Here is a 143,323-nt window from a genome sequence, read left to right as displayed (position 1 = left end):
TTGGGGTTACACCCGTAAAGCAAAGGGTTGTTAAAATTCTCTGCGCGCGAACTCTCCAGATGCCATTTGTAGGGTTCTGAAGGAGTTAACAAACAGAATTGAAAGAGAGGGAGCTTGTTCCCCTGGAGGTGGTCCAAGGGAATATTTGTGGAAGATACTTCACAAGCAATGGGTAGCTTATGAATCCCCTGCCTCAAATTTATGAGACATGAATTGGACAGCAGATGAAATGCTTTCTGACATGATTTGGTTTCAGTCATTCAAGCTGATCATGAGCTACCCACTGTTCAGACTGGCTGCTCGCGAGAGCAGAATAGCACCCTTGAAGAGTACTTATTCGGTGCACTGGCCTGGCAGAAAACAGCTTATCATCAACCTGTGCTTTCCCGTTGGAGAGCATCCTCTGGACCCAGCACCATGCGGTCTCTTCCACGTGGTGCATGTGTTTCTGCTCTTGCTGAATCCCCCGAGCCTGTGAAACATCTGAGTTCTTTCTACTTTCCTTCTGGCCCAGAAATGTCCTTTCCTGCACCACAGCTGGGACATAACTCACCGTAACAGCACCAACCCATGTTCCACAATTAGAAACAGTCTCCTGAGGACAGAGGCCAATGGCTGCTCCTGCTTCCAGATCCTCCTCGGTGTATTGGTGAGCTGGAGCCAGAACCCTTTGAGGGAGAAGAACAAAAATTTCATTTCTCTTGCAGAGTAGACAATGAAAGAAAGTACAACTAATTTCTAATAGCGCAGTACAGTTAGAGGAGGAGATTTTGTGCAATTCGGATTCTGGCTGGAAAAGGCAGTTATTTTCTGGGACTCGTCTAAGGATCCCCCTTCCTGGGAAGCCCATGAGAGCCACCAGCCTGTGTGGACTGCTGTGGTGAAAGGGAAGCAAAAATTTAATGAACAGACAGGTGAAAAGCTGTGCGAGGTGAGGGAATCCCACATAAAGGAGATGGGAAGGGACATAGAAAATGTTTCAGATTATTTTATATCGAGGCAGAAACCATCTACTCATGGTATATGTTGGGGTAATAGATTCTTAATGCCTCGTAACTGGCCTCTGGATGCTGTCACAGTTCACACACGTCCATTATCCGTTCCTTTCACTGGGACAGCTCTCTTCCCTGCAACCTTCTTGAAAGAGGGTATGGTAGCGATGACTCTTGGCCTTGCTGATCACAGCTCCGTATCACATATGTACGATCCCATGAAACCAAAACATACTCTCAAAGAGCTCTTGTACTCCAGGGCTTCCACTTCAGGAAGGATATTAGATTTCAAAGCATATTTACATATTTACTGTAATACTTCCAAGAGCAGGTTTTTTTAAAAGGTTATAGCAACATCTGTTTGCCTTTGATGGGGACAATTCCTCTTGCTTATGTTCCCTAGACTGTTGAACTCCTGAATCTTACAGAAATCTTAAGCATTTTGAATTGTCTAAAGGTTTTGGGGGTTTTTTTTGGTGTCAGAGGTTAGAAACCAACTGGCTGCAGAGTATTCATAGATGAAACTAATAGTAGAGCAGCGCGCTCTAAAGACCTCAGTTACACTTCTAAGTTTGTTGCGTTTGCTAAACTTAAAAGAAAGAAGTCTGACTGTATCTGTGGTTCATACTGTGTTGTGTGTGGGATACAGCAGCGCAAAAGGGAGAGAGAGCGTTTTTCTGGTTACTCCATAGCAATGAAGTGGCAGAAAGATGTGGAAGAAATTCCATAGTCAAGTAGCTTTATGAGTCCTTTGTGGGATCTTAAGTGTTCAGCAATCATGAGTCTAATAATAATATGATTGGATTAAAAATTTGAAATGCAAAGTATGAAACTGGGAGGGTTGAACCTTGGAAATAAACACTGGTTATACTTTCTAGCTATTTTTTTGCAGCCATTGAGTTCAGTAACACATTTTTCTTTAAAACTTAAAAGCCGATATTCCTAGTGGCTGTAAAATTTATCAACATCAAATACTGTGAGATACATCGATGCAACTCAATAGAAACAGATTAATGCCAAGAAACGTTGCTTGTTTGACTGTCAGCTGTGCAGTCCATGTTCACCTGTATATAGGAAAGCACTTTATAATAATTTATTGGAGTATGCTAATGTGACAGTATTTCTAGGTGGTTTAAAGAGCTACAGTAACATTACCCTCTAAAAAAAATGAACTATTTTGAAGTCTGTTAATGAAAAGTGAATGCATTAGTCTTATCTTCACCTCAGCTGCTGTCTGTTCTGTTGATAGCTTAGCATGAACTTTGGGAAAGCTAGTGTTAACGTTGCTTCCACACTTTTCAATTTGTGTGTGCCTGGGAAACTCTGGCTTTCAACTGGAAGTAGATATGGCAGAAGACCAGGATATTCTTCCGGGAATTACAGAGGGACAGAGTAAATAAAGCTGGACAAGCTGGGTCCAGCAGTGAAAGGCAAAAAAAGGCTTGGGGCAGCTTTTCTGAGGTTTTGTCATCCCTTTCTGTATTCAGATCTGAAGCTTCCTGAGACAACTCATTCTCAGCCAGCCTACTTAACCCCGGAGGCATAGGTATGGCTCACAGCTACCAAGGGACATGGGAGATTTGTGATCCTCCAACATAAATTCAGTTTCACTGGCACTGAAGGTGGATTGGTGCTTAATTTATAGGAAAGGACACTATCCAGACTCTTGATCTCTCCTTTATCCCTTAGGAGTCCAGTCTTCTTAAAGGCATGAAATGGAAAAACCTAAGCTTTTCTTTTACCCCATCACCCCTGCCAGCCAACCCTGCTGCTCAGCCAGCAGATACCATGAGGGCACCATATGGACCCACGTTCCCAGTGAATCTCAGCTGTCCGGCCTCGTAAGAGGATTGTTTCGAGTTAGCGCAGTACAGACAGCGAGAGACACGCTGGTACCTGTACGCTGACCACAGCTGGTGGTAAGATTGTATTAGATGGTGCTGAGTGCATCACAGTCTCGAATTTGCATTTCTTTTATCTTTCTCCATGTTTTCCTCAAAGAAGTATGCAGAAGAACTCAGTTGATTCAGATCACTTGTCATCTGTCAAACTGCACGCGAGTTTTCCAAGTTGGGCTTGAGGAGTCTTTCAGGTGGGGAAGAGAGGCAGGGTTGGAGGGTCCATGACCTTTGGGAAAGTATCTGATCTGACAGCAAATTGCACAACTCTGACGGTCATGCTTTGATGTAGAGGAGCAGCAAGAGCAAGAATTGGAGAAATGTGAATCCTAGTCCCAGTTCTGACTCTAACATCCCAGGTGCTCAGAGGATGGGTTAGGTCTCTGCTCTTCACTTTGAACAAGAAAATGATAAAAGCATCATTTAGATTCATGATTCCTAGAGCTGTCCCAGCTTTAAAAAACATATGGCTACCAGACCTCATGACTTCTCCTAGTTTGTTCTTCAGGGAAGTGGAAAAAGACTTGAATATTTTGTTTATTTGTTTGACAAATTCTTCCAGTGAACATGGAGGAACGTAGACATTTGAACAATGCAGAGAGTTAAGCTAAATCTTCCCAAATATTAACCTGTAAGTGAAATTGCAAATATGATGTTTTTACGTTGATATGTGCTGGAGTGAAAGCAGAGATAGAAGTGGGGAGAAGAACCATGGTTCTTAGGTTTTAGGTCTATTTCTAAAATACATGTGTTTTCAAGTGGCAGTTTAGAGCAAATATTTATGTTTAATTAAAGATGTCTTATATGTTGGAGGATCATACCTACCACACATATAGCATCTTCCCAGTTCTAATGTCATAGCTGGATAGTTGTGGAGTTAAAACATTAGATATCAGCACAAGACAAGCATGGCCTCAGAAGACATCGTGCAGAGGGCTATTAATATACTTTTTTGGGGGGAGGAGGAGGAGGAGGAGGAGGAGGAGGAGGAGGAGGAGGAGGAGGAGGAGGAGGAGGATGTTCTCTTACTCATGCAAGGAATCTCTTTTTTTTCCCTTGCTGTACCCTTGAAGGGAGTACAGGTGATCCTGTGTCTTCCAAAGATTTGAAATAGTCAACAACTGCGATTTTCTGGACTTCTTTTTCTTTGTAATCACCTTTCTATTCGAAAAAGAATGAAGAGGAGAAGCAATATTTGTATTATCTGAATGAATATTGTTTGTTTGGTACAGCTAAAGTTCTTTATCCCACAGCTGCAATTATTTTAAATAAACAAAACCTTGTGGTTTTGTCCCATAGAAAGAATTTCTATTATTTTCTGTATGCTCAACCATCTCATTTGAATTGTGTTGAGGATTAGCCTGGGAAATGTTACGCAAATGGCTGATTTTTTTTAATTTTATTTTAGCAGATCAAAACCCCTTTTCAGTTTATGAAAGCCTTTTTCCCATAATTGATATTATTCCGTCTTTTTCTTTTAAGTCCTTAGAGGATTACGAATGTCAGTATTAGAATAAAAGGAAGATTGCTTTAGATAAATTTATGTGCAGGGCTCCGTTCCAAAGGAACCAAACTCAGATGGGGATCTCTGAGAACACTGGTAAAGCGACATGATAAAAATAAGGTGGCGGTGAAGAAGACCAAAGTGGGGGAGGGGAAGGAAGAAAAATCTACAAATCAAACTCAGCAGAGGTTTCCAATATAGCTGACATTCCACACTTTTGGTCATTACAATCCATCTGGAACGTTTTGATGCTGTAGCATAACATTGGTTCAAGATTGTTTTCACTTAACACTGATGATTTTTTTTCCCTGTCTTCTGTGAAGCTTTCCAGTAATTGGAGTAACATGATGTTATCCTAGTTTAACACAGGACGTGACTGTAGGGAACCGAAGGCATAGAAACTACATCCCTAAGACTGTAATGTCTAATGCCACAGTTGTTTTCTGACTCAGGAGCGGAAGAAGAAGCTTTGAAGGACAATTCTTAGCGTATAAACTCATATTACTTCAGTTCCCACAGGAGATGTTATCCCATATCACAGAGGTGTCATGCTAGCAAACCCCTCACCTACAGCTAGAACAGGAAAGAGCAACGGCTCTTTTAAAAGTGGCTTTTCTTAACCTGATTTTAAGTCTATCTTGATGGCCGCCCTTTAGTACTTCTCAGACACCACGCCTGAAGAATGGTTCTTCTATTCTCCACTACCTGTGCCTGGCAAAGCAACGTTTGGAAAGACTGACTATACCACAGCACTGCTGTGTGACCAAGCAGGGTTTAAGGGTGATGAAGAGCATCACGTGGCACAGAAATATGTGTTGTATGACCACTCCAACTGCGGAGGAGACACAAGATACATTCACCCTCCTCCCCCCAGTAAATCTGCTTGCTTCTTCTGAAACGCTGTTACTTCATTGTAAGAGGTAGAAATGGTCATTCCCATGCAACTTACCTCTCTGTGGTGTTGCCAGTGCAAAAAAGGCTTATTTAGTAAGTGGAAATGAGTATTATAGTGCCTTATTCATCAGATACCTAAAATAAAACATAAGAATAAATATGCTTTCCTCTTTTCTATGATGTAAATGTTTAGTAATGATTTTTAGATGAAATGCAATGTGGTTTGAAATCACACCTCCCATTAAAAAACTACAGTGAATAAGCTTGTAGGACATCTTTTGCCATTAATTTGAGCAGACATATGGCAAATGTCCTAAACTTGTACCAGTCAACCTACAGGTTATTGTTGGCAGGCAGTGATTAAGATTAAGTTTTCCTCCAGCTTTTTAGTGCGTTGGCTGTAGCAACCTTAGAGCGACAAGGAGAAAGGTAGGGATGTGAAGGAAATCTACTCAGCCTAATGCAGCTTCCTAAAAACCTAAGTCATAGATGATGACAAGGGTACTCCCACTTTTCCTGGGGAACCTCTGTCAGGTTGTTATGTCTAGCCCTTCCAACCCAGTCCAAGTCTGAGTGACAACAGTAACATAAAAAGAGTCCAGTTAGCAACTGAGAGTGTTGAGAGTGCAACTCGGTTGTCATTCTTGTAAAGTTTCTGCCTGAAAGCTTAGTTGTCCTGAAGCTCAACTTTTGATGATAGGAAGCGGAGCTGTGCAGTGATTGTATTGAGGAAGGATAGATCAGAAGTTAGGACACTGGTTAAGAGGTGAAAGAGGGCCATATTTTATTTTCCCTTGGGCTGAGGTGCTTTTTCCTACATACCTGTAGAACAAATTGTGGCTAAATAATGCCCCAGATGATTTAGCCGCTTCAGGTGTTGAGACAGTCAAATCTGCAGAATGCCATAGAAGCTGGAGAACTGTCAGCCTCAAATCCAGAAAAGCAATGAGGTTTACTCTACAGTAAGCATAATAATCTAGGCTAACTGTAAAAGTTAGTGTCTCACAGAGTTAAGGTTAAATATATGAAATATTTTAAAATAGGTCATTATGGTGGTGGAATATACATATATTAGATGAACGTTTGGAATCCCTTTCTAGAGTAATATGCTACAGTCCAGAAATGCTAAGAAAGTTGATGAAGTTATGAAACCGTGATGTGGCACACACCTACTCCTGGTACCTTTTAGAGGTCTCGTAAGTATTTCCGTTAGACCCAGCTTTGTGCCATGTGGACATCTCTTAACGTTTTGATCCTGCGCCATCTGGTTTTACCCAGCTACTTGCTTCCCAGTGAACAAATTGTGTGACTGGTGGAGATTTAAACTGTTCATGACAATTTAGCAATTGCTGCCAAATTATGTGGAATTATAATCCAGTGGATAGGCATTCTTGTCAAGATCTTTAAGCCCACAAATGAAAACCTGTCTTTCTAATTTGCTATTTAGGAACATGAAAACAAGACCTATGTTTTTGATAAAGCTGGGCCTGCACCTGGTATCTCCTGTCAGAAGGTGCCTTATACTCCAAATCTTAGAAAACCAAAGCCCATTTCCAAAGTGCTCAAATAAGAGTTTAGGAATGGAATAGTAGGCACCACTTTGGGGAATTTCATCTCTTAACAGAAGGACCTTGGCATAAAACCACCCTGACAATGAAACAGTACAATCTTCCCCAAAAGAAGTGAAAGATGGCGTGGAAGCTGGCCAACGTGAGATCAGAGCAGCCATAGCAAGGCTGGAGAGAAGTCAGCTACAGATGAAAAGCAGAGATAAAAAAACCTTGCATGTTTTTCTCTGAAGCCCTGTGAGCTTGCATTTATGTGGGTGAGTATCACTGATTTTCTAATGAGTCACTAGAGCAGCTGAAGCAAATGATTAAATGTAGAGTAATTATGTGTTGCAACAAAATGTTAAAGGAAGCAGCATGTCCTCTGTCTCCTGATGTCTTCAGACAAAGCCTCTTCTGGAAGATAAGCACTGAAAAGACGTAAGTTACCAACTCCAGTCCTGGTGTGGTTGAGGGGTATTGCCTTGTTTTACAGGGGAGATCCTTCTGACCTTAGGACCTGATGGGCTCTTCAGTGAAGAGGTGACTTGAATACATGGTTATGGTCCAATATTAAACCCTTTTTGATTCCTCTGCTGCCTAGTAGGAGTACGGAACAGAAGCCCAGTCAGTAAAAGCAACAGCAAGGAGAATCATTTGGATGTGCATCTCTGATGACTGGCTTTGGGACTGAGGTGCTGCCAAATACCCATTGTATCGCTTATGTGACTGTAAGGGGGGACCTTTGTCTCACTGGCCTTGTCCAAATAGCTCTTTCACAAGTTTTCTGGTCATGCAATAAGCTTGGGTAGATGGTTACAACCACAAACTGAATGTTTTCCAAAGCTGTAATTGGGTTAAAATTCTCCAGGAATCACCCAGGCTGTGGATACCCTCTAAGGCTCCCACCTTTACCCTAGGTAATGATGACTCGGATGAGGTCTGTTGCATCGGAGGGTTGTTTTCATGCTCACTCGCTTTGCTGGATCAGAGCGTAAGTCACTTCCCCTGCAAATCTATAAGAAGACAGTGCACAAAATTCAGAGTATCGCTTCCCACATCCCACTGGCAAAATAGTTTCCCATTTTATTGAATCACTTTATTTCATTTACTTCAAAGTAGTTTTGCAGCAATTAGACTGGTCTGCACTTCAGTGTGTGCCTTTCTTCGGTAAGAAGGAATGCAGTTCTAAGTAGCATCAGTCACAATAACTGTAGTTTTATCCTTAATAAGTTATAGTTGCTTCATGATTGCACCTTAACATGCAAGAAAGACTGGATAAATATACAGGGTTCTTGGTGGGAAGTTGTTTTGCTTTTTGTGCAGCTTTCAACAAATTAGAAATACAACTCACTTGGGGGATTTTTCTTCTCTTTTCGTTGAACGGTGAGATTCATTTCAGCAACTGGAAAAACTTAGATTCAATGCCACCATGTAGATTTTCAGTTGGACAAAATGATGCCATTGCCTTGTATATTATTATAAAAAGACCACATCAAACTATGCAAGTGTCCTGTAATGTCATGATTACAGTGTTAGACCCGTACCAGCTGAAAAATATGACTAATTGAATATTAGAATATTCCTTCAATTATATGTTTGGCTGTCCACATAGATATAGGCAGTCTGTTAAAATACTATGTCAATTTGTACTATGGCAAGCTTGGAAGGTTTCCTGAGAAGGAAAGGGGAGGCTGGAACCTCAGCCCTTAGGATGCGTTGCGGTATCACCTAATCCTGCCGTCTCATCAGAGCCTGCTCACGGGGAAAGCAACGGGAAAGAAAACCTCGCAGGAACACCCACGCGGCGCAGGAAGGTGCTGCTGCTCATCGGGGTGAGGGCTCCTTTTCCAGCCCGAACCCGTGCCCCGCTGTGGCGTGAAGCGGCATCCTGCAGCAAGAGGAGACCTGTTTGGGATGATGGGAGAAACCAAGGTGCCGGTCACGGCACGGCTTCTGTAAGTGTCTTTTTGCAAGAACTTGAAGCCCTTTTTGAAAGAACCTGATTTCTATTGCCAAATTACAGCCTGTGTAATTATATTCTGGTTGCCTCAAGTACTCCTGCAGTTTCAATTGAATGCACAGATAAATAATAAATAAATAATGTATTTTAAAAATGCTAACTGGGCAGAAAGGCAGAAGGCATAGGGGTGTGGTCATAGGGGTTGAAAAAGCATACTTTATTTTATTTTTTGATACTTTTGCCTGAAATAGCCTCATATTTTCAGGTCAGCTTATGGCCAAGAAAAACACAAGTCAAACCAAAGCCCACAGGAAACCGTAACAGCCCTAAGAAAGGCCAGTGAATGAAGGGTGTAGAAAAATCACTGTGAATGATATCATTGACCACTGGCAGTGGGAAACTCTGAGGACTTGTAGCTGCTCATGAAGAGGGGTTGGGGAAATGAAATGTTAAAATATTCTGCATTTTTATTTATTTGTCTTCTGTTTTCTAAGAATCCTGGGAAAAACAGCTTCGTTATGATTGCCACCCATTGCTTTCTGACTTTTAAGGTCCCATGGATGCAATTTATGCCTCTGAGTTGCTATAGATACAGGGGATGAAATCCGTTCCTGGCCTTGCTGAAGTTGCTGGGAGTTTTGCCATTCAGCAGGGGACAGATTTCACCATAGATTTTCAGTGGCACAATCTTAACTTCTAACAAAGACAGACTAAGCCAAAACGCTGCCACTTCAAAGAGCACCAATTTGCAAAGGAAATGAACCCGTGTTTAACCGTTTGTGGCTTAGAACGACTTCTGTTACTTTATCAGCGTTGCGTGTGTTAGCACGGTGTGAATTAAATACACAGAATAAGCATTTGCATGTTTCGTTAGAAGCAGCTTTCTCTCAGATGTTGACATGGATCTAACGCTAGAAAGCAAAAGTGAGTGAGCATAGAAACAAATTGAGAGCGCTTCAAGTGGATATTGAGCTGGACTTATTAGATCACAATCATCTTCTGATGATACAAAAGGGCTTTGTGTTCAAGTATTTTTTTAAGACTGGCCATGATCTTTTGTTAATGCATCTGAATGCACTGGCTTGTGGGCTGGGGTTGTATTGCTCTCCTCTGCTGCCTTTTAGAGACTCGATTTCATTCGCGTGGTAGACTCCATTTTAACACAAAGCTTGTATCGCAGATCACCTTTCCTGCTGCTTCTGAGCACAGATTGTGCTTCTGTAGTATCTGTTGCAATGATTTTAATTGAAACATGATACTGGGAAAGCAGAAAAGATATTGTATATCATCAGTTCATGGTTTCCACTGCTCAAAAGTCAAGGAGCAAATGCCACGTGATGAGGCAATTCTCAGCGGACCACAGCCTGGGGAATGTGGAGTGTAGCTGCACTACCCCGCTGCTTTCCTGGTGGGAGAGGGGGAGCGGCTGGCTCCTGAACTCCTTCTGTGCTTCGGTGTGTAGGCAACCTCCCGTTTCAGTTCACGGCACAGCCTCTTTGTGCTTTGCTGCTGCTGTTTGGGTTTGGTACTGTAGCACAGGAGAAAACCCCAGCTTGCTCGCAGTTGCAGATGTTTCTACAATAGCGTGCTGCAAGATTATAAAAGCTAAAACTGAAGCAGAGGCAAAGTGAACCAAGGTCACAAGTCAGCAGTAAACTCAGGACAAATCCATAGCTCTGTGTCCCAGTCTAATGCCCTGTCCACCAAACTCAGTGGATTGGCGTACGGTGCTCCTTTCCCAGCTTCAGCATCTGGCTGACACTGGAAAGAGTTGGCTGAAGTTCAGTCCAAACAAACTGAAGGTGACGTAGGTAGGTGTTGGTGTGGTTCATCTTATAGAGATGGCGAAGGAACTGCGTTAAATACCGCAGTTTTCTCACTATCATCGTTCCCCAAAGAGTCACAAAATACTTTACAATGTTAAATTATCTGTATTAAAACAGTCTCTCCAGTGCAACTGGAGACCACCCAGAACTGATCCTAGATACAGCAGCATCCTCTCCAAGGAGATAGGCTGAAATTATTTGGAGTTCACTGCCCATAAGGCATATTCTGGGCTGGATATACGCACACAGGCAGTGCTCTGGGGACTTGTCTCAGAGCTCTCTGTTTCTGGTGTGCTATGTTTGCATTTGTGTAATGGAACCATTTAAAAAATAAATAACAGTTTAAAAATAAATGAGTGATCTTCATATTTAATGTTTATCTAGGATAACTGGCATCCGTGTCCATGCTAAAAAACCTTTCCTGACTTTATGAATCTGTTTATTCAAGTATCTGTGTTTCAAAAGAGGCTTATAATATTTGCATGTTAAGTAGCACACAGTTTCTTTTATTGAGAAAGCTTCTTCCCTATATAATTCTATGCTGAAAAGACAATATCATGCTTTATAGCAAAGCTTTCAACTAGATTTTCCAGAGTCTCAGTAGCATGAGTAGCTCCAGTGTAGTTTTGCTTTGCCTTAGAATCTCTCATCGTAGACTCCAGACTTAGTGTAAGAGCAAATCAAGAACCTCACCATTTGAAATAATTTATTATTTTGTTCAGCTGGAAAAAAATGTATACTGGCATCACCAGAGGACTTTAGAGAGAGTCTTCTGTGTGATTTTTAAATGAAAGACAAATGACTGATCAGGCATTAATTCTGTATGCGCAGTCTTCATGTACGGTTGGAGGCAATGTGGATTATTAAAGAGGAAGGTTAATAACAAATTGAGAAGATCAGAAAATCTATGATATCTTTATCACCTGCTCATTTTGGATGTCTCTGTGTGGATTGTCCCTTGATTTTACATTAGGCATTTGACAAATTGACCGTGTTGTCCCAAATGTTCACTTTTTCAATGCAACTGGCTCCATCCAAGTCCCTTTTTGGGCTGTGAGTGTTAAATGTCCTTCTGCTGAAATAATCCTGATACTCATTTCAGCTGTGTAGGAAAGTTAGCTGGTGTCCATGGTGCTAATATGAAATACAACAACACAAGTGATGTAATTTAATTATCTAAAGCCATTTTGAAAAAGCTTGAATCTTTCTTAACAGGTCCTAGTGTAAGTTACATTGGAGTGAGCTTACTGTGGGGATTTGAAAGATAGTCGCGGGGATCAGACACCGAGAGTTCATACCCGTACGAAAGGAACAGAAGAATTACAATGCTCTGCGGAGCTTTGATTAACTGTCTCCAGAGTAAATACAACCTCTGGAAACAAAAGCTTTCTCTCACACCAGGCCCCAGAATTGGCAACTTTAGCACATTCTCTTTGTTCACCTCCAGGATGGCTGGCAGGTTCAGCCAAAGGAGAGAGACTGTAAATTACAACAAAAAGGGAATTAGAAGATGTTATTTTAATCAAACTACTGAATGACTTCATTGCCGAGCTAGTGCACGGTGTGCACAGTAATCAGACTTCTGTAGACCCGGCGCAGTAGCTTTCACGGTGGGGTTGTGCCGGAGGAGGCTCAGAAAGAAATCTTTCAGCACGCCCTTACGGTTGAACGATCAGGCAAGTCCTGTAGTCCCTTCCCTTGTACTTCTATTGTATCTACTTCAGATCGCTCTTTGCATAAACTGTAAGGCTGAATTCTTTTAGCCGGGACATCAGGCACCGATTTTGCAAAACATGATTGACTCGTGTAGACCCAAGTGCTCACAGAGAGTCCAGCATCCTTTCAAAAGTGGGTCAGGGGATCCTCGCTAGGAGCTGCTGTTGAATGATTAACTTTCACCCAAGTCCCCTGCATTATTTTAAACTCTGCCCTTGTTCTTATAGAGAAATGCAAAATATTAGAATGTTCCTTGTGCTGTGTTTTATGTTGTCAGAGCTAAAATCTCACTGTTAATCACTGGATTTAGTTTCCTGCTCTGCCATAGCTCTCCCATGCAGGCAAGCTGAATTTCATTGCAGTATTTCAAGTGAGACGTTTAGTGCCAGTGTTAGCCAAAGAAAGGATTTTTAAATGCTCCCTTATTTTGAATTATTTTCCCTGTTAATTGTAGGCTTCTTCACACTCACTTTCCCTAGGCTTTAAACATCTCTTAGAAAAAGCAACCTGTCTTTCCCACAGCAAGGTTCAAGAGTTGTCCCCCAGAGTCTGTTCCTGAGAGTTGGTATGTGTGAAGCAAAACCAAATTGCAGGATTGGATTTTTCAAGGGAGCATACCTGCCATTATTTAAAAGAAAAGAATGCTTTCCATTGAACATTGCCATCACGTAGGTGACTGAACAAGAGGCAGCAGGACTAACAGACTGTAACGTAGTTGGAAACTTAATGAATAAAATTACTGGTTGTGAGTCTATTGAACGGGATAATTTATAGAAGAACGTTAGTCTTCTGAGTGTTTCTCTGGAGCTTAGTGGAGCGGATGCCATGACTATTTGAACCTTTTATATGGGGAGGAGAAACTGGTGGTGCAAGTCAGGAATATTCTTTAGTGCAAGGCTGTGTATGTGGAGAGATTGTGTGTGCAGCCGTTTTCCAGGTGAAGATGCACACCACCATCACCAGAGGAGGTCCACATTGCCTCACTCCGTTTTCCAAAAGCTCTGGCTCAGGTCTGCTCAGGGCATCTCCGTGTTCGTATCTTCTGTTGTCCACCGCCTTTTCCTAATACCACCGACACATGTACGTGCCCGCTAAATTCACCATGCCCAGGAGCTCTTTGTGTCACCAGGCAAGGAGAGCTTTGCTCCACAAAATTCGACATCTGAGTCAATCTTCTCATGCAGCACACTGCTTTGCAAATTTATTTGTACTTATTCCATTAGGAAAGTAGCTAAATTGTGCTTTTTTTATTATTATTATTTTAAGTTGCTAGTTGGCCTTTAACTTTTAATGTGGACTATGATTATTCTGGACTGTGTTACCTCCAAGTGGGGTGAATCATCTTTTACAACAACATAGCAGGTTTTCCCCCTTTTTTTATCTTTCCCATGAAATTCCCAGGACAGCAGCCTGTGTTCTGCAAAGTCCAAGTGCCATCTGAGAGGCAAAAAAAAGGAGCACCAGGCAAGGAGCTCGTGAAGCAGCAGTGAGTTGGTGTCTTCTGAAAAGAGGAAGGGGCAGATGCACACTGAGGGACTTCAAGATGTGCTGAGACTGTTGCGAGTCAGGTAGGTCCCACCTCCCTGTAAGCAGAATTACGGATGGTGAAAAGCAAGCAAGCCCCAAAAGATGCACCCTGCACCAACGCAGGCATCAGGTGGGGAACTAATTACTTTCCATCTGTTTATCCTGTTCTGCCTCACTTTGAGGGCTTTTTGGGGTGCAGGGGAGTGAAGAAATGAACCTAGCATTTGAATTTAAAAGCCTTATAAGTATTTTTAGGGTGCTTAGGATAAGAGCCTGGGCAGACCCATCTCAGTGTCATGCTTCTCTGGTTAATGCCTCGATATCTGACATCACTTTTGTAGTCTCTTTCATCGCTAGAATTTTTAAACTTCTGACATTGTGGGTGGCTGATATTACCGAAGTCACGTGAATGTAAGGTGTGACAACCAGCATAAGCCTCAGTTTGCAGAGAGAAGTCATCTAGGGAGTAGGTGCTAAACCCCCCCCCCCCCCCCCCCAACTCAGCCTCCCTGCCGACCCCCCCAGACCCCAAGGAGAGAGCTCTTTAATGTGAGAAGCAGCGATGCCTACTGCTGCATGGGGCACATGGTCCAGCTACGGACTTCTCTTTGTGAAATGCTCATCTATATAGAGATTTTCCACAAAGCCTGTTTATCCTAAGCCTCCCACAGGCCTGATTTTGAGAGCCTGAGGTTATTTGTTTCCCTCAGAGTGCTTTCCAGGAAGGTAAATAAGCCCGGACTGTTGCCAGGAGAGAAGCAGACCTAACCTGGACATCTCCTGTGGAGCGAAAAAGGACTACTGCGGAGACACACGCAAAGAGCCTTTGTGATAAACTGTGCCTGGAACGTGAATATAGCTACATGGCTTCGTTGAGGAGATAAAGGTTAACGATAAAGCAAGTTTCTGTGGAGGTTTGGATGTCCTCTCCTCGTAGGATGCTGCCCTGTAGAGGTGCCTACAGAGCTCTTCGTGACTGTCTTGGGAGCAGCCGTGAGTGCAACACACCACTTTCTGGTGCGCTTCCGTGCCGAGAGCTTTTCCAGTCATACCTGGCAGCGTGTCAGGCCACTTTGTCTCCTCAAGTATGTGGGGTCCCCTTTGTCATGGGGGGACAGCGTGGGGCTGCACACTTCCAGATGTGTGTGGTGCCCCTGGGCAGCAAACTGGAACTTGGCAGCAGCCCCAGGTTGCTCCTCCAAACACAGCATGAACGTTTCCCCTGCGTGGTCTTTCAGGGGTGTCTAGAGAAAGTCTTGGAAATCCTAATAGTTTCAGCGGGCTGTGCTTAACTCACTGACTGATGAAAGCTAGGGCTGATTGGCCCCCACCTTGGCTTGTCCTTCAGTACCTTGGAGCCAGGCCACCCCTTTGGCAGGGCAGGGGTCTGAGGCATTAGGAACTCTTGTTTTACCACTTCATTACTTACCTGGACAGCCATCTCTTGCAGCATATGGTTTGCTATTGCTGGCATCGTATTAGAATAAAAAATACAAAAAAAAAAAAAAAAATGCCCACATAAAAAGAAAAGCCAAACCCAAACCAGAATTCAAGGTTGCTCCTTAAATTTGGGACTTTCTGTTGCTTGCATGAGAGAAATGAGGGACTTGAGTCTGTTCCCTCCCCCTTAGCCCTTCTTCCATTTTCTCATTTCTTCTGGTTACATTAGTTTTCTTTCCCGGTTGCAGTTCTCTTATCTTAAGCCTGCATTAACTCATGAGCCAAGGGTGCATGTTGTTCATCACACCATGAGGACCTTGCTAGCCATACATCTTGATGCAGTTTTGTATGGATGACTGCAGAGTTTGCAGATCCTTTTCCCCCTCCCTCATAGCTGTTTGTGAGGTTTTGAGCCCTTTTCTTCCGCGAGCCTTGCTCCCATGGTTTTCTTTTCAGTGGTTTGGATGCTGAGGCTAGCATTAGCGCCAGTGCCATATTGCTTGTTTTCAGCAGCACTGCTGGACTATTTAACTTTTTTCCTGACTCGGATCTAATCTCGCAGTTTGGTTATCTATACTGTTCGAAGTCTGCCTCCAGCCACCCTGGAGGAGCTTTGGGGTGCTGTGGGTACGGGACTGCTACTCTCATATCTGCTTCACCGCTGACTTCCTACGTGATCTTGGAGAAGTCCCTTTGGATGCAGTTTTCAAAAGCACTGTTGAAAGTAAGTAAGGCTTCTGCTCCTAAGCTGCTTCAGCCTTTCGGAACACTGTTCTGTGTCTTTGTCGTCTGTTTGTCTTCCCACCTCTCCTCCTAAGGGCTTGTCCGGGCCGCCAGCTCTTTGGAGCGCTGCTGCTTCTTGCTGCCGTTTCTGCGTACGTGCCTTTGGCCTAACGCGGTGGGATCCCGGTCTCGGTTAATCGCGACGGCGTCGCGGGGCAGACAAACGTGGGATCGAACCGCTGCTCACTGCGAACGAGTCGGAAATCTAGGCTGGCATGACCTGACCGGGGGATGTTGATATTAAATGTTCTTTTCTGTTAATCAGTTACATATGGTGGCCTGAATAAATAGGTGTCTGCAGGGCTGGGTGCAGCCCTGTTTAACGTTCAGGAGTGTGTATCTGCCGGCCTGGGTCGCAACGGGTGAGCGTGGAGGAGCCAGGGTCCTTCAGCGAGCCCACGAGCTGCGGACGCGTCCGACCCACGTGGGCCGGGCAGCAGCTGCGCGTCGGGGCTCGCCGGCGCCGCGCACCCGACTGCACCCGCGGCCCTGACCCGGCCGGGCAGCCGTCCGAGAGCCAGCGCGATGCACTGCCGCGGCTGCTGCAAGTGGGGAAAGGAGAGGTTAAAGACCCTTTAGCCTCCCTTAAGAAATCTGTACCCAGCTGTGATACAAAGAAGGGGGCAGAAGGTACGGGCGGGACTGTGGGCTAGTGCAGATATTTATTTTTTTTAATCCCATTTTGGTTGAGGAAATAGAAAACGGTGCTGTGTAAAATATGACAATTTTTTTTTTTTTTTTAAAAAGATAAATATTACCGGGGAGTTTATTCCTCCAGCATTTCCACATACATGTTAAGATATTTGAATCCATGTTTTAAGAAGAGGAATTTAAAGCAGAAAACCCAATACATGAGTTTACCTACCTGAATGATGAGTACATATCAGTTCTGTCAGAGGTTGATCTGAGGAGATACTACTGGTTGGTGGGAGTTGTTGCTCTTTGTGCTGTTTCTTTGCAAGTGGGAATTTGGGGTCTTAACTTTATGGCTCTGTTTTGTAAATCCGGTATAGCATTGCTCACTGGAAAATGTTACAATCTATGCAAAACTGTAAGTATTCTGTGCCACAAGCCTCAAATTTCCATCACTTGACTATTACACCACCTGTGTATAATTAGCAGCTTGACATCGGATGATAACTAGAAAGTTATGTTAAAATGGAAAACCTAGGGAACCTGACTTTCAATTTTCATTTTAAACAGACAAGAATAGACACCACAAATGCATACCGGTCCCTCCTGTGGACATATTCTCTCAAATATTTCTTAGAGGCTTTACTGTTTTAATCAAGGACGTAACTGGCTGAATGCATATCAAACGCATTGTTATTCACGCTAATATTTTCAGATTAGAAGCTATCTGTGGTATACATAACAGGAGCTGTTTCAGTGCTAGCCAAAACCTGAAAGCTGCAGTTACTGAAGTTCTGGCAAGACAGAAATCTATCGTCGGTTTAAAGGAGCGATGTGTTGCGAGTACTGGACTTGCCTTCAGGAGCAGTTCTGACGGACGGAGGGTTCTAAGCTTGTTGTTAACGTTGTAAGCGAGTCGGGCAGATGGTTTAGTGCCTGCGTTGTCCCTGCTGAATGAACGTAAAACTGCCCCAGAAAGGCCGGGCTGAGGCAGAAGGTCTGCTCAGGGCAGGAAACAGCAAGGACATCTCCGTGTCGTGGCTCCTGGCTACCACCCGTGTTTCCAGAGGTGCCCAGGGCAGCGTGGCACCTCAATCCCATCGCCTTGCCTGCTTAAACGGCAACCAGAAGAAGTGAGTGCCAGCCCCGAAGCGCACACGCACACCAGTTTTATGATCCTCCCACCACGTCCCTTCCCCGGGACTAGCTTCCTCGCTGCCAAACTGCACACAGCACAGCACAACCACATGAAACCCGTCTGGCCGACTGCGAGGTTTCTGGTTACAGAGCCAGCTCCAGAGTGAACTTGGCCCCTGCTGCAGAGTTAATTGGAAATATTTGTCCAGAGAACTTGCCTGGCCGATTTTGTGTGCTGTTTGATTTCCTCATTCTTGGTGTTTAACCTGTCATATCAGAGCGTGTGGCTTAGTACAGGCGGTTGGTGCCGTCGAGAGGAGTCGGACGGGCGGCGGGTGAAGCCAGCCGACAGTGCAGCCCCCGGCGAGGCGAGACCCCCGGCTCCCCACCCGCTGGCAAGCCTGACGGGGGCGAGGGGGGCGAGGTTTCGGCCAGAGATTTTGGAGGAGGAGGGTTGATGGACGGCTGCCTGCTGATAGCAGACGCTGGTTGGATCATTGGCATTCAGTACAATGCCCTCCTTTGGGTAAAAGTGATAGAAGTAGGATATCTCTGTGCAGGATCGTTGGCTGATTACCCCAGTGTGATTGCCAAGCAATCCTAATTGCGTTTGTTCTTTAATCCAAAATGTTCTTAACCGAGTCATCTGAACTCTTTAAAGTAAAAGTATTTGTTTTGTTGCTAAAACAAAATAGTCTAAAAATAGGTAAATCTCTTCTTCCTTGCTCTTTTTAAACTAGTTGAGCAATACCTTGACTTTGTTTTAAAGCCCTTTTGCCAAGTTTTTGTCTTAAGCACCAATGACAAGAATATGAAAGGAATTAGAAAATTATTATGGGATTAAGACAGAATCATGCTCACACACAAAAGACATGTTGATTCCTTGTGCTCCAAAGAGAGGAGTATAGGTTCTGCAATTAAATCCGGTGTAGCCAAATACAAAAGGAGCTCATGTGCAGTAATGCATGTGGTAGGTAGGAAAGTAATGCATGGAACAAACTTTGATTAAAAAAACGCCAACATCCCCCCCAAACAGTCTTTAAAGGAATAGCCAAAAATCTCTTTCGGTTTTTAGTGAACTGAAGAAAAAGTATTCCTCACCTATGTTTGCAAAGAAATAGTTATTTCTGTCTATGGTAAATAGCAAAAGTGGGTACACTTCTGACTTACTGATTTTATAATGTGTTGTTTCTGTCTCTCTTTCTCATCAGCAAAGAGATGCTTTGCTGCATGGGCAGACAGTTTTCTAATTCCATAGTAATTTACCACGTAGAGTAAAATCAGATGGGATACAAAAATAATTTATTTGATACTTCTTTGAGAGTTGTCCTCCACATCTAATTTTCAGCAAATAGAAATGCCCCCCTCCATATACTCTTCCTTGTAACCACAGATATGTCCACGGTTTTCATAACAATGCCATCTATATGAGAAGGAAACTTTTTTTTTGTGGAAAATGACATACAGCTCTCTGGATTCCTGTTTGTTACAGAATCTGACCAAAAAATAATGACTTTAAAACTCTAGCGAGTGGACTTTCAGCTATTTGAAACTCCCAGCTAACTGACGGTCAGTCTTAAACCATGAACTCTAAGCTTAGTGCTTGCAAACCAGAAAGTTAATGTCAATGGGAATCTTGCATCAGTGAGGACTTCAGGATGTGGCCATGTGCATTACTCTGTTGCTTATTCCAGTTCCTGTTTTCTTCTCCCTTTGAAAGCCTCGTTTGAAGTTGCTTCTTAATCTCCTAAGATGTTGACTTGAAAGTGCATATCGGCCCTCTTAAGTATGAGTCACACCAGCCCTCAGGCATCAGTATTGTCCAGAAATGTAATGTTTCCCTTCTCATCTCTTCTTACCCCCTTAACCAAGGGCAGCTATGATTCATACTGTAAAAGGCCTTGATTTGCATTTGATTTGAGTCAACAGCTAATTCAAGATCAAGAAACAGCATCAAACAGGCTTTACAAAAAGGGAAGGAAGCTTTCTTGTTTACTGTGGCTGAATCAAAAGTAGAGGCATAGACATCATACTTGAAAAAAATCAAAAGGTAGATTACACTGTCTCAAAAACCCCTTCGCACAGATACTACAAATGTTTGAAGAAATTAATATATGATAAAATATACTGTGTTCCAAGCAAATCAAAATGTTGCTTCTTTCTTAAACATCCCTGACAAGGAAACATTTCTGCTTTTATTTCTTTACAGAAATCTCTGTGATAGGTGAGCAAAACAAGATGAAAAAAAATCTCCCATAAGAAATCCTTTTAGGAATGCACTTAAAGTGTACAAATCTCATCTTTATTTTAGACATAAGTAATTATGTGCTTACCTGCTATTGATGTCTGTAGGCTTTAATCGCCTCTTTAAAGTTAAGTACATTTATCAATTATTTTCCTCCATTGAGGTCTAAATGCACAAAATGGGGCAGAGATCTAGGGAGGGGTCAAGACAGGCCAAACAGCTATAATAAATCCATAGGTCCCTGCTTACAAATCTAGAAAGTTACTTCAGGGATCTTGAACTACTACCATTGATCAATTGTGGATGAGTAATACAGCTGAGCAGGAGCAGACATTGTGGGATGTCTGCACCCCATAGTCTCAGGGCAATTTTCCTTAGAGCAAATTAACATACGTACTATAAATCTTGTCTGTCTTTTACCCTCTCTTTTTCAAAACTCACTTTGCCTGGAAGATGACCTGTTTCTTTAAACTGTCTTGAAAGAAGATGCTGGAGGAGATGGAAAGGGAAATTTTTAATAACATAGTAAAGGAATTAGTATGTCTGTTTTCCCTCTGCTTGTCTCTTAATATTCAGCTTCTGTTGCTTCCCCTTTCCCGTCTGCCATCATCACGGTTGTCTGCCTGAACTGTAAGTTTTGTGCAGCTTGTCTTGTGTCTTTAGGTGATGACCAACAAATCACTTGGCATTTTCGATGTAAGCTAATGACTGCTCAAAAGAAGAGTTTGGGAGAAAGGGAGATGGATCCCTGATCAGAGTCAGGCTGCTTACATTAATAGCTGTAAACTAACAGGACAAAATGAGGTGTCAGACCTCACGGAGGACTTTCATTTCTCCGTGAAGAAGGGGAAAAAATTTAAGTGACAATGCAGCAAATTCTGCATAGCTCTCCCTCAGGCTCTGAGCTGGTGCTCCTTGTAGCTCTCCACAATGTTTTGTTCAGTCCCTTAAACTGATGTTGGCTGATCCCCTCTCTCTTTTCTAATCTGCTCTGGTGTGGATCTTGGAGCCTCAGGATGTTTGTCTTTCCTCTTTCTTTTGTGCAGACTGAAGGTGGGCACTATTTGTGTGGACTTTCTTAGTAATCTCCTCAGAGAAATGAATAAACTTGTTTTACAGGAAATGAGTGATTTTTATAACTGCATTTGCTGTCAAATACCTTGTGTGTGCTATTTTGTGACTACAAAGACTTTAAGTCCTGTGATATACTGTCACAGTATGTCTTCTGCTTCAATTTGTTTCAGTATATTTATAAAAATTTATAAAAATGCATTAATAGCATCATTGGTTCTCCAAGGCAGGTAACTTCTATGCAAGCAGAGATTTCATACATGAGATCACATATCTCATGATTGCATCCTCTAATGGTGGTACTTCTGGAAATTAGGAATAATAATCCACAACCAAAACATGAATAGTTCTTCATCTGGGTACGTAAACCTATATACACCAAATGTGGCCTATAGGTCTGACATTGTTTAAAATTACAATCAGTTTTTCTTCTTTTTCTCCCACAGTTTCTGAATATTCTTATTTGTGACATTTGTTTGGGGCTGGGGGGGTCCCCCTATATCTGCATCAGTTTTGAGGCAGATACCATGTGTTTTTAACCTGTCTTCTCCACTCCTGGTGTCCACACACCTTTCACATACTCACTTTTGTATGATTTCCTATGTTAAAATTTTACACGCTATGCATCTAGAACCTTTGAGTAAAGTACCATCTGCAACATAAATTTCTCCTCCAAAGCTGTTAAAAGGAGTAGGTTTACGTTCAGAAGGCCAGCCAGCCTTAATCGCTGGTATTACCTTTTGCAAAGTCTCATTTTTGCATTACGGTCTCTTGCAGTGACAGACGGCATCCTGTCTGAGACTGAGAAAATTTTCTCGAACCTATTTACATGAACAACATCAGACTCTGGTGTTTGTACTACCTCTCTTTTATTGAAAGCTCAGACAGAGTGTCTGCTGACACAAGGTCTTTTCCAGGTTTATATTCTAGCTATAAATCACCCATCTGCAATTGAAAGAATAACCTTTTCAACGAAAGCTGTGTTTGTGAAACCCTTTTCTCTGCCATTGTCATAAGCGGTTTGCAATCTGCTTCTGCAAATGAGGAACTGGGTTTTTTGTGCATGCATAAGCACCGGAGACTTTTCATTTTCCTGTCCATATTCACTGGCATTCAGCTTAAGTTAGGTTTCCTGCAGCATTAACTGCAGTCTGTGGCGATTCCCATCGTTGCAAAAATGTTGTTGCGGGGCCTCACACAGTGGGCTCAGTTGACAATTTTGTACAGCAATTACCGTCAGAAAATCAAAGGAAGGGCGTCTTCTTTATAAACTGTTCTTAAGCTAATTGTTATCATTAGTGACTTTCATACACTACCCATTTTTTGCAGATTGAAGTTTTTAGATCAACATTTATGGCAGCCAGATTGGATAGATTTTTTTCAGCCAAATTTATCATTCCTGTGTACTTTCCTTCTCTGTAAGTAGAGAAATATTGATAACCATCTATAACCCCCCAAGGCCTAGCAGGGCCCCTAGATCAGTCCTGGTTTTCCTACATAAGTTAATTATTCACCCCTACATTTACATTGCCGTCTGTTAAGTTCCAAGCTTACACCGCCGGCTCCGTGTCTGTGATACTGTTCCATTCTTTATACTTACAGCAAAATACCATCGGTAAACTTCGGTATCTTCCCATACTTGGATATCTTTTTGTGAAATGATACGGGTGCAGAGCGTAGCCTAAAACTTACGGTAAAGCACCGTGTTCAGAGGGCATAAGTTAAAATTTCACAGACATGAGGTCTCTTTCTAAAGAAATTTTCCACAACCTGGTTGAAGTACTTAGGGTGAGATGAGAGGGAGAGGGGCAAAATACATTTATTAAGAAACGTCTTTCCTGGTAGATATGTGCAGTTCTATACACAGGCGTTGGCTTGGCCCCTTAGGAGGTAGGTGTAGGTAAAGAGTTTCCCCTTGCTCTTCTGGAGCTGGTAGAGAAAAGACCCCTTCTAAAGGTGCATCAGTACTCTCTGCTAGATTCAGAGCAATAAGTCTAATTTCTTCCTTAAGTTTTTGTCTAAGTACACTTCTAAGTATGTGTTGGCACACGTATAACAGGGAAATTGAGCTCTGTTAACTATATTTTGTATTCCGTTGATAGCTTTTCTATGCCATTAAAAACATCTGAGAATATATTTTCTGTCTTTTAATGGCTTCTGTCCTCCTACTGTATTCACTTTCTTAACAACCTAATATCTGGCATTTTCACCCCTTGAGTAAGTACTCCCTTTCCTGAAAATGTTTTATAAGAAAACAATTATAAATGTTATTTCTTCAAGATTTTGTTATACTTTCACACGGAGTTCATATCCACACATAACGGTTTGATTTCATTCTAATGTCATCAAAGAAAGCTTTTATCAATTGTTTTTCCTATAAATAGGTTTTCTTTTCAAAACTGTTTCTGTAACTTCAGCTAACTAGTAGCCTGTACACACTCTCTGGGTGTGAGAATAACTTATGCACTGAAGTCTAACCTATAAAAACTTGATAGTTCAGTTACTGGTTGTAGCTGTATACGAAAAGAGTCCCACAACATTTTCCCGTCTTTTCCTTTTCACAGTATGGGCACGCACACTCCGTTTCTTTTTGTCCTGGGGTTTGACTATGTCAAAGCCTCGCTGAAGCCAAGATATACAACATGCATTGCCTTCCCCACTGCCTTTGTCCACAGGGCCGGTCGCCTTGTCAGAGAAAGCAATGGGGTTGGTCACCGTCCTTTGCCCTTGGTAAATCTACGCTGGCTGCTCCCAGTCACCTGCTTGTCCTTCTTACGCGTGGGAATGGCTTCTGTGAGGATTTGCTCCACAACCTTCGCAGGGACCGAGGTGAGGCTGTTTGACCTGGACCATCCTCCTTGCTACCTTCTGCAGAGGGGTGTGGTGTTTGCCTTTTACCACTGATCAGGAATCTCCCCCAACTGCCAAGACCTTTCAAAGAGGACGGAAAGCAGCCTCGCAATGATGTTGGGCTGCTCCTTCAGCACCCTCGGACCCATCCGCTCCGGTCCATGGAGTCCTGCATGTCCAAGTGGGTTAAGTGATCCCTAACTACTTCTTCTGCTCTGGATACAGCTTCATGCCCATGGACTTTGCTAGGAGGCTCAGGGAGCTGGGAGGTGCGGGGGCAAAGCCCATCAGTGAAAACTAAGGCAAAAAGGCATCACGTAACTTAGCCTTTTAGATGTCCTTTGTCACTAGATCCCAATGAGCAATGGGACCATGCTGTTCTTAGCCTTCCTTTTGCTGTCAATGTACTTATAAAAAACCCTTCTTGTATTTCACATGCCTTGCTAGTGCCAGCTCCAGCTGAGTTTTGGCTTTCCCAGCTCCATCCCTGCCAGCTCAAGCAGTGTCTCTATTCCTCCTGGGTAGCTCGTCCCTGCTTCCACCTTCTGTGGGCTTCTTTTTGGTATATAAATCAGATCAGACTTCCTCTTCAGTTTTGGTTCTGTGATCCACATAATCAAATCAAAATCTGATAACAAATTTAAGCAGTCACAGTCAAAAAATAGTTATAAATACCTCAAGTCTTTCCATCTTTTTATCTCTCCTAGGAAATTTCTATCCCCATAGCTTAATTTTTCCAAAAGCTGTATCATTGTGATTTCTGTAATTTAGGGTGGCAACTTGTTTGCTCTTGTCCTCAATAAATCTAGTGCTTCTGACCCTGTACTTTGAAAATAACAGCTACTTTTGCCTTCCCCCCACTCGTCTTCATGAAGAGGAGAATGTTGCTTGAACCTCTTCCAGCTGTGTGCCAGGTGTATTGGAGCAGTGCTGTGACGGACATGAGCCCTGCACTTACCCCTTTATCTTCTCCTCATGTTCTAGAGGCTGCCTCCAAATTTACGGTACCAGATAATGCTCAGGAGTGTTCATCGCTCCAGTGAGAATTTTGCATTGCAAGATATAAACTATAGCGAGTCTTTTATAGAATAAGCAAACTGTGAAAAGAGGGAATTAGTGAGAAACCGAGGCAGAGCGGGCTCTCCATGAAGTCAGCTAAATCTAAAACAAGCTAAAATGGAAACGCTCCATGCCTTTTAGAGGGGTAGTTCTCTTGCAGTGTGTGTCTTCTTTTGCTCTAACCCACAAAAATATTGCCGTCGTTCTCACAGGAGCAATAATATGGGCTTCTTTTTAATCATGTTCCAGTTACTCTTGTGCTTGATCTGAAAAGGAAAATACATGAGACCAATACTTGGCAAACTGTTTTTGTATAGCAGTTAAGAATAAGTAGGTGTACCACTGAGGTAATAATCAGAGAAAATTTATATCCAAAGCCGATTGTGAAAATATGTACTCGTTTTTTGAAAATGTTTCCAAACTTACTTGCCTTCCACAATATTTCAAAGAAACTGTGTTAATTCAGATTTCCCCAGTTTTCTCTGCAAACCATCTTCCTCTCTGAACAGTCCACAGACATTCACTGAAGGTACTGATACTTAAGATGACATTCTGCTCTTTGTCAGAGACTGCTGCTTTAACAGGATTTTTTACATTGCACAGATTATATTTTTAATGTTTTTTGGGCATACATTTTGGAAATTATTTTATTCCAGTGTTCAAGCTTTTGGGAATTCACCTTTTCCCAATACTCTTTGAACTGCTCAAATATTAGTTGAAGGACAAGAATGAATCATAAACAGAATTGAATAAAACTTAATTTTGCATTTCTAATGAGTTACTTACTGATCATCTCACCCACTTTTGCTGTGGAGAAAGGGGGAGGCACTTGCACATAAAAGCTGAGTGCCTGTAAACTCATCTTTTATTTGTATAGGATAATGCAAGTGTCATACAGTTTCAGAGGAATGACACAGAACGGTTGTTATTTATTTGTCTGTAATACATAGCATAGGTTGTAGAGCCAGACTGATTTTAATTAAAATAAATACAAAGGAGAACAGGCTGAAGAAAGAGATCAGCAAAACCTGAAAAGTTTTCTACATCACAGCATGATTCAGGTTTTACAATATATCTCTGCTCTAATGGATACAGAGTTACGCTTATGCATTGCCCATGATCTGTTTGGGTCTTGCATTTTCACTTTAAAGAAGTTTATGGGAAAGTTTTGACTTATTAAAGTACCCAGAAGTTAAATAGATAGCTTGAAAAATGCCAGGTGAAATGGCACCTTTCAGTGTTTGCAGCTGATTTTCCTATGTTTTGGAGCAATGTAACTCTAAGCCAGTGTGTCACAGTACATGAAGTTCCTGTGAAAGTTGGTCGGGATATATCCTGTAGGATTGTTATGGAGCGTGCAACCACGAAATATGGATCAGAAACATAAAAATGGACCCAGAAATCTGCAACTAGTTAGGGCTGTGCAAGATGTCCACAATGAAAACAGAGACTGCTGAGATTTGTTTAGTTTGAGGATTTGTTTAGAAATTCAGAATAAAAACTGCGTTTGTCCGAAGGTTTGTTCAAGTTCACTAACTTGCCTACTGACTCTAAATTCATTTTTAGATAAACCTCGGTTGATTTATAAACTGGTATCAGAATCGCGCTCAACTTGCGGTTTCATATGGTTTAAACTGGCCGTGCTACCAAACCAGGTAGCACTCTGTGGTTTTGGCTGGGTTTTGACCGGCTATTTCGAGTTCATTAGAGCCCCAGGCTCAAGGTGGAAAGCCTGGGGGTGCCAACCCTGCCCCGCTCCCCCAGGGAGGTTTTGGCAGGGCTGCAGGAGTTGCGCAGGGGAGCCGGGTCGGCTGCTGCAAGGGCAGGGCTATAAGTGAAGGAATCCGTCTTTCCCTCGGGAGAAGAGGTGCTTCCGCGCGCCATCGCAGAAGAAAGTGTGTGTGTGTGTGTGTGTTTCTGTAAAGAGCTGAAAAGCTGATTTGGGGAGTATGCGTTCAGGCAGAGGAGGAACTGCTGCAAGTTCAAGACTTATTTATCCAGTTGAGAGTGTTTCTACTTGCGTTATTATGTCTGCTAGTATTAACCTCTTTCTTCAACTCATGCCAGATTTTATCAGCAATATATGTTTTGAGAGACGAGTAGCTATTTTTGGAATGGGGCTTGTGTTTCCGTGACCGCTTCTTCTGCATCTGTCTTTGGCGATTCGGGAGCAAATTCATCTACTTGGCTTCTCTGAAGTATAACCCGCCGTGCTTCTGCTATTATGTGCATAATTTCACATATTAAATTTATTTCTCGTGCTGTATTTATTTTAAAACTTTATTCAGTCACATGTCTCTGTGTGCATTTAAAAGGAGCCACAAATATTTACGAGGCAATTTTAACGCTTACCAATTACTTTCGTGGGGCTTGGTATTAGAGTAGGTACTTTAATAGCTGTGGTTGTATCAACCTTGGCTGATATTTCCTAATTATTCATATCTAGAAGTGTTATCGGCCATCACAGAGTGTTACCAGCATCATTTTAAGCTCTCTTCACCTTCTTCAGTCTGGGTTTTATTTGAAAAGCAGACATGCAGTCCCCAGTGAGAATTAAAGTAGAAGCATTAGCTTGCAAAATATATGCCAATGACCTAATGATTCTGACATTTCCACAATACAAGCTTTACAAGAAGGCATGCAGACAGCAAAGTCTGTTTTTCTATCTCATATTTTTTTAATGGCTAAATGTTTGGAGGAAACAAAATGGATTTATTCTGCTCAATCCAGGGTATAATATCAGGACTTATCCGGTTCCGGGCCCCAGGGCTTCAGACAACTAACAAAACACATCTTACTTCTGCTCTGCTAGTTCTCTGTTATGCTTTTCACATGCAGGAAGAAAGAGTAAAAGCATAACCCAATTGAATAAAGCAGCATGGCCTGCTATTCTTTGCTTATGAAGCATCACATGATAGACACCAAATTAAGAAGAACCCCCCACCTGTGGTTAAGTATGTATGCAACTGTCAAGCCGTTTTATGTAATATAGAGGGAATTTTACCATCCCCTTCACTGCCAGGGTGCAGGAATATGTTAAAAATGTTAATGTCTTACCAAAGCATACTTCATTGTTTTCAAATAATCTGGTGAATTTACATCATTTAAATAAAATCAAAGATGCTGCTCCCTGATCTATTTTGAAATGCTCCAGCCTTTCAAATCTTTTGCTCTGATATGTGGAAAGAAAGCTAATCTGAGGTTCTCCTTGTAGAGTTTAAGTCGCAATTTGTTTTTTGGCTGTTCAGTCGCTGTTTATGTAAGGATGTATTGGGATAGGGCTGTCTGCCATGATATGGTAAAAAAAATAACATCTTTTCTAATAAAAATAAGATGCTATTTAAACAAGAGGTTAAAGGAAATCTATCCTCTCCGTTGACCTTTCAGACTGTGGTAAGCATAGAACATACAGTGCCAATTTTATGACACAGTCACGTCAAATAGATTGTATGTGATAGATTTTAGTTGCGATTTCAAAGACGGTTTTGATGTAAGAGTTAGAAGGGAAAACTCATTCAAATGTGTTCTTGTTACTTTATGCACAGTAACTTCATGGACCAACCACCTAATGCCTAAGACATGCCATATGCAAGAACATTCCCTTAACCACGGGGTTTTCTGGTTCATTTGCTTGAAGTACTCCAATTTTTTCCTGTCGTTGTCCTGAGAAGTCACAAGCAAGTCTGATGGGGATGTCAAAGTCTTAGAGGTATCTAGCATTTGTTCGGATACTGGACTGACAATTTTCTCTTTTGTGTTTTTCCTTCCTCTCCCTCTTTTGCAGGCTTTATCTACTTAGGTGATGACGTAGTTGCAGTGATTTCTCATACCTACATATATTAGGGTCCTTGCAGCAAAAGGGCTTAAATTTCAGAGGTGGCCTATGTACATTAAAACCCTGTAAATCTGGATTGCTTTCTTGTGATACAGTGTTCAGTAAATAAGCAATGAAGGAATCACTTCAAATTCATTAGCAAGGTCTGCACCACAGTTGCCATTGCTGACTTCTGTGACAGAAATATTTCAAATACCTGGCTATAGACCAAGGAGATGCAAGCTTCAAAAGTGGCTCGTCACTGTGTGCAAAACCCCAGTCCTTGCTAAGCACAAGAATCATGAGTTTCTTTGGGGGATTTAGCCTGAAATTAACGTGACTCCTTTTCTTCTAAAATTTCTTCCCCGCGGTTGCTGTTTCTCTCTGTGCATGTAGAGGAAAAGCATTGCTAGTGCCATCATAAGCACACGGCGTCTTTCTTTTCTTTTTAATGTGGGCTTCTATTTGCTGCAGAGGTGAAAGCTGTGGAAGCCTTGTGCCTTTGAAGAACTACTTAAGATGAAATGGTTCTGAAGTGCATTTAGGGGTGTTTACTTTAGGCACTTTATTTTTTTCTTTATTTTTATTCCTATTGGAATTGGCTAATGTTATTCATTAAACTAACAATTTCTCCCCTGCCTGTTCTTAAGTGTGACTTGTGACCTTGCAATCTGTGTATTTTGTCATCACAATGTGTTACCATGGAACTGATTTTGATGTCATGAATAAGGGCATTGTGAGTTTCCACGTTCCCAAGCATATTTGAGACACAGGTTTGGAAACAAAAATGACTTCACCGGTTAAATATTGTTAGATCCTATAGTATATCAAAGGTAAGAACACTTGTGGCCTATATTCCTTTACATAGAAGAATCTAAGGTTAGGAATTTCAAAGCAGGTATATACAAGAATGACACTACAAATAACATTTCACAAGATTAAATATTTTGTGAGAGCATTGAACTCTAACCCCTTTATGTTACTGTAGACAAAAATCTTTCATATTGTTCATAGAGACTTCTCAGACTGTCTAATATGGAGCCTATATAAAAAGGAAGAAACACAGTGTGTATAACAGCACTGGGATGCTGCTGGGACTTAACTCCTTCAAGACAATAGTGGCCGAAGGGAATTTTCTGCCTGAGATCGCTCGCAGGCAGGCAGAGGGCAATGTAACATTGCTGGTTTTGAAGCTGAGAGTAATATTTGGGCAGTTTTCAGAAAAGAGCCTTACACAATGCACAGAGGAAAAATATACTTTTGCTGTGCAGCAGCGTGTGTGTATTGTCCGCCTTAAATTAAAAAGAAAGCAAGTTCCCTCGGTGATCTACCTACCAACATGAGGTTAAAAGAGTTCAATTGAATCTCTTGTCAAGCTGTTCCCCAGGGTGTTTAATTCATCACAGTTAAAGGGTTGATAAGATTCTGTAGTAATGAAAAAGTTTGAAAAGCCTCAAGTGAGATTAAAATCCCGGGTTGCACAAAAAGCGCTAGTATAACAGTGACCTCAGATACATTTCTGTTTATTTGCTCAGCTATTTTTTTTTTCGGGTGAGACTTAGTCGTCCTTTGCATTTTACACTCTAGCCCAGTACTATTTTGCTCCTGGCACCAGGCAAATATGTCCTCATTAAGTAAAATTTATGCTAATACCATTCTGATTAGCCAGCAGTCATTGATATTCACTCTCATTAGCTAAATTGGTTCGCTGGAAGACATCCCACTGAGGATTTTTTTTTTTTTCTGTTTTAAGTGGAATATAAAATGTATGGATTCGCAGAGATGACAGATGATGATAATTATACCCCGTGTTTACTCAAGCAGGTTTTTTCTATCCTAAAGGCCCCCAAAGTACTTTGCAGCATTTACATCTGCAAGGAGAGAGAAGACTGTTTTTTCCCCCCCTCTGAGAAAGAGCCTCTGTCAGAAATATAGAAGCCATTCTGGTTTCACTGTTGTTAGGACAGATTGCACAAAGGAATCTTCCATTCTGAATTCAGGAGCACTTCTTAATGAGGCAGAATGCAGGTCAGTTCATAGGAAATCTAGCTGGGGAATAAACTCAATTTATGCAGTAGTGGGACTTTCTACATACAATCTTTTTGGAGTAACCTTGCAATCTGACTTAACATCTCTGGGAGTTTTGCCTGCAGTAATATTGCAAAATTAGCCTCAGCGTGAACCTTTTGTCAAAATTACAAGGATTCTGTCAGCTCATCCTTACATATCTTGGTTGAGAGGACTGAAAATTTCAGCTGAGAAATTTTATTATGTTTTCTTGCGTTAAAACATATATGATTAAATCAAGCCATGGTTTAATACAGTCTGGAATGATGCTGTGATGAATTATCAGCCATTTTCTTTTAACTCTCTTAAAGGGCTCTTGTTATGCAGGGATGACCAAGTAGGAAGCTGTTATTGCCAAGGTGTGATAATCTTGTCATTAACACTATTAGGGCTAAGAATATGTTTCTTTGTATCGTAGCCTCCATTTCAAGTGCAAGATGGAAAGCAGTGGTCTTAATGCCTTACATTCTTACTTCTTCAAAAAAAAATCTCAGTAGATGTCTGTCTCTATATGCAGGCATATCTGTCCTTTAGAAACTGCCCCTATGTTCTTCTAATAAAGCTCTGTTTACCTTTAAATATTGGTACTGCGTATACTCTGTGTTCTTTAAGGAGGAAAAACATTTCTCTGGTCCATTCAATCCTTGACTTTACTAGAAGGATTATAAACAAGGATGTCTCTTCATGCTAATTTTTTACCTTTTGAATCTGCTATCAATACTACTTCATTTAGGCTGCCAAGCAGCAAGCAGATGGCAGCAACCATTGACCATCAGCAACGGCAAGATGGGGAAACACTGGCCTACGGTGACCTTCGACTGGGCTTGAAATTCCTCGGTTTGTCTTTGAATCCCCGTTGCTGAACAGTTCACATCACTCCTGTGCAAGAATTGCAGTGGTTTCACATGTGCTCTTCTGTTTCAAATCGTCTCACTCTTATATTGATCGAATCTTTTCTTCGGTAATCAAAACTAATTTCACATCCAAAAGATGCTTTGGAGGGGAGATCTGTGACCACAAACAGTAACGTGAAACCACCCAGATGCAGATAAATTGCTATTCTCCTTCACTGCGCAGAGAAATTGCGTCCTAATGGTATGGCAATTACTTTGTTTCCATGGTGATCTGTGTGTGTGTGTGTGAGAGAGCTATAAATAATGTTTGATGTTTATAAACAATTCAGTTTATACTGAATTATACATACTATTTGTATGCTAATATCCGGGATGCACTTCTAGTTATCTCACAGCAATAGATTAGCAAACAGAGAGATGAAAGTTTTGGGAGCACTGCAGTGAACCATGTGATTTTATTTTTTTTCCTGCACTTATGTCCAAAGGAAAAACTACATGAGCTGAGTCTATTTCCTTTTCGAAATGTATACATTTAATAACTGAAAAAAATACTAGAAAGAAAAACTCACAGAATTAACAGATTTTTTGCTGCCTATCATCATTACTATACCAGGGTTTCATCCCAGAAGGAAAAAAACATTTAGGTTACAGTTCAGCAAACTGTTTCTGTGCACGCTCATTTTTTAAGCCTGTAAACTGATAAATATCTTAGTTCAATGTTTTAAAATTACTTTTCCCCCCCTATTATCGTGTAATAGCAAAATATTTTCTATGTTTTTGTTTTGGCACGGAATTTTCATGACTACTACAAAACCAACAAAGAGCCGTCAGCATTTGCTTGAATAAGGTAATAAATTCCCTTCAGTAGAAGCTTGTTTTCCAGTCACAAATAATTGTCAGGGAAAGAACGGGGCTATTACTACTATTTAATATGGTTGCAAGAATAGTTGTGGAGAAGGCAAATTTTGAGAACACGCGTGTGAATATCCACTGGCAGGTAGAAACACGCGGACGAGGGCACAGCTCTGAAATGAAGGAGCGCTGTCGAGAGCAACGCGTTAGAGGCACGAAGGGAATTCCTCCTCCTTCCTCCGCCGTGGCTGGGGAAGCACAGTTCACTTCTGCAGCTCCTTGGCCACCGGCCAGCGCGATTAAAACGCTGCACCCTACCTCGGCGTGCTTTAATTGCTGCCTACACACTTCGCGAGCAGTGTTTGTACTTGTTTAGCTTGGGACCTTTGATAGGCTTAGCAGCCAGGCTGGAAGAGGGAAGCAAACACAAGCGAACAAATTTATGTTAACAGACGGTAAGTGTTCGTGCTGCATAACACCTGTGGGCAGACACGTAGACAGCGGTGGGTATGCCATTTAAACAGCAAGAGAGTGCCATTTACCCATTGTTTGGGAGTCAATGAAATACATTGCATTAAATTTGTTCCTTGGCAGTCATCCCAGTCAAACTGCCATGCTGGTTAGCTGTGGACGCCCCTGTATTTACATTAAAATAGTTTGGAAAATTTTGCCTTTATTCATGCCCTGAGTACGCAAACACGATCTCCTCGGCGCGAGGCGGCGAGGTGTGCGGAGGGCTGGGCTTGCGCCTCTCCGGCTCCTCGCTCCGCGCCATGGCGGTTTGCTGGCGGCAGGGCAGCGTCCCGAGGGCAGCAATCCCGGTCCGGTCCCTGAGCCGGTGCGGTCCCCTGGGCCTTTGATTTCCTGACACGTGCCACTGCCAAAACGACGTTTCTCGGAATGGAATACTTGCTTTATCGGCTGCGGGGGTGGTGGTGTTTGTTTGCCTCATCCGCACTCGGAGTGTCTCTGCAACCTGTGCTGAAGGTGTGTGACATGCTCTCGTGACAGCATGTTTATTTTGCACCGATTTGTTGCTGGTCTTGAAAAGAAAGACACTTGCCGCCAGCTTTTGGGAAAGCACCGAGAAAAAAAAAAAAATGACCCAAGGCTTTCCAAATAATAGAGGCTAAATATTGTGGGATTCGGTAGGGAGCTGTTAGCATTACGAGAGGGCTGCGGTGTCACTTGAGAAGAGCGCCGTGCTCGGGCACCGACTGCATCTCGCTCTTCTCTCTCAAATAATTTCTCCATCGCTGGCCACCAAGTGTTCTCCTGAGCTGACACCGCGATAAGCAGAAATGACTGCGCCGATGCCAGAGCACTGGTTTTCCAGCAGTTTGCCTGTAGGTCCCAAAATCAAGCCTTGGAGGCTTGCCTTCTGCCCTCTTCTCCCCCAGAGGATGCAGAAGCAGTCACCACCCGACGGTGCGGAGAAGTCGAGCACATTTCACGGCTGAAAATAACTCTAACCGCGAATTGCCTATGGTATGGCTGTTGGTATGAGTATTTTCCTGTTTCACAAATGGCCGTGGTGACGTTAAAAAAGCCATGGCTAGTCTGTGCATTGCCACAACTTGCATGTGCTGCCTGGCTCCCTGGTTGATTTGGTCTCCCTGAAGTGTCCTCTGCTACACCTGACCTCAGGATCCAGTTCTACCAGGGTTTTCTGAATGAAGGAAAAGGGGAAACTATCTAGTTGTTGGGCAATATTTCACAAATGAGACCTCAAGTCTGGCCAGTAAGCTCTTGTTTAATCACTTGTGTTTATTTTAAGATCGTGAGAGGATATGACAGCCTGGCTTTGTTTTGATATTAGGCTTACACTATTAAAATGTTGTTTTCTGTGGTTTGGTTTCTTTTTTTCTTTCTATTCCCGCCACCTTTAAAAAAATACTCTTAACACCTTTTGGCTTTATATATTTATCTAGGATGAAGATGATGGTATATTCCAGTTTTGTTTGTTTTAGGTGTCTGAACTTGGAAGAATGACATCTAATAATATATAGTATATATCTGAGAAGGCTTAGAGAGAAGAAAAAGAAGGACCTGTCTTCCTTTGGAGCTGAAGTATGAAACTCCACCACTGTCACATGGTTGGTCTTTTTACCAAAGTAGGAGGGTAAGAAAGATTATGGGCTCTATTTGAACAGAAACGTTCAAAAAGATAACATACTCCTTAAGCTAGGAGTTAAATGATTTTCCCATCGCGTGCGCACACACATAAAAAGAATCCTGAAAAGTATTTTCTCTCCAAGGGAGCACAAAAATTTATAGTTCCTTGGTTCTAAGATAGGGTCTGGTTTGGGCCATCCAACTTATTTCAGTCTGATAATTGTGAAATCTTTCTGTATCTTGTTCATTCTCTTTTTCAAGCTTTTAGCTTAAATATATTAAAATACATAATTAAAATGAAACAAAAATTAAGACATTGAGGAAGCCTACTCCAAAAAGTTTTCTCACTTGCTAGTCTGCCATTATTATGGTCAATTTGAGAGATGCATCCCAACTCTACCTTACTTTGGTCTTGATTAACCTCTCTTTTTTCACAAAAGAAACTTTTTTGCAAAGTTCTCTCACAGGTTTGGGGTTTTTTTCCAACCAAGGTAAGTGTGTGAACATGTTACAGGACAGATGAATGTGTCCAACCATGCCAGCCTCGTAACTATTGCAATTATATACTGAGTAGGATCTATGCTAACATTACTGTTGTGCCCAAACTCCATCTTTTCAGCAGTTTCAATTTTTTTAATCTTCATGTGACTGCTTTTATGATTTTTTTTTTTTTTTTTTTTTGCCTTCTGGTGCTTCTGTTGAGTGTGTGAGCTACATTGTCATTTTGAGTCTAATCCTGAAAATCCCTTGTTGAGAGGTCTTTTTTCAATAGCTGAATTACTGAAGGGTAGTAAAACATGGGAATTATGCTAAACGCAAAGCTTTTAAAGAAAAAGTGTTTCAAAATTTTCAAAACTGAAATGGGATATTTAGGATGAGGTGTTCAAAAGTCAGAGGGATTTAAACACTTTTGAAGCCGGACTTAGAAAACCCTCTCATTTAGGTCACAGCATCCTCTAGTCCGGCTTTGCTGGAGGTGGAGTCAGAGCTGAATTTGTTGGAAACCGTCACTCACCTTTGACAAGTTTCGGGTCAGGAGCTTGAGCAGGGCCTGATTTGATTTATTGCTCCTTAAATTGATGCATCTTACCTTGCAGTCATCCGCGGTTGAAGGGAAAGCTCAGCTCCCTCCTCTTTCAGCTGGAGACGATGGGAGCAGGCAAACACTTCACTGCTCTGAAGTGCCAGCAGAAAGGCTTTCGGGACCGTGGCCAACACCCTCTACAAGTACTTTTTGGATCTGTCTCAGCTTGAGTAGAGACATTTGAACAGGCATCAGATTGTGAGGGAGTGTAGCTAACTACAAAGCTGAAGTGGAGAAAGAAGCGCAAGTGAACCCATCTAGGGAAAAGAGGCATGTCTTGAATGCCAAAGGTTTTAAACAGAAAACTGAGGGTACTGTTTTCAAAGGAAGGCAAATGCAGGTCCTTGGAAAAGCGTCCATTTGGCTGGTTTCTTAAAAATTTGATTTCTGTTCTTTCTCTTTGCTGGTGGGTAGTTAGGGATGGGGAGAAAATTTCAGGAATAGCTGAAAAAAATTGTCAGTGCTGGTACTTTCACTAAATGTGTTTTGCATATACATGAGTTGCTTCTACACAGTCAAAAACTACAAAAATGGTTCATATACTAATAGAGGGCATTTGACTTATTAAATCTTAATTTCCACTTCAGGAAACCATCACCAAAGGGGTGTATGACCTCTTATTATCTGCTTGTAAAAATGTGTTGAATGAAAATGAGTACTGCCCTTCATTTTAAAAAGTAATACGATTTGAAAAATATGCAGATTAAAAATAAACACTTTCCATGCATACATTATCATTTTAATATTAAGTTTGCAAATACAGTCAAGTCATACAGTAGCACTACCAGGGAGTGTTTATGGCTCATTGCTTCCTACTTCAGATCTTTGGGACTGAAAATTAGTATTTACAGATACCTCTAAAACGGGAATACCTCTAGATGAGCTAATGGGAGCGTTACATGCACTCAGGAGTTTCTGTTTTATGAACCTGAAGACTAGAGAAGCTGAGTATGAGTAAAGTCCTTAGGCACAAGGTAATCTGGTGTTCTGACCTGACGCCTGTATCCCTTTGCTATTATTTTTCCTTTTGCAAAAATAATTTGATAATTTTATTGGATATTACAGGGATTATTTCTATTTCATGGAGACTCTTCAGCACAGAATATATGGACTGTTGCAACGGGTTTGGAGAGGAAGAGTGCTAGGGGTATAATTAGTCAAAATCAGTGTGGGTGAAAAAAATCCGGGATATTCAACTTCTGCAAAAAGACCTTCAACCAGAATAAAAGAATCTTGTTCAGAGGCTTATACCAAGAATAAAATGTATTATTGATGCTTAGGAGTGGCTCTGTTTGACTAAGAAAATGCCATTAGAACCAAGTATTTATGACTAAACACACTTGAATAGAAAACACGCAGAGAAAACTCATGGTAGTTCATTTGTCAAAAGCTGGCTGAACTGTAGCCCTGTAATAATTATGTACTGGATATCGCAGGCAGAGAAGCTGGTGACCGCAAACTGACTTCCTCATTCCTTCTCCTTCCTCCAGGAGTGGTTTGGATTAGGTAGTCAGCTGAAACTTCCAAAGCACATATTTTCTTACCATGCTGCTGTGACCCATCTGCAGGTATTTCTTGCTTAGATTCCCACTAAATGGTTGTGGTTTTTTTCCCCTTCTGTCCATGAAATGAAAAGTTTATTAACGCATCGACTTAGTTAAATGCTTCCCAAGTCCCCCTGCATGCGTGCACACACAGACACACAAATAACCAGAGAGGAAAGTAACCTAGGCACTGAAAAAAACAACAACTGGGCATTGCTGAACGTAATCCAACAACTCTCTGGTTCCTTGTCCTGAACAACTGATATTCTGTATCACCCAATATTAACAAACAAAAGACTTTTTCCCACGCCATTATATATTTACATTAGCCTACTGTTCAAGCTTGGCATGTTGGCTTCCTAAGACTATTTGATCCCAGATGCAGCTCTGTGCCAGAATTGCTGGAACAAAATGCAGTGGGTGGACAAACCTGTCCTGCTGCATTGCTTCTAGCCTTTTAAAAACAGAAAGCATTTATCTGACTCATTACTGTAAATGTACTAACAGAGCACACCGGTGATGATTTTCTGACTGAAAGTGCCTGCATCTGCTCAAAAGGTTAACACGGGTGCAAAGTAAGTGCGTATCATGACACATTTGTTGATACCAGCCAGGGGCAAATATTAAGTAGCTTATCTTTTAAAGAGAGAGATAAGGAAGAAGGGTTGTGAGGCTCTTGCCAATAAACGTATATTCATCACAACTGACGCTCCCGCGCGTTGCAGTAGCCATGGCGGGTAGGGCTGGTAGTCGGAGCCCCGGACCAAAAACCAGGACCCCTGAGCTGTAGCCATAACTCTTCACTTTTGCTGGGGGCTTTGGCAAGTGATTTAGAGCTAAATTAGGCTGCCTCCTCTTCCTGAGTAGATGAAGAGGAGGGAGGTTTCACACATCTCCACTTTCTCCAACTGCAAAATGAGAGCTTTTTTGCTTTTCTTTGAGACCTATAAACAAAAAGGCCTACAAATGAAAGAAAGAAGCGTTATTATGGTGCTGATGACACAGTACTTCTGGAAGGAAATGTGGAAAATTTGCATACCTGTATTTCAACAAGAAGCCACAAATTCCACTCCCCTTGAAAAAGGAAAAATTGAAGAAGGATCTTAGAGAAATTGCTCTGAGTATCTGCACTGTGTATTTTTCAAATACACACACACACATATATTTACATATTTTTAATATATTTACGTGTGTGTGTATGGAAGTACATGTATGATGCATGTGCATATTAGGCTTTTTATTTGGGATATATGGTGCAATTTGAGGAATGCCTTTTTTCCTCTCTCTGGGCAGGTTAATGTTTTTTAAGTAGTTATGTATATATTTCTTTGTCTTTAATAGACATAATACTTACCTCAGAAAGGTGTTGAGACAAGTGTGATGGCTAGCATTACTGAGAATACGTGACTGTTAAATTTCACTGCCTTTTTAACAAGCCTGACCTGTAGGCTGAACTCGGCTTCGATGGCAGCGTGTGATCCGTGCAGGTAATTGGGATGCAGCTGCTGCGAGAGCCTTTTGGTGTAGCCTGATGTGCTCAAGGATAGCAGCATGGATGCGCTGCGATGAAATAACCAGGAGAACATTGCAATGCGCACCCGTTAGGATCCTTCACAGCCAATATCATAGTACTATTAAACGGTCACCCCTTGGATTAAAGTTCTTTGCACAGCGCATATCTTAAGAGGAAGTCAAAATCATAAATATGCTGCTTTGTAGGAAACTGCCTCATCAAATCACTGGATAATAGTCCGGCTTTTACAATTCTCTTTGAAATCAGTTCTGCGGGGAAATAGTTCATGCATAAAATCGGGAGTCGGAGATTGGTTGGAAGAGACAAGAACAGGGTGGCAGTAAAAAGGAAAAGCAAAGCCAATTTCACTGACATAACAGAGTATCTATTCCACAATACGTAAAATAATAAAGCTTGCAGTTAAAAAAATCTAAGGAAGATATAATTTGTGCCCAAGAGCAGCTGAGGCAAATGGTAGAGGGGAAATGGGAGTTCATTCACGCGACAGAATTTTTGGTGCTTAATTTCAGTGGATAAATTATCCGGCGTGTCTCCCTGGGGTTTTTCTCTGGTTGAGAAGGAGGAGAGGGTCCCTCAGAGCTGAACTAACGCCTCCCCCGGAGCAAGCTTGCTCTCCCTATTGTAGCGGGAGTCCAGAGAGGCTGTCAGCTCACTTAGCCGGTCTTTTAGTCTTTTAAGTTGAGTGGTGTGAATAGTCTTCAAAATGCCTTTGGGTTTCCCTTTACCCAAAGATTGAGGGAATGCTCCTTTTCATTCTCAGCCACAGGAATTAAACAATAAGATCAAAATCTTGTAATCTCTTTGGGAATTCCTTTTAGCTGTACGGGATCTAAAATGCTGGTTTTCCCCTAAATTGCTGGGCAAATGAAGGCAGAGGCTAATCATACAGCTGGCTTTCAATGCAAACATTTCCAATGTCTGGTGCAGTGCCATTTGTTTGGGATTGCCTATGAAAAAAATATCTTAATCATTTTTAATACCTACGCACAAGTTTAAATGTCATTAAGCTGGTTCCTTATTCATCTTAAGGTCTGTTTACAGTGAAAGTAAGAGGACCTGGAATCAAAGTAAACATTATTATTCCCATTTTTCTGGTCTTTCATAGTACCAACTTATAAAAAGGAGCAGCCTATAAAATAGAATCTCACTAGGGTCTCCAAACAGGTAATATTGCTTTCAGTAAAAGCAGTAAAAACAGGTGTATTGCTTTCAGTAAAAACAGCCCAACTAAAGATTTTGAACTTACAGCAGTATTATTCCCTCTGCCTCTGCACTCTGTGGAACCCGTTACAAAGAACAACCATGTATTATGTGAAAACTGCCAACTTTATTCTTCACCAAACAAATCTCTTAAAGCACATGTATCTGTACTGCAGGAATGTGCAGGGGAAAAAACTCTAGATCTTCATTTAAAAAATAAGATGCAAATTTTAAATTTCAAACTGCGTGTCCCCTGTCAGAAAACGATCCCCTACGATTTCCTAATAGCAGCTAAAACACCAGAAGCAAAATACTTGCCAGCTTTTGGGCATGCTTGTTCTCCAGTTAAATAGTCTGGATGTGCAGAGATGCAGACGGGGACTTTGCATTCGAAGGGAAAAAAGTTTGTGGGTGAAGTTCAGCCTACAATGCGGTTTGTTTTGCGTGCAGGAGGTTTCTTACAATATCAGTGTCACAAACTGAAATTGCTTACAACTTCCCCTGCCTTTCCAACTTTGATGTTTTTTTCCCTTAGACATAGTTTTAGTTGTGTGTATCCCACATCTTGTTGTGGCCGTCACTCGGAGGGAAGAATGTTGGGTCTTTACTACACCACTTACTGTACCGCCTTCGCTGTGGGAACTGTCATTGCAACAAAAGGTCTGAAGGATTGGAAGGGAAACATGCAGTCATTCTGTCCAGTTATGAAAATTGCTATGAATGCAAATTATCTCTAGCTTTATAGAAAGCATTTTCTGTTAAACGCCAGTTTTGCCTTCAATAGTGAAAGGCTTATCGAGTTATTCGTATGGGAAAGCTGGTATAAGGGAAGGCCTTGATTTGTTACCTTCAGTATCACTTTTGGGTTTTAACCTTAAACTAAGAAAGAAATCCATGGAAATATCTTTGAAACTTTAAGTGACCTACTCGCAACGTGCTTTAGATTTGTTAAAAGATTTGCAAACCTTTTGATGAGTTTCATCTACTTTCCAGATGTCATCGTAGAAATGAATGTAATATTACCATTTGCTATAAAAACTTCCTGCAGCTCTATTAACAAGTTTCCCATGATGTAATTAGAAAGAAGGTGCAGTGTTTTCTTTGGCATCCGTGGGTAAAATGCTGTGCATACTTATGCTGCTATAAACCCAGGGCAACTCAGTTCATTTTAATGAAGTTATTTTGGACTTAGTTCATGTGGAATTTGGCTATACCTTTATCTAAGGCTGGATATCTTCCCCAAGGGGCAAATACAACAAAGGCTGTGTGTTTTCTTTAGATTTTGTATAGGAAGACACTATTCTCAGTATCAAGGAGGTTGCTACTATTCTGACCAAGGTAAATTCTGTAAAATCTTTTAGGTCCAGATTCAGGTAGGGTTTTCAGATGTGTCCATAACTTGCTTGAATAAGCTGGAACATGTGCAAGTGCTGAAGTCAGGGCCTACAAGCCTCTCCTCTATGCCTCTTACTCCTCTCTGTTTGCCAATCTGTTATGTGAGGTTCATGGTCAAGAACCGTTTTGGAGCTGGGTGCCACATTTCCATCACAAAACATTTATCTCCTTCTCATTTGAGCCAACCGAAGTCTCGGGCAGTAACAAGGTTGGTGCTTGTGCCAGTTCTCTGTACCACTGGTGTAGGTAGATGACTTTGGACTGTGATACCAAACACAGGTGTGTTCGTTACTGTTTCTCACAAAACACAAAAACTGCTTTGGACTTGGAATCTGCCTATCGTTTCTCATCCAGAGAAGCCTGTACACAAATGGCCTTTGCATAAGGCGTTGTTGCCTTCTTTCTTTTTTCTAAATGAATAACAAACAAAAAGAAAGGGAACTAGAAGGGGAAAAAATTAAGTTTTAATGGAAACACATTTCATCTTTTGTTTTCTGCTTGCCGTAAAACATTAACGTAGTAAACAAATTGATCTTTGCTCTTAAATTCTTTAATAACATACAGTATTTTTAGTTTTGTCATGGCTAAGGTATGGTTAAACCACGTTGTGTTGCTGGTTGCATTCAAACCTCTATTGTCACAGTTCTTTGACATCAAACTACATTTTTTTAAAAATAAAAGTTGTGTGTAACCCACTTCTGTTCACAGACACCTTCATTAGAAGGTCACCATTTTGGGGGGGGTGTTCCAGTATATTAGTGGTAACGGTGTTTTCTGACCAAAACTGCTTTTCCTTGGAACATAGTTCAAAGTCCATGCATTCCCGTGGTCAGCCCCCGCTTTGTGCCATACAGTACCTTTCTGAATGCTGCACCCCCACACGAGTAAAACTTTTATAGGATGCTCTGAAACATTGTATTCTAGACAGTGAATCCAATCATAGGACTGGTACCGTGGTGTTACAATAGCTGACAGAGCTATTTGAAATAGGGGTATGTAAAAAAAAGAGAGAAAGTGTCACTTTGGTCCACTTTTCAGAGTGGTTGGTGTTATAATATATAACCTTTTTTTTCTTTTTTAACGCAGTGTAGTTCACAATAATTTAAAATACTCTATAGACATTTAAACGATATACAATAATATAACTTAATTGGATTCCTCAATTGTACTTAACAAATACTATTCTAATATATTTACAGTATCTAGTACCATAAGACTGTGCATTACTGTGTTTGGGAGCTTTATTTGCTTCCTGTCAAGAATGTAGTGAAAGTACAGTATATCACTATTATTCAACAACAATACCCATGAATCAAAGGGACTTTAAGTTATGTGGAGTGACTCTAGCATTTTGGGGGGCCCCTCTTGACTTCTGTGGAGTTGCACCCATTCACACCAAGGCTGGTATTTAGAAACCAACAGCAACAATGAAAAAAATGAGCTCTTCAGTTTTGGATTGCTCCGTGGGAGACTCATCAAAGGGGTCTGATTTTCAGAGGGTAAGTGCTTGGGGTCAGAAAGACAGGTCCTCATGAACGTTCGAATGAAGGTCCCCAAGTGATTAGTTACTTTTGATAATACAGGCCCATAAATTATGGAGGTAATCCTGGCTCATTCACATATCCAGCATGGGAGCTGGGGGAGCGGTAGCTCCCCCGGCCCCTTGCCCCAGGAGCACCGTGTGGTGTGGCAAGTGCTCCCACGTCAGATGGGGAGGGCTCGTGGCTGGGCAGCCCCTCAACAGAAGTAATAAAATGAAACAAAAGCTGGAAATGCAGATACGCAGACGTTAGGAAATTTTTAATCCAAGTTTTCAGAAAATCAGGTAGGGACCCTTGCTACAAGCAAACATTTATGGGATTAAATGTGCTGTGTTATAAGTGGGCATATCTGGCTCTTAGTGTTAAAAACACTAGATTTTACAGTAGTAAAATATCTGAGAATTTTTTTGAAATCTCTTGTAGGGAAAAGGTGTGTGAATTAGAATTGAGTGCTGGTGTAAAAAGTCAGCTTCTTTCTTAACATTCATGTATTTGCGAGGGAGTATGCTATTGCCAACCTTAGAATAATGACGACACAGACTAACCCAAATTATAGCTTTCTTATGCTCGTGAAGCCACCACAGCTCACAGGTTGCAGCAACCTAGAGCTCAGCTACCATATTTTTATTAACTTCTCAGTTCATACTGGGCATAAGTTATTTAAAACTATCGGTAATATTAACTTTCAACAGTTAAAGGCAAAATGCAATACTTGGAAGATCCAGCCAGTGCCTTTGATGGCCAAGCAAAACCTTTGATATTTGTCGAAGCATGTCTTTGTGTCCTAAAACTCCCTACGAGGAGCTGGAGAGCAGGTGCTCCACGCCTCGAGCCTGAGTCTAAAAAGAGTCATTCTTATTCAGGAGGCAAGCAAGAAAAGTCTTTATCAAGCATTTGTAACCACAGTTCTGCATGATCTTTTTGCTCAGTTCTGGTAATTGCTTAAGGCCTACAGTAATTGAACTCTCTAATAGTGGAGTGACAACAGATCAGTAGCATTGAAGAACTTAGGGAGAACCAAATACAAAAATCATAAAGTCAGAGTTCCAATAAGTTTACATTTAGTACAGAATTAAGACATAGCTACCCGTTAGTGCTTAGAATTTTTTGATACTATTAAAAACATAAATAATTATTTTTAATGTTCATTCAAAGAGTTCCAGTGTCACTGGCAGCTGATGCAATTTTGTGAACGTTATTTTTTTGCAAACTGATAGTGGAGTATTTCCGCCATAGATTTTTGTCTCCCTACCAGTTGTTTTCTCGCTACCTGCTTTTTAGAAATTTAGGTTTTTGCAGCAAGACTGCTGTGTTCTAGTCAGTGAAGATTTCATTTCCTTAAAAAAAGTCTTTATTTGCACAGGGCTCGGTGGTTTTGTTGCTGTAAAATAGAAGAAAGTGTCTTTTTCTTTTAAATTCCATGGGAGCTGCAATGCAGTCAGCTTCTCTGATATGTATAACTTACTTAAAACACTTACTAGGAGAACTCTACAACACCCAGGCTGTAGTTTAAAAAAAAAAAAAGAGAGAGAGAGAGAGAAAGTTTCATGTGGTTGTCAACATCACCTTAATCCTGTTGCCCTTGTTTCCAAAGCAGTTACAACAGCCAGCCAGCCAAAATGCACCATCCTTAGAAGTGTAAGTAGTGGGGAGGGAGTGGTTGTTGTGGTGTTGGTTGGTTGGGGGTTTTTTTTCCCAAAGAAGTTTAGATGTGCAAAATGATGCTGTCGTCGTTTGTTGTACTCCACTTTCTTCACTCGTGGTGATTTGTTCTGTTCGTTTGCACGTGATGCCATTATTTGCAGGTGAACACCTCTGTCCGCTCGCTACACGTGTTGCACTTCACAAAGCAGCACCAGTGGAATTTGCAATTACACTGCCACACCTTGGTGTACTGGTGTGTGTTGTACCCTCTTCCACAGCACATCATGTCACACCCATCCGCATTGGGAGAGGTACGGTTGCAGAGTCGTCCCTGGGTACCGACGCTCCCTGTGGAAGCATCTTCCTCACAGTAGTTGGGTGACTTTTCAATGTACACTAAATCCGTTTCCATGGGTTTCTGGTAACTCTTAATCTGCTTGATCTTCAGGAAGGTCGGCTGTCTTAGTCTACTGGCTCGTACCACCTCCACTTGCACTGCAGCATTGTATTTCTCTTTCAAAATATATCCAATCTCTCTGAATTTAGGAAGCGTGGTCCAGCAGGTCTTAGTTGTACAGGAACCTGAAACTCCGTGACACTTGCACTCCAATTTCATTCTCTCTTCGAGAACCTATGTGTACAGACATTTGCATATCGTTACTGCAGGAAAACGGTATTGCAAGCTTGCCTAAATCTCAGTCTGTTTACTTCATATGAATATTCATTACTGCTGATTGAAATTTTTCAAATGCATGCTTATAAGTCTTCTCACCTCCCAGCAGAATGCTCATAACACATTTTGTTTTACATGGTGCCTGGTCGGAAATGCAGTGTTTTGTCATTTTATTAGAAAATATTTGCATTCTGTCTCCAAATATGGGAGGATATTTACTTAAATTTCAGAAGACATGTCTTTAGAGCCAAAGTAATTCATGGGACTCCAGTGACTTAAAATTTTTTTCAAACCATTTTCATTTTGAAAACAGAAAAAAAATAATGTCTTTTTCAAGTGTGGTAAGATTCAGAATAGTTAATCTTAACTGCTTTAAGTAATGTTCAAAGAATGTTTAAAAAATTTTGACCAGCTTTAATATCACAGAACAATATATACTGTGTGGCTGAATAGCATTCGTGTTCACTGCATAATTAAAAGTTTTGCCTATACCAGCAGTGGTAACACCAGCATACCTATTAACTATTCAACGCACAGAGCATACCATCCCCTTTAAAAGCAGCACTCCTTGCAGCATCTAGCCCAACTATCAAGAAAATGATCAGCCACAAATACGTTTTTTGCGCTGGGGCAACAATTGTGCCGTGTTAGAGGAAATAAAATCCACTGAAGGGTCCTGCTCAGCTGGGAGCCAGAGAGGAATGGGAGCCCTTATTATTGCTATTGCTAGAGGAGGTCAATCTAGAGGAGGTTAATCCAGCATCAGATGGTCCCTAGAAGGGGCTCAAACCGGTGGGCTCTGGGGCTCACGCTCCGCTCCCGACCTCCAGCCTCCGCCGCGGCCGAGCCGTGCCACGGCTGGCACATCCCTCCTTCCCGGGGCATGGATGTGCGCCGGGGGAAGGCAAGCAGATGCCCTCCCGCTCCGTGTGCGCGGCAGAGGGGAAACCAGCCTCACGGAAGCGCCTCTCTGTTTTTCTGCCCTCGCGCTACCACTGAAGCCTGACCACAATTACACCCACAGTCATCATTAGCTTATGAAAATCAAGGCCTAAGAACAAAGCAAACTGATCTTTCCCCTTCGCAATGGGATGCTAACAAAGAAATATGAGCTACCGAGCTTGTCTTAAAGCATTACTGATGCTGCAGACCATCTCCTGTAGTGGTTTCGTTGCAGATCCCAGAACATGACTGAAATGGGCAAAGGATAAAAGGGCCGAAATCTGAGTACAATGGCATAATGAAGTAGAAGGGAAGTAAAAAATGCTTACTGCTTAAGAAACTGGCCTTAAAATAAAAGCTGTACAGATCTGGTTATCCCTGCAAATAGAGGGCACCCTCCTGAGTTGTTCGAGTTTCACTTAAATTGTATGTTTTGTTTTTTCCCCAAATTTCTGGGGTTTCAATATTAAAGAGAATATTTGGTTTTGATTCTCCCTTGCCAACATACAGCAGCAAGTACAAGATAGCTGAGCATCCTATTCAAAAATACCTTAGACCTTCTGGAACCACAGGTTTTTCCCCAGGTCAAGGTCAAATTAGTCTATTAGAGGCACAAAAGGTGATTTCCCGGAAGGTTTACTGGGTTATGGAAGAAGTTCCTATAGCTGCAACTACTCTGAAAAAGAAAATCAGCGAGGCTGTGATGAGCTGCTTTTTGTGGACACTGGAAAGGTCACTGCCAAACTGTATCACCTTCCTGTCTTCCCTATGGAAAAAAGAGAAAACTTGCCACCTCCTGCTGCAGCAGCAGCATTTCAGTGGCAGGGAGTAGAGGAATGCCTTATGAAATACTCCAGAGTCTTTCCGGGGTCTCAAGGGTCTCCTCTGTCTCTACTTTGTGCCTGTGCAGAAGGACATGATTTTTCAAAGACCCCCAAACAAGATTCCAATCCTGTTCCACAAATCTGGGTTAAAATAATCTATTGGTATTTAGATGTGCATGTAGATATGTATAAAAGCGCTTATAAGTTTTGCTTGATATTGCTGAAATATGTTTTTTTTTAAACTAGCCTGTTTCCACAGCTTTCTCAACTGCTGGTGAACACACAGTTGCAACCACAAGAACTGCAGCAAAATCCGTGACGAAAGGTGGACGGAGACAACCTTCTCTACACCTTCACCAGAGAGCACTAAGATCTAAGGACTTCCAGGAAGGCATTACCATGGGATGGATCTGCCACACCTGATTCATGCACCTCTTCTCCCTAAGTCGTAAATCTTGGTGAGGAGTACACGTTTTGTCATGTTCTGCGCGTGTTCCTGTTGTCTGGGTTTTGGTTGAAAAGGCCAAGTCAGTAACTTGCTCAGAGAGTGCGAGGAGGCGAAGCTTGTGAGGCCCCTTACTCTTGTGTGGGCTCAACGCTTTGGACGCTGCTCCAAGGAGCCTCCGTCTCTGTCATTGATGTGCTTCCCTGTTCCAACAGAAAGTGTCATTGTTCCTGAAAGACAAAGATATCACCCATTTTGGTCTCCTAGGTGATATCTTTGTGTACTTATATATGGATGTGTGTGTGTATACATATGTTTGCTTGCGTGTGTGTATTTGGTTGAGGTGCTGCCTTTTCTCTACAGTGCTGCCTGGCACCCTCTGTAGTACGATCTCCAGCAACTTTATCCCGTCTTGATTTCTTTTGCTGTTGTCTTTCTGAAGGTCCAGTTTCACGAGACATTTTGCTGTACAGAAATCTGATTTCACTGCTGTATTTTTTCAAAGGTTCCCACTGTTTATGATGGTGGAAGAACTTGCAAATGCAAGCCATGCAGGCTCAAAAAAGCAGAAGTTTCAGAAAGTATTAATTCATGATCCTGAAGCCAATCTCGCAGGTTTTTTTATTTTTTTGGAGGCTTCTCTCATGAATGTGGAATGCTTGGGGTTACAACACTGAGCACAGGCCCAATCATCAGGTAGTTAAATTCCTGAATGCTATAATTTGTGTGCCCACAGTCAGCTGTGGGTATAAAATTGTGCCCAAAAACTTGGAGGTCAGGGAATACAAGGTCCAAACTAAGCAGATTCTAAGCAACATTTTTTTCCCTCTTTCCACCCCGATGCTGTGGAGCGTTCCTCTTTGCTGACAAGCCAGCATGCTCCAGCTTTCCCAGAGGTATGTCTGTCTGCTTGGTACCTCGAGCAGCTTCCCACTTGCCAGCAAGGTGCCACTGGACCTGGCAAAGGGGGCAGGATTTGACCCTGTTTGCTCAATGCTGTGCATGAAGAGCGACTTAACGTTTTTTTTCCTAATTGTCCCTCCAGCTCAATTTTCCTCAGCAAAATTCCCATCAAAGCTTTGACCCTGAGCCTTAAAGGTACTTATTTACTCAAATCTAATACGCTATGCCAAGCTAGGTGCCTGATTAAAGATTGAAAATCATTAGCTTGTACGACCCACTCTCTCAGCAGTTTCATTTGTCATGTCAGTGCCTCGTATCTAATCTTGAATGGTTTACAGCAAGATCTACCTCCCAGAGCAAATTCCCATCGTTGGACTGTGCTGCCTCAGACTAATCGTAGGAACATTCCTTAGGTCCCTTTTCCACATACAGGCCCACTCCCACCCCAATATGATCTTGCCAAGTAAAATTTTCTAACTACTGCTACTTTGTTAAATGAATTGTGAAATAAAATGTTAAAGCTTTCTTATCCCACATATTTTTATACCTATATAAATCATACACTGAAAATGCAATTTGAGGGTTGTCCGCTGCCAGTTAAGTAGAAAAAGATTTGCAAAGACTGAAATAAAACAAAATGATACGCATGAAAAGAAATTCATTTCTTCAAGTTCCGTATCTAGACCCAACTGCATAACATCAGATACAGTTTCTGTACATATTAAAAATCCTATCTGGATAAAATATGTAAAAACAATAGTAACATTTTGTGTGTTTGTTTTGGCTTGCCTTTTCTGGTTTGTGTTTTCCTTAGTGGAAATGCACATTTTTGGACCAGATGTTGAATGTAACAAAATCCATATTACTTTTTGACTGCAGTATCAAAAAGAAATAGAAGACTTTAGGAGTTTTCCCCCATCGAATATGCAAGTGATCAACTTTTGTTTGGGGTAATAACAGTACCAAAAGAGATGGATCCCGGTCGCAAGATGTCACCACCCCTTTGATACTCGTGCGGCTGCAGCCGCAAGAGCCGACGGCTTGCCGATGGTGTGTGGGCACCGGCTAACCCTAGTCTCAGTGCGGCCTGGGGTCCACCAACTGCTGACAAAATGCTGATCTCGTGGACCCATCTGGGAAACAAAGTTAGGTTTGTTTGGGTTTGGTTTATTAACTCGGATAGCCAGGAGTGTAACTAGCATTAGTAGGGTGCAATGCTACTCCTCTAATACAAATGTCCTGAAAATCTTCTTCATTAATAGCAGATCACAGAGCCCAAAATTGAGCAGTTCGTGCCATGTCTCCTCAGGTTGTGCCCAGCCCTGCGAAGACAAGACATGGAGCCAGCAGGAGAGGAATACAGATGCTTCAGCTGCGTACTCTTCTTTCTGCTCCTCTGTGAGGCTGTTCCATCGAGCCCCAAAACAGTATTTACACTCAGTGGGATGGGAGACGAGGAACTGAATTACCGTGCTTACTCCTTCTCTTGTCACGTCCCTATTTTTCTTATGTTCATTTCGATGGGAGCAGGGAGCCTCTGCTTTGCAGCGGGTCAATATCCAGCCACAGCACGAGATGGTTTTTCCCTGGCACTGGCCAGGGCTTAGCAGGGCTAGGGACCCTCCGAGGTGCCAAGAGGCATCAGTTCACCTCCTCCTGCCCTTCACCTGCCTCCCTAGGTAAAGCACCCTCTCCCATAGTATCCCCACAGAATGCATTAAAAAAAACCTTAAGAAGGCCCACTGCTCTCTTCACCCTAGCTCTCCTCTTGGCTAGCAGGAAAATAAGCCTGGGATTTTGGGACCTGCTGCCCATCAGATGAAAGTCCCTACTATTATGAGGATGAGCGATAGAGCCTAACCCATCCGTGCCTCTTCCCTACCTTCTAGAAGAGAAAATAGCTGCTCCGTTTGAGCAATAAACTGCTGCAATTGGTTACAACTTTCTGAATTTTATTTTTACAGTGAAATGTTGCAAAAAGCAAAAATCTTGAGAAGCACACTTCAAATCATCCCCAAACCAAGTGTGATTGCAGTATTTCACTCTCTTGTCTATGGAATTTGCTGTTAAGCTTGAAGGTAAAATTTTAAATATCATCTTAAAGGGTTAAAAATATTTCACTGCTGTTTTTATTCTGCCAGGCAGTATAGAGATGTCAAGTTTGAGGGGGTGCTGTAATATTTTACTAGATGGATGATATCTTTCTTGCATACATTACATGGTATGCATGGGCATGCGCATTTCTAGAATAAAACCATTTAGCAAGTCCTAAAATATTTGGCTATTCCCCCCCTCTAATTTTAAAGCAAAATGTTCAAAAAGTCGGATAGTACCAGATGTAGCTTCTGGCAGTCAATGTTAAGGGTGTGTTTCTGGAAGAAAAAAATAGGCTAGTAAATCCAGCCCAACTGGAAGCAGGAGAACTATCCTCATGAGATTTTGAGCCAAAGCTGCATATTCAGGACATATGGATAAGCATTAGTTATCCGTCTAACCCACCCAAGCTGTAACACCGAACTTTTTGAAATTGGATTTGTATCTGTCTGCAAATCAATTTAAGTGGGAAAGTGGAAAGTATGCCATGAAGCACAACTATCGAAAGCTTTTCTTTCATCAGTGTTCTCACAAGGGATGTGCAGTGAAATAGTTTGTGTCTCTTAGAGAAAGAAACTTTCAACAAATGAGGGACTGAAGGCTGTAAAACCTGGAAAGTCATATTCTTTAAATCACTGAAATGACTTAGGAAGCAAAGTCACATTTTTAAGAATATTTTAGGCTTATAACAGCATAAAATTAGTTGGCTTTCACTCTTGAAACTGGGATTCAGCCTCCACTGTGACTTCAGAGCATTTCATCCACAGTCTTTTCCTGGGCATTGCTTCTAATCTTTGTCTGTTAGGTGACAGTGAGAGCAGTCTGCAACGTATGAGGGCGTGCTGTGCATCTTGCAGAAGTGAGCTTATTAATTTAAATGTTTCATGTGACGTGAAGGGAGCTAACACTTCTGTACATATTTTACGCACAGACAACACATATAAATATGTATAAACTTCCATAATTATGTACAAACACACACACACACTCTACATATATATATGCACGTATGTGTGTATGTATATATATATAATGAATGGTGACCAACAAATCACCTCATTAGCTGTTCTACAGCCAAAGCATGTCAGCAAAAACCCCCTTCCCAGTACCACAGTCCTGTGGCGCCAGGAACTGTGAGAACGAGCCGTGGCTTAGATGGAAATGTTGTCCCAAGTAATTGAATAATCTCTTCCGAAGAGAGTCTGAATTTTTTGGTTTTTTTTTTTTTTTTGTCCCCACACTCTTATTGTTTCAAATGTAAAATAAGATGTTGTCATCTTCCAGGCATTCCAAAAAAACAACAAGAAAAACCCATCGACATTACAAAAGAATAAATATTGGGATGGTACCAGGCTGAGTTGCTGGCAGTCAGTGTGATGGGTGTGTTTCTGGAAGAGAAAGAAATAGGCCAGCTTTTTCTCCGCATAACCACAGTCATTGTCTATCGTAAGAGCCTAATTGATTGATAAACTGTTAGAAACATTTCTTTTCTTCTTTTTGGTAAAAGCTGTGATCTGCTACCAATTTGTCAGCTTGTTCTTTTAGCTCCCTCCCTTAAAAACAAACAAACAAAACCCCCCATTTTTATAATTGAGATTCCCCATGAGAGACGGTCATTGTTTTGAAGCTTTCAACAAAAAGTTAAGATTAATGGCGTGCGTTCCCAGATGTTACTCTTTCTAAGTTCATTTATCCGAGAATAAAGACACTTGTTTCTAAAAATACATGGTAGAAAGCTGTCTCATAAAATAGCATCAAAGCTTACTTGGTTTTGTTAGTATTTAATTTTTCATTACTCTAAAAGTTTTGCCCACAGATCTCTCTGTAATCATTCAGATTTGCAACAAGCCATTCTTTCAGTAACATTTGCTTTAGACTTACACTAGCCTTCCTTTGGGAGCTTGTTTTCATTTACCACACTTGTACTTTCCATCCTGGATCATAGTGGCCATTTAAAAACTGATGGTGAAGTTAGCTACTTCGCTCTTTTACACAGCACGGCGCTGTTCTGCCACAAAGCATAAATCTTCCATCAGTAGCGTCTCATGTCACCAGGAATCACTAAGCATTTATTTCTTCCAAATGGCACCGATGGCAAGTTTATTATTTTGTCACTGGTGCTATTCATTACAAATTTATTAGAAACTTCACAAACTTGCCGTTAGCTGAAACAAATCTTAGAAATGCAATGCAGAGCCATTAGGGGATGCAACACGAGGCAATTAGGAGATTCATTCTTTCCACAGTTATCAGAAATTCCCTGAAAAGCCTAACTATCATCTTTTTTTCCAAGGAGGTACTTTATCAGAGTGTTGGGCTGAACATCTCAGCCCCAGACTCAAGTTAAAGAGCCCCCAGCACTATTTCCCCCCTCAAAACTTTGTTTGCAAAGTTTGTGCACTTATTTCTACACCGTGCTGTTTTTTCCTCAAAGAGAAATTCCTCAGGACTCTATTTTTAAGAACAGTGAAATACCAGCGGGCCAGCCTTTGCGAACACCCCTATGAGAGCAAAACATTATAGTCTAACACCGTAGTTACAAACGCCTCTGACTCCCAGGCGCGTCTGGGACAAGTGCTGGGAGAGGTTGAGGACGGGCAAGACTCCTGCCCCGGCACATGAAAAAGGCCATGCGATAGTATAACGGAGCATCCAATTATTTGGATTATTTGCTCTGGGGGCAAAACTGGCGGTCAGAGTCCTGGACAATGATCCTAGCAATGAGCTTCTGGCCACCTGGTAGAGGTCTAGTGAGGTCATCAGGGGCCTTCCACTGACTTCAGAGCAAGTTGAAAATAACTGTAGGTGGGGTTGGGAGCTCTTTGCATCCTTTTTTCCTCATGTTTCTCTCTTAGGAGGCTCTGGGATTTAAAGAGAAGACTAAAATGAAGGTAGCAGATTTATTGGCTAAATATTGTTGTTCTTACCTAATTCAAAAAGCCGGTTCGGTACAACTGAATAAGAACTGTGAGCCTTACCATTACAGATGTAAATGTGGGGGTTTTTAGATAGTGAAAGTCCTGTGAAATCTCCGTAGGAAGCTACAAAAGCATATATTTCCTTTACTGTCTTAGCATTCCCACCCTAAGGTTGAAAAGATTATTTGAGAACTTCTGAAGCAACAAAGAAGTCAAAAAAAAATCTGAGTTGCCTGTGGTCTCCTTCTTACCTTTTATTCCGATTCATAACAAGGGAAAAATATCCTTACTTTGGTCCTTAATAATAGCAATCATGAACCAGAAGCTTGGCTCCAAACTCTTTCCAAATTTTAATACGTCGCATGCAGATCAGCAGGATGGTACTGACAGAGTCTTACTCAGAGAGATACGAGCTTTTCCCAGTTGTGTTGTGAGATTTTTGGAAGGGAAAAGAAGGAAGATGGAGGTTGAGTGCTGTGCTTCAGCAAGTATCCAGACATAAATGCAGTTATTTCTGACTTGAGTGTGAATAAGGACCATGTGGAGTATGTCAGAATGACGTCCACGTGTAAGTAAAATCTCCTGGTTTCAGATTTTGTGTCAGGCTCATAATCCAATCCAGGTTTACCTGGGACCCCCAAAACTGCCAAATTTCAGGTGATTGTAGGCCAGACATCAAGTTTGCCTTGATTCTCAGAAGGGACTTGTGATTTCACATTGAAATTGTACAAAACTCTGTGGCTACTTTTGTAAAAGTCCAAGCCAGTAACAAAGAAAACATATCCTAGTTTCCAGAGTTTTGTTCTAACCTTAAGTTTCAGTCAGTCTCGAATTCAGAATGCCTAATTTATACAAATAGCAGATGATCTCAGATGAACCAAAATCACTAAGTATTATATACTGTACCACTTTGCATATTCATTTCATGGGAATGTATGTCATAACACCAACATTATTTCTAAACATCACCCCCAAACCATCTTTTATATGAGCACATTCCTCAGGATTTGATGGATTCTACTTAAAAACAAAAACAAAAAGCTACACCAAATCCTTTCAGTCATGCTTAGCTTTTGAAAGCAATACAATGCATTAATCATTACAAAGAATATATATGGGTATAAATAACTACTGAAAAATGCCAACAACAAAAAGGTGGGTAAATTCCAAAATACTATTTATAAAAAAGTGTATTTGGGAAAAAAACCCTATATTGTCAGTATTTACAAGCCTTTTTATTACCATCTCAAAAACATTAAAGTGAGTGTTATCGGGTTTTTTTGCAAGAACATTTGCAAAAAATTAAGTTTTTAGAAATGTTAGAAGAAATGCATTTGCATGAATGCTGCTACCAGAAATATCTGTAAAAACACACACTTCTTTGGTTTGCTTATGTCCCTCTGCTTATGAAATTCTGATGAAGAGTAAAAATATAATTTGCTTAATAAGAATCAGCAATGTGGTCTAGTGGTTACTGGGCTATATTTAGAATTGGGGGACCTGGAATCAGTGTCTGGCTCAGATACTGAGCCGCCTTCTGTCCTTGGGCAAGGGACTTCACTGTTCTTCATCTATGCACCCGCTTTTGCTCTTTTATCCCTCTTCCGCATCTAGACTGTAACATGTTCAAAAGAGGACATGCATCAGCATCTCGGGGGGGGGTGGCACAGTGCCCACCGCAGGGTTGCCAGTTTAAGCAGGGATGATAATGCAGCCAGCAGTAATAAATGCTCCCTTGCAAGTTTAACGTGTGGCTACCACGTTCTTTTGCATCCAAACACAATGCATGACACCAAGGTGAAACGCCCAGGCTAAGAGAAGTGATCAGACCTGGAGCCGGTCTTCCAAGCTGCTGGTCTTCCAAGGGCTCCTCATACAGCACTACGAGGTGCTCTTACACCCGTGGCTGCAAGTTTTGGGAAAAAGGATTGTGCCCCTCTTAAGGATGCTTTTCTGTCTGGCTCTGCAGTCAGCTGTCTCCTTCACATCTGGAGACCTCAGCATCAACGATCATTCGAGTATTGATCCTGTCTCCACACTTGAGATTATGCCCCATAACTGGTCTCTTTCACCACATTGAATTTATATAGACTTTCTTCCCAATGGATAACTGCCCGTACACCACCTTCAGTTTCAGTGCACAGCCAACTGCAATCCCCAGGAGGTTTTGCTGCATGGACTGAGTGTTAATAAGCAAAATACAGGCAGTGAGATAATTGTACTGCTTCTGTCACCACCAGTTCAACCATACCTCTGCCCACCTCAGCAGCTAGTGCTCGGTGTAGGACTGAAAGCACACACTGTTTTAGGGAGAAAATTTCAGTCTAACTTTCGGGGCATCTCCTACAACACTGGAGGGTAGAAGCAGCATTTTTTTACCTGGGGGAAAACACTTTGAAGGGTATAGTAAAATCTCTCCTGAGGTAGGTATATATTATGTAGAAAGACTTGTTATACTTTTCAAAGGGCAAGATTTGAGAGCTATGAGGATTGTTATTCAATGGACATAAATCGGCGTAGCTCCACGACGTTTATTGTTTGCATTGCAAGCTACTCAGTCATGGTTGTAGACACGAAACTTTCTTCTTCCAAAGTGACACTTACGCAGCTGTTTGCAGCCCGCCAGTGAGAAACGGACAGTTGTGAATTTGCTATGAAGCATGTACTTCACTGGAGCTGTGGTCAAAGAATTGTTTCGGTTTTGGATGGAATAAATAGCTGCAAGTGCTGTGAGAGTTCAGCAATGCAGACACTCAGTCCTGTCCCATCACAAGCCCCAACATCTCTTGCTAGATTTTTGCAGAGGAGATGAAAAGCAAAGATATATCGTTACGCCAAACAGCTCCAGCAAATTCCTCTCTCTTATCAGTGGGACTGAAAAGAAGGTTTAGGAAGCAGAAACGTTTAGGGGAGCACCTATAATAAATGGCCAGCTCTGAATAAAAAGAAACAGCAACAAAATGTAAACATTAGATGCCATCAGGTAAGTTGATGTGGGTGTGGATAAGAGCAGAGAGAGGGGTAAGTAAGTTCTGGGGGAATGCCTCCTGCCACCAAGCCAGCCTCCCCCCGTCCTCCAGCGCACACGTTTCCCCATCCCTCGTCCTTTCTGGAATACCTTTCTTCCAGCCTCATTGTTGTGCAAGTTCATCAGCCTCCGTGCATTCTTTTTGATTTCTCGGGCATCAACAAACCTCCGGGAGAACTCAATGCCGTATCTGATATCCGCAGAGCAGCCTCCCCACTTCCAGCCCTCCTCCTGGTTGTAGTAGCCCTGTTTCTCTCGGTCACAGCCACAATTGCTGAGGTTGCCCTGGCTGCAGGCGGCCGTGACAGCGTGCGCAACCCCGGCAGCAGTAATGGCATAGGTGAACGCAGCTTCCCTGCTTCCTGTGGAGAGAAGCCAAAAGCTGATGGGTTGGCAGAAAGGCAGCACTTACTTACTAAAGTACACACATTATCTACAGCAATGGTGTCAGGCAGCAATGTGAGGCGGGCGTTACTGCTAAGTGTGTATTTCGCATTCTTACAGAATTACGTATGGCTTTAAAATGCTCAGCTCAACTGGGGCGTGTTACCCCAGGTAAGCACCAGCCATATGATAGTCCCACCTGACCCCCTTCACCAGAGGGGAATTTGGCCATGAGTCTGGACAGTGGTGAAGTGAGGCGACACGATTTGTTTTTGCACTGTCTAGTCAGGTTTGCAAGCTGACCTTTATCTATTTCAGATTAATAATAAGCGAGTCACTGGTGGCAATGCTCGCCGGAAAACCATAGTTACCTCTAACCATTGGCACTGCATGGAAAAAGAAAAACATTCAGGTGATGTAAAAAATACCAGACCCTTTCAGATGTGCGAGAGGGCTAGGACACAAATGGGGAAGATTATTAATCCACCTTTACAAATGCTCCAGTAGCATCCATTAGCGATGCTGAGTGTAAAGTATTGCAAGAGAGGCCTATAAAGGCAAGGGTTGGGTAGGTTTTGTTTTCTTTCAAGGTAAAGTAGAGGCTGCCCCTTTTGCTTGCTGACTTCTCTTGCGTATTAGTTTTGCTGTAGTGACCCTTTTCCACTCCCACTCTGACTCAAACCTCTGCATTACCTTGGCTATTGAGCATACAAGGGGTATGGAAGTGCTGCGGCAGCATTATTTCCTCTCTGAAACAAGTGAGACAGATATACTGTCATGGAAGCACAGTCTTGTTCAGAAAAAAGTCTTTTTAGAAAAAAGTTCTTTTTTTTTTTTTCTACGATGCCACTACTTGCCACGGTTCCTCATTCCCAAGTCCATGTTATAGCTGTTGATATTGAGTCTATGAAGAGAGGTAAATAAGCCCCCTTTCTTTACTAGACAGTGGTTGGCTGTGGGATGCACGTAAGCAAGGAGATACCGAGGCAGAACGATCAAAAGGGATGCTACAGCCCATTCCTGCTCTCACGTGAGACCACACTCTGTCACTGAGTTCATGTAGGGCTGGATCATGGTCCTTGGTGTTTTGCTGTTCGTATTTATAACGTTTCCTTACAAGTTCCCTTCTTAGCGCTATCATCATTTTCCTCTGTGTGTTTATCTGGTGATAAACAGACAATCTTGTAATACTGCAGCCAAAGAATAACTGTAAAGTATTTGCAGAAAGTTGCTGAAATGCTATAATGACCACACACAGAGCTTTAACATCGTTAATGGATTGGGAAGGGAAAAAAAAGAACAAATTTTCCAGAGGAGAAAAAAAAAAACTAAAAAACTTAGAAGCTATTTTTAATTTTTTATTTTAGGATTCATAGATATCATAACTGTTCTTGAATGACCAGTGCACAGTGTGGGATATTTTATGTTTTATATTTCTTATTTTCATAGATAGCTTCCTGAAAGGTTACACCACTGCCGGATACGGGAAAGATCCTACAAGAAACAATCATAAACTGGTTTTTGGCACCATTTACTTGTTTCTCCAGAGCAATAAAAAAGAAACTTAAGGTAAGAGAAAAACAAAAGGGTGCTGTGTTCTTCAGGTACCAAGAAGGTTAAACTGACTTGTGTATTTTTTGAGTACATCATGCAATAGAAGGACTGACTTTGCTTTCAGACACAGAAGTGTTTTGTTGGGGTGTACGATGTGTGTAGTCTGGTTCAGTGGTTCCCAAACCGTGGTCCGCAGAACTCTGGTGGTCCAGGAGGCCACGGTAAAGGGTTTGCAGCTAATCCGCAGAGCCATATTAAACGCTGTTTTTAATAGTGTTTTCAATTAAAAGTTTGATGATAACGATGCCTGGTGGTCCACAAGAAATTCTGAGGGTTGATAGCAATCCAAAAAAGTTTGGGAACCACTGTTCTAGTTCCTAGTGTGTTCTCTGAAAACGTGTATCAATATTCAGTCCTCCCTTCTTCACCCATCAGCTGAAGTCAAATCTGGGACCCATGTTCTAAAATGTATTCTGTTGACTTGCAGGTTTTCTTTCTTCATCTTCTTTTAAAAAAAATCTATTCTTAATCTATAAATTGAAAGATTGGAAATATGAGATGTAATAGAAACTATATATATATACATATGGTTTCCTTTTCTTCAGGATGAGGGTAAATGAGAATGCAAAATCAGACCCAGGAAAATTTTTTGTTCAGACACCTTTGAAACATATGTAGAAATGCTTATAAACAAGCAGAAACATATTCCTGTCAGGGAACATAGCAGCTGTGAGCTACAGTTCAGTAGATTTACTCAGAGATTAACCACAGAGAGGTTGCTTATGTTTTATGTTTAAGCTCAATATATTCCACATGTATCCAGAGTAGAAGGTAAGCCATTTTATCATGGCCCCTGTGTCTGTGACCTGTCCGTGAGTTTTCACATGGTGCTTCCCTTGATCGGTTTTGTAAAACTAAAGAATATCCTGTCTTTATCTTCCTTTTGCTCCCCCTTGTTCCCATTACATCCCTGATTACCTTCAAGAATAGAGGAAAACATCTTTCTTTCACCCACTTGAGAGCTATAGCAGTGATGGAATTATCTCAAGTAATGGGATGATACCAAATGGAAAACATATTGACTCTCTGAAGAAATTACTCTTCTGTTTCAATGCAGCTCTAAAATAAAAAGGGCTCAGAAATAAGATCTGGCTTGAAAATCAGATTCCTTTTGCAAGTTAAGTTGTCCTGCTAAGAATTAAGTTCTTTTGGTTCTGGTCTTTTTTAACTAGAGGATGTTCCAAAACTTCCCTTGAACTTCAGTGTAAGCATTACCTCAGCAGTTCTCTAAAGTCCTAGGATCAGTAGGGTCTATCAGAAAATGCTGATGGGGGAGGGAGGGGAACCTCTGTTCTGTGCTCAAATAATGTGTCTGCTGTACACAAAGCTTTCCATTAGCATGTCATCACTTGGAATCAGTTCTAAGGAAGCCTTTGTTAGGCAGCTAAAAATATTTGAGTAATGATTGCTGTGATACCTGGATGGAGAACAATAATCTCATTTTATGGAATTTTCTGAGATTTCAGAAATATTCTTGTTCTGCAACAAAACAGAGACAAGTCTTTCCAGAATTGTTCATGAAATGGGGAAAGATTATAAATAGCAGAAGATTTGGGATTTGACCTAACTTTGAAGCTAGATTTGTCTTTCTCCAGTGAATATCCTGGTCACCTAGTTATTTGGCACTATATATGCTCACTACCTGTGTCTCAGAAGAAAAATTCTTGTTTGACTTCTTAATGTTTTCTGTCATGTAGACCAGAATAATTCTGTCAAGATTTTATTTTGGTGGAAAAGACACTTTTTTGTGCGGCCCTTGGATTCCACTAGCTCCCTCTTAGAAATGCTTGCTTTGGTGTCAAAGACAGTTCCGATTTAATTTCCAAAACACAGAATGAATGTTTTTATGAGTAACGTGAATGTTACTCTGTCTGATCTGGTAACTGTCTGATCTAATAACTCCAGTGGGAGATCACCACCAGTGCTAATTGAAATGAAGCCTTTTGTCTTTGGTGAAGGTGCTGAAGGTCATTTCTTGCAATCTGCCAGACCATGAAAGAAGTCTTGCCTGTGGTCTGCTGGACTGAGTTACTGCCGTTTGCTTGAGTTCATTTGCATTCTAACAGAGGGCTGTATTTTAAAAGTGCTCTAATACCCAGCAATGCAGGCAGTTGCTGCTCAGACAGATATATATTGGATCATTGCTTCCTAAAAGGAGTGATTTCTGGCAGATAAGGTGAGAGGAGCCTATTTATCTGCTGTTGGAGTTGTGGAGCAGCCTATACTTTACCCCTAATTTAGATGTCATCTCTGACTAAGTTTCAGACTGCTAAATGAGCACTAAACTTAGCATGGTCTGATGTGGAAATTATTACAAGTTCTATAATTGCTGTAGTTTACTACATTCTAGCATGCACATATTCAGCAGCATGTTTTCAGCATGTAACCACAATCAGCTGAGAATGATATATGCTAAATATATATTTTGATCATTCAGCTGTGAGTGCAGGGTTAAAGATTTAACTGTTCTGTAGTTATTAGCAAAGTTATCCACTTTTCTGAGTAACTAGACGAGAATATTACTACCCCAAACATCATTCTGAAATGTCTTATGTCAGCAGCTAGATGAATAAGAGTGCCACTGAATGTCAGCCATTAGAACTGTAATTTAACTTTAAGTATTAAACTGTAGAATATATACTGTTTAGCCAGTAATTTGCTAAATCTTGGATCAACAATGATGGAGAAAAATACTACGTGCTGCTGTTAAACAAAACAAATTCCCCATGTACTTACACCATCTGTAGACACCAGATTGATTATATGACACAATACAATATAGGTCAGTAGTAAGAAGAAACGAACCACGACAGAAGTTTGATTTTTTTGCCAAACCTATCCTTTTCAACAAGTCATCTTTTGTGAGTGAAATCTGAGGACATGTTGAGTCATTTTTTAGGGGCAAAAGACAATAGATACATCTAGGTGAGTAAACTAAAACTCAGACAACAGCACCCCAAGTAGGGCCAGATGAAGGCTTTTACAGACAAATTTAGTTCCTTTGTAATTTCATATTTTGTTCAACACGCTCATTAGCAATTCTCAAGAAAAATAGTACAGGCTCTTCTCTTTGGCTTCCATTCAAGGGCAATACAAGTCAGTGGGATTTTTCTCACTGTCTGGAGCAGATCCTTTCTCTATTTGCATTTTCATTGTAATCAATTTTGGGCTTCTCGGGTTTATAATCTAAAAGTAGGGATTGGTTTAATTTCTCTATCCCTCTAATTTACTATACCCCGTGCTGCGTGTCAGAACTATAGACCACTGACATCATTACTTTGTACAAGCAGAAAAACCACCATAGAAAAGCAGGGCTGGCAGGAGCCTCAGAAGGGTCTCTAGTCCATCCCTCAACCCTAATGTAGGCTAATAACACAGGTGTCCTTCATGACAGATTTTATTTATCCTGTTCTTAAAGATCTTCGGTGGTGGGGATTCCACAGTCTATTCCAGTGCCTCGGGACCCCAGTTGGTACACATTTTAACAATATTAACCTGAAACTGTCTTTCTGAACACAAACCCACTGCTTCTTTCTCTAAGAACCGATTGCTCCCTTCTAGCAGCAGCCTTTAAATATTTAAAGACTTCCACCCCTTTCTAGATGTGTTCCGTCGTCAGTCCTCGCAGGGCAGTTTCAGAGCTCTGGCCATTCCCCCCGCTCTCCCCATGGGCTGGCCTGTGCCTTGCAGTGCGGTGCCGGAGATGCGACGGAGAGCTCCAGCCGAGGCCCTGCCTGCTCGGGGCTGGAGCAGAAGGAGCATTTCATATGTCTCGCATGCTACACTCCTGTTTACTCATGCCAGCATGGTGTTTTCACAGCAGCAGGACATTTTTGACTCTTACTCAGCTTGCAGTTGTCTTCTGTGCAGCTGTTATCACACCAGATGTTTCCCATCTTGCATTTATGCAGCTGATTATTCCCACGTATAGATCCCCATGTATTTGTCTTTCTGATTTGCCTCCTCTTTCTTTTTTTTTCTTTTTTTTTTCTTTTCCAGATTATTTCTCCATGATCATTTTCAATTTTGACCCAAACTTCCTCCAACTTCCTTACAGTCCCTCCCAGCCCGACATCATTTGTAAATTCAATGTGCACACTTTATTCCCTTGGTCAAGTCAAAAGCGCAGTACTGACCGGTGCCAGATCCAGCACAGATCACAAAGGAAACCCAGTTAGTACACCCTTCCATTTTGATAACTACCCTCCAAGTATAATTTCCAGATAGTATGTACCCATTTAGTTAGCCTTTCCTTGGTTTTCTTATGAGAATGTCATAGAAAGGAGTGTCAAAAGCTTCATTTAAGTCCAATATATATGATATAAACTGCTGCTTCTCTGTCTCTGAGGCCCTGGGTGGCAAAAGAAGGAAATTAGATTGGTTTAACATGATTTGTTCTTGACAGATCCTTGCTGACTGTTACTCATCTCCTTGTTCTCAGTTATGAGCTTACAAATGGGTTTTTGTTCCCATATTTTTTCATTTACTGAAGTTAAGCTGATTGGTCCTATAATTCCTTTCTTTTTTTCTTTTAGACAAAGGCAATACATTTGTCTTTTCAATTCTTCTTAATTAGAGTTCTCTACAACTTTTCAGCGCTAATGGCTGTCAGGACTAATGGCTCTAAAATGGTTTCATTAAGTGTTCTGAGATGAGGGACAGCTAACTGGAAAGCATTCAACCTGGACAAATACTTCCCTCTGTCTGATGCTGTGATGGTATTCCTCTTGATAATATTAGTTCTATCACCATTGACCTTTTTGGTGAAGGCTGATGCAAGAAGTGCTTGGCCTTCTTGACATTATCCTTGGTTTACACACTCCTCGGGGGTCCACTCCACTGAGTAGTGGACCAGCTTTTTTTCTTCATCTTCCACTCACTAAGAAAGTACCGACTGAATGATTACTGGGTAGCCTGTTGTCAAAAAAACAGATATCGTCACCCGTGGTCATGAGGGTCCTCCTGTAGCACATGTGCTCAGAAGTGCTCCTGAATGATGAACCTGGTGCAGATCAAATATCTGTTACTCTGGCAGGACTTTCTGGTCAAATCCGATGGAGCCTTCCAATGGTCACATTGGGTAATGTTCTCTTTACAATATTTTTTTTTTTTCCCATTTCCTCCCTAAAATCTTTTTTTTTTTTCCTACTACTGTCTAATTAAAATAGTTTTGTTTAATTTTACTTCATCCAGATAGAGCTAGAGCAGGAGTTGCACATGATTTCAGCAGCTCCTTCCTAGACTGCTCATGATGTCTATTTCCGATGACACGTGGTTGGGACAGAGAACACTGCAGATTTCAAAGCCGAGAATGTGTAGTGCTATGACATAACGGTTTATTTACAGATTCTTCTCTTATTCAGCATTTTTCATCTCTAGACTCCCACTAAGTTTTTATGGTTGGAGGTGGCAGAATTTTGGCCATCAGTCTAGAATCACTCTGTCAACTGGATTGTTTTCTGTTGCTCATGTGGGTTTCTCAAATTTTCTTTTAGAATGGGTTGTACGTGAGCCAGATTTATTTCACACTTGCCTTATTGCAGCTCCTTGCTGTCACTATTTATATACTTTTGGAAGCATGTCTATTAAAAAGAGCTGTTTACTATGTCTCTGCTTTCCACATTTTTTCAAGCATTTTTCCAATTTCATGGTTATTTTCTAAAGATTTGGTGGTACTTTCCACAGTGGTTTCTGTAATGAGGCTTCCAACAATTTACAGGGTTTTTTTACTTAGTTTATCCCCTAAACATATTCAGTTAACTCCTGGCAACCGTAAACAATAGTCAGCATTTCTGTTCCAAAGTGAGCATAATTCTGTTGTGTTTTTGACTGTGTTTTGGCAGCATGTGCCTTGGTGGAGTTTTCTGGGACAGCTCCTGTGAGGTTAGCAAGTTAGCTGTCATCTTTGGGAGCACATTTAGAAATGCCCAGAGAAATATGAAATTTTTGGTCTTTCCCTGTAAAACTATATTTGTCGTAGCAAGTATTTCTTACTAACTCAGCCTTAACAAACAATCTGTATCTCATTCTTACAGAAAATGGGGAAACTACATTTTGATCCCAAAGCGCCACTGCTTGGTTTTGTCGAGGTTTAATCAGGACATGGTGCTGAGCACTCATTTAAAGAATGCACAAGAGCATGGCTTGAGAAACACACAGTGCACAAAGCATGAGGTGGTAGTTCCCAGATACACTGTACACTGAGAAAAGCCTGTGCAGTGTCACAGCCGGCTGTGTTTTCACAATGCTACTGCGAATACTGTCAAAGTAGTACGTGGGAAGCAAAAGCTGGAGCAGAGAGATCGTCTCCTGCCTGGGTTCTCTTCTTGACCTACTGACATCCCATTGTGGGACTTAATGATTCCCTGCTGAATGTTTGGTGCTTTTTCTTTTCAGTGATGACTAGTGGTTTGATAAATCGTAATATGTGAAAGCTCAGCTGGAGACATATTGCAGCATACTGGGGTTTTAAAAGGTTCTTTGCACCCCATGTTGGAAAACATGGACTCCTGAAGGCATCTCAGAGAAACTGGGTCTTAAAGTATGCTAAAGTCCTTAAATTAAATGGGGCTATGAGGAACCAGATGTTATTATATATTCTATTCTGTTCTGTTCTGTTCTATTCAATTCTAATAATTCAACTGCCTCAATCTGTTCACGGTAACAGTTCTTATGTACAGGATTTGCCAATGCATTATGGCCTTTTTTTTTTAAGGGTATTTCACAAGGAGAAATACAAAACAATATTTAAGAAAAAGGCAAGGGAATCTATAGCTATGTGGGCACATATTTGGGGTTTTTTTTAGGTTTGTTCTTGCACTACAAGATGGCCTGGTAAAGGTTTCTGGGATACTTGTGTGGTGTTCAGCAAGGAAAATGTTGTCTGATTTAAGAAATAGAAAATATGCTTGCCACATCATCAAAAAAAAAAAAAAAAAAAGACACACCAAAACCCAGCAGAAAAGAAACCTCCACTCTAAACCTGTCAGGGAAATGGAGGACAGTACTACCACATTTTTAAAGTAAATTTGTTTTCAAGTCAACTTCATGCTCAATTTAGTAGGATAAAACAGCAGGGTAGGTTGCTACCAAACCATTTAGTCACTGAGATTTTCATGTGAGTGGGTTTTATAAGCTTGAGCCTTTAGTGAATGAATCAGTTCAGAATGGATGTTCTCCTTGGCTGTCAATAGAAGATCCTCCCAACCTAAATTCTTCTATAATTCTGTGATTATATTTGACCTTGCTATGGACCCAATTTCACAAATACTCTGTCATCCCTACTACCATGCTCATGAATATTAAGAAGTCATTGCCTTGCAGAATCAGACCTTCTCAGTGGACTCTCTGCTGGGTCAGTATTTTAATTAACTCGTTTCAATCATTTCAATGGCCTGACATAAATATACTGTGTTGAAGAACAGCTCTTTAAAAATAAATCTGCACTGCCATTTGCATGAAGTCATCTCTTCCTGTATTATCTTATGTCACTTCTAACCTAGATAACAAATCCCTGAGGGCAGTGGTCATGTCTGTATGCTTTTGTAAATCACCATGCACACCTGCGCTTTGCTGTAGAAACATGTTAAATAATAACACCTTTTAAAGGGTTCATTGAATTATGAATAGTTGTAAGCACTAAGCTCCTATACCTGGGCATGCCAGAGTGTCTGTGGGTGGGTGTCTGTGGGTGCGAATATCTGTGTACATTGCAGATGAAATTTCAGCTCTTGCTTCAGAATTTCTTGAGGCAGTTTAGTTAAATCATGAATGTTACCTCAATATATTGTGCAGAGCCTATTAGTGGGCCAGTACCACTTTGCCATAATTATTGAATTACAGATATATTAAGTGATACCCAGCTGAAATTGGTGTTAGACACAAATCTGTTTATGCAAGAGGTAGTCCTTGCCTTAAGAAGCTGCATCTTTCAGCTGGAGAGGGCAACAGAAGAGAGACTATTACCTCTCTTTCACAGGGGCACAAGGAGATTAAGACATTTATCCATATGGCAGAAGGACCTGTAAGAGAACAAGCTGTCCGCTTGTTGGATTCTCTTTGTGGGGAGGCCACAGAGGAATTTAGCTGTAGACCTCTCAACCAACAACTGACACACAAATTCAACCCTGTTTTCAGGGAGGATGGCCATGCAGCTGCATGGTGGGACAGGAGAGCTCCAAGAAAGAAGCAGCAGCTCCTGGGACTGGGACTTCTCTGCTCTGCTCTTCCACATTCTGTTCTAGCATAGTATTGAACTGGTCATCTACTGCCAGAGCCATAAAGGGATTTGGACACAGGAATGCTCAGCATCACCATGCCTGCCAGAGAACTACACAGCACTTAGAATCCACTCCTAACATTCTGCACTCACCCCTCCTCACATGCCGTACCTGTATAGCATTAGATCCGCATCCTTCCTTTATTTTTAATTTGAAAAAATAACTAATTTAAGTGTCTTGCCAGAAGTTTTGCTGAGATTGCATTTGCTTCTGTTTCAGAGAGATGTTAAATGTTTTCATGTCCCCATTTGGAGCTGATGACATTTCCTGACTGCTAGTAAGACATGTGCAACTTTAAGCAGGATCTTAAAAGCTGCCGCCTTCTATTTGTCAGCATAGACTTTTTTCTCATACTCACTTCTTATGTTAGCCAACACAATTGTTTGATATATATATATATATATGTATTTATCTAGAAACACCCTTTTGGAAACACATACAAAGCAAGAGCAGTAGCAAGCAAGCCCAGCCCAAGACATTTTGCAGGTATGAGGTACTGTTTTCAGATGAGATGCCAATGTTTACAGTATACCAAATTAATTACATCTATAGGGCAAGAGCTAGGCACCTAGAGCTAAATCTCCAAAGGGATGTTGGCTCTAAAGCCTATCTTTTAGATGTTCCTCCACCTAGTATTTTCCATGTGGCCGGAATAGGAATCCAGCCTTACCAAGCATTGAGAGAGTTAGACACCAAAAAAGCAAGACTTCCAGAAGCTACCAAGATGCGTGGGGAAGCCCCAAAACTGGGAGCAGAAAATGCAAAGAAAGGGAGAGAGTCTAAACTTATCCCATCAGAGAGTTAAGCCAGATTTCCCTGCACAGTGAGCCTTTCCAACTATGCTGGCAGCAGTCATCTAAGTGTAATTGCTGAGGGTATATGGTGGTTTTAGGAAAGGAGATCCCACCCTTAAAATATTCCGCTATCAGTCCATTATCCTGTTTTATATTCTTACTGGGGAAAAAAGATTTCATTACATTAAAAGCCAGAAGATGACTTTGTTGGTTTCACTGATTAGGATAAAGATATCCTACTGAACATAATATAAATTATTCTCACGTATTTTTCTAGTTTTTTTCAGAGTATCATTGTACTTGATTCTATCATGTACAGAATGAGGATGCTTTCATATAAAATAAAGTACTAATTCTACTTAGTCGTGACATTTGTAAAATAAGGTTTATGAAGAGCAGCAGTATCTTTTTTAAACTGAATCACATGCACTAGGCATCTACTTGGTCTAGACGGGCTCTAATAAATAAATATTTATTTAAATTATTTGTCAGATTTCCAAACTAAATCCAGAGAAATATCATAAAATGGCATAACCATCCATCACATTGTAGTTTTGACTGCAACAGCAATACAAGAGGAGTATTATGTCAAATAACTATGAAATAATGACATCTAGAAATACCTTGATCTGCACACCCTTCTGTGGTAATAGCAATGAATATGGAGGAAGTACTGCCCAACCTCAGAAACGGTGACAGCCAGGCTGGGGGCTCTGAAAAGCATTTCAGGCTACTGGTCATGGAGAAACAGCTCCTGTGTGTCTGGGATAGCACTTTCCAGGCACAGAAATTGTTATGCTTTCATCTTGTCTAGTGACTCTGCTCTTCAAGGTGGCCTTAAGATATTCTGCAGAACTGTATAGACATAGACAAAAGACTATTTCCTATGCTTGACAAAAAAAGGAAAAATAATTTGTATCAAATAGTGTACCAGAATGTTGCCTTTTTTTCTGTAAAATCCTGCATAGGAACATAGCAGAGAGGTTCTCATTGCATTTGCTGGGAATTGCTGTTGGATTGTCTCCTGGAGGATAATTCTGCATATTGTTCATTAAGGTTGCCCTACAAATATGTTGCTCACATAAATTCCTGGCATGGTTTCTCATGCCTGGCAGGACACCTTAGAGGACCAACTCAATATATCAAATTTCCCAAGCAAATCTATAACGTGAGCACTATTGCTGGTGACTCACCACTCATCCTTTAGGTGTGGGGGCTTTAATGTGTGTCTCTGGTGCATTCTTGGCAAGGTAGGGTTTGACAGGTGAGATGCGGTGAGTCTTGGTGTGGCCGTTTAGGATGTTACCGCTCCCTTGATATCTCCCATGGTAGCAGAAGGACCGTGTGTCATTGGCTTTAGCTTACAGTCCAGCCCAAACCAGCCCTTCCTTGGTGGTTGCAGCAGAGAAGCTGGGTTTGCAGATTACCAGTACGAGCCCGCATTCTGCTCTGCTAATTGCACTGCAGAGATCACATCTTCCAGATGCAGGGTGAACAGCTGGGCAGTAACCCCGTAAGTCACTGGCATCCCCTGTCAGAGCTCAGAATTTGTGGAAAGCAAATGAGAAAGTTCTGGTGAAAGGGCTGGATTAAAAGTTGCTTTTGAATTTGCTTAATTATTTTCCAAATGCTCTTACACTGCTTGTGTGGTGGCATTCACATTTCTGATACATTTCACTTGCCTGACAAACTTCCTGGGAGGAGAGCAAGGTTCAAGTAACGATGTCTACGCTCCTTGGTGTTTAAAGGGTCTTTGCCTGGTAGTCAAGTTTGTAACCCCAGTGAACAAGACACGGCACAAATCACACATATGAAAGAGATTTAAAAGAGTAAAGAGCTCGGAGGGTTTTGGATAAATACACAAAGTTTAGATTCTGGTCCAAACCTCTCTGGTTTGCAAAATGAGTCTGGAAGCATCACAAGAGCTAAGTCTTTTTTTTCAGTTCTGGAGTTTCTGGTCCTGACAGGAGTTGGGAAGTGACAAGGTTCACATAAACAAGGAAGAAGTACATGAATCTTCTCAGAACTCATGAAAGATACTGAATCAGTGTTTAATCTGAACCTATCCAGCTAATCCTATTAGTCAGGTTATCTTATCTAGTAGACTAGTGGTTGTTATTTATTATTTGTGTTTTGTTAAGCTTGTGTTTTGCCAGGTACTGGGCAAGCTAAAATGGTGATCCACACCTGCAAGAGTTTGACAAATGGGCAGATGCTGGCCCCGTGAGTTAGCTGGCTTTCAGCCAAAAAACCTAAATGTTATGAGGATAAGATGATCAAATTTCTAGCCCACAAAGAGCTTCCATTGTTTTTAAGTGCGATACCCTAGAACTAAAGGATGAGTTTTAAGCAAAGATCAGAAGAAAAATCTGTAGGTTTTTGAGGTACTCCAGCTTCAGACCAAGACCCAGGCTTTGTGACCAGGAAAGGAGGGACAAGTCCCTTTCTGCAGTATAAATACAAGAGTATTTAAATAGATAGGTTGGTATTAACACCAGTCTTCGAGATGCTGCTTATGTAAAAGTACTTTTAAAAAACACTAGCATCTCTACTACAAATCCACCATTAAAATGAGATATGGGTCTCATTAAATAACCTTTTCAGCCCCCTCTTTATAGAAGCCTGTTTCCAGATCTGAACTTTGAAGCTGACCCCTGTCTTTGTGATGGGCCAAACCAAAAGCCAGATCTGAACACCACTGAACTCTGGGAAAGTTCAAATCTATCGTTTGTGGTTCAGGTTGAGCTCTAATTAAAACAGACCAGTTAGAAAGGCAAATGTCTTAAAACCAAACCAAAACAAATGTTTCACGTGAAAAGTCTTGGATTAGGCTATATGGTACCAAGTAGTGTTTTTGTCTATCACATGATGTCATGTTTCTCTGGCTAACACAAACTGACAGCACGCACATGCTGGTGTGTGAGATATTCCATGCAGACACTTTGTATTTGAGCAGGACACAGTATTCACGGAAATACTTCACGCTGTGCAAAGACCCACCAGCAATCTTACTGCCACTCAGATATGAGGGTAGTCTGCCACCTTTCAAACTTTCCATGCCCATCCCTAGTAGCACAGTAGTCCAGGGTCTTTTAAAAATCAGTGTCTTGCCTTCTTTGAGTGAAGCTTATGCCTCATTATGTCAGCAGTATGTGGAATATCGCCACTAATCCCTGAAAACAAACAAGAAAGTGGTGCTGCAGAAACTTCAGTTGTGTAAGAGGACAGGGAAATCCCAGCTAACTCTCCTGCTAAGAGCTTCTGTTTATACTGTAGTTAATACTACAGTGTCTGTAATAAAGCAAAATGGTTGATCAATGGACAAGGGAAAAGCAAACAAAAGGGAAGGGAACTTGGTTTCAGCATTACTGGACTGCTGAAGTGAAAGAAAATGGGAGACAGCAAGGAGAAAAAGAAAGGGAAGGAGGGAAAAAGTGTTCAAGGCCCATCACTGGTGTCAGGATGTCACTGTGCACCAGTAGCTAGAAAAAGAGGGTCTCAGACGGGAAGATTTACTTGAAGAATCACAGCACACATACAGCGAGCATAAAGCAAGTAACCAGCAGTTACTCTCCCTGTGAGCTTTATTCTCTCTCTTTTATGTTACATGTAAGTACTGAACATGTAAGTATTTTCTCTTTGTGAAATTTGAGTTTAGGCTCATTGTGGACAACTGCCTAAAGTTTCCAAACTTCCTTCTTATGCAAACTAAGCTAATAATTTGACCAGGCCTATTCTACTGGGATTTTTCAATATGGTCTTTTTTCAGACCTGGACTCACTTTCTAGAAGACCAAATCCCTTCACAACATTTCTGTCCTTTGCTTCCTGTTTGGATAAGAAGACTTTAACAGCAATCATTTTTCTTTGAGGATCCCAGAGTACTTCACAAATGTTTAAGTGGATGTTAGTCCACATTAATTAAGCCTTTCAATTCCCCACTGAAATTAGTCATCTTTAGTCTCCAGACAGCGAGGTATGAAGTGACTTGCCCAAGGTCACAAGAAAAGTATATGGCATGGCTGGGAACAGAATCCAAGTCCATTATCTCCTGGTCCATGCCTTAACCATAAAATGATAGTTCTCACATTGAACTAGGAGCCACAGGGTATGTGAAAAATGAAAGGAAGGGAATTGTATTGAGCTTCTGGAGTTGACGCCTTCCTCTCAGCTTGGACAAAGAGAATGCAAAATGATGTTATCCATTCTGAATGAGTACTTCTCGGGTTAAAGAATATTCAGATGTTTTCACTTTTTGCTCACTAGGAAATTTTCAGCTCAGACATTTCTTTACTGGTCAAGTTGTAATTAAAAGAACAACCTTTCTAATTAATCATTCTCTAGCAATATATTAAATTCTATTTAGGGCATCCTTTAAAACATATCAAAACAATAGAAAGCGGTAAAGGACACACCTATGCAAAGGAATGAGAGACTCACAATATTTTCTTCTGCATCAATTTTGTAATGTTAATGAAAGAGGATTGCCAGGAACCTAGATATTACTTTAGAATTTTCTTTAAAGCAAGTAGAGTAGAATGGGAAGAGACACCTACTTGTGTCCTACACAAGATAATGTATTGATTTACAGCAAATCTAGTTGAAAGAATCACACGGTCTTGTGACATTGTGAGAAATATGGCAGAAAATACATGCTTATCAACTTCTGCTAATCTTTCTCTGAGTATGGAGTACCACAAGTGCTTAGGAATGAGAAGCAGTCAGAGAATAAAAATCATTTCACTGTCTAGGAAGGTTCACCACCTTTGCTATACACTTAAATATCCCATGTGTTTTCATCTGGGATACTGGCATTGGCAGTTTTCCAAAACATTGACTTATACATCAAGACTACCCTTCAGAAATGCCCTGACCTCAACCTTCTCCCAGCTGCCCACCATTAATAGCCAGAACTAGCCCAATTTAATGAAACACCAATGCACAGTGATGACCATGTTTGATTTTGGAGCCTGCTCATTGCCATTTGCCATTACCGATTTTTCCTGTTCCCAGCCCATCTCTTTTTCTTTCCTTCTCCCTTTACATGCATTCATAGATCTGCTGTGCTCTTTCCCACTTCCTCGTGTCCCTAGCCAGGCAGTTGAAAGGCTTCCATCACAGAGATTGAAAACATACTCCATATTAAATGTAACAGAATAGTATGACTGGCAGGTCCATGTTTCAAACACATTCAATTTATATCACAGCTGAGAATAAACAGCAGGGGAAGCAACTTGATGGGTTGCTGGAGGCTGTGGCTACCCTTTCTTGTGGAACATGTCTCTGTCAGTTGCTAAATAGGTGCACCATCTGGTGGTAATTTTGGACTCCCACTTGTTCTTAAATTTCCAAATAGCAGTGGTGGAGTTATGCCTGTGGTTGCAGCATTTTTTTTTTTTTTTTTTTTTTTTTTTTTGCCAGTATCTGTCTGAAAGTCATCAGCTGGGACAACTTTTGCAGGTACTACTAGTGGGTGAATACCAAAAATAGCCAGAACTTTAAAGGAAGGTCATGTTTCCATGCCTGCCGCATATTAGGTATATTGGAGGATCACATGATCTCCTGAAAAATGTACATGGAGAGGAGGAAAAATTTCACAGACAAACCAAAATTAGATATTAACTGATTTGATACCTAATTAGGGAGTTTAAGCTCCCAGGATAGTCAACTGGGACCTCCAGACAGTCATGCAGTCAAATTAAGATCCAAATTGCCCTCTGGAAGTGCTTCTCTCTCTTCTTTGACCATACAAGGAATACAGGCTGACTAGGTTCCTATCTTAGATATCTCATCCAAATGCCTGGAGCTATGTGGTATGAAACGGGGCCAAAGGAAAGAAGTGAGGAAGGAGCTCCCCGTTTTTCTGCCTCTGTTGTCTGAAGCCCTTTAGTTCAGCAACAGAGACAGAAACTATTATCTCTTGTGCCATTCCCCACAGAAACTGCAAGGTTGCATTGACCATGTCAGAGGGGACATCGCACGGAGACCTCTTCTGAATAGCATGGGTGGAGACTGAGTCAGACAGAAAACGAGTTTCCATGTTGTCATGAAGAAATGAGTGAACAGGTATAAATAAACCATGATCCATGAGTAAACTTTGTTCGTTTTAGCAACTTGAATAGAGCTTTCCAGTCTACAGCAATTCAGTCCATGTCTGTTGACTTCTATCTAGAGATAGAAGTGTCTTCTCCCAGTGCACCAGTGAGATTTCTGGGGTGAGTGCAGTCTACTTAAAGACTCCTCAGCCATCTGAGCCCACCTTTTTACACCGACACTGGTTAAGTCTTAGGAATCATCTTCCTTTCACAGTCCCAGAAATTGTAGGTTGAACCTGTGCAGTGGAGACAGCATTATAGATAGCAACAGGTTACACTTGTGGCTAAAAGTTGTCTCCTAGATCCACTTCAATTCTAAGGCCAAATCTGATCAAAACTGGATAGGTGCAACACTTCTTACTAGCTGAAGGACCCGTCATCAGCTCGGTCTTGCATGCTGGCCTTCACTATGACTTCTGTATTCTGCAAACCACTTGGGCATGCATTTAAAGTGAAACACTTTCAAACCCTCATTTACTTTAAAAGGACTTAAAATGGAGGGTTCAAAGTTAGGCACATACTGGGTAAACAGAGCACGACTAAAGCTGTTGGCCAGTTTGAACGCTGAGAGAACAGCTACCTTAGCACTACCATGCTAGGTTCATTTTTTGAAGCCTCCAAATAATAGATGATATAGTCCTCTTTCTTGTTTGCTTTAGTACTTTCATTTTAGTTTGACTCTTATATCAATAACAATAATATACTTCACAGTTATGGACATACAATACGTCAGTAAGAAATAAACTACAGTCACGGGTAATTTAATCCAATGCTAAAAAGTCATGCATGATACTCAGGAAGGAAATTTTGTCAATTAGAAAATAAGATATTTGTCAGACGTAATGTTTTGGAATATGCCAGCCACTTTATTAGGAAAAGAAATTGCTCATGACTGGAGGCAAGACAGCCAACTGCATGGATCGGCAATCTAAGCCCGAATGTTAAAACATTTGTTTGCAAACCAAAATGTAGAGATCAACAACTGCTGTGTTTTTCGTAATGTTTGTAAATGCCTCTCTGTGCATTTCAAGCTTTTCAATTTAGAAACAGATGGTTTACCAAAGAGAACGTATCCCAAAGAACAGAGGAGGAAAGGGAGGGATGCTGCTACACATGTAACTCTGAAGTCTAATGTTATGTTTAGCCTGTCCTGCTTGATGTAGAGGTTGAACTAGATGACCAAACCTATCATCTGTAATTCTAGGGAAGAGATTTTGACAACATAGTTAACCACAGTAGCAAAGCTCAAGGAATCTCCAAAGTCATTAGAACCCCAAGTTATTACAGGATCGCATACCAGCAGGTTAGCTGCTGTCCCGCGCTACCTGTCATCTTACATAAAGACCTTTCCTTGCCGTGGCAAGGTTTGGCAGCACCTGCCTGTTTGTAAGGTTGCTCTGTACTTAAAAAATCAGATGTCGTGTAGTTGATTTCCATTTAACTAATTAGGTTTTATCCGAGTCCCTGCTATGAAATTCAGCTCCAATTTGAACTTCTGCTTGTACCCAAAAGCAAAGAGCCTTTTTAGTGGCTGTAAAATCCTGGCTTTGGTGAAAGCAGTGGCAAAATTTCTACTGACTGCAATAGGACCAGAATTTGGCCCCTGTCATTTTGGATTAAGCCCAGCACCACTTTATTTAACTTTAAATGTTACTTCCCTTCCTGTTTTAAGCGTGCATTACTTTGTAAGTCATTGACCAATAGACTGGGACACTGGAAGCAACTAATTCAGCCAGCATGCTATGGATCATTTGTAGCCAGCAATTTTATTACAAAGTGACATGAAAAAAATGACATTAAAGGAACATTAACTTTCCAAGTGAGGCACTTGGAAGTAAGGAAATGCTGAACTTAATGTTGCTACGCAGTTAGCCCTGTTGTGTCCAAATTATGGTACAGTATTCAATTAAATAATAGCCTAGAATTTGCATACTATCTTTTCCACAGGACCTCTGACTCACTCATCCCAAGGCAGGCCAGTAAAGCAACATGGAAAATTTTATCCTGAGCAGCTAAAGACAAAGTTAAAAGCAACAGAAAATGAGGATTTTTGTTCTGGCCAATGCTGAGCAGGAGATGATCAGCGTTACAGGTCATTACAGACTCTGCCTGTAACGCCACATTATACATAACAGTACCCTTTTCCACTACAGCTAATTACATATTTATTAGGATGATTGCAGAGTGCCAAGAACCATAAGTACCCACCCCTCTCCAAAAAAATGTTTATTTTCAATACTGACACTTAATGGAGCTATTCCATTTAATAAAAACCAGGTCCATTTAGTTTTGAACCATTGAAACAAAGTATTAAACAGCATCCCCACGTCAGTCAGTTGTTTTCTGAGAGACCTGAGGTTTAAGATCACAGGAAGATATTGTGTCATGCTATGTGATGTCGCTTATCAGGCTATATGGTGTGTTATGGAACACTATAGCTTACAATACATACAGAAGCTTGTGAGAGCAGAGCTCATGAGATACAGAGACTCGAGTCTCCCCAGCTACAGTTCCCTGCATCAATCTACATCAATGCACTTAACTAATTTTAAATTAAGTGCACTAACAAACCAAAACAGAGTTGTTTGGAGTCAGGTATATCAGTGTATTGTAGTTTGAAAATGTCTACAGAAAAACATCCGTTCCAAGAAAGTCTTCATTTTTATATGTAAAAATGGAATGAAACAGAATTTTTGAAAGTTAGCACTTCCCTCAGGATGGAAATTCCAGATTTCATTCAGGTCAAAATCTACCATTTCTCATCCAGCTGCAAGCCATGCAGAGTTCATGATGTAATTATATTAACGTATTAGTGCTATGTTTAGAATAAGGATGTCTGCCTTTCAAAGCAAGCCTTCTGCCAAAGAGGTAAATATTTAAATGGCAACAATAAATTTTAATTTAAGAGAACTTATACTTTTCTTCAAACTCATGACCCTTGAGGGAGAAGAAAACACAAATGAGCTGCACTTGAACTAGACAGTACAAAAAGACTAGGGAGTAGAGAATATAAATTGGGAAATATAAAAAATTGTCTATTCATGGTTGGAAATTATTATATGCTACAGATTATATATGCTAGCCATTTCTTTTATAGGGAGACAAAGAAAAAGAGGTAGAGATGATAAAATTAATGTAGAAAAATTACATTTTTTCTAGCAAAGCCAAACAAAATTTATTACTGCCAACTCATAATTTACAAAAGGTACTGTCCATTCACGTTTATCTTTTCATCTGTGATTTACAGTGTGTTTTGAAAATATTACTAAAGCCTCACTGGATAATTATGAGGCTCTGGCATCTAAGAAATTTTTAAAGCACAGAGAAATTATCACCAACAAAACTGATTCACTAAGCTGGGAAACCTCCATCCTCTCAAAATAGAATGTTTCTTTAACACAACAGTACTTCCTTAGAATAGAAAGATATTTTTGTTTTTCTGAAAACCTCCAAGTGACAGAAACCTACTAAAATGAAGAAGAGTCTGAACCTACCAGTCTCACAATAGGCTGACTCCTCAGTTAAAATAATATAAATTCTTAGCACAGTAGTTGTTTCATAACTTTTTTACCAGTCCTTCCCAACCTCAGCTACCACCAGCTGGGAGGTTTATTTTCTTATTCTGGTTTGGGTTACTGTCTTGCTTTGCTATTTGTGATAGTAGAAAACTTACCCACCCTTCTACACTCAGAAAGTATGAACTGTTTGAATCAACTCCTTAATTTCCTCCAAAGATGATAATGCAAACTAAAATAGCCCGCTCACTTACTTTACCTTGTAACTACTAGATTATCACAGCTTTTTTTGCACTGTTTAGCTTTCCACCAAGATGAATTGCACTGAAAAACTGACCTCGTAAGGCAGCTTGCATGCCTTATAGTACTTACCTTACAGCCTGTAGGGTAACTAATGCAAGTGCGTGGGTCTTGAGGTGGAATAGCCCAGCTTTGCTCCAGCGTGGCCTTCCTACCTTTGTAAGGCAACTTGTGGGATAGTCACTGACATAACTGAAATCCTTCTGCAATAATATATATCTAATAAGCTAGAACAAATATACTGGATATCCTTAAGTTTAAGGATATTTTTGTTTCTCCTTCCAGCAACAACATGTCAGTTGTGAAAAGAAATGCGCTGTTTGAGACATTTTAAGAGAAGGCTTTGCAATGAATGTTTGCAGTGTGATAAATCTTTCTTGCGAAATGAGCACACTGAGGATGTCCTCAGATTTGGGGTTGTTTTGTTTTTTTTTTTTCCTCTTTACCAGTTGCCTCTGCCTGCCTGTCAGTTACCCAGCTGGTACGGATGGTGGTTCACTACGCATGTTTTGTTATTTTTTTTTTAATTCAGCCTAATAATGAGAAAACTCTCTCTCTAAATAACCAAGAATTATACATCTTGTTATACACCACTGTGCTTCTATTAAAAACTATCCTTGCATAAGCCACAGCTCATTAAATTTGCCATGGTATTTATAGCACCTACTAGTTTAACTAAATCACACTTGCAAATGCAACGGCTCCAGATGACATTCTGTGAAATGGACATCGGCGGTCACTTCAAGGTAGCCATGTGAGTAATAAAGACCCGGTTTGTATTGGTCCTACGTGGTCTTCTGGAAGTTGCACACAGTCCTAGTACAGCTGATTGAATGCATCCTATGCACCTCTCTCCTGGCATCCCAGGCAGCCTGCTCCACTAGGAATTGAAAGCTGATGCCATCTCCTGAGAAGCCAGCTCTCACACTGAAATGTTTTTTACCATATCCTAGCACCAACGCAGACATACCGTTCAAATTACTGAAAACAAGCTTCTTTCTGAACAGTTGCTCGAACACTCCAAGGACATTGTTGTCTGGGACCATGCTATATGACAACAACAAAAAACCAGAAATTTTTCCACATTAGGTCCAAAAGCCACTGTGCAATTGAGGTTCACAATAACTGACAAATGCCTAAACCAATCATAGCACCTACTGCTACGACGAAAATGATTACTGCCTTTCCGTCCGTGAAGTGTGTACCCTGCTCTGTATCACATTTAAAATAATCTAATTCCAACTCATTTTCCCCCTCCAAATTGTTTCCAGCTGTATGATTTCTTTCTTTCCCCCATATTGTTTTTATTGGATATAACGCAAGTCCGTAAAGATAGATTTTCCCATAATAAATACACAGATGTTAGAATAATAAACATACAGTCAACCTGATATATGAATATTACTAAGCATTAATAAATATATGACTAACAACATAAATCAATTAAAAAAATTGGAAAATGAGAACATAAAGTAACAGAGAAAGAAATGGCAGGAGGAAAGAAAGGCAAAAAAGTGAGATAGAAATGTACTTACTTTAGGCAAACTATCTGGATTCATTTATGGTTCCCTTCATTGATTTGCTGATAGCATTAAAGCACAAGTATGGTTGTAAAGCATTCCTAAGAATGCCGCCTGTCTTCATGTATTGCAAGTTTTCTGCTCATACTGCAAGTCTAGCTTTCCAAGTTGGCCAACTCGTCCCATGCTAGACACTACTGTGCTAGATTAATGTGTCTGCTTGGATGTGAATTTCCATTTTTGGAGAATAATGAGCCTCTCTACTCCTCCCATTTTTGGTAGGAGGTTTTTATGAACATTTGGCATCTCGGTTAAACCACCATCATAGCCCAGAATAAAAATGACTGGATTCATATGTGAGTCCGAATCCAAATTTAATTAAGCCTATATATGGCCTGAACCAAGAATAATTTGCTGACTGACACCCCCTCAGCATGTATGATAAGACGCCAACCATTTCTCCATGACACCATCACTTATGTATCTTTCATGCCCAATTCCCATGGTCTTTCAGGCCTGCAGCTGAAACGCTGGGATCCAATGAGGACTTAGTTACCTGTTTCCAGTGCAAATACAGAAAGAATCATTTTTTTCATCAGTATCTTTCCTTCAGAAGATGTTTCCCTCCCTTTCTTAATCTTCTTTTTGAAATTATGCTGTCTTCTTAAGCAGTTTATGTGTGCATGTGTATGAGTGCATGCTTGTATATAACCATGACATTCAACTTTATTTTCTGACTGTGTTTCTCAAAGTAACTTGTAAAGTCTTCTTCACCTGTGAATTAATAAAATCCATGCACAGATTTTGTTAGTCTTTAAAACTGTAGTTTCTCTCCCATCCTTCCCCTTCTCTGCCTGGAGAGTGGACCAAAAGTTGAATGAATAGGTGACAACAGGAAACTTCTTAAGATGTTGTTTTCCTAGACCTCCCACGGTAAACAGGGCTTTAACCTCACTTCAGATTCATCCTTTCAATATGCCAGAAATCTACAGATCAATACAAAAGGTCAGAGATTTTTTTTAAAAAAACTTCAGAACTTCCTTGGGTTTTGCCTATTTATTTTTGCCTGTTTATTCTTCCCTGTCAGACATGCAGTTCAATGATTTGCCAAATGAATACTGCTAAATCATGATCATTTTCCACATCATGAGCCTGCCAAAGGAGACATCTACAGATTACTTTTGATATCTTGACAGCTATATTTTTCAAAACACCTCATTTTTGCCTGGATTTAGTACTGTTAAAAGCAGTCTGTTGATAAGCACTTCAACCTGGAGAATTCCAGAGGAAATGGCGAATGCACAAATAATCAGCCAGAATAATCCACTTTCAAAGAACAACAGTAGGTTTCACTTCCATTATTGATCTGACTCCATACTTCAAGGGGCTGTACTGCTTACTTCTTGCCTGGAGTTACTTGCTTTCAACTGTTAATAATGATCTGTAACTTTTAGAGTTACCTACATGATAGATTGCTCCAACCCTCCTTTGAGGGACTAGAGACCAGTCCTTAGTGCTGGAGCTCTTTTGCATCAATAACCTGATAGGACCAGAGGCTCTACTCTTCCAGATCAGGGTCCTTGCCTTCAGAAAATTAGAAGGACAATTATCTTTCCTCAATGGTTATCAGTAATAACGATATATCGTTAACCAATTAATTTGTGAATCCATTTGTTAGAGGTAATCTTTAAAGAGGTAATTTGTGAAAGAGGCTTACAGCAAGAGGAATGAGTGGGGAGTACAGAAGATGACTTTATGTGAGGAGCTGGCATGAAAACTAGGGATGAGTGCAGGAAGGTGACAAATACAAGTATGTACAGGGACAGGATGGGTAAAGTGAGTGTAGCAGTGACTTTTCTTTGGGGTTGGCATGATTATGGAAAAGTTCCCAGCTAAAAATATACCAAAAAAAGCTATACAGAATGCTTGGCTAATTCATCCCATGTTACATCCTTTGTTCATGCTACTAATTTGGATCTCTCCATCACTTTTTATCTCTGGCTGCTATAAATCTTTCACAGCAACACAAATGCCCCATGCCTAACATAATTTCTACAGTTGTTATTCTGTCCTCTGAACTATTCCAATTGTTTTTAATACAGACTCCCATGTACTATATAGGTGGTACAGCCCTCATTCACTGAAGCACCTCTTTGAAAAAATAGCTCAGCACCGATCCAGCTTAGGTAACTTACTGGGGATTCCCCTGGCACAGTAGGATCCCCAGAAGTCACAGGGGTGGACATTTGCTCCTGTGTCATGCCTTCTGGCTGCTGCTTTGTTGCGGCTGGAAGACATGCATGGTTGGAGCACAATGGAGCCCCAGACGTGGTGTTGGCAACAGATGCACAGTTGTTGGAGAAACCTCGTGTTGGGTGAGTCTGGCGGTTTGCTTTGAAGTTTGAGGTGGGAGTGTTACATCGGGATACGAGTTAGAATAACCGTAAATCTGTGCTTGTCAGTGCTAGTGGTAGAGCCTTGGCCCAGTGGCTAAAGAGTAGGTCCTCTCTTTCCCATACAGATAGAGAGCAATTAATATCACACTATCATAGCTTACTCGCCCTCTCCATCCTGTGACCTGAATAACTTGCCTTGATTGTTCATCTCCCTAAGCAGTTTTGGTAAGAAGCTAGATAAATTTTCCTTGGGGTCAAGTGAAACACATGCCTGTCTTTTTTAGTCATAATCCTTCCTTCAGTCTGTTCAGGCAGACCAAAATGTCTGGTTTAGAGTTTCTGTATGTGTCAGACATGGATGTGTTTTGTTACACATGTGAATATTTATGCTTACAAGTATTTTGTACCTTTAAGTGTTTTTAAGTGGTTTGGGGGTTTTTTTAAGCTTTGTCCTTTTTTTACTTTTTCCCCCCTCACTGGCGTAATAACACCACTTCCTAAACCCTGTCCTTTTCCTAGATACTGACCACATCATCTCTGGGTGCTACTCTACTAATAAAACAAATAAAGACATGTGGATTATGGGATCCTTTATAGACCTGCATGGAACTCATCTGGCTCAGCTGGCAGGGGTCATGTAAACCTTCTCCATCCGTTAGAGTTTGTGTGGTTTCACACCCAACAAATGTCAAAGCAGAACTCAGCTGTAACTGCCAAGTTTTGTCTGTGTTTGGGTTAAGCCATAAAAGAACCCACCAAATTCCACATCAGTCATTTCAGAGTTGCAAGAAACCACCCAGGTTCGGTGAAGAGGTCAAGAATCTGGTGAACATTTTGGCAAATATGGCCCGAACAGTGGCTCAAGAAAACCCTGGTTTTTTCAAATTTTGTTTAGTCTGACCAACCTGATAGCTGGTCCATCCTGAAGCCAAACAATTTTTGTTCCCTGTAGCTCTTATTTTGTATAGAAATGTTCAGAATGAAAGCACAGGCACAACTTGTAGTCCTCTTTAGGTATTTGGACTGTGCTCACTTGCAAGGTTTCTGAGGATGAAAGGAGTCTCTCTGGTGAAGAGGGTCATTACTCATGAGTACAAGGATAGAGCTGATGAGGTGACACAAGGTGCTTAGCTCACAGAGGAGAGCAGAAGCGGTGAAAGCCTTTTCACCAGGAAGCTTAGTGATGACACCGACTCTGGTACAACCCTCCGGAGTGTGCCTCTTCAAGGACATAAGTGATCTCACAGAAGTTAAGAGGACTTACTTGTCTAAGGGTCAGAGCCTGCCTGCAAGCTTTGGCGGATCAAGGCAACATAGCATGAAGAAGTACAACAGTGGCATACTTGGCAGCTCTGTATTTTCTGACAGCAACATCATTTTGGACATCAACTTAAGACAAACAAGCATAAGACCAACCAAGGAGGACCGGACCCGTGCTTCTAATAGTCAAGGCAAGTGATTAGATGTTTTTCTGGTTCATTTAAAGTTGAAGGTAAAAGTCAAATGTTAGGTTATATTTCCTGTATATGGTGTTTTGAGAATATTTAATGCTTTCCACTTATACTCTTTTTAAGAAACAAGTTAGGCAAGAAGTATTAGCTAAACAGAATTAGAAATATCTTAGGACAAATACAGGAAGAGACACTGATGAGCAAATTCCTCACCGCAAGCTTTTCAGCGTCAAACCCAAATTCTACCAAACTTCTTTCTGAAGTTCAAAAAGTTCAGACTTTTCTTTTGCTATTGATTTGGTTTACTGGGTCTTTTTATTATTAATTTTAGCCCTCTCCACTTCTATGATTTGGTGTGGAGTAATGCTCACAGAATATGACAGATTCTCTGCAGGTGTAAGTCAGTTCCCCTGATGCCAATGGCTTTATTCAATTACAACACTTTACAGCTAGGCCACTGTGCCCTTAAAAAGCCCAGACCTCAGACTTGCAAGTTCTTTGAAAAAATATTCAGTTCCATTGGTGATTTAAGCGTACCTCAGCTTTTGGCATTCATTTCACAAGGGTGTTGGAAAAAAAACCAAAGCCTTGATCTCCAGTAACAACCAAAGCACCATATAAGTCTTTTCCTCTTTGCACTGATGGGATGAAATGTTATGCCTTTTCTTCACACAGTTTTAACGAGATCTTGTGTCTGACCACATTCAGTTGTGTTGGAGGCACAAGACTCACCCGAACCATTGAATTCGAGAAAGAGATGTCACCCAAAGAAGAATCAGACACAAGAACAGGCTACAACCCCACTGAGAAGCTGGATGGTATCACTCTGAGCACCCTTGTGAGAGCCACACACTACAAAATATTATCCCAACACTGAGCAGCAGACAGTATGGGGAATGGTAAGTGGGCAGCCCTTGAGGGAGAGGGGAAAGGTTAGGAACAGGCTAAGGATACTCAGCTGGGTCATGAGGAAAATAATGATCTCAGTGCTGGAAAAAAATTGCATAATCTCCCCTATGAAATAGTATCAGACATAGGGTAAATGGAAAGTGATCAATTTATTTTCTGCCAGCTAACATCTTGTCAGGCCAAGGTTCTGTATTATTTTCTTTGAATAGGTTTCCTTCCTTAAATCACTTGCAGTATTTTCTTTACAATATGATAGCAACACTAAAATGGATATGTACCACTGGTGTACATTGGAAGGCCAGTGTCGTATGCACTATACTTCCATCAGTTGATTGGGACTCTCCCATTACTTAAGCTTTTGGGAAGTCTGGAGAGGGATTTTTTGGAGCTAATTTTAGTTCCCTTTTGATTGGCCATAATATGCACCACAGTTATCACGGCATCCTCTAACAGGATGACAATTGGAAGTATTTTTTCACAGGGTGTGACGACTGTGCCCTTGGATGCCTGTGCAAACATCTGGGTCATTGCTAGGTATGAAGTGGCACAGATATGAATGACTTCATCTAGAGATCACTAGAGATTTCATGTCACTTGCCAGTTACTTTTCAATGAGTGAAAGCATACAGACCACAGTTGTTCATGGAGCATCCCTGTTGAACTCCAGTAGGCAAATACCGGAGGGTTATAAACCTTTGCAGGACTGCAGTGAGAAAGCTAAAAGAAAACCAGCCCCAGTGTATTCACTTCAGCACTGTATTAGAGACACCCTTACCTACTCGAAGCTCTTGTCCAAAGACTGTTTTCTCTCCCAGTGCAGAGCAGTTCCACCTCCCATACCGAAACTGGTACTGGCACTCATTGATTCCCATTTGTGCCCCTTCCCCGATCACAATGATGGCATCAGGGCGGCTCTGGCAGATCGCTCGCTGCCGCGGGGCCAGGCCTGGGATTTTGTTGCAGATGATATTAGCTCCTAAAGCCACCACGGATGACAAAGCTCTGAAGAAAAAAAGCAGAAAGACACGTTATAACCAAATTGAGGCCATTAATTGTTTTTGCCATGTACTGCCATGTGGCAGGCAAGGCACTGGGCAAAAGGGGAAGGGTTGGAAGTTGGGTTCCCATAATTATGCCAACTTATCCCAACCTCTCTGGTCTGGCAAAAGAGGTTGGAAATCTTGCAGTAATTCCTGATCCCATTTGTGCCAGAAACAACAAAGAAATGGAATTTTGGCACTTTTGCTTCCAGTCCTACACACAGCCATCAGCTGATGAGATGTGGAAAGCAAGACATATTTAAAAGCAAAAAACAGTGATGATTGTCTGCAATTGTCCGAAACCTCTGTCTGCTTTGAATGGCCTATGTAGATTCAGGCTCAGCGTTTTAGTTACTGCAGCCAGTTCATCCATCCCTCATTTGAGACTGTTAAGCACAATTTAGAGAATGACTTGATGCTACCAACCATTTTGCCCACTATTACACTTGGGGTATTGGGTGATTAATGAAATTTCAGCAGCATAACTGTGCTTTTAGGTCTGGCAGATATCATGGAGCACATAGGAGTGATCCTTAATATGTGCCATCCAGACTAGAAACTTTTGTAGTTCTCATTCTTCAAGTATATTTTCAGAATTCATTATAAAGTTTGCATAAACTTGCACCTGCCATATGTTTTCAATTTAGAGCATTTATTTTCCATTATTCAGCTCACTTTTCAACACCTTTACAGGCTCATTTTTCAACATCTTTACAGGCTACATTTTAAGTGGTAATATTTTTAAAAAATAAGACAACATGAGTACACGTTCAGTGATGCCTCAGGTCGCATATACCAAGTACCAGCCAGGCCCGTGCCAGGATGCTTCAACTGGCTCTGGACAAGTCAGCAGGAGCAAAGAGAGCGGTATAGCTGCGCTAGCAAAACAGGCCTTGCTCAGTATAGCGTGATGGACCCTGGGACAGCTATGCAACTAAAGCCTGGAAAAGCCACTGCCACGGTGCTCAGCTGGCTGTCCTGCTCCTCGGCTGGCAAACCGGGGTGCTGAGAGCGTCGATGCTTCTCAGCACCTGCAAGGAAGCATCTCCACAAACCCTCTCCTCTCTTCAGCTTGTCACAGCTTGGTATTGAATCGTATGGGTAATTTCATTTTCGCGTCAAATGCTGTTGTTGACTGCCTCTGTAATGTAAAGATGCTCGCCCAGATCAAGCTGCAGCATCTTGGGTTTAAGTGGAGTCTCACAGTAACAGAAGTCACCGTATATAAATAGGTTAGCAACAGGATACAGACGAACTTCCCCATTACTTTCCTCTCCATCTTGAACACTGACTTAAGCCCTTCTTCTCAGAGTTAAAAATTTCCAACTGGAAATACTCCTTTTGGAAAATGCTGACTAAACAAAATTGAAAAATTTTATAGGAATTTATCAACTTCATCACAAAGGTAACTGCAAAATTACATAAAAGTTGCATTTCAACAAAATCAGAGTGTTTCATTTTGCTATTTCAATAAACTACAGTAAAGCCAGAGCAAAAAGGGTGAAATGGAGAACTCTTCCCCGGCCAAAATGAAATACCGCTTTTACTGTGGAATGGAAACTCCATGATGATTCATTCTGCCTTTAATAGGTATTTGTGCATCTTTTCCAAAGATAACAATCCATTAGAAATTTGCCAGTTGTGTTCTTTTATTTATGGCTTGGGGGGTGTTTATAGATGTAGAGACAAAGTATTGCAAACATAGAGCATGCATGCCACGCGGTGCTGCCTATTAAACAAAAACAAGAACAAAATGTAGTTGCAGCTCCAACCACTTGCAGTGTTTGCAGCAGGAGTGCTCAGATCTAGCTTTAATTCATGTTCCTGTGGGTCCTGAGCAGCACAGCCGGAGTATCAGCTGGAACCAGCAAGTCCCCAAGATTCATACAGGTTTTGAGATATGGTTTTGTTTCTGGCCCACTTCTACTTAAACAACTGAATAAAATATTTAAATTGGGATGTCTTTAAATCAGGACTTTCCAAGAGATATGATAATCTTCGAACAAACATGTTTGATGTAGAGATAATAAGATTCTCTGATCTTTACAATGGCACTTTATATATAAACTTATGGTTTCAAAAGTTAATGAAAATCACAGGGGAAAGTATCAATATTTAATTTTTTAAAAATCAGGCACTTCACAATACTGAGAAGTGAAGTGTTGTTTTCTTTCACAGCTCATAGAGCTTATATCTCTCTGAATTCGGTGACTTTCCACATCAAGATGTACATTCTGAAAATGTTGCTGATTTTGGCTGGTATAGAGTTAAATTTCTTCACAGTAGCTAGCATGGGGTTATGTTTTGGATTTGTGCTGAAAACAGTGTTGATAACACAGGGATGTTTTCGTTCCTGCTGAGCAGGGCTTACCCAGAGCCAAGGGCTTTTCTGCTTCTCACCCCACCAGCGAGCAGGCTGGGGGGCACAAGGAGTTGGGAGGGGACACAGCCAGGACAGCTGACCCCAACTGACCCAAGGGATATTCCACACCATATGATGTCATGCTCAGTACATAAAACTGGGGGAAGAAGGAGGAAGGGGGGACGTTCGGAGTGATGGCGTTTGTCTTCCCAAGTCACCATTACGCATGGTGGAGCCCTGCTCTCCTGGAGGTGGCTGAACACCTGCCTGCCCATGGGAAGTGGTGAATGGATTCCTTGTTTTGCTTTGCTTGTGTGCGCGGCTTTTGCTTTACCTATTAAACTGCCTTTATCTCAACCCCTGAGTTTTCTCACTTTTACCCTTCTGATTCTCTCCCCATCCCACTGTGAGGGGGGTGAGCGAGCGGCTGCACGGTGCTTGCTTGCTGGCTGGGGTTAAACCACGACAATTGCAGTAAAACGCAAAGAAAAGTATTTTTCCTCTATAGCTGATGTATTGTATTCAGAAACATACACTCTTTGATGACTTTAAATTGCCAGACCCTTTCCCAAATCCTGTTAGGATCCAGGTCTGGCCCTTCCATGGTTTTAAAGTTATGGCAAGGGAAAGATGTCTCATAGAGAGTAAGTAACCTGAAGATGCCGGGGGAACAGGGGACTCTGCCACTACATCTTAGTCCGTGGTTCTTCTCCCTGAGGGAGGCTGAAGGGAACCCAAGTCAGCCTCTTGCTCTCTGCCGGGATGCACAGGCAGTGGGTCAGCTGAGAAAAGGGTGAATTTCTACAGCCATTCTTCAGAGCAGAGCAGCAGCCAGGGCTCCCTGGCAGCAACACCTCCCTGCCTTGGCACATGCAGCGGTTCTGCGGGTGCCCCAGGCTGTGCCTCATCCCTACCCCGCTCCTCCACCTGGCTTTGCCTGGTGCTCTAGGACAAAGCAGGTGCCCAAGCGTCTTGCAAGACCTCCCCATCCGTTAACCTGTTTTCCTTGCAGCAGGGGCTGCTTCAGACACTGACCCTTCCAGGAAAACCTAATCCTGAAGGAATCCGGCGTTGCGTTGTGAGAAACAGACATGCACAAGCATTCAAAATTTAAGTTGATGCTTGACACACGTGCGCAAGACAGGCCGTTCTGGTCCCCTGGATGCCCGATGGTCATTGACTTACTGAGATCACGTGACCAAATTACTGATAAAAATTATATATAAAAATTATTCGTATATTATATAAATGTCTTTTAAAAAATAAAAATAAAAATACTGATAAAAGCTATGAGATAACTTTCTGACATAATTTTTTTAAAAGTGCTGAGCCCCCAGTTTCCACTAACTGTTATCTCAAGTTGGGCAGCAAAAACTTAAGACTTTCAAAACAAAAAAAAGCAAGAAAGAGTTAGCAACAGTATCTACCCCACATATAATTTTCAGTTTAGCTTCTTCCTCCATACACATTGCTACTGTCTCATAATCAGGTTAAAGAGAGTATTCTCTGTTGTCCCCTTGTTTTTGGAGCAGGCCTTGGTCAAAGTGTTTTAATACAGTGGGTCGGTTTATTCATCCAGAAAATAAGCATGATTGTATCTGCTTCGGAAGGTATTGTGAGGATATCGTAATTATTATGTGTTTGTAAAGTGCTTTAAGACATTCCTCATAAAAGTAATTAAACTGCAATTATTGGGGGTGGAGGGGGTCTTAGTTTTTTTATTATTACTTCCAGGGACTTCCCCCTCTCTGGCCTGAACTTACCAGCATATTCCCTCAGACTTGTTTAACCTACTTTTAAATTGTTACTATAATTTCAGTGCCAAAAGAAATGCTGAATCATGAAACTGAGGTTTTGGAAAACTTTATTTATATTAAAGAAATGCACCCAACAGCATTTCAAGCCTCCTGTCCGCTATTTCTTGTGGCATGCCTCAGTTTGTGTGTCCATCACACATTCAGGAGGGTTGTGCCATGCTCCTGCCCCTTGGCAGGTTGAAGGCTACTTTTTTTTTTTTTACTAGATGGAGAATGTTTCACTTTATAACTGTCAAAAGGCAGATCCCTCCATGCCACATTTTGGCATCTTCTCCCACCTAATCTTTCCCTGTGGTGCAAACTCCCTTGGGTCTTATCACAAGGAAATCCTGAGCGCAGCATTATGTTAAGATTTCTGGTGCACTTTATGGTAATTGTCACCATCCCACACCGTGATAGCCCCCACCCCACACGTGTGCTTCCGAGTTCTATGTCGGGTCATCCACATGGGTTATCCAATTAAATATCATCCACATGGATTATCCAACTAAACAGTGTTAGTGGAATAATGTCATGTTTCCTAAGCAATTAACGGTAGTGGCTGGCATATGGAGAGTCTTCACCTTTCTTCATCACTTAGTCATTAATCCAAGGGAAACACCAGCACTGAAGTGGAGCAATAGTTATAAACAGAGTTACATCCAAAGAAAAAAACCACTGATCTAAATCTGTGCTTGGATAGGACCTTGCAGTTCAAACTTCTGACAAACTAAACCTGAGGACCGATGTTTTCAAAGGCTTGGTTTCTGCATCAGAATCCTGAAATGTCAAGTTTTTCGTTCTTTGAAAAAAATAACTATAACTGCAGTCATAGCAAGCAAAAGTTCATGGCAGTGGGAGACAAATTTCAGCCTATTTTCTGAAATAATGCTTGTTTAATTATGCAAACACAGATGACTACTGCTGCAAAAAAAATGAAAATTCTCCCTGAAAATATATTTCCTATTATGGTTATGTCTTCTCTTCAGGACTTAAACAACTACAGCTTTCCTTTTCACAAAACTGAAAGTTCACAACCATAAAAATTACTGTATTCCAAGCAATTCATAGAAGTGAAAGGTCTTTGAAAACACTTCAGAAATTAAACACTGAGGCTTAAAATCATGTCAGTTTTAAGAACATAAAATTTAATGCAGTATTGCTTGTCAGAGAGAAATGTAATCCTCATTCATAATTTGCTTTCTTGAGTGTCTATTTTATATTTGCAAATGTAGGCATTTGCTTAACTAGTCATTTCATTGATTTCAAATGTTACCATGTTCTTGCAACTTCAGATGAATTTCGCATATAGGAAGGTCATCACTCAAACTGTATTTTGTAGAGGGTCTTAGAGTCTTTGCATAAGTAGAAAATATATAAATATAAAGTAAATCCTTAAAATGGACAGTTGTACAACCACATGAACTACATGAGGAAAATTCTAATTTTTACTGTTGTTAGAAGAATCTGAATTTTGACAAAATGATGAAATAGAACTGTCCACATATAAACAGCAGTAACTAACCAGCCTTCAGAGTTGTCCCCAAGCTGCTGTGCAGACACAGATGTGTACTGAGATTTCTCCAAAGAGCTTAAAATTCAGTTCCAACAAATATATAACAAGAGAAGATGTAAAACAGAGAGATTAAACCAACAACACCTTCCATACAGATGAGGCACTTAACCAAGTTGATTTTAAACTTTTGATTAAAAAAAACCCAAAACCCTGTCCTAAAAATTCTTCTTACCAGTCCTTGCTCCCCGGGCAAATAATATTTTATTGCAAGCCAGGAGCGACTTCAGGAGCTACACCTTCTTCTCCAACACCCTCACTCATTTGTATTCCTGGCTGCACAGCAGCACAGTGTACGCTTCCCCTGCGCCGCTGAGCCAGCCTTACTGCAAGCCCTTTGAACAGGCGCCCGTAAGGTCACCGTGATCTCACCCCTAACCCTGCTACTCGATATTCACCTGAAGCTGCTGTTGGGCAGGGGGTTCATTTTCAGCAAGGAATGAAGGGATTTAGCCGCACGAATCCCATTAACGGCAGAGGAGCTGCACGACTTCAACCTCGGCGCGCTGTACCGAAAACTTACCCCACCGTCTCTGATAAAAAAATCCCCATAATGGATTCTTTGTTCGAAGGAGCCACCGACATATTTTGTGATGACACTGCAACACATCTGAAACAGTACACCGCTACCGAATGGTTTACTTAATTAAGAATTCCTAAGTAAATATTTTGAGCGTGCATCAGTTGCAGAAATTGGCAGGAGCGTCCCGGGCTCTGAATGACATCTGCATATGTTTAGGCTTTCAGTTTTGTTTTCCACTGCCGGCTTTGGGAGACGGTTGTTCGGCGCACGTCTTATTGAAATGGAAATCCAATAGGGCTGCACGGTGCTGTCCTGCGGCGCGCTCGTCTCTGCTGGAGCTCCAAGCCGAGCCTTCGGACCTGGGGGCCGTGGACAGCAACGTGTTCGCTCCCAGCGAAGGAACAGAGATTTCTCTGAGGAGGTCACCCAAAAAAGGACCCTGCTAGATCAGGTAGCGCGGTTGCTGGCGTGGTCAAGAATGAAAAAGTGGTGGGATAGGTAAATCGAGGGACGAGTCGTACAAGGGCAGAGCGTGCCTCGGGCTAAGTGCCTGCTTTGGAGAGGAGTGGGAACAAGGACGCGATAGTGATGGCGGGGGGGACGTCAGCAGCACCTTGGATTCACGCCAGCGGGGAGGCACAGGACGGCTGCTACGCGGCCGGCAGCGAACGATGGGCCTTCAGGAGGAAGGAGGGGAGCGGAGAGACGTCCCCGGTCACGGCGCCGGCGTGGCGGCGGGCTGCCTGCTCCCCCAGCGCCCGCGCTCACAGGCCGCACCGCGGCAGCGAGCACCGGCTCCGACGAGGCTCCGTCCTCGGGGCCCGCACGTTTCCAGCTCCTCAGAAATGACGTTTTTATGCAATCCCTGCTGATGTGGCGTTTACCCGACCAGTTCTCTAGCGTATAGCAGAGAAAGGCCTACACCGAGTACCAGAACAGCAGGGCAGGTGTGAACGTTATGAGACAAAATGGAGGCGGTAAAAGCCCCACTACTCAACAGGGCGCCTTCCTCTACAAGAAGGGTTTGTAGCTTGCACTGTGTCTTTAGTTGCTGTGCAAAACCATAGGATCACCGGCGGTCCTGAGCCCAAAATGGAGGATAGCTGGGGGGTGGCACTTGCTTTGGCTTCCTAATGCGAGACGCTCCAAGTGAGGGCCCAGGAGCCTAATCTAAATAGCATTATGGCAGAGTAGGAGGGCTGGTAGTGGTTAGAGACAAAATTTGACTCTCTTAACTCACCAGATGTCACAGATCCCACCGGTGCTTGGTACCGGCCTTTCGATGATTCTTACTGGTCATGCCAGAGCAAGAGACAGCAAAAGTATCTAAGATTCAGGAGTATTTCTGGCACGATGTCTCCTGAGAATTATCCTCAAAATGACAATCCAATCTGACTGTAAGTTGACCCATAGCTTATTTGGTGCATGGCTGATCCAGTGTAATAATTTTTATTCATCAGCCAGTGAGGCAACACTTGATACGTAACAGGATATCTTGAAGACCTGTTACATATCTAGTGTACGTGTATTCCATTTTTTTTACACCAAGGGAAGAGTCACAGAAAACAAAAATGCCTCACATGCCTCATAATGTCCTATTGTATGGCTCACACTGGCAAATTGGACATTTACATTTACATTGGACTTTTGCTGTCTTACAGCAGGCATTTTGAATTTGCATGGCAAACTACTATATAACAAGCTTTTTCTTTTGTGTCGCCAATCACATTATTCTAGGGGCATCTTGTTATATGGTGGAAAACATTGACATCTTGTATATATAAAAATCAATAAAAGTAAAATAGGATGTTAAAATATCTGAAGTGCGGGAAACACTGATTCCAAAGCAATTTGGGTTTCAATAAGCGTTTCGTTTGCTAAACCAGAGTAAACTGATAGGCCTGTGTTGGAAGTTGCAAGAAGGCAACAGCTCTCCTGGCATGCATGTGGCAATTTGTGAAAGGCTGGAATATTCCCGCTTTGGTCTTGTCAGTGATGAGAGTGGTGACACACATGGCATAATTGAACTTATCTGAGTAAGTTTAATGAAAAATGGTGTAGATATAAAATGATTTGATTCCTTTTAAAAACCCAGGACCTTGTCAGATTTAGAAATCAAACTGAAACACTTCTGTTTCATACAATGTTTTTCTTATGGCTATATAAACACAGTTAACAAGACCTACCATTTCAGTTTTGCAAGCATCCACACACCTGTGTTATGCCCTGCAAAGTACCAAGCAACTTCCACCATCAGTTACAAAAATGTCCATTCCTGAATGCCAAGACGCCTGCTGAGCACTTGCAGTTGGTATTGATGTCTAGCACTATTATTTGCCTTCCATCCCATTGCTGTTTTCCTTTAGCACTAAAAAGAGTCATGCTGATATCTAACAGAAAGTTACAGAGTTGTTTGCTGAAGAGTGATCCACCACAGTGGAAAGCGAAATTACCTTTCAGAATAACTGTGGTGGGATATTGCAGTTCCCCTGGGGGCGAATACAACTTTGAAACAACAAAAAGGCTGGAAGATATAAGCCGCAGATTTTCAGTGTCTACACCAAAACAATTCAATATTATGGAGAAATAAAAATTTCACACTTCAAGTTGTAAAATCCATGCTTTTGTTATGTTTTTCGTATAGCGAGTAAGAATGAATAAACTCTCTCCATCGCACATGACATATGCATAGATATGGGCATTTTCCAAACTATTCGTTCCAAGCCTTAATTAACCATAACTGGAGTGTATGTTTTGGCTTTGTCCAAAGTTTAGCAGACTGCTCTCCCCTGTGAAAAGGTTAAAAGGGAAAGGGAAAGATGAAGAAGTCCTTCATGCAAAGTCCAAGACTTGGCAAGACCATACCCCGCTTAATTTGTGAGATCTGATGAATGTGTGTCACAGTTATGGTGTGGCTCTGAAACCATGGTAGAATGGTTCTTATGCACAGAAGCACATATTCCTTGGTTAGTTTGCTCTAAAATGTCATTCAGTTAATAGCAGGTATGCATTTGTGGGTTTTAAATCTTAAAGATGGGCCATTAGTGGAATCTATTTTCAAATACATGCTTTCTTGTATTTTCTATTTAACATTTAAGTATATGATATATCTTAATTTTTTGGCTTTGCATGTACAGGGCTTCCATGGACGTGATACAAAAATTGAAAGAGGAAAGCATGTAATAGTGGGTCTACAGGAAAGGAAGATACCTGCTTCCCAAAAGGAAATCATCTGGCCTTACTGCTGTGGTGGTTCGTGTAGGAACTCATTTTTGTTAGCCGAGAACAGAGCAGTCAATGAGAATAAATTCTGAGAATCTACTAATGAACCATTATGTTGGAAAATTTAGTCTTTTGTGTTAATTTTAAGACTACACTTGCAATGGCTGTTAAGAAAGCATGTATGTGGCTTTAAGCTACACCTGAAAAGCCACACAAAGTAGTCTCAGAGGTCCTTTTAAGTGAGGGAGGTGGAGACGCCGTATTGACCACACACACAATGTGCAATTTGGACTAAATGACCACTGGAGGTTGCTATTCGTGCACAGATATATGACCATAAATCAAGCTGTCTGACTGGTCTTGAATTAGCAGCAGAAGAGAAAAAAATTAAATTCACTTTGTCAGTGACATTGAATTTTTATACACTGGATACACAAATATACTCCGAGTCATGATCTGTTTCTTCTTTTCCTTTCCTTACCACCATTGTCACAGTGGTAAATCTTTGCTAAGGCCATGAGATATTGGGATATGAAATTAAATAACATCCATAAACAAAATTAAAACCAAAACCCCATAGGCTTGATGCCGTCATGTTTGCTTATTGGCCTGTTTCTAGAGCTGGAATGGGTGCATTGCTCAAAACAGCAGCAGTGTTTGTTTTTCCCATCTGCTCTAATTGTCCCACTTAAGACCGTTGTCTGCCAACACAGGGGCTGTTGGTAAGGTCTTCTCTTGATTTTTCTCTACAACTGATGGAGCTTTGGGATGATACACCGTCAGGGGAAGGGCAGCCTCTCCCGCGCAAGTGTGCAGGAGGTAAGGAAGCAAGTGTGAGGACGGGGCGCGTCCTCGGCAGCGCCCAAGTGTACCAGGCAGATCCTGGTTGGCTCCTTGACATACTCCCAATTTGGTTGCAGAGACTTCTTCCTCCTCAATGGCCCACTTTCACCTTTCCCTCAGATTACACTAGTTGGTGTACACTCATTTATAGTGAACACACTTGGCATTGTTTCCAAGATGTGGGAAAAACTGGGAAAGAAACACAAAGTCCCAGAAGCAGAAACCATTGACCCCTCCAGGTTTGGCAAGAACGCAGGTATTCTTTGCCCTTTTTCAGAATAACTAATTACATCGCAGTTTCTCCCAGGTGATCTGCTTTTGGAATCAAGAATTTTTGTCTCTTCTAATATTTTTCTATTGATTTAGAGACCCCGCACCCATCCTGTGGTTAGTACTGTCATGTTGCTACCAGTAAGCAAAATGCCATGTCACATTACTCAGTGGCAGGTTGGCACAACCAGAAAGAGAGTCCACAGAAAATTACACCGGCACAAGCTAATGGAAGCAGCAGAGTGGCATCTGTTCAATTTTAGGTGACATAGCAGACACAGCCTCCCTCCCGTCCTTGGTGTTGGAGACGCAGAGTAGTTGCACAGCCGGCCCATGTCTCAGACCGGGGCACTTCTGCACCAGCACCCAGCCGTGAGCTCAGCCTCATGCAGACAGACCCAGACTAGCTTTAGGTGACCTGTCAGAAGTTGCAGTGTGACCGCCATAGACCCGAGATCGGCACGGGCTGATCGCCTGGGTACTTGTCCTGCTCCTCGGACAGGTTTGGCAATGAGGAGGTTGTGCTACGGCTAGACAGGTAGCTTTAAATGAGCTCTCTAGGCTGGCTGCAACGTGAGCGTGCTCCTCAAACAGAGGTGCCCTGAAAGTCCCCTTCAGCCTGCACAGCTCCGATGAGATCTTGCAAAGCCTTGATTTGAAGAAGGAAAATGCGTTGAGGACCAGCATATTAAATACAAGAGACCTATATCACAGATTTCAATGTGCTAGACGCATAGTTGACACCCTTTGTGCTTTCCTGGTCATGTAGCTCAGTTTGCTTCAGTGGGAAATTTGCTATTAAGCTGCAAGTCAGCCTAAGTAAATGTGTCAGAGTATGTCCCTGCATGAAGACTTCATAGTAAACACCAAATCCCAAAATGAATCCAAGAAGTAGAAGCTTTGCACTAAGGCAGGTACCTAAGAAATATGGAGTGCAGAAATGCTGCATTTGGTAGGTTTTGTATACTTCTAATTAATATTTGTGTAAAAGCAAAAGAAAAAAAAAATGCAGCATATTTTTGAGCAAATACCAAACTGAACTGCGCTTGTAAAAATTTTTTTTTTAATAGCCTATTGGTGTGTTAACTAATCTAGCATTTTCCCTTCAGAGTGTGTTTGGTGACCTTTATTTCCCAGTGAGAAAATTATGTGCAGCCTTTCTGCACCATCATAACCAACTGTAAGCAAAACTGCTTGTCGCTTTTATGGGGCAGGCCTGCATTCCTTGCACCCAGTGAAACTCCCACTGGCTCTTGATAATCATGCAAAGAGAAATTCTGATCCATCAGGTAGATAAATTATGCTTAACTTCCTTACATGAATTATCCCATTGAAGTTGTGAGACGGTTTGTCTACGTGAGGTTATTCACGTTAGTAAGAGAAGGAAACAGGGTTTGGTTGTTAGTACACTACGAGACTCATCAGACCTTCAGATCTGTTCCCAGAAGTTGGACATTACTGCAAAATGGCTGCAGTCTGAGAAAGCCTTGAGGGTAAAAAAAAGGGGGGGACCCCCCAGAAACTGTAGAATATAAAAAATATATTTCCTATGCAGATTTCCAAACATTCAAAATGTTATTGTATTCAGCATGTGGGCTTTCTGCGAACAAAACCACTATGTTTTATAATCTGAACTGTCAACACTGGCGCAAAACAATGTAACACCCAACAGGGCTATCCATGAATTTCTAAGGTTTCTTTCAGCTGCTTATTTCAAAATTTTAATTTTGAGTGATGTAAGAGCCATGGTAAACCACACAGTAACTTTTCTAGTTCCCTGGCTTGTTGAGCTTATTCCAGGTGTTCGGAAGGATTAGCAAAACCCATTTTGAGTTGTTTTTCCAGAGGGAGTTTCTAAATTTGGTAGGCAGCCATAAAAATAGTGCATCTGTGTTATTATCCCAGTGGCCCATGTTGGGTGTGTCCCTGGCTTTTTGCAAATCGCTATAAGCTTGTGAAAGCAGCTGGATGAAATACTTCTCCTTCTAAAATCTTCTCTCAAAAGATCACAAACGCACTGACAATCATACACATGCAAGCATTTACCTGCGTTTTTGTTATGTTGTATATGGACCCCAATTTAGCTGCTTCTTGTCTTCAAACTGAAGATGCTGTTGGCTATAGGCATCTTGCACGCCTTTTTCCTCCAGTTCTCTTTCTAAATCTAACAATTTGAAGAAGTCCCTTTATGGCCTTGTGATCCGAAGAGTGAACGTGTTTAAAGAGGTAAGTGATAATAAACGTTTGGGATTCACAGCTGAGCCAGCAGAGGTGATACTAAAACAGCTACATAGAAATGAGGCATATGAAATCTACAGGGTATATAAGCAGATGGTGTGGCACACTCCGTGTCAGTCAGCGAGCACCCAGGGCAGGTTAAGCACGGCTTAACAGCTACAGCTGAGCCACACTCGTCTTCATCTTCTGCCAGCCTCACACTCTTAGATAAATCTTCCTTCACTGCTAACGAATACTTCCTCTGGTTTTTTCCCAATGCTGTCATTCTTTTGCCACTGATTTTTTTCACCTTTTCACCCTTAAGTGCAATAGAAATTGATAGGGAAGCGTAACATTTCTCTCTGAATTACATTTAACCATTCTAGAGAAGAAAAACTTAAGCTAACAACAGCATCATAGACTATAATTAAGTCATGAAACTCTCAAATTTTCCTAAAAACCTACCACTTAAACATCATTAAGCCCTATGGTACTTACCCACTACTCAGAAGGTGAGGTCAGTTAAAAAGGGTTGTGATTATAGCCAAGGATAGTCATGGACATGCTCTAAGGTGTGACATCTGCAGCCTGCATCCTTAGTTTCTCCCAGTGGTTACCCAGATGATATGACATGCCTTTGTATATGGTGTTAAACCAACCCCGTCAAAACAAAGCTCATGCCTATCTTTAAGTGTAGCAGCAGAATGCGTGCATCGAAGAATCTATAAGCACATGCCAAAGCACTCATTGGACTGGCATCTGTATGCGCAGCAGTGCGCAGAGCTGGCCGCTGCGTGCTTACATTGAAAGGCTCCCGTTAGGATATTACAAGACCACAAATGCTGGAGATTGAATGAGCTGCATTCCCTGGTGAGAGTTTTGTGAGAAAGCAATGTGGTAATCACTTCTGTCTGAATGGTGATGGAAAGGCACAGTATTAACAACAGAAGGGAGTAAATAGCACAGAAAGTGACCTTGAGGAGACAGCAGTCCATCCACCTTCCCTGAGGCAGGATCAGCTACACCTTTCTCACTCCTGACAGATACTTAGTATTATTTATAAAAACACCCTAACTTAATTTTCCCTAAATTTCTACAATTAAAGCTCAGGGTTTTTTCTCTGATGCTCAGTGGAAACAGAATATTTTTTCCCCAGAGGTCTTGCACCATCTTTTACGTTTTTTATAAATCTTCTGCAGAGCAAAACAGTCCTCATTCAACTTTTCCTCTCAGGCATGAGACCTCTGATCATTTCCATTGCTCTATTCAATGTTCCCTCCCACCGGTCCACATTTTTCTGCACAAGAAGATAAACTGAATATCATGACTGGCACCGAAGGAAATAAGACACTCCCCTCTCCTCCTCACAGGGATGCAATAATAAGATAACTGGGTTTGCTGGCCCACACATTTAGTGCCATTCTGGATGTTGCCTGCTACCTACTGATCCTGGGCTGCCCTTAGCTCTAGTTCGGGTAATACCTCAATACAGCAGTGATCAGTGGGTATCTTCTATATCACGCTCTTACCCTTCCTTGCTCACCAACATTATGTCCCAAACCAAACCCCAAAGTGTCCCTCCTTCCTTCATCCCACAGTCTGAAAAGGCACGTAGCAGAAAAGGCAGGAGTGCTGCTCCTCTCGGGTTTGGTCCAGCGGAGAACTGTCCTGTATGAGGGGGATGACCGGCTCCACCAACTTAATTAAGGACCAGAGACCTGAGGCCATCTGCAATACTGAGGGTCCCTGACTACCCATGCTAGATTACCCACCACACCCTGGGATAGCTGTAGGTGAGGGGGAATGAGCTGATTTGAGAAATTGTTGGTATCATATTGAAAGTGAAACTTAATATATTGGGTGTATCAAAACCAATACTGGCTCAACACTGAGGTCTTCCTTTGTATCCTTCGTAGCGATATAGGAGGAAAATGAAGCAAAACGCTGCCAAATCTGAAAATAGGTACATGTGGAGGGAGGAGAGAAACAGGGTTGAGACCTGAAGTAAAGTGACTATGTAGTCCTCATTTTACAGTGAGTTTCCATTGCTTCTGACTTCTTCAGTTCCTGCATGGACCCAGTGTTAAGGCTATCTTGCACCTGTGTCAAACGGGCCCTGCAAAAATATTTTGACTCCTTGAACTTGTGTCTCACCTCCTCATTAGTGGAACAGTAGCAGTTGTGCAATTAGCGTCCAGTTATCAGCACTCCTTTGATTTGCAAATAAGGGGAGTTGCAGCATCTGACTTCTTTGAAAACGTGGGGCAGATGGAGGGGAAGTATGGTAAAAAGTGTAGAAACACAATTTGCATAGATTATGCTTGATATTTACCTTAAAGGTTTTAGTGTCTGAGACGGTAAATTCTGGCAAGTAAAAGTACCCTCACTAAATACTTAAAATACAAAAAGGTCATGTTTTAAAAACATCTATTTTAAGAGTCTTAAAAATATTGCATATGTTGGCTCCCACTGATACACAGTCTGAATAAATCTAAACCAAGTTTTGGTGCAGTATTGTGTGGAATTACAGCAGAGGAAATGAGTTTCCCAGTAAACGATAGCCAAAATAGGCTTGACCTGTTTTGGTTTCACTGCACTTCCGAGAATCGGAACAACTGCGCAGGAGAATTGCTCTAATCGGAGATCTGTGAACGGGCTAAGAGAAATGAAGTAGCATCACTTCCAGCCTAACTGGGTCATTCTCTCATGTCTCAAAACAAAGCCAAAGAAGTTTTTGTTGTACGGAATGATGTGTTAGTGAAAAAGTGTCTTTCAGTTGCAGCCTGAAATGCAGTCTCTCTTTGTTTGATTTCTAGGCCAATCCGTAGACTCAAGGGGCCCTAGGAGTTAAGATTGAGTCCAAGTCGCTAGATGCTTCTGAATTTGCTATAATTCATGGATTTCCTTTAGAACATGGCATCAAACTTTCTATCCAATACCACTTTAAATAAACAGCTCTAGAATTAAGCCAGCGTTTACTTTTTTTTATTCAACTTCTGAGCATTTCATCCCTAGTAAAAATCAAAGTGCCTGATTTTATTGGATTACCATTGCATTATTCCATCAAAGTGAATCCTTAAACTCCAGTTTCTCTAGCTCACACACAAAGCATTTGTGCCATATCCTCAAGCTTTCCTAGCTTAGCCTATAGGATCCAGGATGAAAGTTTACTGTCATGGCAAAACAAACATGTAGCATGGGAAAGACATCACTGTAATACAAAATTGTGTGGAAGCTGAAAGCCCAAAGTAACTTTGGGAGCTGGGTTTTGGTTTCTTTGGATCTTTAATCCCCAGAATAGCTCGATTTTTTCGTCCAAATTGTTCACCCAGGTCTAATGACCATTGAACAATCTAGCAGGCACTACACATGAGATAGGATTAGGAGGTCATGGGTTCAGTCCGTAAGTAGGACCACTCACCCCTGTCACAAATCTACTCAGTTGACAGACAATTCTTTGTGATGAGTTGGCCACCCATTTGGAGGGTCAACAGAAATCTTGCTTATTTTGAAAATTTGACCATGAGACACAAACTGCCTTTCTGTGTGGGGAAGCCCACCCCACAGATGCCCAGAAAAAAAATCACAGTTCATGCTGTTCAAAATCCATCCTCCCAAAGCTCTTCCTGTGGTAGCTAGTGTTTTCCAAGCTGAGTGCTTTTATCCTGACTTCTGATGTGTTCTAAAAAATACTTACAGAATGCTGTAAAAATCTTTATTTTAAAGGAAAAGCTAGTGGCAGTAAGTGAACACTATACGTATTTGTTCAGTAACTTTAATAAAAAAGAATGTTTTGAATGCTTTCACAAAAAAGGTATTATAAAATAATACCTTAATGCCATGTCTTGAAGTATACTTTAGACCTCTTTTAAGCATCCTGTTTGTTATGCTTCAAAACTTCCTGTCACCAGAAAGACAAAAAAAAAAAAAAAATCCACAGCATTCTTTCTGTCTTACAGAAGTAGAAGAGTAAAAAAATCGTCCCTTTGGGGTTTTTTGTTTAGTGTTTGGAAAACTATAGCTTCATGAAGGATCTGATAACTAACCCATATGGTGTATGATCCTGATAATACAATCCAAACATCACAAAGCAACTCCCAAAAGCTAACAAGAATCAATGTCTTTGTTGTAGAACAAAACAATGCGATCTCATGCTAACCCAAAATCCAGTTCCTCTGGAGATACCAAATGCCTAATTCACAATGAAAATACATGGTGATAGATGATGATGCATGTCCTACAGTTTGATGTTGCCTCCCAGAGATGAAACAGAGGGCTTGATCTCTTGTGGTGTGAAAAATTCTCTGGCATTTTCTGGAATCAGAAAACTGATGGAAAATCAGATAATTATACTTGCCTGTGTAAAATTCCTGTAAGTATTAACTATATGTTGTATTGTCCTCTTTCTGTTCAAACAGTTTTTCTGCATTTGTTCTGCACAATGACCGTTCTAGCTTTTTTCTGGTAAAGCTGGGGGCATGAAACCTGCTCACTACTTGAATAAATGTGATACTGTTTCCTACTGAATGGCTGATATTTTCCAGTTCTGAATTGAATGATTCTACCTCGGAATTTAGACATGGTTTGGTATTTAACTCTATGGCCCAGTGGGACAACCCTGTGAATGTAGAATTGAGCACACATGTCAGAGGCCTTGCAACTGTTTGGGGACTCCTTCAGAAGGGACAGAAATATCGTACATTCATGACACACAACACATACAAAGGGTAGGTACATGTGTGTAACTCAGAAAGAAAAGGTGTATGATTTTGTGTGTTTGTTAGGATGCTTTCTGACTGGAGAAGTGAAGTGATCCCAGGACTGATTTTGGCCATAACCTACTACAGAGGAATTGTGGGTGGCAAAACAGCTGGCTTACAGTATGGCCAGACTTCTGAAATAGGCTTACTACTTTTGAACTTAAATCGTGTACTTTGAGGACTCAGGGCTTTCTAGAAATGGCAGTGAATGAATCCACACTGCACAGAAGAGGGTGATCACCCTTCTCGTCTTGCTAGTAAAGGAAAATGTGATTCACAGAACTGGAGACTTCAAAGAGGAAGCTTGACATCATAATCATTTTTATACCATAGACCCTTTTTGAACCATAAATGTCATGATCAGTTCTCTAGCCAGTTTGGTTATTTAGCTCAAAACCACCCTTGTGCTATTTCAGTGAAAGACATAAACATTGACAGTTAGTTTCTTGGTGAAGGGATTATTCTCCATTCTACCAACTGTTCAGCACAGTGTATCCTCCATCTCCACACAATAACACTGCATAAAACATTAACACAGACAAAAGTTCATCAAGAGTAAGAAATGTTTCCCATGACAAAAAAATCAGTTACTCAGAAGGAAAATGTAAACCGAAAAGAGAAATAAAATAGTTTGTGGTATAAGGTATAAGGCCCAGTAAAGTCACTTTTACTGACTGAAGTCTACAGCAAGACCTGGCTGAAATGCTAATAACTTCCAGGAATGAGATAGGAAAGACCAGAAAAAACTGGAAATCTTGGGAGACAGAGACTTCATAGACCAAACCTGCTGCCCTCCATTGTTAGAGTGTCACCTATGTCCATAACGTGGTCACAGCTGTGACAGCAGCGTGGGAAGATCTATACAAGAGACCAAGCAATGTAAAGAAGGCAGAAGGGAACGCAGTCTGGTCTGAAGAAGCTGTGCTTGGTAGGGCTGCTGGTCCACGCCAAGCACCACACTGCGCTGCTAGCGGTACCCAAGCTAAGCAGGGTCTGGTGGTACCAACAGCTGCAATATGCAAATATGGCAACAGCGATCCCAGAAAAGATATGCACTATGGCAGAAATGATTGAGCTGCTCGACCTTAGATGACTCAGCATGACAAATACAGGGATTGCAAAGGAAAATAAAACTCTACATAGCCAAGATAAAAAAAGTGATAATTCAATAGTGGGTGTTTGCCTGATGGCTTTTTTCCAGTTATAAAAGAAATTCTCCTCCAGCTCTTCCAAGATACAGTTTGTGCATTTTTTAATTTGAGAATGAGAGGACAAAAAAAATTTTGGCACATTTATTTTAGTAAGTTTCTGGAAACTGATGTTCTCCCTCTATTTCCCTCTCGACACCCAATGACTGCAGTGCTGAACTGGAAAAACCTTCTCTGAGGGTGAAAAGGTAGCTCCTTTTCTGTAATCATTCAGTCCTTGAATTCTGCGTAGAAACTGTCAATGAGGCAATGGTAGGTAATGGCAGCTGTGATGTTCTGGGCTGCTGGAAATTATCCCAAGGGTGGTCAAACTCATGTCATACAAAACTACTGGTTTCATCGCTATCTGAATCAATGGTGTGAAAATAAAAAGCTGTATTATATTTGCCTACAGCAACTTGTCTCGTTGGTCACTGATTCTTTGCAATGCCCTTGTGTCTTCATGGGCTTAAAATTCTGCACCAAATACTGCAGATTCCACCAATATCATCCACACTTCATTCTGTGAACTCACACAGAAGTAAGCTAATATTTTCAAACTGTTGCTACTTCAAGCCAAAGGGGATGGAATTAAACACCCTTTACTCTGAAGCATGGTGAGCTGTTGGGTCACTTTTATTTTTGTTTTATTGCCAGACTGTCTTCCTAGTGGCTGAGATCCTTGGGTTTGATTGCAAGTTGTTGACTTGCAAGCTTACAGCTGTCCTGGCCTGTGTTAAGTCATAAGGAAACTTGTGTAAAAAGCAGCCAAATTGTAACCTGACACTCGTATAGATGACTAAAGAGAAAACATAAAGAAGTAGAACCCTGTGAAGATCTTGTGAGTTACGGCAGCCAGGAATCGAAGCCAGACTTCTGTACAGCAACTTTATCAAGAAATTAATTGTTGCTGCAGCAACTCTACACTTATCCTTGCCACAATGCATTAGTTTCCATTATTTTTTCTTAATTGGCATCAGCTGTCAGTGGGATTCAACACATTCTGAACCTTCCTCTGAGCATGGTGAGACACTGTACAGGCAAACCAAACTAGTTTCAAACCTGTCCTGTGTGAAATAAAGAAAAGCCTAGCATCTTAAAAAATCAAGGATTGAAAATTCCTAGCAATAGCAATAGATGGGAAGTGGTACTGTTAGAAATGTGAATACTGAGGCACAGAACTATGCAAAAAACTGTTTGTTTTGAATTTGAATGTGGCAATTAATCCAAAATGTCTTCTGCTTCACAAAGCTTTTAATGGAAAAGCTGGAGAAGAATATCTTAAATGGCTCCCTAACATCTTAACTTAGTGAAATTTTTCACATGCACTATCTTTGCCAAGCAAACTCTTACTCAACTCCTCAGTGCTTATTGAAACTTGCAGAATTACCTGTTCCCTTTTGGGGTGGAGTGATTACAATCATTATAGCACAATGTAAAAGGAAGGGATCAAAACCCCACACAAGATTTCATAGAAAACTATTAGCTCTAGTTTCCAACAGATGTATATCTTTAGATAGGATCAAAACCCAGCAGTTGCTGGACACTAGATTAAATTTTGCTGGTTTTAGTTGTGTGCCTCAATATCCTCCACATTTTAGAGGCTTACAGCTTCTAAATGGCATGGGAAGCCTCCCTGGCAAATACTTAGTGCAGTATTTTACCACATTTACCTTCCTGTCGTCTTTCTGAAAGAGAGACCTTAGCACTATAACGTCAAATCAGGGAGATGATAGGCCAGATCATCCCATAAGTTTAGGATTTGAAATGGAAATCTGAGAGATTGTCCTCTGGAGTCACAGACTCATAGAAAATCAGGCAACGTGACTCAGGTCTCGTGCTGCTCTGTTCCCATCTAGGGTATCGGCTCACTTCCCATGTTCACAGCCCGTTGTGAGGGGTGCATCAACTAGGTGCAGGATATCGAGAGTTTCCTGGTTCTGAAGAGCAGCCTGCACTTGCTCTCCCTGCTTACCTATTCTTCCAGGAGGTCCACAGACGAGAGGTGGAAAACCACTTCTCCAGTGGGTGGCTTGGATACTAAATCAAAATAACAAGATCTGGTCTTAGTCTTGGCTCTGATATCCTGTGTATCTTTGGGCAATCCACTTCATTGCCTTGTGCTTCTTTTCTGCTTCCTTGCATTCATCTGTTTTACCTTCCTAGATGGTATGTGGGCCAGGACAGTGACTTGCCTGTTCTTGTAATCTCTTCCGCAGTGCGGACGCAGTGCTAGGCGTTAATTTAGTTGAAAAATTAATTAGAAGGCACATACCAACTGACTCCCACATAGGTACCACCAGTAACAAACAAGCTGACAGCAAAGAAGGGAGGCACTACAAAATTAAAGAGTACCACCATTTTTAGTGCTTCCCTCTGCCATCCAATTTATCCTTTTCAAACTCTTTTAAGTGATCCTGATCATTTTTGCTGTAGTTGCTGTTATTCATTTCCATGGAAGAAAGATTTGGGATGGGATTTTGTTTTGTCTTTCTAGCTAGGTTTTTTTCCTAGCTGAGCTGATGTTGTTGCCAAAGTAGTAATTCTAAAACAAACCATCCTCTTCCCTTTTGCCAAACATATGTCAGTGTTTTCCAGCTGCAGAGAACGTACATGAGTGTAGGTACAGCAAATCTTAAATGTCTCCTTCAGGTGGCTCAGCAGTACCATCTTAAGGACCATTTTCAAATTCAGCTATGTTAAACAGACTAACATTAACTAACGTTAGTTACGTGCCTAAGATGTTAATGTAAGTTTGTGTATCAGTTATCTCCTACTAAAGACAAGGAGGACGTACTGAATATCTCAAATTGTTATCATAGATGCAGCCCAAGTATAAATACAGCAGAAATTTTGTGAATTGATAAATGCTGACTATGTTGACTCCCCCCTTGGCAATAACACACCTCTTCTCTGCTTCATTGTGCTTTCCTTCCTTGCTTGCTGCACATCCCCCTTGGTCTAGAGGAGCTGAGCTCCTACCAACAAACTGAAGCTACTGCTCTGTGGCTTGGCTAGTGCAACCACGGGACGGCCATACCTGCACGGCCTCTCACTCCTCCACCTTGAAGGAACAAAGTGGCTGCATGCTGCCATCTAAAACGTTGTAACATCACCCAGGTCCTCATTTGACCCCTTAAAGAGTTCACAAATTACTCATCTGAGAAACCCAGAAATAAAGCACATGATGGAAATGATCCAGACTTTACATGAGCACTTCCCAAGGTGAACAGCCCATCACTCCTCTTAGTGGTTTGCTCTAGTGACTCCTGCTGTAACACTTGCTGTCATAAAAACCTGAATGATTCCATTTTCAGCTTCCAGTCATTGATTCAGACACTAACGTTTGTCACAGAAGAGCAAACGACAGCCAAAAAGAAAACTGAAACCTCTGCAGTATGAAATTTAGTTCTGCCCTATGACACTGACAGTAGCATCCTAAAATATGGTTGCTTTCTCTTTCCTCACTAACTAATCTCACTGCTTTTCCTTGGAGTAGGTAAATGCTGAGATACTAAATTTAACCCATTGCTTCCTGTGTTTTAGGTTCTCAGCTGCCCACTCTCTTTGGATGTTCAAAGGCCAGAGGGTACTACAGTGCTCACTCTACAAGTTTAGCCACAACCTAGGGGCCTCTCAGAGGGAGAACTCTCACCTTTCCAGGCCTGCCTCTTGGCCTTGGGGCCAACGCTGGAAATAGGGGTGTTAATTACTGCTAGTTACAGAATTGGCTTGGTGGGACCCATAAGGGAGCTGCTGTCAAGCCACAACATCCATTTTCTCCCCAATGACCCAGCAGCCACAGTGTGATGATGTGTTCCAACCAAAGTTGCTCTAGACAGAATTTGGGCTGATCACCATGAAGCTGGGAGATATCTGTTTCATGAGCATTGGTCACCCTCAGGCCACCACTCTTCTGTTCAGATGTATTCCACGATATCCTGCTTCTACTACCACCATTCTTCATTTACCCTGGCCTAACACAGCCAAGCTGGTTTTCACGCTACACCTTTTACAAGTTTTTTTTCCTTTTAAAAAAAAAAAAACAAAGCAAAACCAGAAATTGTCAGGGTTGATTTTTTCTTTCAAATAATAGTTAACTCCACCTTTGTTACAGATACCTGCACACACATGCACACATACACACATACCTGTGCTCACACACACCCAGCCATTCACCTTGCTTTCCTTCTCTTGCAAAGTGTAATCAGCCGTAGAAATTACAGTGTGCTCTAACGTCTTTATCTAAAAACACACCTTGTTTTAATAAGACCTGGAGTTTAAGAGTTAGGATGGATTTAACCAAGAGCCTATAAGCAGGGTGCAGGCTTCAGCAAACTGCTGTGTGAAATTATCACTTAGCGGTTTTCCATCAGCTATGTGGCAAAGTTTTAATTTGCCCTGTGAATGGTTCTGTTTCTTTGGTAAGACACAAAGTAGTTCTTTTTTTTGCCCTGCAAAGGCATCCAAATATGTCTCTTCATTTACGGAGTTGTTGACACAAAGGAGTCCAGTGTAACAGGCCAAGTCGATATATCTCTTAATTGTGAATAAGGCTAGCAGGATTAACCTTCCAAAATGAAAGGGGTGCAATAAGCCAAATACCAAAGTCATCAGAGTAATATGAGGGATGAATTTGGGCAATGCCCCTAAAATCCCAAACTGTTAAATTCTAGGATTTAACAGGCTTCAATTAACCTGTTAATTTAAAAGTGAGTGAGCCAATATATTATGATATGTCATAGGGGAAGCCTCAGGAAATCAAATGTCGAAAGAACAGCTCCCTAAAATGCAAAAAAAAAAAAGACAATATACATCAGGGTTTCATGTCCTAGTTCATTCTATCAGTCTTTCCATTTAAACCACTGTAAGCATACATAATATTAACTGATAGAAAGCAACCCTACACTAACATTTTAAGGTCATGAGATCAAGCACTTGTAAATTAGGAAACGCCAAAACAAGGACTGACAGTGAAACTTTAATTCATCTGTATTCTGTGTGCGCACAGTGATACAGCCTGCAGTTCAACAGCAACACAACCAATTTTTTCCACAGGACCCTCTTCTCCACTTAGTGCACAGGGTGGATACACTCCCTTGATGAGGAATTGCTCTGCCTTGCTTTCTCCTTGTTCACTGTGCACACCCCGGGCTTTATAAGCGCTTCGAACTCCATTTTACTGATGAATTCTGAGCTTGACTTTGGCTTTTGTATAGTGCTGATCAATACAAGGTGTGAGAAAAATCATTTCATAATACCCCTTTGAGGAGAGGAGACATGATTCCTCCCACCTTAGAAATTTAGCAAGATTTGGCTATGAAGTGTTCACCAATCCAAGGAGCTCAGTTCGACAACTCTTAGGACACCAGCCTTCAAAATAATTCTTTTGTCTGAAACACTGATCCTTCTGACTCCTGCTGCAGCTGGGATTGCTCCCCACTTCACCAAGTCACATCCTGGGAACCTGAATCAAGCAATCAAATACAGGGAACAGCTACTAATAACTTAAAAAAAAGAAAAAAAAAAAGTTTAAATGACTCAGCTAGCAATACACAGGCAGTCGGGCCAGGGGAGGGAGGAAAGCCTACTAACCCAAAGTCACTCTAAGTAAACGCCCCAGAGCGTGAGCTCCTGCGGCAGGGATCCTGTAGAAAAACGTGACCATGAATTAAAGACCACATACTAATGCACACTTAGGCGGGAGCCGCACTCAGGATCCATTGGCAGTTCTCAGGAAAAAAGAAATAACTACTAAACTGAAATTTTAACCCAAACTTGGAGATTTCAAATGCCAAATTTGGACACAACTCCGATACCAATTACAAATTCTTGTTCAAGAGCACTCTAGAGATTATGAGAAAAACAGTCATGAGGTTAGGGCAGTGTCTTTTTTGTAGCCTCTTTCTAAGAGTCTTCTGAAATGTCTTGCCTGAAATGACTAAGGCAGTCACAGAACAGGAAATGTCTCGACACCAAATCAAATGCATAACAATCCCTCCTATAATTTCAGATAAAAATTCTTCCTCCCTGTCTTGGCTTGTTTGTATAGTCCTAACTTATATCAGCTGTGGCCCAGTTTCTCAACCTTATATCCACTCTGAATAGTGCTCTACTTAACCTGTAGATGGAACCACCTGAGAAGGTTTGGAGTCCAGCATTGACAATTAGATTTGAAATTCACTGCAATCTGTCCTCCAGAAAAGGAAAAAAATTAAATCACTTCTGCATGTTGGGAATGCCCAAAGTTTAGGTTTGATTTTATAACATTCTAAAAGAGTCAAAGAAAACTCTATTTTCCTAGGTGTTGTACTGCTGCCTTACCTTCAAAGATACATTTCTATCTTTTTTTTTCACAGTGTCTTTTTTGTTATTAAAATCAAAAAGCTATGTAAGAAGATTGTTATAATGCTTATCATTTCCTTCACCTTCCAACGCATTTTATGAAGAAAGAAGAAAAATGAATCACTGACAGGCTATTGCACCCCACAGGGCAGGCCCTTGTGAGAGATAATGTTGTGAAGTAGAAGTAGTAAACAGTGATCTCTTGCATTGACAGAGCTCCCCAAAAGCAACTTTTAGAGTTAAAAATATTTCTGCATAGATTGTAAGCCTTGCGTTTCAGTGCCATCTGAAAACCAAAGCATGTAAGACACATAAAACTGAAATGAAGCAGCACTTTAAAAAGAAAAAAGTATCTTGCAATGCTTTTTGTTCAAAACTTACAGAGCTATGGAAAGAAAGCCACTAGAATAAGAAGGGTTTTTCTTGTATTGTTCATGCATTCTAGCACCCTTTTAATAAGAGATTACTGGGAAAAACAACACAGCACCTTTCTGGAAAGGCTAATCGTCTGATCTTGTTGTCCATGCCATATAATTGCTGCTCATCCATATTCCATTATGTCATACTCTGCAATACCCCTTCCCTTGCGTTCACAGTCCTGTTCTCTCTTTTTCCTCCACTCGTGTCTTCTTCTCTGGTCCTTCTAACCACAGGAAGCAGTTTTCATTTACTACTTTCTGAGGGTTTGTGGTTGCTAAAACCTTTTTGGTATTTATGATAAATATTAGTATCTATAGGATTCAATTGACTCGCACAGCAGCCCTCTGCTCTTTCATGGTATTTGCCTTCCACCCACACTCTCTACCTTCCCAGATTTGAGCTCACTTCTCTTTCTCTCTCTCTCTGTCCCTCCCTGTGACTCACTTTTGCTGCCTGGAAGTCCCAAGCACACTTTGGCTGCTCTAGAGATTGTGTTACCTCTCCCCGAACTGTTGCTGAACCCCTTACCTGAATTAGAAAACAGGTTTGCTCTGCCTCCTCCTCAACTGCACATTGACCTCAACTGTACATGGCACTGATAACCTGTAACAAAGGCTGAGAAGTTGTTTTTCTTCAGGAACAGAGGTGTGTTGGTGTAAGTGGGTCTTCACTATCCCACCTTCAAAGAAATGTTGCTCTCTGTTAGTTCAATCATCCTACTCAGTCCAACAGCCTAAAGAAGGATGCCACTGCTGCAGCACTTCAGGACTATTTTAATTTATGAGGGGCTTTTACAGCTCCCATTCATCAATCCAAAAATCCATGCAGCACAAAGACTGTCAGTGCTGCATTTTTCCTTACAGTACTTGTGACCCACGTGTATCACAGGATCATGGGCACAGAGCAGAATTTGGTCCTCTGCCTCTTTAGCACCCATCCCATTTGCTCCCTTCTAACTCTCTTGCATCTCAGCACTCAGGCAGCCAGGCTAGGTCTAATTCATTTTAACGGGAATTAAACAAAGGTGTTTGGTAGCCTTCTTCACTGGGCCCCATTTTCTGTGCCATTCACAGTGCTGCCAGAGGTGCCTGAGTTAGGCAACCAGGTGCCCCAGGTTCCCTCTACCATCAAGGAAAGAGCCAGCCACCTCCCAGGATGATTCAGAACGGAGGTGGATTGAATTACCCCATGGACCTGCCTGTTTCTCCATTAACTATAGGAGACACCCTGGGAGACCAGGCTCCTAACCTGAGAGCCTCTCATCGTTGCCTAAATTTGGTTGTATGAATCCACCTCTGCATGTTGCTGCAGATAAACATTCAAATGGATTGCAACACGCCGCTGCCTTTCACAGCTCCTTTTGTTCTTCTCCTTGTCTACCTCTTATCATGGAGCAATTGTGGTTTCCGCATATTGAATTTTTCAAAGGAAAAATCCTACACACAAATATGTATTCCAGTTGACTTTGAAAACAACTCTGGATATTAACACCGAGGCCAATTTTCTGCCACTCCACAGCCAGTCATCTCTGAGGAGCCACTCTGGTATGCCTTGGCTTTCATAGGAGCTACCAGCTATGAGCAGAAGCTGTGATATCTGCCATCCTTCTGGGCCACATGTTAATGCTCGGTGTGCATTATCAGCCACCCCTGGGCTTGATTCAAAGCCTATTGAAAACAGCAGCAGTCTTTTCACTAGATTAATTGGACTGGGAAGTCAGTTCTCGTATCAAAAAGACTACTTTGCATGTTCATCGGTACATGACAGATAGGTGGGTTTCAACGTTTCGTGAGAAAGGGGTCTGAGCTGTGACTGGATTGAGGTGTCAGTTCTCCAAAGATCAGGGGCCATTTGGGTCCACTGTTACAGTTTCTGGTATCTATACTTTTTAACGCTGCTGGTGGTGCACTAATCTTCATTTGTTAGGCTGGGAATGACTTGTCATAACACATGAGTGGTTTAACAAGTGAAGATAAGAGCCTTTTCTAACACTAAGCTCTTCCATATCTGCTTCATACAGCATTCTGCATTTGAATAACAGGGCTGTCGAGTAATCTCAGACTTGCACTACCATTTATGGCTTAGCTTTTGACTTTTATGGAATTGGCAGAAGTGGTAGCATTTATTTGCTTTCAAAGGAGACTATTCCCTCTTTCTCCCTCCCACTGCAACCTCCACACCCTCCCCTTCAATCAGCTGCGTCTCAAACTGGGAGGGAACTGGAGTAATTTGACTCACCCCATTAAAGCAAATGATTGTATCAAACAAAGGTGGCCTGAGCCAAAGTCCGTTTTAAGTCTACCAGAGTCTCTGGGAACTCCGAAGAAATGATTGTCCTCACTGGCAATATGTATATAGGAAACCAGGGTCAGTATCAGCGCTCATTATTGCTACTTTAGTGTTCCTGTCCTGCGCAGGACCTTGCCTGTGCACACATTTTTCCCTTTCCTTCCCTGCTAGACCAGGGGATGGGTGGTAGATGATGAATTCCACCGGTGCTGGTGATTGACCCTGCTAGAAGCTACTTTGTATGGGCAGCTGTAGAGCAAAGGTCCAGCTTAAAGATAAATAAATAGCGAATGTTAGAATGGCAAGGAGTGGGAAAGGACAATGCTGGGGGAGAAGTGACCGTCCCTGGAGCTGGGGTCCTGCCACGTCCCTGCGCCCAGGGTGGTGGGGCACCTGGGGGTGCAGCTCTGTGAGAAGAGGCACCGGGAAGGGAGCCAGTGCTATATGCATAGCCGGGGAATGCGTCCATCTTCAGCTGGACGTATGGACAGTAGCACAGACGTGTGAGTGAATGAACGCTCTCCAGGCTTTCAGGGAAGGTGATTACCTTCGGTCAGCTTTTAACAGTGCTAGGGATGACAGCAGTGTTAGAGAATTAAAAGGAAATCTGTCCAGCACCCAGATTTTCCAAAGAGTTGGAAGCCAGATTTCCAGCACAGGAGCAGTCTGATTTCCTAAAGAGCTCATATCTCCTCTAGGCATCTACGTGACGTTACACATTCAGCATGTTCCATATGCAGATTTGTCCCTTTCGATTTTGATGATTGCAGGCAGATTTCCCAGAGAGGTTTGAGCTCCTGCGTTAAAGGCAGCTCTTAAAAAGCGATGCAAACTGTCCAAGCAAAGGTCTGAGAGCAAAGGGACAAACTAAACAACCCTGGTCAGGAAAAAAATGTAACTGAAAACAGTCTGGTGAAGCAACCGCCCACCCGAGGGAGCGTGCTGTGACCAAAGCACACACGTCACCAGTGGCTGCTGATGATACTCAGCCCTTCGGTGTTCGTCCCATGGAGCACACCGGACTTGGGCTTTAGACATGCTCTTAAGAGCGTGTGGAAAGTTTTAAACACACATATGTTCCCACTGAGTTCGAACCAGAGCCAGTGGGATACTCCCAGGCTTAAGTACTTTGGTGAAATTAGGCCACAAAACGTCAGTCTCTTGCTGAACTGAGCTAGGCGGGAACCCAATACAACAGATTGCTTTGTTCAGCACATACATCGATATCACTTACATTGTGGTGATATCAGCTGGTAAGCTGCGGAAATGCCTCCTACGTTACTTATTCTGCACCTCTCATACTCTCAGTCCATTAACCCTGGCTTGCTGGAACCACTTCTGAAGCTCTAAACCTAAGCAGCAGTTATAAAACCACTAGCGAATAAACAAACATATTTCACCCCAGAATCGGTATTTCCTACGTCAGAGATGCAACAGTCAGCCTTGGATGATTGACAAGCTTCATGTGTAATATCTTGTAAGTCATTACCACTGGAAAGGAGCACGCTGTACCACTGAGGAGCTAGGAATTATCTTCTGTCCATTTCTAGGCATTATACGATCACACTTACTGACTCTGGGGCAATCCGCACTTTTATATAGATAGTGAGCTCAAGTTGCCTAAAAAGCGCTCCTGTTACGACATGTTCTCATTCACCCTGTGGCCTGTAAAGCAGGAGGCTTTTTACACTTACAAAAATACAACTGGATTTTCTCCTGGTTGCAAATAACTACACTAGATAACAAAATATGCCATCCAGCATTGGGACCAAAGTGAGAGGACATGATACTGAACTTCAGTTTCCAGATCTACACCAACTGCCAAGTCCTTAGGGCAGTGTCAGCTGAAGGGATTTTGCACAACTGGACACTTTCGCAGCTGGACACTTTCACAACTCCGCAACGCTGGTGCCATATTACAGGCAGGTCCCTAAACTCATAGTATTAAAAACACCTGGCTTCAGAAGAAGATGGGCTTGACCAGTAGCAAAAATAATATGTTTTATAACACTCTCGGGTATTTCTAGGATAAATCTTTTTTCTGTACAGGACATCACACAAGAACACAGAAAGCAGGCGCTGCTGGGCATCACTCTGGGCACTGTCTGGCTGCAATCACATCCCAGCATACAGGAGCGCCCACAGGGTCTGCTTGTGCCATGTGTGGGGCTCCAGGAAAACCATCCCTGGAATGCATGATGACAGAGGCAACAAGGCTTTGCTGGCAGAAGCTTACACACACACCCCGACACTTTGCACATATACTGGCAGGCTCTCACACAGACAGTAATTGGGGCCAACTGCATTAACATGTCCTCACTCACTATTTTGAAGCTGCAGCATCATTCTGATCCTGAGTATTTTCTTAACCAGTTCATTAGCCCTTCAACATACAAACTACTGTAACCTTGCTGTTCCCCTCAGTCTGCAAGGAGTCTGAAACAATAGCTCCGAGAGAAATGTAAGCTGCACAGTTCATGCTACAAATCTGCTTTTCCTGAAATCTAGCGACAATGGCAATTGGTGTGCTTAACCATTTCACTCCTAACAATGTAACCAAAAGCTTTTAGGCATTGTGCTCGTGGATCGCTTTTGGTTGAAGTAGCAGCTAAAAGCGATGCAGCAATGGAGAAGGTTCCTCAGAGCCATTGTTGGTTGTCGGACTTAAGGAAGGAATTCAAGCTCTGCACCTTTGCATAACAGCCCTGCTCCACCTCCTGTCTAGAAGATACCCCAAGGGTTCAAGCCACCAAAACCCCTTCCTGTGGAAACTTCCCAAACTCCAAAAGCGCCAACTCCTTAGATCCTTGTGTCCAAATCTCTACTTCTCCTCTGACAAGCTCTTGCATTAAGGAGGCATGGGAAAAGGATTAATACTGCATAATTAAAATCTGGAGCAACACAAAATACCGTGTATTTTATATCAGAATATATAAATACACAAAATAAGTCTTTTAACAGCACAAGAGGACATGCCCAACCAGATGTCTTATGAGACTTCAGAGGTATAATTTAACTGCAATGTTACTGGGACACATTTTGCTGGTGCAGGTATAGGCCAGATGAGCACAGCTCCGTTTATTTTCTCTCCCATAAAATTCAAACTTGTTTCCAAAAGTCACAGCTCTAGTGAGGTTGGAGGTTTTGATAAAGAACAGTGTCCGAGTTAGTCCTTGGAGCTAGTGTAGCTCCAAAGGTGGTGCAATACAGAGGAGGAGAGCAAGCAGACATAAAAATACTAACGAGAATGCACACAGGATCTTAAAGGAAGAGGTGTAGATGAGTATCATTCTGATATTAGTTTTCGCCCTGCACTCTGCAGGATGGTTAGCAGCAAAGTCCAGCATTTTTCTATCATCTGGACTGAAACATGCCAGCATACTGCCAGACGATTTTTGAGAATTCCCTGCTCCTCAGTAGTTAAATTTTGTCCTTTGCAATTTTCAGATTTCTGACAGAACTGCTGGTGACAGTTGTAATAATATTCTGTAAAATGTTGTGGTGGTGATTCTTTGAATGCCTTTGTGGTTTGCTGTCCAGAGTTATAATAACCTATGTTTGCCCAGATATGTGTTCTCAACTTGGAAGCACTGGAGCTAGCATTTACTCTTCTGCCTGGGTGACTGCACGTGTGTGCCAGCATGTGTTGCTGAACAGATGAGCGAGTCTCTCTCCAGGTATTTGCCAGGTGCTTCCTTGTCCCTGGGAAGCACATTTTTGGGTTCACATCTCAGGGAAAGTGGGTGACTTGAGGTTTATGCCAAAGGGCAGAATCCACCGATGGGGATCATAGGTGGTTTCTGAGCCTTTCAGTTTCCTGTGTTTCTCTATCAGTTATCTCCTTCCTTAAACATTTTATTTTAGAAACAATAATGGAAGGACTAGAGGAGAGGGAGAAAAAGAAAAATACAGCTCTGTGATTGTATGACAAGACTGAAACCGGCATAGCTACACTGAGATTAGTTTTGATAAGATAGTTTACTTCAGATGACAATCTTGCTCTGTTCTTCTCAATGAGTTTAATCTGAGTTCCTCAGAAGGATGAGATAAAATAGCCAGCTTACATTAACATTTGCCTGGTCTTAGGACTACGCATGTATGTCCGTAGTGAAAACTGCCAAGTGAAACTTTGAGAATCAGGCTTGTGAGACGTAGATTGAAATCATATATGTGTGTATGAGGCACCAATTTCAACTAAAACTGTGTGCAACTTTGGAAAGAGAACTCTAAACAAAGCTAAAAAGAGGATCCCCAAACCACTCATAGTCAGTCATAAAGGGCTTCTCCGGAGTCTTTATGTATCTTATAAACCCTTTATATATATTTGTGTCCATGAAGAAAACAACAGAAAAGAAGAGAGAAATGTGAAATATGTATGGTACTGGACTTAGTTTTATATAAACAAAGATATATCCCAAAAATACTTTACAAAGTAATAAACTAGACCCTAGTAGTGCATGGATGCTATAAAAGCCAAGGTCTCTATTCTGTGCCAAGCAATAGCTCCTATATATATTTTAAAAACTGGATCCTAGTCAGCTGAAGTATTGAAAAGAGTTAGCTCTAAAGATGGGAAGAAAAGAGCTGAATTTAATTTGAGAAGAAAATCCTTCATGGTTTGGCTGCACACAAACAATGCTATACCCCCTGAAATCTTGGCTTTTGAAATGAATTCGTGCTCTAGAGGAAGGAAAAGCTAGGCATCCCCTCAGTAGTGATTGTCCCAGTTCAGCCTTGCACACCCGTATTACACAGCATTTACTGTGACTGAAGAATTGTAATATCATGTATTGCCGTTACGCACTCCACTTGTGGACTCTCAAGCCAAAGAGTACATTTACCCCAATACTCACAAATGAAATCCTGTAAAGAGAGCCTTTAATCCATGTCCTTTTTAATCATTAGTATTACAGCATTTCTGAATCTCTAACCTTAAAAGTGTACCTGCATAAGGCTTTAAGTTTCGTGGACGGTAGCATATTGGGATGCTAAAGAGTAAAATTGTAGGAGTTCGAGAGCCTCATCAGAGACCCCAAAATCCCACAACTGTAAAGCTAAGCACAATTTATGTGGAGCAGCCATGCAGAAAATCTTCTTCCAAAGCCAAATTCTCTTATTGATGTAAACTGCGCTTTGTCTCTTACCTCTTTTACATTCCCTCTCCTGCACCCCTCCGCCTGCCCCCTCCTCAAAAGGGGGATCATCCTCTGCTAGCTGAAATTAGCCAGCTACGAGTTGTGCTCTGTCCTTTGTCGTCTCTCTTCCTGACCAGCGATGGTCAGTCGCATCCTTTCTGGGGACAAATAAGACCCAGCAGCACAGCGGGTGGCTCTGGGCTGAGGTCGGTTTCCTGAGTTACTCTGCTCGCGCTTTCCGATCGTATTTCCGAACTCCGCGCCTGCCTCCTGGTTCCAGGCTACGCTCCTCTCCAGACTCTGGTCCTCAGGCTGAGTTGCTAAAAAGCTGCTCTCGGGTGATTAAATTTCTGACCAACTGATGGGGCCATGACTTGGACCAACAAGACAGGCTGAACGATGATTTGGCTAAACGCTGAATGTCCCCAAAACTGCCTCCCTCTCTGGCAACCATCCTAAAGCTTGTTTGGTTCTCCAGCTCCACCTTCTCTCTTTTCCATGCTTCCCTGACTTCTTGCTTTCTTCCTTCCAGCTGCTGGGCTCCTTCCTTTTTCTCTTCCTGGTTCTCTCACTCTCCTTCCCATTGGGTTTTCCACCCCACGCTTCTCTCCGTTCCCTTCTCCCCAGGGAACACGCCGGCCCTGCCCTGGCTGTCCCTCCCTTGCTACCCATCACTCCCCATCACCTTTCATCTCAAAACTCCTGAGACAAAAAGTTTGGTCCTCGTGCACAGCCAACAGGCTGAAAGGAAAAATCTGACTTACTTATAAACTCATATATACCAATCTGAGAGTTCACTGACACTCTGACACTGTACGTTTTCAGCTCGCTTTTCATGGGTTTGCTAGTGAAAAAGTAAAATTGAGAGTTATCACCTGAATTTAGAACTTGGTTTAGGAAAGTTAAGCATGTGTTGGAATCTCTTTGTACTCGGGGTACAAGGGTGCTAGGCACTGTATCTGTCCTGTGTTTTCTACGTTTGGGATGTGGTCTGCTTAAATATATGCGTGTAACTACAAGCTCTCTTAAGCCAGTATGCTTACATTTCTCCATGCCTTTTCTCGAATTTAAGCCTCGGCTGCTATTGAAAGGGAAGCTTCTATTCTGGAAAGATAAACTATACATAAAAGAGCTCCAAATAAGCAGAGAAACTTAAAAAAAGAGAGCTTTGTAGTGACGCATTTATTTTTTTAAGAGTTAAAGAATTATGATTTCTGTACATATCTATATGACTGCATATAATCTTTCAAACACATTTTTTTCCCTACTTTTTCCATCTTCTTCTATTTCTCTTAACGGAAACAATTTTTCACAGTGGAGGGATACATTGAATAAAATAATTTTTTGTTTATTATTTTAAGCAAAATAAAAGGAAACCCAAAATATATGTTTCACAGTTTAATACCAATAAACCAGTGTGAGATATCTGCTGGTAAGATGCCCCTGACACTTTTTTTGTGTGATAGAAAGCAGATTCTACCACAGCCTCACAATACCATCAACTCAATACCATCATTTCCTCCTCTGTCTGTTGCTTCTGAACAGCCATAGCTGTAATGGATCTGCTCAGAATTTTCTATCATCTTAACAGTCACTCCTTTGATATCACAGCATGCTTCACTTCCTCGTATAATAGAGAAGAAGAAGGTAGGTGACTCACTGTTCTGAGGAACTAATGCAAGCAAAGTAGTGCCTTCATGCTAGCATAAATGTAAATTACCCCCAGGAAAGAAAAAACCCAGTCACCTCTCAGGATGTGCTTCAGCTCAAGGGAGAGCTGGTGGCAATATTGTGCAGCTTTGTATTATCCGAGAAAGTCCAGAAAGACATTCCTTCAGCGTGCTAACGATGTGCTTCTCATCCCATGCATTCTCTGAGGCTGGGTCTTTTCTGGGCAAGAGACACGGCCACAGGAAGCAATATTATTCGTTGCCAACTGAACTAAGAATTTCAGCTGGCCCTAGCTCCGCTTTCAGGTGTGCTGAAGAGAAGGACTACTAATGGTTTGGGGACTAGGCTGAGATCAGGGAAACTCCACTCCAGTTCCCTGCCCTGCTGGGCTGTGCGATTCGAGCCAAATGATTTCGTCTCTGCCTCCTGCAGTTCTGCAGCATCTGTGAAATAAGTTATCTCCCGACAACGTGGGGTGCTAGTGGGCATAGACAAAAGTTTGTGGTGGGTTCAGCGGGGACCACTGACAATATAATTAGCTGCTGGGAGAGCTACCAGCAAAGTTGGTTAATGCCACAGATCTGACACAAATATCTAAGTATCTCCGAAAGAACAAGAGCAGAGGAAGCGATGTGATCTTCAATTTAATGGCAGTTTCCCTCTTGAGACACTGTGTGATAAGTTTCAAGGTGTAAGTTCAGTTTTAGGTCCATATATAATGCCGACTGAGGTGCCAGAGTGTGTAACCACTACCTGTGAGAGGTCATTTTGGATCACACCGCATGGATCTGCCACCTGCCGTCTTCCAAAACCTTTCCCAGCATCTGAACCCTCTACAATCAAGTAATGAAAATTATGCACCTTAAAGGGCAAATATACACACTAAAAATCAGCAGATCAAAGTAGAATCTAGAACAAGAAATAATGTTTTCCTTCTTTAAAAAAATTATTCCGGGAAACTGTATGGCTCAGGGGATTGGTATTGGGATATGGAGCCTTTCATCGCTGATCCAAACATGACCCAAGTCAGTAGTGACCAAAAAAATGGTTACCGTTTGGCAGATGCTTTGTGGCCTAGAGTATTTGAAATGAGTTGATGGTCTTAATCCAGTTCCCAGTGGACAACTATCCACATCACAGAAACCACCACCACAATTGGCACCCTTATTGGCAGCCTTAGCAGGTTGGCCAAGGATTAAATAAGTACAGAGACTGAGCCACCCGCTTATGCCTAGCTAGAGGTTGCCCCTCTAGGTCATGGATGAGACACAAGGATGGGGTGGAGTGGGGAAGCTCACACACCCTCTGCTTGTGCTCTGCTGGTTTTGTGGGTAAGGAGAGGAATTCATTTTCCAGGGCTGTGATTCAGGCACCCTTCATAAGCAGTATATTCATGTACATGCATTTAAACATGAATTTTAAAAGAAGTCAGAAACGGAGAGAATTTCAGGATTTGCTCTCAAAACATAAGGTGCCAGATTCATTTCTGGGGAACTCATCAAAGTCAGGGTAGTTATACCAGGGCTGCACTTAACAGAATGCGTACAAGCAACCTGCAAAGCGGCTCTACCTCGAGAAACATTCCTTTCGCTGTGCTATGTTGTCAGTCATCGCTTTAATTATCTCACAAGATGTCTTAGAGTGAACATAATCTATGCCAGCTATTGTCAGAAAGCTAAAGCTGATCTCTAATTAGGTATACAATGGCAACTATCATGTAAGCAAAGATCTGATACACCTCAAAAAACTTATCTGTGCAATATGAAGAAAAGCAGGACTTTTGTTAGCACTGCAAGTGTTTTTTGTTTTGGGAGAGGTAAAATACACCAGTCCCTCTGATTTATCTTTACCCAGCGTAGGAGATCTTCCTCAGTGAGTTGATGGATTTTACCATTTCTTTCCAATAAACAGCACTGTCCTAACAAAATACTGTGAGCTAAATCCTGCAGTTATTCAGGCAATGTTTGGATGGAGCCAAAATTTAAACTTAAACTAGGCAGCACGTAGGCTGGCTGAGTGAAGGGCAAATAGCACAAGTTTTGCACGTGCTTCCCTGTGTGAAGGCACAGAGAGCTCTTCCTCTGCTTGCAGCCCAAGCGGGCAACGCTGGAAGAGGAACCGCAGCACCCAGGCAGGAAAGGCTTCCCCGAAGTCACACCAAGACCTTGGCAGCACTTGAAGCCACTTCTGTGCTGTTTCATTTTACACCTCTTACAGTATTGCAGCAGACATGGCAAGCAGTGACAGCTCTGCCCGAGTAAAGACATGGGGAACGAATTCTGCGAGCAGCTGGAGGCCTCCCTTTCCTATTCACCTCTGTGACAGCCAGAACGCCTCATTGTCTGTTGGACCTTATTACACCAAGTCTTAAATAAGAAGGCAGGAACCTGTGCGAGTATCTGACTGGTATTTTTCACTACCAGACTGATTTAACACCTAGCTTCCGTACCTATAGTAAGACTGAAATGCAAGCCAGCCAGCAAGGCATTTTCTACCTACAAGAAGGAGCTGTCATTTGATCTTTGCTGCAGTACGGCCCTCATATGTCTTAGTTTTTAAAACACTTCTTGCAAAATGGGTGTCCAAGGAAGTGCAAGTGGCCAACTCTTAAAAGATTCCTTGTCTGTGACACGTATGAAACAGAGTGTCTTGTCCCAGGGAACCGTTTCCATTTGGTTTTATTGGCATCTGAATTAACGCTCAAATTAGTGGGTCTTTGTGAAGGGAAGGTCCAGGTTCAGAAATAAGCAAAGTGGTGAGAAGTAGGATCTCTTCCCTGTTAGCTGCAGGAGCACCACTCAACACAGTGCATTGCCTGAGCCTGGACGTCCACATGCTTCCGCCATGCCAACACATGTTAGATGTGAAGAGCACCCTAATAGAAGTACTTGACCTAAACTGAACAAATTTCCTAATTGCAGTAAGACAACACTTGAGGGTGTGGTTACCACAGAAAATCACACCCATGGACAGATTAGGAGCACCTGGCTGCACCTCATGCCTCCTAATGTCCCAGGGGCATGATTATCTCATCAGGTGCCACCTGCCAAGTCTTGTTGCTGAGGAGCTGGCTTTGGCACGCTGCGTAGTTGGGGTGGGGAGAGGAGAGGAGCACACAGGGGCAGGCACACATGCTTGTCTCAAGTGCATTCCTTAAAAGTGAGTATTTACTCTGAGATGATGCTTTGGTTCTGCTCAGAAGCACGTCTGCGCTTGGGGGTTACGAAGGAGCAAGCTGTCGTTTCTAAATCCTGTCTGGCACCCCCGCATCCTCAGCACAGCTTGCGTTGTGTGTTACCGGTTAATGAACGTCCCAGAACTTGCCACTCTCCAGCCACAGCTTTTCCAACCCCTCAGTGCAGCCTACAAGGGACCCAAACAGATGGATGAGCCTGGAAAATTGCTTGGCCGGCAATTTTCAAAATGCTTTGCCCTTTTTCTCCCAAAAGAGAGCAAAGCCAAAGTGAGACACAGGCTTTCTGACTTCCAAAGCGCTCTGACCATGAAAACAGCATGCCGACTTCAAAGTAGATAGCACGTGTCCAGGTGAAGTTACGCTGTGCACATTGCCTCTGCATGCAAGTCCTTCTCATCTCTCCTATTCTCTTTCATCCCCAGTTCAAGGTGTGAAGCCCAACCTCCACACAGCAATTAGTGGATCATGGCCCAGCAAGAGAAGACAGACCAAACCAAACCTCTGCCAGGGCCGTTGAGCTCCTCTGGAGCAACGAAGATCATAAAACACAAGACAAAGCTCTGAGCCCAGAGGTAAGTTACTCTCGGTCGAAAGGATCTGTCTGGGGAACAAACTTTCAGAGATTAGACTAATCCAGAGTCTGATGACCTTTAGGTCATAGTGCAAGAACTTCCTCTTTGATACATCTTTTACAACATAACCAGAGTGACATTAACAACAATAACCTGACCCCATCCCTCCCCTCAGAAGCACCTACCCTGAGCAGAGCTCCCCAGAGACAGAGAATGGAGAAGAACAAAAGACTCCAGGAAGTCTACTAGGTATGTGCCAATTTAATTATTATGGGCAGTGCTCAGATACTGTGATGAGAGGTGCCAATACAAGAAAACAACCCAAAACTGTAAAGCTAGATGGTGTACCCTTTAGGCCATGGGAGTGGAGAAAAAGGAATTTACTGTGGATCAGATGAAGCCATATTTATTTGCACTCCCACCATTAGCCCTTTTGATAGCATCAAAGTCCACTGGATTTGAAGCTACTCTGACAGATTTAGCGGTAGTCCACAGCGGTAGGGAACAGATTTAAGCCCTGTCCTTTGCTCCTTGCTCACTGTGCTGTACAGTTGTGCTGTTCTCCATCCAGCAAAATCCTCCTCTCCTTTAAGGCTCAGCACAACAAGTCTGATTCAGAAATGTTCCCCTTCCTCTTCATTCCCCTTGAATTTCTCACCCTGAGTCATCGGACTACAATATAACTTTAATGCGGAAAGTTTTGTGGGTACGTTTTGTTTTCTTTTAACTTCAGAAAAGAAAAGGTACAACCAGAGGGGGAAAAAAAAGTGTCTCATGGTTGAGAGGACTCTTTTAACCAAGGAGTCACATGGCTCCCTGGCGAGCAGCCAAAGGAGTCATGAGAGATGCTGCCATTCCCCTCAGCACTCCCTTAACCATGTCCTGCCTGCTACCCAGCCTGCCACCGGCCACCTCGCACCCCGAGGCCAGCAGCTCTCCTCGGCCAAGCCTCGCTCCGCTGTGCCCGTGGCGGCTGTCTGGCTCCCGTGGCAGGAGGAGGCACTGTCAGAAATGATGCTCGTGACTTTGGTAAGAGGTGCTTTCCCCCTGCCCTCTCCCCAAGGCTGCACTGGACGCGGTGGTGAAGTGGGCTAGAGCGATGCCATGTTTCAGATGAGACGCAATCATGCCATCTCTGCTGCTTGTGGTCGGAAAAGAGTCGCTGAAAGTAATGACGTGGCACTTACGCCGCGTTTTCCGTTTCAAAGTGCTGTGGCAGCTTTTGCTCTCCTGCCCCTCCCCTACCTCCCAGCTGTGCCAGCGTTCTTATTGCCCTATTAAAGCTGTGGGAAACTGAGGCAGGCAGAAGTCGGCATACTGCTATTCAGCATCTCAGGCATCGGTCCAGTCTCGGACCTCGCCTGTCTTCACTGCAGAGCAAATCCCACCGTGGAAAAGCGTAATCTTTAGAGGGGCTATCCCGCTGTCTGGCCAGGGTCCAGATCAATTAGAGACGCACTTGGGCTTTTTCAGATGCTTCCTTGCCTTGCTGCCGGGGTTGTTAGGACTGGTGCTGGTCCTGCATGTCCATACAGCTCTGCTGGGTGCTACATAGCAGCTGCTGCATTCTACCCCAACGGCGAGTGAAATGATCCTTGCCCAAGTCACTTGAAATCTGGGAAGATTAATTCACTTATGATCCTTGAATGAAAGAAACTATTATTAAATTGTAGTCACATTTCATAATTACGTCTCGCTTCAGCCAGATTAGGAGGGTGGATATGATATCTAGTCCCAGTACTGCAGCACTTTTAAATTAAATACACCTCAAATTGTTTTCCAGGCCCTACTTGCAGGCAGACAGTGGTTTATGTCTTTATGGCTTATGCTCACTTCCAGCTTTGAAAGCTGGGCTGCCCCACAATGCCTTGCACGTAACGAGCAAATGCCGCAGTGCTTTTGAAGTGCTTCTCCCCTCAAAAAATAAATAACATTTTGTTTTTATGTCAGCTCTTACTGGCACCAGAGGCCATAATGATTCTTTCAATAGCCCATAGAACTGATTTGGGGGTTTGTCTGACATGGCCTCCTATTAATATTGCTTTCGCTGTATGTTCTTGGGAAATACGGCCACATTCCCCTTAAATTGTGTAATATGGCAGTCTGTGCCAAGGCTGTACTCGAATGGGTACTGGAAAAACAAGGCTTGTGCTGGCTTTCTGTTTGGTTCTCCTCTCACTCACACCAGAGTCACTCCGTTGACCATAGCAGAGTCACTCCTGCTTTATTAACTTGCTAGGCTGTGGACGTAACCCCAAGGGAGAGAAGCCTTAGGCCCTCAGGGCTGAAAAGACAAGATATAAGAGCTCCCAAAATGCTGCACAGCTCTATAGTGATGGCCATCCAGAAGAAAATGTTTCTGAATGCCTTTGTTGTGGATTCCACGTACATGCTGGTGGAAGATGCAACTCATCGGCATTGCCTTTGCACCACAAATCTGCCAGTAAAGTCCCTGGAGTTCAAGCAGTTTTGAAAGTGGTGCCACTGATTAGCAACGGGGTGGCTCTACTTCAAATTAAAAATCTGGGACACGCAGTACAGTGACCAGTGGACTTGATGCCACTTCACAGGGGAAAATTCTTCTGCCACATGTTAAACATCTGAGGCTAGCTTTTGCCCTCATTTGCACACTTGCTATACCACTGGATGTCCTTTTTTTCGTATTACTTAGGAACTCAGGGTGAAATTTGACCTTGGACAAAGAGCCAGAACAAAGACTATGTCACCGTGATGATTAAGTGGGATTTTTGCATAAACGTGAATTTTATCCTTTGTGGGTTCCTGCCACGAGGGAAATCTGATCCACAAGCATAGGCTGAAAAGAAAATAAATGTTCAAAACTAACTACGACATGGGTACAAACTGTATGCACTATTAAAATTATTTCCCGAAAAAGACACAATAACTCTGATTTAGCCTGTCTTTGGATTTTCTAAAGAAGGTACAATTTGCTGCAAAATAATTAATAGGTGATAATCATCTTGCTGTCAGATCCTAATGGAAGAAAGATTTTTTTATGATGAGAGCAACTATTTGGCCTCAACTATCTTAACTTCAGAAAAGCTGCCTATACTCCATTAGAACTGAATGAGGCAGCTAACTTTTAGCTCCATCGCATTATCAAGAAAACTGCCTTTTAGAAAAAAAGCCCAAGAGGAAAGTGTGGAAAAGACAACTCAGTGCTTTATCTAAAGGTTTGTCCTAATAACATTTAGGCAGTAAGAGAAGGGAAAAGTCATGGAAATATATTGCATACGGACAGAAAAACCTACTGAGAAAATACTGTAAGCCTCTGTATCTAGAATTTCTTCACATTTGCTCTCGTTGAAGTATTTGCAATGCTCCTTAGGCATGTGTTGCAGCAAAAGCAAATACATAGGAGTTGTCTTGACAAGAAGTAGCTAGCAAGTCCTACGCAGCTCTCCACAGAGGAGGGAAAATGTATCCTTTTACCTTTGGAGGAGGATTGAAGGGAGAGTAAAAGAGAAGGAGAGGGTGCTAATAACCCTTAAAGGACTGAAAGACTTTCTCCAGGAACCTGCCTTCCTTGGCTTTTCTTCCAGAGCACTCCTGTGCCTGAGCTCCTGGTCTTTCTTAGCCTCCCAAGTAATTCCGGGCTTATAAACCTGCAGCTTTCGGTGACAAGTTTGTTCAGCTCATTGCCAGGGTATTCACATGTGCACGGCACAATCCCATGACCCAAAAGTCATGGGGATTTTGCTTTCATGTGTAGATATTTTGATCATGGTTCTCATGACTAGAGGCCATACGACTCTTCCACGTAGCTGTATACTATATAAGTTATATACCTGGGGCAGGTTGGGGTAATGCTGTACAGGAGGGCAGTGAAGACACAAAGAAGGAAACAGCAAAAATAATGAGAAGAACCAAGCAGGTGGACCTGGAGTTGCAAAAAGCCATCTGTCAGGTAGTTAGCAGGTAAAGGTGGTTTGCCAGCATGCATGAAACACACCAGTGAGAGTCCACTGAGGGTAAAACAACGTGCAAGGGTTATGGGCTGAAGAAATCGGGCTTGCAACATTAACCAGTTCTGTAACGTGTGGTGTCAGCACGTCTGCAGAGCTCCTTTGATCTATAGCTGGTCCCAGCTTTCTGTTGCTTGTGGTGACTTGGGAGGACTAGAGGGTTGAAATGTATTTTGGGGGTTAGGAATCTCTGACAGCATTTCAGTCCAAATTACGCAGTGCCATGCGCTGAGAAAACACTTGGCACCATTCTTGGCAACATGCTATGTTGCCAGGTACACATGGTACATTTTTTCCATTGCATAAAATGCGTTTGTCAGTCTAACTGTATAATTGCAGCTCGCTTTGTTTAGCTCTTTAACACCTCCTTTGAAAGATTGTCTTCTGAGGGATTAGCCTTGTTCTTTGTTTAATATGCAACCATATCTGCATTTAATCTTACCTACTCATCTGGATATTTCATGTTGCTTTATAGCCACTTGTTATATTACGTTGGTAATGCAACATATGTAAGAGTTCTACGCTGTCATCCTACAAATTCTGGATGCTGCCACCTTTCCTTATAATTACTTAAGTCATTACTTTTTTTTCAATTTTAAGGCATGCTAGACTTCCAATTCCAAGAACCTGCTTGCCACAAAGGCTTGAGAGTTGCCTACATCCAAATGCATTTGGATTCAAGGATATTCAGAACTTGAGTGCTTGGCCTAGACCATGGCAGGGAGAGGCGTGGCCAGTTACAGATTTACCAAATCTCTGCTGTTTTAGGCAGGGAATTTTAGTCTGGGTCTTTCAGAGAAATGGTGGACTTTATCTTCTAGAGCTACCAAGAAGGCATACCACAATCACCCTCCCATCTTTGTGTGGCTGTTTCAATACGTGGAAATAGCCTGTATCAGGCAGGTAAGCCAAATTCGCAGTGATTATGGCAGCCCAGTGTGAAATGTTCTTTATCTGTCTTGTTTCTGCTGGGCAAAAGCATTAGCTTTAGGTGATTCTGAAAACAGTCGATACCCTTTGGAGGTTCACCTGTTTTGTCTCTAAGCTAACACATATCTGGAGGGACAGTAAATTTGAAGTCTTATGCCAAATCCTTTTATAGATGACTATCATTACAGTACTATGTAAAAGGAGTATCTAAGGACCTCAGTAGAGCTTTCCTCAGGCACGGGACACTGCACAAATGGAGGTCAAGAGAGCGAGCTTGCCCTGAAGAGTGCACAGTCTCAGTTATAAGATGAACAAGGTGCAAAAGCAGGGAAATGGCAGATTTACACCGCAGCCCAGGGACTGAGCCAGAGGCAACCCTGTTCCCATAACAGCCAGTTTTATCACAGAGGTCGACACAGCCCTGATCTAAGCGGGATGGGAGGAGCGGACCAGACTGTATAGCCCCGACTGTATCAGCTAATGTGGGAGCATCAGTCACGCTGGTTGATATTAATGGTGAAGCAGTGCCCACCGTCCCCTTGAAGGGTCTGCACCGCAGAGCAGGCTGGCTGTTCTCTGCTTGTGCAGCTCCCTCCCGCACCGCACAGATTAAGAGACAAGCTTCAGGGACTGTCTCCAGCAGTCCTAATCTTTAGGGATTAGGCATGAGTATTTTCCTGTAGGCATAAGAAAAATATGTGTTCCTTCTAACCCGCTTCCCACGAGTGTGGAGAAGCCCTGTTGTAAAGGACGTGGAATTGAAAGGACATGGGAGCATCAGCAGAACAGATGCAAAACGCGCAGAGGATTTTTCTTCCTCTACATTTCCTAACCAGCCATTAATATCTACTCACTAATATAAATCATTTGCCATATTATGGTGTTAGAATATGTAGCCACTTTGAAGATTTATGCTGCTATTACTACATACACACACTCTCTCTTACAAGTTATCCCCAATCGCTTTATAGCAAATAACTGAATTAACTCTGTCTATGTACCAGCAGATAATCCCCAAAATAAGCTTCTTAAGAGCCGACTCTCATGTTGCTGGTGAACGCATCCAACCCTAAAGAAGATGAGCAGTGAAAGGAGTACACAAATGGAAAGCTAGACTAGCACCATCTTCTTTAGAAGAAAGTAAATATACATATGTATACAGACACATGCGCACTTGAACATGCACTGCAAGAAACGGTGCCAGACAGTATTATATATAATCCTGTTTTTTAGACATTTATACTAATTACATCGATATTATTAAATGTCAGTTTTATACTTTAAATATGTAATTGGATTACCAAAATATGTCCAGAGCATTAAAATGCATCAATCATCCTACTACCAGCTACTCTAGCTGCAGTCAGTTTTCTTTTTCAGAAAGTCAGACACTAATTGCTTCTGGTTGTAAAAATGTTTACAGTGTCTCAGCGGGCCAAAGGTTAGTAGGCAAGCATGCCGAAGAAGAATACTTTATCAGATAGCATACTTACAATATAGAAATCAATCTTGCAAAGGAGTTGCTTCTTTAAACTAATTTCGGATGTAGTCTACCATAACTTTTGCACACCAAACACTGAGGGCCCGGTGCCTTTTTCGTTCTGAAAATGAAATTTCATTTCCTCGTTGCCTTTTTTCATTCTGAAAATCCCATTTCCTCACGATGGGATTTTTGCTTTACAGCTTCTCTAGCAGAGGAGCGGAGCTGCACGGTGTCGTGTCCCCCCCGCCCTGCCCCGACTCACACGCACCAAGAGAGACGGAGCACGGACCCCCCGCGCCCGGTTTGCTCGTCCGCTACATATTGCCCCTGGTAGTTTCGCCTTTATCCCTGAAGGACCGGCAACTCCGAAGCCAAGGAGTTGCTCCCATAGCCAAAAGATGATAGAGATCTCGGGCAAAATTAACATAACCATTGACAGTCCATGAGAGCTCGCTAAATAGCAGCTTGGGAAGCATCCTCCCCTCCGGAGAGCGAGGGTAGCAGAAACAGACACCAGAAGATAATGCTCGAACAGGCTCTACTATGCTTTAATCTTCAAAAGCTACCATTAGTAAGCCAGAGAAGTATATTTACCCACAAGATAAACACCACAAGTTCTCTAGGCTACTATCCATTAAGCACTGAAATAACTCCTCGTTCTTTTAACTTCCAAACGGCAGCGAGGCGAAGCATCGCAGCGTGCCCGGCTCTCCCCGCCGCTGCTCCCCGCTTACTGGGGGCGAAATGGGGGGACACAGCCGAGATGCAGCAAGCCCGGCTGGGGCCGGGGGTGGCACGGAGGGAGAGAGGGGAGCGGGGGGGACAGGACACCCACCCGGGGGCAGGCTCTCCCCGCCGGCCCCGGGCGCGCTGCTCTCTCCCCGGGGAGGCAGCCGGCTCCGTCCCTCCGGCGTGATGGATGGATGGATGCGCTTTGGTTTGGGGCTCCGCTTTGTTGGCTTTCACCTCCTGATCCCTTTCCCTTCTGCTCTGCTGGACTGCAATAGCCACCTCGGCTCCGGCTCCGCGGGTCCAGCTCCGAGTGACCTGCCGCTGAGGGGATGAACTGGGGATGGCACAGGGAAAGGCGAGGGAGCATTATTTCTCCGCAACAACTTCTCATTGTCGCGGGGCAGCGCTCAAAAGATCCCCAAACAGTTCGCTCTAAATAAAGCAGGCATTGCTTCCCTTGTATTTCCCCTCAGCAGTCGCCTTAGTATTATTATTATACTTCTATAGCTTTTGCTTTCGGACCTTATAATTATGTCACACAGCAAGGGAAACCGCTAGCATCCCAGCATCTGGTGTGCGGTTTAAAACTTTTGTTTCAAGATTTGAACTATTTATAGAAGGAAAACTTTGTAGGATAGTAATTTCCTACGGTTTTGAGAAAAATATGGCTACGCTTATATTAAAAGGCTGTATTTATTTATTTATTACGACTCCTTCCTCCTGTTTTTAAAAAAAAAAAAAAAGGATAGCACTGCAATTTTTTTTACAAGCTATTGGTCACCTACCAGCAGACATATCCCGCCTGTGAATAGAAACAGGCAGCTCTGGCTATTTGGTTTAATCAATAGCATCCAACCGAATTAAACCTAACGTGCTTCCATAAATCAAGCGCCTTTAAAAATCGGTAGCCAAGGCATGTGTGTTTCATTAAGAATTAAGGATGTAGAAATAGGCGTTTAGTTTCTTTTTATGGGTGTGTTTATTCCTACTTTTCGTCCACAGCGGTGGGTTATATTTTTCCATAGCCCACAGAAAATACACACACACACACACACACAGAGGAACACACGCACACGTGCTTGTTTATGTGCATGTGCTCCCGTGCATGCATACAGAGAAAGACCAAAAAAAAAAAAATGTACAGATCTATAAATCCAGATATAGTTCAGGGGTAGGGGCTCCAATCTTGCACCCGCCGGGGTGCAAAAAGGTCCGAGCTCGGCACGGCGGTGGGCGAGAAGGGAAACCCTCCCGGACCCCGCAGCCGAGGGGGAATGCGAGGCCCGGGATACCGAGGCGGCTTTTCCCCATCGCAGCCGGAGCCGAGGTGAGCCCCTCTGCCGCGGCCCGCCCGGGCCGGACCCGAACCGCCCGCCGCGCTTCCCGGAGTTCCCCCCGGCCCCCTCCCCGAGCCTCGGCACCGAGGGGCACGCCGTGCCCCGGGGCTGGCAGCGGGGGGATGCTCCAGGCAAGGAGGAGCCGTGCTCCCCACGGCTGCCCCAAAGCCTGCTCAGCTCTCCCCCGGAGCGGCCGGAGAGCAGAAGCCCTTGACAGCTCCCCGGCAGCCCCTCCGGGCTCCGGCGTGCCGCCCCGGCCGGGCCCGGCTCCCCTCGGCCCCGCGGCCGGCCGGCGGGGACAGAGAGCCGCCGGGGGAACCTGCCGGAGCACGACGGAGGACACTCTCTCCGCAGCCCGCCCGGGCCAGCCCGGCCGCTGCTTCTCCACCGCAACGTTAGATACAGATATAGATATTAAAAAAAAAGAGACCGAAACTCCTTGCAGTCCCACCCACCGACTCCCATTTCCCCCACCCCTACCTCCACCCCCTTCCTCACAAGGAAAAGGTCCTGGAGCCGGCTCTAACCGCGGGACTGGAGATCCCTCCCGAGCAAAAGCAGCCGGCTAAGCCAGCGCCTCGGCGGCCGGGGGCTCTCCCCGGGCTGCGGGACCGGGCGCCCGCCGCCGGCTGCGGCAGCCCCGCTCTCCTCGGGATCTCCGCGCAGAAACACGCTTCCCCCCCCCGCCCCGACGAGCGCGAAGCGATGCCCATCTCCGGTTTGGCAGGAGGAGGAGTCGGGGTCGGAGTCCCCAGGGGAGACGCCGGTCACTCCGTCCCCCGTCGCCCCGCCGCCCTTCAAAGGTGCGCCGCCCCCGCTGCGGGCACGCCGGGCCCCGGCCCCGCCGGCGGGGCAGCCCCCGGGAGTTACCTGGCGGTGGGTACCTTCCCCGGGCAGGGTCCGAGCAGCAGCTCCGGCACCGCCACCAGTACAGCACCTCCGCCGCCACCGCCACCACCACCGCCGCCACCGCCACCACCACCACCATCATCATCATCATCATCATCATCATGATCCTCACCACCACGCACTCGCACGGAGCTGCCGCCCGTGCTGGCTTCTCCCGGCTCCCTCTGCTTGCTTTGCGCATTGCCCCTAGGTAGCTGCTAGCGGGGTCATTTCAAACAGTATTTTGAGAGAGAGAGAGAAAAAAAAAAAAAAATCTGGATCACTTACAGGTAACTCCCACTGGTAAGGATGAGGAAAATCTGAGGGTAATACACTGAGAGTAACACACTGCGAGATGAAAAAAGGATCATGGCTGAATCCCGTTTACACTCTTGGAGTTCGCTTCCTTGGTTATTCCTTTCTGGCCCCCCCCCGGTCGTAATTCCCCACCCTTTTTGGTGTCAGCTGTGGCTTGAATCTGAGTTGGAATCCAGTCCCTTGGGCTTGGGGGGGCTTTGTCTGTTTGTTTGTTTGTTTGTTTGTATTGTTGTGTCTAGTATTCCCCTGGTGCTAATGCTGCTCCCTGTGCAGAGTATGTGCTGCTGCTGCTGCTCTCGCTGCTGCTGCTGCCTCTGGGCTCCTGCCTGTCATGTCTCAGTGGTTGGAAGTTGTTACAGTGGGTTCTCGTGTTGGAATGAGGATGGTTTAAGGGATTTGGATGGCAGAAAGTGCCTCTCTCTCTCTCTCTCTCTCCCTCTCTCTGTAACTCTCCTGAGACTCGGGGCTGCCATTGGGCAGTCAGTCACTGCAATCCGCCTACTTTTTTCTCTCCCTCTCTCTCTCTCTCTCTTTTTTTTTTTTTTTAAAGGGGAGGATGACAATGGAGAGACACTGATCTAGCCCGGGCTGCAATGAATCCACGCTCCCTGGCCGAGCCCTTTCCGTACGCCTCGCTCCGCCACCGCTCCTCACCCGCTTCATGGGGCATTTTTAAAGCTCTCCCGCGGCGGGCGGCTGGCTCCCTCCGTCTGCCGTGGCACCCCTTCAGCTCGCCCTGGGAGAGATCCTGAAGGTGCTGGCAGCTCCCAGCTCTGCTCTCGGTTAATTGCTTTATGATAGGCGGCTTGGCCCACTTCCCCCGAAGGGCTCCGCCGTCCCTCCAGCCTCGGCAGGGGGTTCTGCTCTTCTTGTCCCCCGGTGTTGAAAATTAAGCTCCGGTTTGAGGGGGATCTTTCAAAAAAAAAAAAAAAAAAAAAAAGCGTATATGTTGTCGTAACCCGCCTGAGTGAGAAATAGAGACATGCAGGCTCGTAGCTTCCTGGCGAGGTTGGATTTCGCGTGAGAGAAGGGGAGGGGGTGAAGCTGCCGGGGTAGGGGGGCGAGCGGGGGGCGTCTGCCGCCGGCTCCCGGCTCCCCGCACCTCTCGCCGCTCCCGCAGGAAAAGCTGTCGTCTCCTCTCTTCCCTTTCCCTCTCTCCTTCCTGAGAAGATGCCGGTCCGAAGAGACGTTTCCCGGCAGGTTAGTTGCCTCTCCCCTGCCTTTCCCCCGAGCCGGGCGGCTCCTGCCCCCTCGGCACCGCCGCTCCCCGGGGCGAGGGGATGCTCGACCCTTCCCCCCTCCGGCTTCGCCCCGTGTTGCCCCAAGCGTGCAGGAGACTGTCGCTCTTCCTCTTTGCCTCGTTGGGCGTTTGTCTTTTTTCTTTTTTTTCTTTTTTTTTTTTCGGAGGAAAAGGAAAAAAAAAAGTTTTAGTGGTGGGAGAGATGGTGGAAAGACTTGCGTTGCGGATGCCGGGGTTAGGGTTTGAAAGCGAACCCCGAAAGAGAAACGTGCACCGCAGACAATTTAACACAAACGCAGCCGAAATGAGCAAGAACCAGGCTGCGAAGTCTCCTCGGTCCGTAGGGTTTGTAAATGTTCCGCTCAGGTTAATTGCCTAATGACTGAAGGAGTTTTCTTGGCCAAGAGCTCTTCCAAACGCGCTGGGAACACCTCCTCCAGTGAACCAGTCCCAGCACACGGGTGCAGCTGCCTCCGTGACACAACGAAATATTCCTTCGGATGGAATGGGGATTGCAGGATTGGTGTAAAAACGTTGTCTGCTGCCCAACATGCAATAAAAATCTTCTCGGGGTTTGGTTTCATTTAACCACGTTTATCTACAAGTTCAGTGCAGACGCTGGGATAGTCAACGTTCTTTTGAGAAACGTTAATCGCGATTACCAAGAGACAGAAGCTTAAGCCTTTCAACGATTACTTACATCCCAGAATCGTCTTATTTATAATTCTTTAAGATTCTAAAATCGTCGTATTTATACTTCTGTAAATGTGTGTGTGCGTATGTATATATATATAGACATATAGATGTGTATCTCCTGTAATGCCCGTTCTCCCTCTCAGACATGCAGGCTGTGGTTGGGGCAGCTGTGCTGAACGTGAACTAGGAGAACGGGTAGCCACTTTTGATGTTTTATTTCTAGCATTTACTCGGCTTCGGATATATTTTTAAATGTGCATCTGCTTTTAAAGATGTGCCTGGGGGAAAGAAGGAAAAAAAAAAAAAAGCGAATTGTAAAAATGCGAAGTAAACGCTGGCGCTGGCGCTGGAAAACTTCGAACTGGTGCTGGCAGAGTTTGACCCGGTCCAGCTGAAACGAAGGCGCTTTACCAATCGCCACAATTTTCGGATCGAAGCAGGTTTTATCCACAGCTTAGCTGTGTTGTGGGAGGAAAGTTGTATAAAATAAACCAAATCGCGCCGTTTCTTTTCGGGAAGTTAAATTTTAGTCTAATACCACGGGCCGGTTATTACGTCGGAAAACTAATGATGATGCTGATGATGATAAGAATAACCCGCTAAATTCCATCCAAATGGTTTCTATACATATGTCAGCCGGGGGTAGCGAGAAGTGCACTTGTTTTGTTGACTGAAGCCGAATATATTCCCTTTAATAAAATGATGTGGCGCTGGAGGAGAGGGTTTTGTGGGTGACACCTAATATGGGCATTTCAGCATCCGTCGTTCCTTCTTCCACAAACACGTGTATTTTGGACAAACTAGGGGCAGAACGGCACTGAAATGGTTGCCGACACCATAGTCAGGCAGATGAAGCAGAGCAGGCACGAATAAAGTATTTCCTTTTTTTTTTTTTTTTTTTTTCTTTCATCTGCCTATTCCCAGCTGCGGTTTCTTTCTTTCCCTAAACCTGGAGAGTGTCGGACACAAGAGCACGTCGGAAGCCGGTAAGAGCTTTGAAGGTACGCCCGGTAGGCAACACACCGGACTCCTTTCTGGTCGGAACCGGGTATTTCTTGTATTTCACCGAGCTGCCAGTCTACTGCCAGGGGAAAGAAACCGGGGGGGGGGGGGGGATGAAGAATCTCTTAAAATGAGCGGGTGTCCGGTTGGCCGGGAGGGCGAGGAGCGGCGGCATCAGCACAACGAAGGGTGCCCGTGGAGGGGCCGGGGACCGTGTCGTCCCGACGGTGCCCGGTCTCCTCCCGGGGGGGCCCGGCGGCCTCGCCGGGGCTCCCGGTGCTGCCACGTGCTGCCCGCCGTCGAGGCTTCGCCCCAGCCGCTGCCTGCCGCCGGCCCGGGGGGGGGGGGGGGGTCCCCGGCCGGGCCTGGCCGGGCCGGGGGCCGGGGCTCCCCGCTGCCGGGCAGTCCCGGGGATGGGCGAGGGGAGGGGGATTTCGTTGGCTTTTGCTGCAAACGCCGCAAAAGCCAAGGCGAGCTTCGCCTTAGGGGCGGGGGGGGGGGGGGGGGTGGCCTCTCCGCTCCCCTTGGCGCTGCCCCGGCTGCTCCCCCTTCTTTACCTCCAAAAAAGATAAAGAGGAGAAGGGTGGGGGTTTGCCCCCAGAGCCCTGGTCCGGGCACTGCCCGCCGCTCCGTCTTTCCGAGGGTCACATCACGCCTCCCCGGAGCATCCGCTGTGATTTGCGTCTGTGGCACAGCTGTGATTTTTAACTTCCGAAGTATTTGCTAATTAAACTGGAGCCGAGTGCTCTGCGATCTTCGCAGGCAATATTTCTGTTTCAATCCTGCTGCTAGCCGAGGTCGATATTTGATGGGATCTGTTTTCGCGAGGGGATACATGGAGTCAGCAGGGTTGCAGACCCTTTACGCGTCGGTGCCTGGATGGAAACGTCATCGACAGAAATATCAAGGGATGCTTCACCTCACGCCTCTCTCTCCAGCAAATTCGGCGATAGGAAATAGAAGTGGGAACAACGGGAATTCCCTGAGAGGGAGGACTACCTGAGCGGGATCTTGCGCTCTCCTCCTAACCGGACATAGCGGTTTCTTTCTGGTACCCTGCCATGTCACCCCATGGGACACCCTCCCCCGCCCCGTCCAAGAGCTAGGTGAATACTTAAGTATTGCGTTACTTTCTCTCCCCTCGGTCTCATGTTTGCCACCTAAAGTGGAGCTTTTAGCACGTTTTATTAAGACATGAACACGTGCTCCGCAGCAAAGTGGGGGGGGGGGGGGGGGGAAGCCTGCCAAGCCTAATCTCTTTGCCATCGCTGACACAATGGCTCTCTCCTTCACGCTGCAAAATAAACCTAATGCACTGGAAGACAAACTACGTTTTACCTCACTTCATCTTCCCCCCTTTTCTATGCAAAGAGCTCGCTCGAAAAGGTATCGTTACACTCAAAGGATATGGTTTCAGCAAAATGGTAGTTCCAGTGGCTGATGAAAGAGGAAATAATTGCATCCCACATGCCTAGCCTAGAAGTAGCCCTGGATCTCAGAGCAAATTTCTCTCCTATTGTTCAGAGAAAGTGAAGTATCCTCATCGCCTTACAGGCATGGTGATGGATCTGATAGGGTTTCTGTGAGGGCTTTTACTGTTCCTGCTGTCCACTTAGTTTTACTTCCAGGCTCAGTTCGACAGCATTCTTCCGATTTTTGCTCTGAATCCCCTTCTAAAACAGCCACAATCAATTTCGAAAAGAGCTCTGCCTTCCAGACTGTAACATGCGCCCAATCTTCTGTTCCCTTTAAAAATAAAACCGCAGTGAAAGCTAATAGCAGCACCATTACCCTTATTTTGCAAAGCGTTTTCTTTGAGCTCGCCTGCCTCTCTGCGAGGGATGTGTTGTACGAAGTCCTCCAGCTACTGAAACAGATGGGGTGCCCCTGTCATCGCTTCGGTTACGGATACACAGCCTCACCAAATTCACTTCTCACCTAAACCCCTGTCAACCTGAGCCTGGAGGACGACGGAGCCCATGGCTGCCGACCACGGCTACGACAAAGGGCGGCGCAGGTATTTAGCCCCGCAGAGGTCAGAGAACAGAAAACACCCTCCTGTCTCCAGCAGGCAGGATTTGGGGCTACTGGCCCGGGCAGGGCTGGACGGGGGCTCCTCACCGGGGCAGGGCAGGGGGGCAGCGCGGAGGGCGGCTCCCGCGCCCCCTCCGCCTCCGCGCATCCTCCGCGGGTCTCCTGCGGGGCAGCGCTCTGCTCCGCCGGCCCCCGCGGCGGCACCTGCGGCTGTAGGGGCGGGCCGAGAGCCTTGCCGGAAAAAAAAAAAGAAAAAAAAAAAAGAAAGAAACAAACCAACAGGCACAGAGGGATGCAATCCGGCCGGTGCCCGCCGAGCAACCTGCCGGGGACCCTCCGGAGGGCAGCCCCCGACTTTCACCGGCGCCCTGAGAACCGGGCAGCCCTGCCCTTGCTGCCCGCAGCTGGGGGAGCTCCCGGTGGGGGGCACCGGCCCTGCTCGGCCAGCGCCGCATCCCTTTTCGGCCCCGAGGAGCTTGATTTAATTCCGCTCCCCCCACCCCCGACGGGTGTAACCTTAAGCCTCGGCTGTCGGCCGGCCTGCCCGTCCCTCCGGGGAAGTGTCCCCGCTCTTCTGCCTTTGGGGGCTGCCCTTTGGCTCCCCCCACACACACTCTCCTTCCCCGTATTGATTTCAAGGTGGGAAGCAAGCGTTTTTTGGATTGCAGCTCACCTTATGCATTCTTGATCATTTAAAAAAAAAAAAAATCCCGCAGCTATGCAAAGACAGGATCTTTAAAGAGTTTGTAGCTCGACAGGTAAGGACTCGGCTGGGGCTCAGGAATGTGGAAATTCAACTCAAGTCAGCCTACTGCGACGAGCAATATTAATAAGGGCATACACGTACTGGGGGGAGAGGCAGAGGGAGAAACTTGGCAACTAAAATAACAGAGCGATCTCGATCGCGGCGATCAAATACCGAGGAGCAAACAGCGGGCTTCCCGGGAGCCCCCGCTGCCAACCGGCCTGCGGGCCCCCGAGCCGGTCCCGTCGGCGGAGCCCGCTCGGCTTCCCGGGCGCTCCAGCGCGGAGGCAGCCGGACCAGTTGTCAAGTTAATTTCAACACGTCCGTGTGATGGATAGAAACGCAAATTGTGTCTAGGCCTGCATAAAACAAATCCCTGAGAGCAGGTTCAGAGCAGGGATTCCCCTCCTCCCGCCCCTTTCGCCTTTTTAATACTTAAGCTCTGCTCTATTGTCCCAGCAGCAGCGGCTGAGTTAACTCTGTGAGCCTGCCTTTTTTTTTTTTTTTTTTTTTTTTCTGAGGGTACTGTACGCCAGAGATAATATTTAAGTTCGCTTAAGCAGTACAAAATAAAAGGATCCGTCATCACCCGCGACCGGCTCCCTCCAGGCTCGGCGCTGCCGGAGCGCCCCGTCGCTGAGCGGCCCCGCAGCCGGGCATCGCCCCGCCGCGCTGCCCCGGGACCGGGGGGAGACACGGGCGTCTGCTGGGGGCTGCCACCGCTTGGACAGCCGGGGGAGCGGGGAGGGAGAAATAATCACCTTCTTCTTTTTCTTTCTTTTTTTTTTTTTCCTTTGCAACATTTTGTTCGCAACTCTAATAGCGTGACCCAAAAGCCAAGGAGATTTGTTGTGCACAAGGACTTACCCTAATTTGACATAGATGACTCCAAAGCATAGAAACACGTAGAAAATCCACTTCCGAAAGTTTCTGTGCATGATCTAGAGAATGGACTGAGCCATAAAAATTGCACAAAAAGTCGAACTGATCTTGTCGATTAAATCCCAGTCAAGAGCATTGCTGAAGCTACCCAGGAGCAAAGCCGGCCGAACTGTAAAAAATCAACACGGTGCAGATAAGCAGCTCTTCCCAGAGCCATGGTGACCGAAACCGGCTCCGATATTAAAGCTAAAGAGGGAGGAAAAAATAGAAAGAGCTGCTCAAAAACGGTAAAACAAAAACCCAAGACAGACAGTCTGAGGGAGAAAATGAGCAAGCACTGATCTTGATCAACTGCCTCATAGAGCCCTGAAGTTCAATGTGTTTTTACTTGTTCTGACTTCCCCAGGTAACACTACGTATCTTGCAATCTATGGCTCCAGGTAGGAGGATCTCTCTCTCTCTCTCTCTCTCTCTCTCTCTCTCCCCCCTGCTCTTCCCCCCACCCCGTATGTGTCAGGATCTAATACATATCTTATCTGTCTGTGTGCATGTGCGTGTGCGACTCATGCGTGTGTTTGTGTTTCAGAAGGCATGTCCTTAAGCCGGAGTGCTGGGGAAAACACATGAAACGTATCCAATAAGGGAAATAAAGGGCTCGTCCTCTCAAACCGAAGCATTTTTTCATTTCCTCTAGTATGGTAACGCGGCTGGATTTGCAATGTATGGACTTCGCAAAAGAGATTGTTAAAACTCCCACCCCCCACCCCCCCTTCTTTCTAATCAAAAAGAGGCAGGCGTTAACCCCCGTTTGCTTACAGCTCCGTATCCTAAAAGGCGATGTGTGTGTCCAGATTATTTCTCTTCGGCCATCCGACCCTGTTGCACACTTAAAAACGCCTGTCACTAAATTTGATCTCATTTTCCACCATAAGAAAACATTCTTCCTCCTTTAAGAAACAGACATACTTGGCTTTTAACACGAGTTTAGGATATTCGGTTTGCTGCTCCTAGCGAGATTAATCGCTGAGACAAAAACTCACTTTGTGTTCAGGCACTAGGAGTCAAGCAAGGCTTCCTTTTCTTTCTGTCTTTTCTTTCTGTCTTTCTTTGTCTCTGTCTTTTCTTCCTTTCTTTCTGTCTTTTCTTTCTCTCTTTCTTTCTCTCTGTCTTTTCTTCCTTTCTTTCTGTCTTTTCTTTCTCTCTTTCTTTCTGTCTCTTTTCTTTCTTTCTCTCCGTCTTTTCTTGCTCTGTTTTTTCTTTCTTTCTCACTGATTTCTGAGCTGCTCAGTTTATTCCTGCATTCTGTGGAATTATCTATTCCAGTCTACTACACAATGTGAGCCTGTCTGGAAGCATATATCTGCATGCATATGCACGCTTAAATAGCACTCAAATTCAAGTTTGTGGGCTGTGGTAAGTTATATAGATATGGATAAACCCGTGCACCTATGCTCGCTTATACATTTATATACATGTAGTAGCAGTAAGGGTAGATTGCTCTAGGCATCTCTCAAAGAGAATCGGCTAAACACACACCAGTAAAGGCTGAAAGGAAAGCAGGCAGTGACAAGCAAGCAAAAGAGGCTGAACACAGAACTTCATCGTAAAATATCTAATCCTGACGGAGAAAACAAAGGATTTTTTAAAGCCCAGCCAGGCTGCCGCGGTTGAAGAGATGCAGTGTGAAATCGCAGGTCATTTTTAGATGACTCCCGCAGCCGACGCTGCCCGCACCTTGCCATCACCCACCCAGCTCTGGCAAAGAGGGTCCCCAGCCGGTCCCCGGGAAGGGGAAGCAGCGGGGAAGCGGGACAGAGCAGGGCCCTGCTGTGGGGTGCCTCATGCCGGGTCCCCCGGGACGGAGGGAGGCGGCCGAGCTGCGCACCCACCGCCGCCCTCCGCTCTCTCTCCCTGCGGATCGGGTTCGCTCTGCCTTTCCCCCCGCATTCCTCGCGTTTTCTTCTTTAATAATCAACGCTCCGGCTCTGGCGGGCAACCGGCCCTCCTCCAGACCGCTTCTGCTACATTTTTCCTAATACTTAACTATGAACAATTCGTCCTTTTCAAACGCGGAGCCTTCCCTTCACACTCTTTCCCTCGTATTTAAATGTCCTTTATTCTTTCCTTCCCCGACCCAAAACCACTTTTTTTTTTCTTTTTTTTTTTGCATCCCCACTATTTTTTTAAGGATCTTTAGGTAAGACGGGGCCATGTTTCCCCTTCGCAAAACCAAGAGCCTCCTAACTTTACCCCGCGCCGCCATCCTACACCCAGAGGGCATTCAAGAGGCAGCCTCCCCCCTCCATACCCCCCTCCCCTCCGTTGTTTTTTTTTTTTTCTTTTTCCCCGCTTTTGGAAGCCCTTTGAAGGGGAGCCCCGGACGGACGGGCCGAGCCCCCGGGGGTCAGCGGGGCGCTGCCCGCGGCGGCGGGAGGCGCGGGGGGACGCGCAGGCCCTTCCCTCCGGCCCGGGCGGGAGGGAGGGAGGAGGCGCGGCGGCCGAGCCGTGCCCCGCGGGCGAGCGGCAGGGCCGAGGCGGCGGGCGGCGGCGGGCGGCCTCAGCCCCAGGCCCCGCGAAGGCCGGCGCGGCGCGGCGCGGCGCCCCGCCGCGGAGGTCCCGGCCGCGTCCCGCGGGGTAACACCGCCACCCAGGGGCGGCAGGCGGCGGCGGCGGCGGGCCGGGGCTCGGAGGGCTCGGAGGGCTCGGAGCGGGGGCGGAGGGCGCGGGGAAGGCTCCCCGTTCGTTCCCGCCGGGCTGCGGTGGGGCTCATCCGTCAGCCGCAGTTCCCCAGGCCAGGCCTCTGGCCTCCACCCCGGGCCCAGCAGGCCGGACCCCGCCGGCTTTTAGGGAGCGCAAAATCTGGGCGCTGCCCCTGGGCTGCCTCCCCTTGCTCTGCACATCCACCCACACACGCACAGACCCCGGCGTGGGTCTGAAACCAGCGTGGAGGGGCACGCTTCCTCCCTCCGTGGAGCTGTGCCGGTTTGTCTCCAGGAACTGGACTTTTGCTGGGGCGCGGAGGTTAAGAAAGAGCGAGGGGCTCAGCAGCGCAACTGTTAGTTGCCGCGTCGCTTCTCTAAAGATCGCATGTGCAGGTCGGTTCGCTTGTTTTCTCACAAAATCCACGGAAGCAGGACTGCGGTTCAGGTGACCTTCGTCTCCTCAGTGTGACTGTGCTAGCCATCAGGCTAGCGCGTCCTGCTTGCTTCTTTGAACTAGTAAGCCTTTTCCGTGCAAACCTGAGAAGTTTCAGCAACAGCAACTAAACTGGATTGTGTCTAAACTAGCTTGGACATAGCATCATTTAGAGGGCAGAATCTTTTTGCATTTTTGACTCCTACTGCACTGTTACCTTCAGCTAATTGTTTTGAAGATGCTGGACTGGGGAAAATGATAGATTTTTCTTTCCCTCAAATATCAGTGTAACTATTGCTGAAAGCTTAGGCTTAGGATAAGAAGATTTCGTGAAGCTTAATAATTCTGTGATTTAAGAAAAAAAAACCCTGTAGAATATTAAAATGGGTAATTCTCACATTAGCATTCAGTAATTCGCATAGTTACTTTATAGGGAAAATATGTAAAGCTCATTGAACAACTTTAAACAAATACCACATTAGTAATGCTAAAAGACTTCCTGAAAATAAGGTAATATTCATAAATACAAAAGCATTGGTAGATGTGGGTTGAAACCATTTGCTGAATGCTCTTCCAGTGCACAATCATTATTTATGTCTCATCCAAAATAAATGGTACGGCAGGTGATATAGTCGATCGAAAATTCAGTAATTCATTCTTCCACGCATTGACCTTCTGCTCA

The 143,323-nt window shown here is 43.0% G+C and overlaps 1 protein-coding gene and 1 long non-coding RNA gene across 10 annotated transcripts; one reads left to right on the top strand and one right to left on the bottom strand.

Moving 5' to 3' along the window:
- Positions 1 to 41,647: 41,647 nt before the first annotated feature.
- LOC115352673 lies at positions 41,648 to 82,828 on the top strand. Of its 4 annotated transcripts, XR_005930769.1 has the most exons (5): positions 41,648 to 41,752; positions 48,119 to 48,711; positions 49,826 to 50,594; positions 58,390 to 58,509; positions 81,972 to 82,828. It is a non-coding gene; the product is annotated as an uncharacterized LOC115352673 (long non-coding RNA). The 4 variants fall into 4 exon arrangements; XR_005930770.1 differs by lacking the exon at positions 41,648 to 41,752 and having other exon boundaries at positions 47,352 to 48,509; XR_003927226.1 differs by lacking the exon at positions 41,648 to 41,752 and having other exon boundaries at positions 47,352 to 48,711.
- On the bottom strand, positions 41,987 to 140,408 carry WNT7B (Wnt family member 7B). 6 transcript variants are annotated; one of them, XM_030041211.1, is made up of 5 exons: positions 140,323 to 140,408; positions 139,492 to 139,752; positions 84,588 to 84,814; positions 56,647 to 56,918; positions 41,987 to 45,360 (listed from the first exon to the last, which is right to left on the bottom strand). In XM_030041211.1, exons 2-5 carry the CDS (start codon positions 139,560 to 139,562, stop codon positions 44,881 to 44,883), a joined length of 1,050 nt encoding a protein of 349 aa, XP_029897071.1. In that variant the 5' UTR covers positions 139,563 to 139,752; positions 140,323 to 140,408; the 3' UTR covers positions 41,987 to 44,880. The 6 variants fall into 6 exon arrangements, with proteins under 6 accessions (XP_029897071.1, XP_029897070.1, XP_029897069.1 ...); XM_030041210.1 differs by lacking the exon at positions 140,323 to 140,408 and having other exon boundaries at positions 139,492 to 139,918; XM_030041209.1 differs by lacking the exons at positions 139,492 to 139,752; positions 140,323 to 140,408 and adding an exon at positions 132,878 to 133,388.
- Between the last annotated feature and the right edge of the window lie 2,915 nt (positions 140,409 to 143,323).

This window comes from Aquila chrysaetos, chromosome 17 (genome assembly GCF_900496995.4).
Source record: "Aquila chrysaetos chrysaetos chromosome 17, bAquChr1.4, whole genome shotgun sequence".
Classification (NCBI taxonomy): domain Eukaryota; kingdom Metazoa; phylum Chordata; class Aves; order Accipitriformes; family Accipitridae; genus Aquila; species Aquila chrysaetos.
This window is presented reverse-complemented; position numbering and strand designations above follow the sequence as displayed.

Bases quoted from the DNA above. Each gene is read 5' to 3' on its own strand.
- WNT7B (XM_030041209.1), bottom strand. From the start codon at position 132,960: ATGATCCTTTTTTCATCTCGCAGTGTGTTACTCTCAGTGTATTACCCT. The intron at 84,815-132,877 runs GTAAGTGATCCA...TTTTTTCTTCAG, and splicing joins CTTACCAGTGGGAGTTACCT to AGCTTTGTCATCCGTGGTGG. The intron at 45,361-56,646 runs GTATTCCAGAAA...CTGTACACATAG, and splicing joins ACAATGAGGCTGGAAGAAAG to GTTCTCGAAGAGAGAATGAA.